The sequence below is a fragment of the Lissotriton helveticus genome, chromosome 5_1 (assembly GCF_964261635.1).
Source record: "Lissotriton helveticus chromosome 5_1, aLisHel1.1, whole genome shotgun sequence".
NCBI lineage: Eukaryota > Metazoa > Chordata > Amphibia > Caudata > Salamandridae > Lissotriton > Lissotriton helveticus.
Genome location: NC_136065.1, coordinates 299,378,938 through 299,523,116, shown reverse-complemented (window position 1 = coordinate 299,523,116; position 144,179 = coordinate 299,378,938).

Here is a 144,179-nt window from a genome sequence, read left to right as displayed (position 1 = left end):
AATGGACATTTTTCTAACACCAGTGACTCTCAAGTCGCGCCAGCGAGAATCGTGAAGAAATACACGCCTCCTGAAGAAGACCCTTTATTCCTCAGATCTGATCCTCCACCAGATTCCGTTATTATAGCTGCGGCCAAGAAAACTCACACAGTAGCCTCCTCATCCACCGGATAAGGAGAGCTGAGCCCAGGATGCATGGGGGAGAAAGGTCTGTGGCACGTCAGCCTCCATGATAAGTCTCCAGCACTTTGGCCTTTTTAGGGCGCTATGACAGATCTTTGTGGGACTCCCTGCATAGGTTCACAGAGAAGCTGCCAAGTGAAGACTGCAGAGTTTTTGAGGAAATTGCGCAAGTAGGAAGCTTGGTGGCAAATCAAGTGATCAGCAGTACACCTACCGGGAGAGCATAATTCACAGGCAGACGCTCTGTCGAAACTTCAAGGACCAGCAGGACTGAGTTTTAAACGACAAAGTTGTCGGACATTTTCCAAGAATGGGGTCGTCCAAGCATCGATCCGTTTGCGGACGACACAAACAAAAAATGCAGTGACTTCGCCTCAAGGTACTACCGACCAGGGTTGAAGGGGAATGCCCTTTTGATAAGCTGGTCAGGGGCATTTGTGTACACCTTTCCACCTCTTCCAATCATCCTGAAGGTGATGACCAAGCTCTATCACTTGGACACGAGGAAGATTCTGATCGTTCTGGACTGGCCCAGACAATGGGGGTACCTGGACCTTCTGCACCTGTCAGAATGCCCACACAGGAGACTGCTGTGCAGACCAGACTTGCTGTCCAAGATGAACGGGAGGATTCATCACCCCAACCTTCCCTCACTGAACTTGGCAGCATGGCTCCTGAGGAACTCCAGTATGGTCATTTAGGACTGCCTAAAGACTGCATGACCATCTTGAAAGAAACTCGAAGGCCCTCCACCAGGCATATGCTTGTAAATGGAAGCGCTTTTTCTTATGGTGTGTACAAAATAATTGTAACCCTACCAAAAGGGCAGGAGGAAGTGATTTTACCATATTTGCTTCATTTAGCCAAGGCAAGCCTCAAATTTGCTTCCATTAAGGTACTGCCATCATGGCATACAGACTTTTTCCTTCTCAACCATCCTTTTTTCAGCTACAGGTAGTGAAGTATTTTTTACAAGGTCTAAAGAAGATCTATCCTCCTGTTCGGCCTCCTTCTCCCCTCTGGGAATTGAACTTGGCTCTATCTGAATTGATGGGGTCCCGCATTTGAGCCTATGCACAAAGCAGCCCTTCAACACCTTACGTGGAAGGCAGTTTTCCTAGTGGCGATTATCTCAGCTCACAGGGTGAGCGAGTTTCAAGCTCTCTGCTCAAAATAGAGTGCATTTAAGAACATACCCCTCTCTTCCTTCCGAAGGTGGTGTCTGATTTCCATGTCAACCAGACTATTTCACTACAGACCTTTTTTCCTAATCCCTCTACTCCTACTGAAAGGTCACTCCACTCGTTAGACCTGGAGATGGTTTTAAAATTCTATTGGACAGGTCCAAAACGATAAGAAAATCTGATCAACTATTCATTAATTATGGTTCGATCAGAACAGGTTTTCCAGCCTCCAAGCGTTTTATCTCCAGATGGATAGTTTCATGTATCAAATTGGCTTACCAGTTAGCACAGAAGCCTCTTGGGTTTACCCCCAAGGTTCATTCCACTAGAGGAAAAGCGGCTACAACTGCTTTCCTCAATAATGTACCGATTTCTGAAATCTGTAAAGCAGCTACCTGGAGATCTGTACATACATTTACAAGACACTATTGTCTTGATTCCGACACCAGAGCAGACACCCAAGTAGGCCAAGCCTCCTTAAGGAATCTGTTCAATTACTAATAATTATTGTGTCTGTTGGGTCATTCCATCTCATTTGCCCGCAGGTGGAAGATGGGCTTGCTATTCTATTCAGTGCTTATGACTATTGATGAGGATCCCCTGGAAGAGAAGGATAAATTACTTACCTGTAATCCTAGTTCTCTTCCAGGGGTATCTTCATCAAAGTCATAAGCAACCCGCCCGCCTCCCCAGGCAAATGAGACTGGTTTTTCCTCGTTTGGTTAAGCTTTATTTTTGTGTCATACTCTTTGGGCTCCACAAAGAACAACTGACCTAACTGTCAACCCTGAGGCATGATGGGAAGCTAGGGGTCATGGCTGCCTTAAAGGCATGGTGCCAGTGTTTTTACAATTGCTTTCATTTTCTATGCTATTGGCTTACAATGCAGCCTGTAGGCTAACAATGCCTGCTCTTTTTGCAGTTTTCATGAGTTGTACTCATTAAAAGGAGTTTAAGTAATACTTGTCCTACTGTGGTTCATATATTCATTATGTGTTTGCACAAGTATTTATTATATTATTGCATTTTTTAGCCTCCTATATGAGGGCTGCATTGGTATGAGAAAAAATGATGTGTGTGTGTATATATATATATATATATATATATATATATATATCTCACATATATATATATCACAGACTTCATCTGAAAACATCCACATGGAACAGGACAGACGAACGCGGACCCAAAAGTTCTTTGTGCAGAAATATTTATTTAATACCCTGCATCGCCGCCATGATTCGTTTCAGCCCCACCTGGGCCTTGATCACATGACCACATATATAGTATTTGCACCTTTAAAACAAGCATACTTATTGATTTTATTTAAACATGAGAAGGGGTGAGATGACTACATCCACTTGGGAAGTATTGCACTATGGAAACTGCTAAGACCATAATGCTTTGCATATACACAGTGAAGCTGCCCACTTACTATGGTGGTAGTACACGCCCACTGGGCCGGGACTTGATAAATAAAATCAGCAGGTGTTCCATTGTGAAGTGGCTGTCTTTCTCTGGTGAGGCTTGTGATCAAGAACGAAAGTTTGAAACACGTAAAGCCCGTATCAGAATTGTTTGAAGCTGTAACCTGACTGTGCTACAGTCCTCAGGCAGAGGTTCACTTTCCGGGAGGGCGTCCCAATGAGGGCAACCTTTGATGTTTGAATATATATATATATATATATATATATATATATATATAGATAGATAGATACATATTTATATATATTTTCAGATATAATATTTATTATTTCCGGGGCCCCCGCACATGAGCGAGAATATTCAGTGTTTATGACTTTGATGAGGATACCCATGGAAGAGAACTAGGATTACAGGTAAGTAACTTATCCTTATGGTGATGTTGGGATGAATTAATAGGAACTATAACCTTCCTAATTTATGTTCAACATAAGTAAAACATTAACCAAGATGAAAATGACCCGATTCAAATGGCCGCACCAGTGGTACACATAGTAAACTTTTATCAACTGAAGTCTGTTGTTTATGGGTATTATTTTCATGCTGCCGGAAAGGGATTGTTTTGTAATAAATGGTTTCATGATCTAAGACGTTGACAAAGGCTGGTGAGGCAGAAACATGTCTGTCAGTTTTATAGTGGTGTTTCAATAAATCATCTTGAAAAACACTCGAGTGTGTGCTACGATTCCTTTTGAAGGTGTTGCTAAAATTTCAATGATTTTATACAGTTGAAGTCTGAACCTAACGATAATGTCGCTGTAACCTTTGGGGGGGGGTTTATGTCAATTTCTAAGGGTTTTTTTAAATTCTATTTCCTAAATATAGTATTCCTATAACCTTTGTGTTTTGTGGGGAAAAAAACACACACACACCCACACACACACCCATACCCACACCACACCACACCACCCTCTAAAACACACCTACCTACCTCTAAAACACACCTACCTACCTCTAAAACACACCTACCTACCTCTAAAACACACCTACCTACCTCTAAAACACACTCACACCTACCTCTAAAACACACACACACCTACCTCTAAAACACACCTACCTACCTCTAAAACACACACACACACCTACCTCCCTCTAAAACACACATACACCTACCTCTAAAACACACACACACCTACCTCTAAAACACACCTACCTACCTCTAAAACACACACCTACCTCTAAAACACACACACCTACCTCCCTCTAAAACACACATACACCTACCTCTAAAACACACACACACACCTACCTCTAAAACACACACACACCTTCCTCTAAAACACACCTACCTACCTCTAAAACACACACACACCTACCTCTAAAACACACACACACACACACACCTACCTCTAAAACACACACACCTACCTACCTCTAAAACACACACACCTACCTACCTTTAACACACACCTATTGATATATAAGGGTTTAGGGTTGGGTAAGGGTTTAGGGTGTTATGGGGTCTTTCAGAGAATTGGAGAGGCGCAATATGTGGAGGTGAGAAACTGTAAACATCGTGAATTATGGCACAGCAGTGCTGCTTTGGACTGCCCAAATAATATCGTATAATTAGCCCTACACAAAATTGATTTCTCTGAGGCTTAAAGATTGTGTATTTAAATAAAGTCCGAAGCTACAGCAAATATTTTGAAAACCTTTGTAATATGGAAAGACTGAATGGAGATAAATTACCAGCTGCATTGAATTATGGACTTTGTGGTCTTTGAACATTCATACTTGATGAGTCCACGCTAGGTCCTTCCCCACTGTTGATGAATAGTGTATTTAAAAGTTGAGCAAGCAACCAACAGTTCCTGAGTTGCATGTGATTAAGACCTGCATCGGGGTCGAAACTCGTCATTCTAAATGGACCTGTTGCCAGATAAAGCAATTTGAATCAAAATCGGATGGAGGGCCTGTTTACACACTGGAGGTTTTTAGTGTGTTTGTTTCTTGGATATGTAAACGCGGTGATGCCCGCTTACAGGCCCCGGCTGGAGAGGCTAGGCATCCTATTTGCATTGCATGTCTTGTGGAATATAGATGGATATATTTCACACAGGGATGGGTGGCACTCCGGGCAGAAAGTCATTCGTCATCATGTTTCGACTATTCAAGCCTTTCTCACGTTGTCTTTTCTTCAGAGTCCATGATGTAAAGGGTTTTTCAAAGGTACTCAAAGAGGAATTTCCTCTACTCAGAAAGCCATCTCCCCTACGGAGCTGAATATAATCATCTCAAAGCATATGGGTCATACCTTTGAGTCTATCCAGAAGATTCTTTACTACACATAACATGGAAGATGGCCTTTCTAATTGACATCATCTTGGCCCATAGAGTTATTGTAGTACAAGCTTGACGTTCTCATAAACCAAACATTGTGTTCACCAGAAGAAAGTGGTAATGAGCACTCACCATGTTTCCTTCCCAATTTCCGAATTTCATGTTAATTAATTGTCTTTAGTGGAGGGCGTGGCAGGGCGTCCATCGAGTAGGACTCGCTTTGGGAGAGCTCCTGCCAGAGACCCCCTGTGAGTCATCTTGCGGACCATAAGGGCTTGGGGAGTACCTGTGAAGACGAGTGCACCCCCTTGTGTTCCCCCTGAACTGCATACTAAATTGAGGGAGATGAGTAACGCTCCGACCTTGGTACTCAACACTGCAGATTTCACCAGCGTGAACGGCCGTCAAGAGGACAGAAGAGACCCCGCCTAGTCCCAGAGCGGGACCTGACCGTGCTGGGGACCCAGTGGAGAGAGGGGCCTGCAGGCTGGTGCTCAAGCGGCTGGCTGATCTTCTGAGGCAATGCACGGAGCCCTACATTCATGAGCAACACTGGGAGACGAAACCACGCAGGGCATGGGCTGTGGACGGCGTAACAGGGCTGCCCTTGCCACACAAGTTAACCTGTCCCTGATCACCAGCGGCTCACAGCAGCTCGACGGAAGTTGTGCGGAGGACTTGAACAGAGTTCAAGACGCACATTGCTGGCACTTCACCTGCCCACTCCTCAACAGCCAAACCATCACGGGCGACTGCGGCCTCCTGGGAGGGTATAGCCTGACTGCAACGATAATAGGAAGCTTCCCCTCTCATCCAAGTCGAGGGAAGAGCAACCAGACATCTGCTGGGAACAGAAATGGAGTAAATTGGGGCACAGAGACATTGCTGGCAGGATTTGTGCAGCTCCTACCCCGCCCCCATAACAGGGCCTGGTTGACCTCAGGCAATACATGAGCGCCATACCGTTCTGCCACTTGCCTTGACTCTGGCACTCGGAGTAGGCCGCAGAGGAGACAGCTTCCAGGCGATTTTCAACCTCCTGCAGCATCCTTTTATAGCTGGGAGCCAGATAAGCAAACACCTCAGTCACCTGCTCCCCACCCTTTGATCCAAGACAGCGGTTGCCTCCCGTGCTCGGAGAGGTCACATAGGGGAAGATCTGGGGCTTCCCTGTAGAGACAAATACCCACCCCCCCAGACAAATGCTCCATCTCAGGGCATAGAATGCACGAGGCCCCCAGGAGGACACACAATTTGGATGCACAAAGTATGGTATTGGGTTTCGTCAGGTCTACATACTCTGCACAATCACTCGAACACCATAGAATAGAAGTTGGCACGGAAACTGGAAATGCAAAAGACAAGTTTATTAAGACCCCATGGGGTGGTGGTACATTCCTACAGCACCCTTCGGTAATGTAAGAAGTATCACACCGAACGTCGGTGCGCGACCTCTTTTATACAGTGTTAACAGTAATAAAAAGGTAGGCGGTATACTTTTGCACAGTTTAGGTACATATAAGGGCATTTTGGAACACAGCCAACATGTGGGAGGAGTTTAGTACCACTGGTCAGTTTCAGAGAACATTCCTGAGAGGTGACCACTCATTAATCTAAATGTTCGAGTGCGCATGCGTGAGCTGACCAGTGCTAAAAATAGCCTGTTGCTGGGCAAGGTAAATGGTCATTGGTACAGAGAAAGGACAAAAGGACATGCTGACCACGAGGCCGCATGTTCATACAAAATGGAAGCCAGGAAATACAAAATGGCCCCCGCACGTTTGGTCAAGTTAACAATGAAAGTTTGTGTAGCTGAGCTAAATGCTAATTCAGTTGTTGCCAAATTACGACAGATGGCCCTTTTAGCATTTAGCTGAAGCTACCTCATAACGGAAGTAATCAGGATACTCGTCATCAATATTAATCATCATTATCTTCATCATTTCTGCATTAATCATTTGCTCGTGTTTGGCAATAGCTCGTTTGGATGGGATACAGGCTGTAATACATACAGAGCATAAGGTAGGGCCACATTGGATACATAAACAGAGGAGAAAGAGCATTCCAATAATTATACATAAGATCGTCAGTAATTTCCAACCCCAGGTACTAAGCAAAGTCCAGAACCAATTAGAGAATGTCCATGTACCGTTTTTGGGGTGAATTTGAGCTGCAATTTTGTGCAATTTGGAAATGGCATCATACACGGAAGGTGAATTATCTGGGACATAAACACAACAACTACTTCCGATAATGCGGCATGCACCTCCACGATCAGCTAATATTACATCCAGAACCATTCGGTTCTGAAGCGTTACAATTCTGGTAATTTGGAGTTCCTCAGTTAAGTTCCCTAAAGCAGAGGCAGTTTCATTAGCAACAGCTTCCACAACACGTGTTAGCCGTCTTATTTTCCTGCTGTTTAAAGCAGCACCAACAAAGGAAAACAGGCCTAAATTAAAATCTACACATTGTTGTAAGGAGGTGTCAGTTTGGTCGACATTTTCAGTTTCTAATGTTCTCTTGACCCTATTTAATATAAAATCATGATATAGTACAAAATCATTATGGTACATAGGCGGGGCAATAAATACAGGGGATAGTACAAAAGATATATAGCAAGTTCCTAACCACCCAATAGGAAGACGATGATATCCTTTATTTCCACAAATAAAATAAGTGTTTCGGGATGCTACAAAGGCAATACAATTTGGTGTGTCAAATGTGAGAGTAGTATTACATTCACTTTTCCCAACCGGTATTATACCTTTATTACGTATGCACAATGCAGCTTTGGTATCAATTACAGTAATCACTTGTAACCTGGACATATTTGTAGTTCGTTGATTAGTGAAAATACGAGGCGTAGATACATTGTCCGGTCGATATTCTTCCCACTCAAATTTAGTTCCTTCTGCTTGTGGATAACCATCTTTATCATTATAGCATATTTTATTTAATCGAAAGAGTAGTCCACCTTTTGTTGGCCATCTTAGGGTAAAAAGAAGAGTGTACCAAGCATTGCAAGAACCATTATGAGAAAAAGGAAGAGGAATAAGTGGAGTTCCTCCTTTCTTTTGATGTCCAGGCAACATTTCACATACCCAGCAATTCAAAATGTTCGTCATGTTGTGGGTATGATGTAGAATCTGAATGAAGCTGTTATTCAAGTAAGTCTGTCTATGTCTCTCTTCATGATAAGGCAAAGTAAAATGGAAATGTTCAGATGGAATTGGAGTGGTAGGCAGTAAGTATTCTCGTGCAGGAAGCAACCGTTCTACGATCCATGCTATTACTGCTATTACCACTATAGTCACAACAAAAAGCACTGCACCAAGAATTCTTCTATTTCTCATCGTAGTAGGTGCCATAGTTCAAAGAACAAAAGTTTCAGAACCAACTAAAAAATAAAAATTGAGTGCTAAGATCCGAGGTAGCCGCTGGTGTCTTCTCCGAGATTCAAGACGGGTGTCGCTACACTGGACAGAACTGATCCCCCCCCCCATTGATATTCTCGGCTTCCGTTTTTGCAAACCTCAGAACGGTTACTCAACCAGTCTCGTACAAAAAAAAATTATTTCCTTGGACGTAGGTTATACTTCGCTCCACTAGAAACAGTGTGGTCCGGGAAGGCTTCCTCCGACTCGTGAGGCGTAGCAGCTTGGCTCTTCTCTGCATCCAAGATGTCTCGATAATCAGACAGCACCGCAGGATTCACCAAATCCGGAGAGACACTACGGCAGTGAGTGGAATGTACCCACAGCTTCTTATTCGTGACTTGCACAGCCGTCCGAGTTGCCAACAAGACTTGTTCAGGGCCACGCCACCTCGGCTCCAAACTGCTGGCTCTCTCGAACACGCGGACCATCTCATGGTCCCCAGGGCGGCGATCGTGAGCCTCTCCACTGGAATTGTCGGGGAGCGCTTCTCGAACCTGTTGATGAATAGAAAGTAAATCATTTGTTAATCGTGCCAAATAATCGTTTATCATTATACAAGGCACATCATGTATTAACCGAGGCTTTGGAACTCCCCAAATATTCATAGGCCTTCCAAACACCACTTCATAGGGTGTGAGGCCAGATCTGGAATGCGGCACTGATCTAATGGACAATAATGCCAAAGGCAGAGCGTCCAGCCATTTCAAAGACGTGGATGCCACGATCTTTGCTAGCGTCAGCTTCAGAGTTGCATTATACCTTTCCACTAGGCCTGCTGACTGTGGGTGGAATACAGCGTGGAATCTTTGTTTGATTCCCAATCCTTTCAGGACATACTCCACTACTTTCCCAACAAAATGAGGACCATTATCATTCCATAGAAATTTACAAACACCATAGCGTGGGAAGTACTCTTTGAGTAACACCTTAGCTGTTGTCAACGCAGTATTATCCTTCGTGGGGTAGGCCTCTATCCACTTACTGAAGGCACACACCACCACTAAGACATACTTGAGGTTGTTACAGCGCTCCAGCTGGATGTAATCCATTTGCAGTACTTCAAATGGTACAGTAGGTGGAACAAACCCTCCTTTAGGAATGTAAGTCCCTTTTGCAGGATTGTGCTGTAAGCATATCAGACAGGTCTGCACTACTCTCTTAGCCGTGCTGACAATCTCAGGATGCTCCCAAACTCGTGTAAGCAATTTAGTAATTGCAAGAGCTCCAACATGTGCTAGCCCATGTGTCATTTGAACCATTGCTTGCAAATAAGCGGCAGGCAATTTCCATCTCTCCATATCCTTGCTACGCCAACAACCCTCATCATCCAACACTCCATCTGTCGCACAGGTTGCAAGTTCAGCTTCAGACGCTGATTTTTGTATGTCCAATATTTCCTCTCTAGCATCATGCGATCGCTCTGCCTGTGATTTCACCACATACATAGGAGAGACATTTTGTAGCATGGCAGTCTCTCTCGCTATGCGATCTGCAAAAGCATTCCCTTGTCCTATTTTGTCTGTCACCTTATGTGCACTACATTTGATTATCGCCACTTTCTTTTGACATAATAGTGCATTCAGGAGGTCACGTACTAGCTCTCCATGCATGATATGCACTCCATGTGAGGTCAGGAACCCTCGTTCTTTCCAGAGTAGGCCGAAATCGTGCACTACTCCAAAAGCATAACGACTATCAGTGTAGATATTCACACATAATCCAGCACTTAACTCACATGCTTTCGTTAAGGCTATCAATTCAGCTGCTTGGGCCGATTTCTGCGGTATTCATGCTGTTTCTACCACTGTCTTAAGTGTCGTGATTGCATAGGCTGCGGAAGTCGTACCATCTGACAGCTTTAAACACGATCCATCAACCCACAGTTCCCCATCTACATCTGGAAGTGGCGTATCCTGTAAATCGATACGACCCTTTGTTTGTTCTTCGGTCAGAAAAACACAATCATGTTGCTCTTCCTTCTGGGTCTCAGCAACAGGATAAGGCAATAAAGTAGCAGGGTTCAAAGTGGCGCACCTCTTCAGTGTAATATGTGGCGCCAACAGTGTCAACTCGTATCCTGTTAAACGAGCACTAGTTAGATGCTGTGTTTTCGTTTGGTTCAACAAAGCATCTACCGCATGGGGAACTAACACCAACAAATTGTGTGACAAAACTATCCCCTCACTCTGTCGTATGGCCACAGCTGTTGCTGCAACTGCTCGAAAACATCCAGGCAATCCTCGAGCCACAGGGTCGAGTACTGCCGAGTAGTACGCACAAGGCCTCTGTTTATCTCTGTGTGTCTGCACTAAAACTGACAATGCGCACCCATCCTTCTCATGTACATATAATGTAAAGATCTTTGTATAATCTGGTGTACCTAGCACTGGTGCAGAACAAAGGGCTTGTCTCAATTGGTCAAAAGCATTCCGACATTCTTCTGTCCATTCAAGGGGAATTGGTGTAGTTTTGGACAACAACGCTAACAAAGGTTTTACAATGTGTGAAAATCCTAGTATCCATTGCCTACAAAAAGACGTCAAACCTATGAAATCACGAACATCTTTCTGAGTGCAAGGGACTGGCGTATCTAAAATTGCTTGAATTCGATCTGATGTCAATGCACGCCCCTCCTTAGACAAAAGATGACCGAGGTAGGTCACCTTTGGTCTACAATATTGCAACTTCTTCCTCGAGACCTTGTGATTATTCTTAGCAAGAAAAGAAAGTAAGGAGAGAGTACTCTCTTCACATTGTTCCTGCGTGTCAGCTGCAAGTAAAATGTCGTCAACATATTGAACAAGAGCCACCCCAGACTGTAAGTTAAAAGAATCAAGCTGTCTTTTTAAAGCCTGGCTGTAAATGCTAGGACTTTCTGTGTAGCCTTGAGGAACCCGACAAAATCTATATGATTTGTTATTTAATGTGAAGCCGAACAAATATCGGCTATCGGGATGAATTGGGATCGAGAAGAAAGCATTCTTCAAGTCAATAACAGTAAATGTAGTGGCGGTAGGTGGAATTAAGGTAAGTAGGGTGGTAATGTCAGACACTACCGGGTACTGGGGTACGACTATCTTATTAATTTCCCTCAAATCAATAATGAAACGATAGATCTTAGTGTCTGTGTCTTTCTTTAGAATCTGAAGAATTGGGCTGTTACAAACATTATAGGGCACTTCCTCCACCACCCCTGCCTCAATCAGGTCATTTATGATATGTGTCAAAGCAATTTCACCATCTCTAGAGATTTTATACTGTGGCACGCGGGGCAAAGATGCTCCCTCCTTTACAGTAATATGTACGGGAGGAATAATCATTTGACCCACATCAGTATCGGAAGTGGCCCATAAAGTGCTCGGAAGAGAGGCTAACGCATCGGCCTCCTGCATGAGGCACAATCTCTCAACCTCTGGGTAGTTCTCATTCAAAATAACCCGTACCCCTTCAGGGGCACAGCGTATAGTCGCTCGAAAATGTTTAAGCATATCAAGTCCCACAATATTATCTGGCGTGTTTGGAGATAACAAAAACGGGCATGGGGCAGTGAATTGATCAATGTGAAATATAAGGGGTTGAGACAATGAGCTAAGAGAAGGCGTTCCATCGAACTCTATTGATGTAATCGTTTCGCCAGACAGGGAGCCCTTGGAACCAAGTGTTTGGACAGAGCGCTACGAGTAGCTCCTGTATCGACCAGAAACTGATCAGTAGAACCCAAAACATGTGCTGATATATATGGACCCCTTTGATCAACTGGTACCTCAACCGATTCCACACCCCATCCTACGCACTCCTATGCATACTTATTATCCTGAGACTCAGTAAACTCCCCTTCAGCTATCCGATACTGATTCCGTCTATCAAAAGTATTATAATCAACCTGACCTCGACCCCTCGCTTCAAACCTACCGCGATCATTCGCTCCATCTCTCGGTCCTGAATAACTATTCCGTGAACTTCCACTCCCTCGACCACGCTGATTACGCTGTTCTCGAAGCACCGGACAATCTGAAGCCCAATGTCCAAACTGTTTACAGTATGCACACTGATCCTCAGAAATGTCGGAACGGGTGGAAGACGTACCATACGATCCTCGTCTACCCCTATCATTCCTTCTCAGCTGTGTAGCATAAACCTGAGCCAACATCACCTTCGTCTTTAAATCTTTCGCTTTATTATCACTACTTTCTTTAGCCTCCAATTCCTGTCGTTCATAATACTGAGCCATGGTCAATAAAGAAGCAGGGGTTGCCGTGGTCCATGAACTTTCACTCGTCTTTAAACGTCGTGCAATCTCCGGTAGGAGATTAGCCACGTACTTATCAACAAACAAATGCCTGCCCGTGTCCTCTGTTAATAATTGCCCACTGTAATCGTGAAACGCTTCCTCAAAACGTGAAAAGAAGTCAGAAACCGATTCATCCGGCTTCTGTTTACAAGAGGCCAGCATTGTCCAATCAATTTTCTTAGGAGGAACACGTGTTTTTAATTTAGTCAAAATAGCCGCCGGGAGATCTAAAATCAATTGCCATGGCTTACACGCAGGTTCCCTATCTAAATCAGCTTGAGCTATGTCCTTCCAATCTGCACCCAAAACCGCTCGATCATCGAACTTACGAATTGCCCTCCACATATCGGGAGGTAATATTAACCCAAAGAAAAGATCAATATCAACTAATGTCATAACACACGAAGAAAGAGCACCTTCCACTCCTTCATAGAAAGCTGCTGGATTTTTACGGGGGTCGGGCAAAGCATTCTTAAGTGCCATAACATCTGTTCTATTCCAAGGCGTATAAACCCAATTATACATAAAATATCCCTTCGCATATTTAGACATCTTATCATCTGTGCCGTGCCCTTTAGGAGGGACATACAAAGGCGCAGCTTCTCGCATAGGCATGACATTAACTGCAGCGCTCTTATCTGTTCCAAAGATAGGGCACTCGTTGGATACTTCCGTCGATCCAGACGCAGGCGGACCCGATGCCTTTTTCACCGCTCGTAGTCGTGACGCTTCATCCCGTAGCTTAACCAAATGCTGGAAAAACTCATCTGCAAGAACAAAAGTACCTTTACGAAACTTACCACGACCAACTGATATATCCTTAGGTTCCAACTCAGATGAATGACGTCTAAACCGTTCAACAACTTCATCTCCAAAATAATCCAAAAAATACAGTTGTTCTCTATCGGACCACTTACACATAAGATCATCAATCTCTGAAACAGTTATAGAATTTGTATTAAGTTTACGAGCAAACCCGCGCAATTCCGTAGCTCGATCAGCACTTAGCCTGGTACGCTGATCTCCCTGATCATCCTCATCAAAGTCCTCATCCGGGGCCGGAGGCGAAACATACGGAGGCGGGCAACGATCTAGTAATGAAAAATCTTCTGATTCATTAGTAAGGACAGGATAAAAAGGACGCCGAACAAGAAACTGACCATTAACCTGTAAATTACGTTCTCGAGTCTCCCTCTGTTTCTGTTCCTGCAATTCTTTTTCCTGCAGCTGTAAAACTTTGTCACAAGCAGCCTTTCGCTTCTCTTTATCTGCCAAGGCTTGTTCACGCTTCATTCGTTCACGCACCGCTTTCTCCCACATACGCACACAATCAAACATATCCTGTCTAGACCTACGCTGAAACAAACACTGCTCCACATATTGAACCTTTCGCAAATCAAACGACCCATGTAGTGGCCATTGCAATTCACGATCAGTTTTCGTATATTTATGCCACAATGTACTATACATTATGGGAGGAAGGCCAAATTTTATGTACATTTCGCGATTAGGTGTTCCATCTGGGGGAGCCGGCTGAGATTCATTTAATCGATAATTGGTACCATTTCCAAGACAGCACATTCCTCGAAGTGTGCTGAAAACAGGCATGTCACAATATCACGGAAACGCGATACTACATAAAATGGCACTTAAATATGTTTTACACACGGTGTGCCGTTCAAACAAATACAAAGTCAGAGAAATATCTCTACATGCCTGCCTATGTGAGGTGCACTCCACATATAACTCAAATCATAGGTCCAAATGTTAGCTAACTCAAACAAATCCAAAAAGCCACAGTAAGTGTCAGTAGACTACCTTACCAATCACAAGCTTACCAAATATTCTCAAACGTCCAGGTTCCAACTGCCAAATTCCTTACTCGAATCAGCCAAACGGGCACTGCACGACAACCCAACCGATCAGGATCTCAGTCGAGGACCGGCGCCACCTGGAAGGTCGGGTCAGAAGGAAAGGAAGAAACACCGTGGGTGCCAAGACTCGGGTCACTCAGTGGCAGCGTACGCGTCCATGGCGAGTTTCCAATCCTTCGTCACAACCTCTCCTTCGGGCATCCGAGTCGCCGATGAGTCCCTTCGTGGTCGCCAATTTGTGGTATTGGGTTTCGTCAGGTCTACATACTCTGCACAATCACTCGAACACCATAGAATAGAAGTTGGCACGGAAACTGGAAATGCAAAAGACAAGTTTATTAAGACCCCATGGGGTGGTGGTACATTCCTACAGCACCCTTCGGTAATGTAAGAAGTATCACACCGAACATCGGTGCGCGACCTCTTTTACACAGTGTTAACAGTAATAAAAAGGTAGGCGGTATACTTTTGCACAGTTTAGGTACATATAAGGGCATTTTGGAACACAGCCAACATGTGGGAGGAGCTTAGTACCACTGGTCAGTTTCAGAGAACATTCCTGATAGGTGACCACTCATTAATCTAAATGTTCGAGTGCGCATGCGTGAGCTGACCAGTGCTAAAAATAGCCTGTTGCTGGGCAAGGTAAATGGTCATTGGTACAGAGAAAGGACAAAAGGGCATGCTGACCACGAGGCCGCATGTTCATACAAAATGGAAGCCAGGAAATACAAAATGGCCCCCGCACGTTTGGTCAAGTTAACAATGAAAGTTTGTGTAGCTGAGCTAAATGCTAATTCAGTTGTTGCCAAATTACGACAAAAGTGCTCCTCATTATTGGCTTAATGAGTGGGGTGCTTCACATCACCGCCTCGCCGGAGACCCTGCAGGCAGTGAGGGACCTTAGCCTGAGCTCCAACGCTGCGAAGACCACCCCACCCGTAGGTTAGTCCGGCCCAGTTATCTCCTGCCCTGCTGGGAAACTTCCAGGACCACCTGTGAGTAACCTAACTGTGGCTGCACCCAGTCCGACCCGACCCAACCACAGCGGAACTCATGAGGGGACACACTGCTTACTACACAAGGCGCAGTGAGCCTCTCATTGCTAATGCTACTAACTATATCAGAGGATTATCTGCAAGGCCTCTAGCTGGCTGACGTTCTGGTTTGACACAATCTTCCTACCCTAGCACAAACCCGGATGACCTGTGACACAGCAACGTTATGGGGAAGGTGTCATGCAGGAAAGACCCTGACACGGAGCATGCCTACGGGAAAGATTGGTGACAATGTATCAGGGGAGAGCACCATAGACACACACTTTGGCCTCAGATGGGCCCTACCATCCAGGACATTTTACAAGCCATAACCACTTCCAGAGAGGCCCTTGAGGCGAAGATCAACACCATAGAGGCAGACATAGAAATAATGAAGGACAACCACCGCCTGGCGGAGTGAGTCACCAGGGCGGAACTGGAATTGGCGGAGATCCCACCTGAACTGACTTCCACAAAAGAGAGACTGGCTGAACTGGAGGGAAACGTGTGCACGTTCAAAATCAGAGCAGAAGATGCAGAAAACCGATCATGGCATAACAATATTTGAATAATTACCCTGCCCAAGGGGGTTGAAAGGACTAGCCTGGTGAATTATCTCAAAAGATGGCTGAAGGAAGAAGTGGCACTGGGAGGGGCTCACCCCATTCTATGACCTGGACAGGGCACACTGGGTCCCGGTGAAGCCAGACTGCTATGCTACTAAGACCTGGAACACATCCTTTGACAAGCCCAGCAACAAGGAGAACTTAAAGTGAAAAACAACCAAGAGATGATATTCCCGGGCTTCACCAGAGATATACAATGACAATGCTCTTCTTTTTAGAGGCAAAAAGCCACCTCTGTCAAATGGGTCTATCCTATGCCATGATGTTTCCGGCCAGGCTCTGGATGGCAACCACAGGAGGAGTGCAGTTCTTCAGAACTCTGCAAGAGGTATGGGAATGGATTGACAAGCACCCACTATGGGCGCTGGAGTGAGGCTTACAAGCAGGCAAACGAAGAGCAAAAGGCAGCAGAGACGCAGGGCTCCCAGTGGTACCAGAGTGGTCCCTTCTAAGGACAAAGTGCTTCAGGATCAGCAGAAGTCAGTAGCGGTGGTGGCAACAATGAGCAGCAGCGGTGGCAACAATGAGCAGAAGCCACATATCCTTGGTGGGCAATGCCGGCGCCCAGGACTTGGACTCCGACCCCAACTCCTCTGGGATCTCTGATGAAGAAGTCCCTAAAATAACTCCTGGAACTTCAGTCAAAATAATCTGAATGTAAGTGTAACAGTTAGACTTTAGCCTGATGGTGGGGTCGATGGTAAGGGGAGGGGAGAAGAGACTAATGAAGAAGTCACAGTTGTCTCCGGTGACTAAGGCCTCCTTAGTGACCTTATTTTTGGACGGGGGACCCAGAAGGATGCCCTGATTCACCACACCTCCACTGTTTACGTGGTTTTTCCCTAGATTTGCCTGAGAGTTTGGAATGAGGGGGTCGTTGCCAACTTGTCCTGGGGAAGAAGAGTTTGGTTGAACTTCATGTGCGACTAGACAATTTTCTTTGCACCACCAGATATACATGGCCTGGTGCATGACGCTGAGTACCTCACCAAAACCATATCAGACCATAACCCAGTCCTACTACACCTGCAGTGGGAACGACTTAGGCCTTGCATACCGACATGGCGACTAAAACCCGAGTCTTTTGAGGACCCGCTCTTTTGTGATACCATTGGGAATATATGAGACAGTACTTTGAGGACAATACTTACACTGCCTCATCTCTCATGGACGAATGGGATGCATTTAGGACTGGGCTCAGGGGGAGATGCATATCTGAGTCGGTAGGAGTGCAGCTCACTCTATTGACTGAGATTAAGAAGGTGGAGGACAAGCTGAGAACATAAGAGAGACAGAGACTAGGCCATACAGAACTACAACAGTCCCTTTTGGGAGGCAAGGAGGAATTGATGAAACGTTTCGAAAAATTGCGCTGCTTTGACTACAAAGCATACATGGCTCGGGCCCATGTGAAGCAAGAGCACTGGTTCATTATTGAACTGGCTCGCTAACCCTGCAATACGGGGACCGGTCATAGTGAGATAGCCACGGATCGAGGTATGCAACTTTATAGGCAGGCAGAAATAAACCAACGATTCTGCGTTTACTACTCAACTTTATATACTCGTGCCTCTGCACACACAGAGAACAATATCAGAGGTCCTGACACCCTGGTCTTTCCCACTACTAACCTCTCAGGAGGCAGAAGAACTGTGAGGAGATGTCACAATCCAAGAGGTCCGACCTGCTATCAAGGCCTTAGCAAGAGGCAAAACACAGAGAACTGATGGATTCCCAGTTGAACTCTACACCACATATGGGAATGAGTTGGTCCCTACCTTAGTAGAATTATACAAGGTGGCCAAAGAGGCCAGCTTTCTACCGAACTCCACTAGAGAGGTGTTAGTAGTTCCTCTCCTGAAGCCTGGGTGACCGCCACACGATATGAGAGCTTAGCGACCGTTATTGATCCTCAATATCAGTTATAAAAATCTTAGCCTCATCCTAGCCACCAGAATTATTCCGCATATGACATGCCTGATTCATCGTGATCAAGCGGGATTCATTTGTGAACGTAACTGTGCATTCAATATTCGGAGGCTGCTAATGATCCTCGAAGCCAATACTTATGTTAGAGCTACTGCTGCGATTTTCACAGTAAACATTGAGAATGTCTTTACTAGCCTAGAGGGGGGCTTTCTGGAATAATGGAGCACTTCTGACTGGGGCATGGATGTATAGCCTGGACTCTATTACTATACATTGACCCCACGGCTAGAGTTCGCACTGGCCGATAGTTACCAGGTGGGCCGGGGGACTCAGCAGGGATCACCCCATTCCCATTGCTCTTAGCTCTGGCAATGGAGCCGTTAGCCTGTTTGGCCAGAATGGGGGATTGCTAGCCTGGGATAGAAGTCCCAGGGTAAACCCATCACATTGCCCTCTATGCGGACAACATTCTAATATTCTTAAGGAATATGGTGACAGACCTGGAAGGCACGGGAAGCTTACTGTAGAAATTCAGGTCATTCTCCAGACTCAAGATCAACTGGCATATGTTGCATCTATTCCCGCCAAATACTAATCAAAAGCCTTCAACGGAATTACACTTACTACAATGGGAACCTAGATGCCTAGATATTTGGGATTAAATATATACCATGCTCCAGCAGACTTGTTGGACGGGAATGTGGGGAAGGTGATCAGAGCACTCAGGGCGAGTGTATACTTCTGGAGGACACAGCCCCCTCCCAGTGGCAGGAAGGCCAGCCGTGATTAAGATGGTGGCAATACCCAGATTGCTCAATTTTTTTGTGACACTGCCTGTGTGGATCCTCTGAGCATTATTCATAGAAGTTGATTCCCTTCTTATTGCTTTTCTTTGGGGTGCAGGCCAGAGGTCGGTTGCCTTAATCGCGTCACAGAAACCCATAGCAGAGGAGGTCCTGGCTGTCCCCAATTTTGAATCCTATTATTTCGTTGCACAGCTGCAATGGCTAATGCAGTGGATAGGAAGCATACAAAGGGTGAGACGAGAACATACACTAATAACCTGATTCCCAAGACCTGATAAGCGTGCTGCTGAGATTGAGACATCCCTAGGAGTACGGTAACACTGAATTTCAAGTGCTTAAACGCAGCTGAAATAGATGCTTAGGAAGAACTAGAGTTAGAAGGCCATAATTGCCCGACATGCCTCTAACTATGTTGGGGATATTGTCGGGGGTGGAGGTGGTGTTGGTCCATGTTTCTGTGAAGAAGGCGACGTCTGACGTCAGTAACGCCATTAAGAGCATATGGTGCTGGGAGTTTGTCATTACGAACTCCACAGAATCATAATGGCGTTACTAAAAACTGAATTATGGTATAAAACCTCTCAGCACCTTAAACCAACAATGTGGGATTTAATGATCCTCCTGAAAAACGACCTATCACTAGTGTCCAGGCTGAGTGGCTGCTCGCCAGCTGCCACCACTAGACATTTTTCTGGACCCCTGGGTCTAGAGCCTGCTTCTCTCGGGCGTCTGAGATAATGCACATCCTGGGACGGGGTGCCAAGCCTCATCCCCCAGGATGGACAGGGTCCCCGAAAGGGAAGCTTCAAAGGCTTGCCGCCCTTGTGAGCTACCCCAGGCCTTTGCTGCTTCCAGCAACTGGCCCCCACTAGTTCTGACCTCCACTTTGGGCTGGAGAATCGGCGAGAAAGCCAAGTGAGGAAGGGAGGTGTGCCCACCTATGCCAACACCACCCCTCAGGTGGGGGAGGTGAGGTGAAGCACATCTCTCAGTCCCCGCCATCTTGCAGATGGGGGGATCCTACCAACCAGAGTGAGGCATAAGCCCCCTCCCACTGGAGGGTGGCATAATAGGGGTGTACCCACCCCAAAGAAGGGACCCATTGGTCCCAACCTTTACCTACCTGTAATGCCTCTAAATCTAGTATTTAGGGGCAACCCTGAACCTTGCCTCCTCAGACAAGAATCGACAAGAAGAAGGACCGAAGAACTTGTGCTGAAACTAAGAAGAGGAGGACGCACACTCACTTGACCCCAGCCCTACCGGCTTGTCCCCGCCCGAAACTGCTCCAGCAAAATCCCGGTGTGTCCTGCAGCCAGGAACCTCAAGAACTCCTGGTACCTGCCCTGCCTTGCAAGTCAAAGACTTTGTTTCCTGTGAGCACCGGATTTGCTCACCCACAGACTCTGGCTCCGGCCAAACCCGCAAGTCTGCACCCGACACCTACGGCCCGAGTTCGAGTAGTCTAACACCACGAGGAGGTCTCCCCGGCGATCCTGACCTGAGATCTGGTGATCTCTGACCTGCCTCGAATCTCCAAGCGAAGCCAGCAGCCTCTTGCTGGAGGATCCCCCCAACCGCGACCGGATCTGGTAAGAAAATCCCGTTGCCTAAAGACACCCATGCACCCGACGTCCCACGGCCTTGGCTGGCTCAACCAATGGTGTCTTAGCATCCCAACTTACCTCTCCAACCAGTGGTCACCTCCAGAAGATCTTCGTCCCCAAGCCTGCAGTCTGTGTTGCAGCTGGAGAATCCCCATTAAAATCAACAGAGCACCCAACGCCAAAACAGCACCCTGCACCCAGCCGCCACTGCGGGTGTACTGTGGGCTCTAACTCGGATCGCCCTGAGCCTAACACCACGAGCTTTGCTCCCACAACTGTGTGGCCTGCTAGTGAGCAGCCACCAACCAGAGGCCCCCTATTCCCCATTGGATAACATTGGGCCTCAGCACTCTGCACCCGGCCACCCTAGTGCAGCTGAGGGTGCTTTAAGAGTGCATCCTTGACCCTGGGGGAACCCTGGTTCTAACCCCAAAATACCAACTCTCACAACCAAATACTTACCTGTTAACTAATAACCACCTTTTCTCCATAGGAATACATTGACTTTTTCCTTAAAAATTGTGTGGAGTTGGTTTTGTATGAGAACTTGAAAAACTGCAAATAACTACAAGCATTTGCAATGCAATAGGTCTCGCATTTTAGAACCTTTGACCTATTGGTATTGTAAATGTCAATTACTTTTATTATTGCAGATGCACATAAATAAATAGCATTGTCATCTACAATATGAATAGGTAAACATCTCTCAATTGAGAGACCTATTGCATTGCAAATGATTGTTAGATGTGGGCAGGGTCGTGCTAAAGTCCGATTGCTCCACCTACCAACATGAAAGAGCTATTGCTGCAGATTCCAGATCCAACCTGGCCAGAATCGCAAGATGAGGGATCTAGAGTGAGAAGTATCTATATGAAAATTGTGTCCCAGTTACACTCTGAGGTACATTTGTATTTCTAGTGAGACATCTTTTTGAAAGACAAAGTAAACTATTATGAGTCCATCTTGTAAAATACGTTGTAAAGTCCACCAGGCTAGTCATCCACAGGTGGTCTGCTAAATACTAAGAGGAGAAGTCTGAAACCTCTCTCTAGTCCAGGTGTTTCCAAACCTTTCTGTAACCAGAGCTACTTATTTTCAATGAAAAATTTCTAGAGCTTCTAATAATGTTGGCCTTATATTAGAAACCACATCATACAAGATTATAGTAGCGGCCACGGTATTCAACATTACCGGCAGTGACCACCTAGTGCATCCGGCAGGGTTGCCAGCAGTAACTTTAAAAAGTCTTTGTCAATTTGAAATCCTTTTACATAGGTAGTACATAACAGCTGTAGCTGAAATGATTATTGCACCAAGGTAATAGTATTAGTAATTAGTCTCCCCAACGCCACATGATTTATCACTTGGCTTCAAAAGTAATTTGGAAATTCAACCATTTTTCTCCAATCATCATCTTAGGAGCTCTTAAAATACATAACTTTTTATCTTGAATAAACACTTTTTGATTTGGCATAAACATATTAAATCAGCTAAACTTCTAAGTTTGTAAAGTGGGCTGCACACAGGAAAGCTACTCAATGGGAGGTGGAGAGCTACTCGTTGGAGAAGCCTGCTCTAGTCTTTGATACACTGTGAGTTTGTGCAAGCATGGTGGTATGTATAAATGGTGCTCTGCTTTAACGCAATATAAATGGGACGGCGAAATGTGTTGGGGAGAAGTTAATAACTGCACATCTTTTAAAACGAACGGCTAACTGTTGAACAGGAATGATTTCTGTAACATTAATAGCAGGGTGTAGTTCACCATATGTAAGATCAATAAAGGTGGTGATAATGCAGTTTGTCCAATTCGCACTCCCACTGGAAAATGTTATCTGATCAAGTAACACAAGACTATTTCTTAGACAGGAGATCACAAAACTTCAATGTTAAATTTTATAAATAAATACAAGCACAGTTAAGTGGTTAATTAATAACATTTTTAAAAGGACAACCCCCATTCCTTCTTTTAAAACAACCATGCAAAGGCATGTGCACCATGTGCTTTGCTTACGAAGCGTGCTGTGACAAAAAGGTGCTCTTTATAATTAATTCAGCTATAAGTAGTTAAGAAAGTCACCATTCCGTAGCGTTTGACTCGAAGGTGTACCCAGCAGCGTCTCTCAAATTATGAAGTCTATTTCACTGCACTAGCAGTGGGCCGGAGCCGCCGGAGAGCACGAGAATGCACTAATAGCGGGCGACAACGGGCGCCGATACGGGCAGGAGAGAAGGGAGGAAGCCGCCAATAGTGCACGTATGGACTGTGGCGTTGCACTGGGCGTGCGCCTACATGTTTGTAGAGTGTGGATGTGGAACAGTTTGAGTTGTGGTGGATCTGGAACCGCATCTTGTGGCATATGCCGAATGTTGAATAAGAACCATACCCTGTGGTAAATAACTGTTCTAGTACACACAGTTAATGGTCGTTGCATAATGCAGATGGGGAGGAGGTGCCGCACACGCAAACTCCCGCCGGGTAAACGCGACATTTAAAAAATATGGAGAAGTGTTGAATTTGCCACCCAAACGAACTCCCGTGGGCTGAACGCCACATTTAGAAAATATGGGCAGAAAGCGAGGGGTGAAAAGCAACAATTAAAATCAGATGGGGTGGAGGTGCTGATAAAAGTCTGCTACGGTCTGAAAGTAACAATAAAAACAAGACGGAGGGAAGAGAGGGGAGGGGGGAGGAGAAATGCGACACGGCGGGAAGGGGCAGGCAGGATGACTCAGGGGAGGGGGCGGAGCGGGGCAGAGCGGCATGTGGGTGTGAAGAAGCCGGGCCTTTGAAGTGAAGCTAAGCTTCACTTCAAAGGTGTCGGAGGAATGCGGGCGGCTGTGCACGCGCTTTTAAGCTCAATGCACATGCGCATTGAGCTTAAAAGTCACGGGCACTGCAAGGAATCGCCACGATTCCTTGCAAGTTAGATAAAGAGTCGATGAGCCCCTATAGTCTCGCTTGCTCGATGCGCATGCGCATCGACAGGCGAGACCTAAAAAACTGCTTTACTTACCTTTTCTCTTGGAAATGTCCCAGTGTGATATCTAGGCATATCACACTAAGTAGAAAAAGTAATCCATAAAGTAATCTGGAAAGTAATCTAACAGTAATTTCCACTGTATTGAAAAGATTTACAAACCTGTAACCGACATTTTCATTCAGCTTGCTTGTATTGTTCAACCTACCTTGAAAAGTACCATTTACACTTACCTATACCACGCTTGCTTGGTTCTAGAAAATAAAAATACCTCAGTCGGTATAACATATACAGAGCCAGCTTCCTACAGAGATGGGCCGATATTGCTGCCTCACAAGGAGCCCTCAATTCCTCTGTCCAGTCGTTGTCTAGTATGCCAACGTCTGTCTCTCATGTCGCCCTGAGGGTGGGTAATGTATTTGAGCTATTTGTGACTAGTGTCTGATAAACATCCACTGTTTTGAGGGCTCCATATCTCCCAGGAGGAGCTTACCCTCCAGTGGACTAAATTCTAGAAGGTCCATGATGTCCTTAACATAGAGTGAGAGCATGACTGAGCTGCGGGTTTCGGTGGAATTGGCTGCGGTGCAGTTGGTAATCAAATTTCAGCTCATGAAATGATTTCAGCACTGTACCCCGCATTACATCCACCAGAATGGATATCCAAATCATGTCCAAAGCCCTCTAGTTGGGCCACCTGCCAAACTGGGTCCAGTCTGTAAGCTTCCCCCACCATCACATATGCGGTATAGAGCACCTCCACACGTTAAATACCTCCTGCTTCTCCAACAGAAGAGATCACACACCCCAGCATATAGGTAGTTCAGTATGGGGGTGTCGTCCATCGCCCACCTCTCGACTACGTATACTGGGTCACTTTAATGGTCATACCACCAATCGTTTAGGAGGGGCGTGGTTTGGACGCCGATCGGGATGGCGGCGTGAGCCTGCAGCTCCGCGCCTGAACCCGCAATTTATCCTGGAAACTGCCGTCCGAGCGCTGTTCGCGACGCATACATTCTGTGCGGAGTGCCAGAGTAACAGAGGACTTCGATTGAGGACCCGCGGGAGCCCGAGGAAGGCACCGAAACCAGATATCGGAGCCCGGAGGTGCCGTGCCCTGAGAACAAAGATGGCGGCAGCCTGAACCTACGGAGGCTGAAAAACGATGTGCAGCGCTCCGCGACTGGGGTGAAGTGCGTGCTGAGGCCCGAAGGAGTGTGAGGAGCGGGGGCTTGCCAACGCGGGCCTCGCGGCAAGGGGACAGGGTGAGGAGCGCTCTAAGCCCCACGACGGACAGCAAACGTGGGGCCCATCACCCAGTGAAGAGGGTCCCGATCCGTGGCTGCACCCGGTGGTTCCCGCAGATGCTGGACATGGGGAAAAGGGTGTGAGGGCTCAGTTGCGAGCCGTACAGGAGAACGGATTGGCGAGATTTACACCCGGTCTGGGGACTGACCGCACTCTGGGGGCAGGCCAGCACACTGGCGCTGCACGATCGATTGAGGAAGACGAAGCAGTGATTGAGCGGCGTAGGAGGTCGGGGCACCAGACTAATAGGGCGCAGCACCCCGGCGTGGGCTGCACGTCCGGCTCTGACCGCGCAGGGCCTGCTCGAGTGGTGTGCACTGTTGGCTCCGTCGTGCGCTGGGGAGGACCCCAGGCTGGAGATGGCACTGAGCTGCGTGGAGGGGGCCTCTGAACCGTGAGGAGCTTGCTGGTGTATGATAGAAAGGGCTGTGCACCGGGCGGCCATTTTGGGCTCAGGAGTGGGGCCCTCGCACAATCGACACGGTGACATCTGGCAGTGGAGGCCGACGCTGGGAGAGAGCATTGAGCCTGCTGTGCGGCGAGGAGGTGTGGAGTCCACAGTCACTTCTCGCAGTTGGAGGTTGGGTCTGGCCCATCCACGAAGACGGATTTGTGGTGGTGTACGCAGCGCCCAAGATGGCCGCTCATGGCGGAGATCTGGCCATGAACCAAGGGCAAGACCGAGCGGATGTGCCGAGCGAGGACGGTCGTCATACTGCCCCGGACACTTCGGCGCAGGAGCAGCGGCTGAATAAACGACTGGATGGCATACTGGAGGCAATAACCGCGACCAAGGAGTCACTCCACCAAGACATAGCGCAGGTCGCCACGGGACTGGGCCTCCTGAAAGCGGACCATGCTAAACTCACTGACAGAGTGAAAGAAAACGAATTACTGCTGCAAGAGCTCAAACCTGCGGTGGTGACCGCAGAGCACAAACTGTCCGATATCCTTGATCGCTTGACGACGCTGGAGAAACGCGTGGAGGATGCCGAAAGCCGCAATAGAAGGAACAACGTGAGGGTGGTTAGCCTGCCGGAAAAAGTTGAGGGGGACGACGCAGTGGCTTATATGGAGACCTGGTTCAAGGAGGCCGTGGCCCCGGAGGGCCTATCTCCCTTCTTCTCTCTGGAAAGGGCGCACAGGGTCCCAGCCCGCCCGCCAATGCAGGGCCGCCCACCCAGGCCAATGGTGGTCAGACTGTTGCATTTCAAGGACCGGGACCTACTGATACAGAGGGCGCGCTCGATCGGCCCCTTTCAAGTTGAAAATAGCTTGGTCACGATCTTCCCTGACTACACAAGGGAAATCCAAAAGAACAGGGCGTCCTACTTGACCGTCAAAAAAGAACTGAGGGAAGAGGGCATACAATACTCCTTGCTTTTTCCGGCCAAGCTACGAGTGATCCTGGACGGAAAGACTCACTTTTTTCAGACGCCGGATGAAGTGTGGTCGTGGCTCGAATTGTACCGGGCTGCTACGGACCGCAAGAGTAAAGGTGACAAGGAGAGGCAGAAACCGGTTCAGATCCGAAAGTCACAACGTATCCGCAAGCGTGACAGACTCAAGAGATCGATGCTGGCCGACCAGATGGCGGCGGACAGGAAGGGGGCAGTAGATGCGACGGCGATCATTACGGGGTCCCAACAAGAGAGGATTTCGGTGGGATCGGACTCTGATGACAACGGAGGAAAATCTGGAGGGGACGTCCCGGATGCTGATAGCTCTGCTGGACCGACGGTCACACCGCAAACAGCAGATGGGCTATTTAACATCTGATACTTGAAATGGGGACAGCACTTGTTATTCCTATTGGGACAGACCACCCTGGCTTTTGGTGATCTGGCAGGTACTTTTTTGCAGCTGCAGTATGGGATCAAGGGCGCGGGGTAAGGGCCATGCTTGCTCCGGGTCGGCCCTGGATCGCCCTCTTGTTGCCCTTAAGGCCTTCTGTAGTGACGACTACAGAGTAGTGGACTGTGTGTTGAGTTGCAGGTTTGGATGGGGGCTAATGTTGTGCTATTAGGTCCTGTTCTGGGGAGTGGGGTTGGGGAAGTTTTGTTTTTGGTTGTTTTGCACTGTGGGCCATACTGCAATGATGTGGGTAACCAATTGATGCTATTGAACTGGTGGGGAGTAGGATGCTATGGGGACATTACCTAATCTGAAATGCCTTACATGGAATGTCCGGGGACTTCGAACAATGTCTAGGAGACATAAGGTACACGCCCATTTGGTGCGGCGCGGCGTCCAAATTGCATTGTTACAGGAGACTCATTTAACAAAGCAGGAATGCACTGCGCTGCAGAGGAGGTGGCATGGTCAGGTGTTTGGTACCACATATTCCGCGTTTGCCAGGGGGGTGCTGATCTGGGTGAGAGCGGGGGTTCCGTTCCAAGCCACGAACCAGCTGGTAGATCCTGAGGGTCGATATGTGGTGGTAGAGGGGAGACTGTATGGCCGTGACGTGATCCTATGTAGTATATATGCCCCCAACACAGATCAGGCTGGTTTTCTTGATAGTCTTACAGGTTCATTGGCACACTTCCTAGCGGGCCCCATCATAATGGGAGGTGACTTCAATTCGATCATTGATGTGGCGCTAGATAGGTCGCATCCGCCATTAGCCGATTCCCCAGTGCGCAGGTTAGCCACACACAGGAAAGATTGGCAGGAGAGGTGGGGCCTTGTGGATGTATGGAGGGCGCAGCACCCTGAGGTTAGGGACTACTCCTTTTTCTCAGCGCTACATGCACTACATGTCAGGATAGACTCATTCCTGTGTGATAGCCAGATGGCCGCCATGATAATTCACACGGAGTATCTGGCTAGGACCATTTCGGATCATAATCCCTTGCTAGTGATGGTGCAATGGCAGCAGGCGAGATCTGCGGTCCCAACTTGGAGACTGCGGCCTGATACTTTAGAAGATCCGGTGTTCAGTGATACGGTCTTGCAGGGCATTGAGCACTACTTTGCTGAGAATGAAGGTTCCGTTGCCACGAGATCGGTAGAATGGGATGCGATGAAGGTGGTGATGCGTGGTGTCTGTATGGGCAGGTTTTCGAATGTGAGGATGTCAATACTGACTGATCTGGAAAAGGCGGAGTTTGTGCTGAGAGACCTAGAGCAGCGTAGACCTGAGCGGCCAGACCTACAGGAGCGGCTATTAGAGGCGAAGGAATTGGTAGCGGCGGAGACGGAGCGGCTGCGATGTTATGACTATAAGCTTTACGCCACCAAGGTACATGCTGAAAGGGATAAGGTGGGCACGCTGCTGGCGAAACTCGCTATGCCGGAACCTAGAGGTTGCCCTGTCATGAGTATCAGGGAGGAGACCGGGGATACGGTCTATTCTCAGGCGGCTGTTCTGAGGCGCTTCCAGTCGTATTACACGAGGCTCTACGAGAGTCAGCTCGGGGTGGAGATATCTACAATAGGCGACTACCTAGCGAATGTTCATCTCCCAGTGCTTGATGGTGCAGACGCGACAGACTTGGGCGGCCAGATAACGCTGTCGGAGGTTCGGATGGCCATCAAACAGATGGCTAGAAATAAGACACCGGGTGTAGATGGCCTGCCGATTGAATTCTATGTGAAATATATCGATATTTTGGCACCCAGGCTACTGGAGGTGTACGCGGAGGCCATGGAAATTGGGAGCTTACCCGAATCGATGAGGGAAGCGCTGGTGGTGCCACTGCTGAAGCCTGGTAGGGAGGCTTCCGATGTAACGTCATTCCGTCCCCTGTCTATGTTGACGGTGGATTATAAGATCTTGAGTCGTATACTAGCCACTAGGTTGCTACCACACATGACTACGTTGATTCACAGGGACCAAGCGGGATTTATTCCCACTAGGAACACATCCATTAACATCCGTCGCTTGATCAGTATAATGGATGATGCCTTGGGCTCGGCTCACAAACCAGCAGTACTATCGGTGGATATAGAGAAGGCCTTCGATAGCCTTGAATGGAACTATCTTGATGAGGTGTTGAAGAAGTTCAGGCTAGGAGATGGCTTTGGGCGGTGGACGAGAGTGCTCTACTCATCTGCTACCGCCAGAGTACGATTGGGGCGTGTTATATCCTCTGCTTACCCAGTGCGCAGAGGAACACGACAAGGTTGCTCGCTATCCCCACTGCTATTCGCTTTAGCGATGGAACCACTGGCGGCGTACGCTCGGATGGGAGCGATGTATGATGGGGTTAGAAGGGGTAGAGAGACTCATTACATATCACTGTATGCAGATGATCTGTTGCTATACCTGGCAGATACGGAGGAAGCTCTGACAGGAGCTGTGGCCTTGTTGACCAACTTTGGTAGGCTGTCGGGCCTCAAAGTGAATTGGACTAAAACCTGTGTTTTCCCGCTGCGGATGGGTACGCCGTACCCCCCTCTTACAGTGAACGTGGTATGGGAGGACACTTGTTTCACCTATCTCGGGGTCCGTGTATACCACGACGCCGCGAGTCTGCTGGAGGGGAACGTAGGGCGCTGCTTGAGAGCGTTGAGGGGATGTATGTCCTTTTGGGCCTCCCTCCCTCTGTCAGTGCAAGGCCGGGTAGCACTATTGAAGATGGTGACCCTGCCAAGGTTGCTATACTACTTCCGCACCCTGCCGATTTGGATCCCCCAGCGGATCTTCAAGGAGCTGAGAACGATGGTTATAGACTTCCTTTGGGGGCACGGAAGGCATAGGGTAGCGCTGGATACCCTGATTCGACCCAAACTTGAGGGGGGACTGGCGGTCCCCGACTTTGAACTGTATTACCTAGCGGCTCAACTGCAGATACTGACACAAAGCATAGCTAGGGAATTTAGAGGCCCAGACCAGGAGCGGGGAGTGGGTATCCAGCGGCATGTCTTGTCATATATAGTTATGCGACAGACTCTGGAGATACGAGATATCACCATGGAGAAAAAGACCCTTCGGTTGTGCTGGCACCGAAGTCTGAAAAGAGCGAAGGTGGCACGGCCGTATGCGCCGGAGATCCCACTCGGGATGCTGACGGCGTTGCCGCATGGGGGTGACTGGTCCCCGTTGTCGGAATGGGAAGAACTGGGTCTCCAGATGGTAGGAGACTTGTATGTAGATGGAGTGCTGGCTCCCTTTGAGGATTTGCGGAGCCAGTTCGGTCTCTCGGATGGGCACTATCTCTTGCATGCAGCGGTGATCGGCGCAATTCAGAAACACTGGAGGGAGGGGCTGACGGAACCGGTTGTGACAAAGGCCTGCCAATATGTGGTGATGGCTGCGGGCACAATTAAAGCGGTGACCTGCCTCCACTCCAGAATGTTGCTCGAGGGGCTGGAGCCTCTGCATGCGCTAAAAACGAAGTGGGAGGATAGCATAGGTAAGCCTATTCCGGACACGGTCTGGGGCCATATCTTGGCACGGACCTGGAAAGGTAGTAGGAATGCCCGCTTTCAGCAAGTGCACTTCTTCATACTACATAGGGCCTATCTGACCCCGGGGAAGATCAGGCGGTACTTTCGAGTGCAGGATGCGGCTTGCCCAAGGTGTTTGGCGCCTGCAGCTGAGCTGGATCACTTGCTGTGGGATTGCCCGAAGTTGGGGGCATATTGGCCTGCAGTGGGAGAGCTATTGAACGCTGTTACTGACCGGGAGGTGGAGTTTGACATGGCGGCTTGCTTGCTGCTTTGGTTCCCTCACACGGCAAGGACAAAAATAACTAGTAAATTTATTGACCTAGGCCTGATATTAGCCCAGAGAGAGATTACCTGGCACTGGAAATCCAAAGAAGGCCCATCAGTGAAGAGATGGATGAATGAGTTGTTGAAATGGTCCGGATGTGAAAATGTGGTTCGAATGCGACAGGTGACCAGGACTGGTAATGATAAGAGCTTGGAGATGGCAAGGGCTTGGGAGGTGATAGTGCAGGCGTTACGAGACTACCTGATAGAAGATGAAGAATAGATACATTCGAGGACAGGGGTTCCATGAGGATTAGAGGACCGAATGCAGACACCCGACCAGTGACGAGCTTCATATCGGAACGAACGTTTAAAACCCACATCAGCAGCAGTTGGGGGGGAGGGAGGGTTGGTGGGGTGCTACTAGGAAACCGTTATCATTTTAGGGGAAGTACATGTGACGGGGCTCTAGTTCCGACCGCTATAGACATGGGATTACCAGGCAGCACACTCTGGGTTCATGTAGAGTGACAATAGATAGATCCCAGGGATAGCCGCTAAGGTAGGGTGTTAGCATGACCCTGCTGATGGGGGCGTTGTTACTACTGCCGTCGCGCAAGTAGAGTGAATGATGATATTTGACGGTGTTGGGAGGGGGGAGGGGTTTGGTGGGTGTAAAAGCGGATGCTAATTTGTGATGTTGCCCAGACATCTCTAAGAGATGACCACCGTGACGTTTGCAGGCACACACTGATGCGCCGCCCAGCCTCCGGGATGTGGGCTAAATGGCTGTGTATCATGTTATTGCCACAGATATGCTTTGCAATGTCATGAGGGTATTGGTTGACATATCTGGATGTCTTGTTTATAAATCTGCAATAAAAACAGTTTAAAAAAAAAAATACCACCAATCGTTTAGAATCAAGAGGTGAGACGCAGAGTAGTATAAACATATGTCGGCTGCGGCGATGCCCCCTCAATACGAGGATTAAAAACAGGTTCTGAGGGCAATGCAGGCACGCCTCCTCAGTAATGACCTGAACTATCTGAACTCAGGCAGCATCAGGAAAAGCCTGGGAAGAGGTGTGGCGCAGCAACCAGGGCGACAGACGCCGGACGCTGGCGGTCACATTTCGATCCCAGCATCGGCTGCAGGGGTCTGCCCAGCACCATGTGACTCTGGGCAATAGCTTGCTTAATCTTCCCGATGGCCCCCAGCACCGGGAAACCTACGGGTAGCTGTGCGCTTTACAAATACAGGATTATTGTTATTATTTTCCATAAACGCAGCAGTTTGATCCTGGGTTAGGACCTCTTTCCGAATAGTTACCGCTCTAAAATAGATGGCGAAGCACTGAGCTACCCCTCGACGGCTCTCCAGCAGTTGCCCCTGTGCATCCCAAATTAGGGGCAAAGAAGATGGGTATTGGGTGGCTTAGCACAGTCTGTGTAGCATCTTGCTCGATTTGTCCCCCCCAATGGTGTAGTCGCTTTGCGCAGCCCGCCGGGTCTGCTTGGCCTCCTCTGAAGGCAACTGCTGGTACTACTGTTGAGTAAGTCCTAGCTGTCGCTGCTCTGTGTGCCTGTCAGTCAGATGACACAGGATTGGTTTTGATGTATTAATCGTATATCACTCAATTAAATTCCTTAAATGAGATTGTTTTAAAATGGTATATTCCTAATATCCCTTGACGATGTAACTGTTCCTTATCGTAGTGAGGTATTTAGGCTTCTGATGGATACTTCTTCCTGTGGATTCCTCACCTTTTGAATAGCCCCTGCGCCAGCTTTCCGCAGGAAATTCTTTCCTTGCTCTCCCACGTCGACGACGACGTTACAATTGACAGGCTCTGCTCGTTGCACCGTATGACATCATCAGAGCCATAAAAAGCCTTCGTGGGCGTGCTAACGTCAGTTCACTTTTTTCCGCGCCGTCGACGCATAACGGTTTTTCTAGGGGCTCTCCATTTTCAACAAAGAAAACTTTGTATCTCTTGATTGTCTGTTCCAGATGGCTACTTCTAGGAAGACGGGTTTTAAACCCTGCAGAGAGTGTGACAGGCAAATGTCAATCACGGACCCGCACAGTGACTGCCTCTGGTGTTTATCTTTGGATCATGGCGTCGAAGAGTGCAGGAGCTGCAGGAAGATGAATCCAAAGGCGATTAAGGAGTGTGAAGCCAAACTGTTCATGGCCAAAGCCAAGAAGGAAAAGAGAGGTCTGAAGAGGGCGAATTCTTCAACTTCTCACACTTCGAAGCTGAAGAAACACAAGATATCTAAGAGAAGACATGGCTCTCAACATCGTTTTTCAAAGGCCAGGGCTTCGAGGTTGTCTACTCCTGCTGAGCAACCTCAAACGAAGGACTTACTCTCTCCATCCCCTTCTCCTGGGGTGATGCCAGTTCCATCTCCGCAGAAGATTCTCGACATTTAGTAAATTATTCCTTTATTTCACGATGGAGCGGTTGTTCCAGTCCTGAAGGTCTTTCATCTGCTCGGTCTTTTTGCTTCATGCATACTGTTAGTCAACCATGCACGCTGGCACATGAGGGCACTCCAGTGGTGCTTCCACAGGCAGTGGTATCAGCACAACGGAGATCTCGGGGAGAAGATCAGAATCTCCAGAGAAGCTGCAGCGGAGTTGATGTGGTGGAGTGTGTAGGGCAACCTGGCTCAAGGGAAGCCCTTTCAGTCTCCTCTGCCGGTGGCCACAGTGATCACGGATGCCTCCACTCTAGGGTGGGGTGCCCATCTGGGGGATCTGGAGGTTAAAGGTCTTTGGTTTCCAGAGGAAAGGCTGCTTCATATCAACCTGTTGGAATTGCAGGTGATACGTTTGTGCCATACTGAACCAACTGACCGCGAAGGGGAGGAAGGAAAGCCTTTAGTGCCTAAAGGCTTTCCTTCCTCCCCTTCGCGGTCAGTTGGTTCAGATCCTAACGGACAACACTACTGCGATGTGGTACATCAACAAACAGGGAGGTGTAGGGTCGTATCGTCTCTGCCGAGAGGCTCTGCGACTCTAGTCCTGGACTCAGGGCCAACGGATTTGTGTGTCTGCAAATCATCTGCCCGGTGTGCTAAATGTTCGTGTGGACAGTCTCAGTCGACGTTACTCGGCCGATCACGAGTGGCGGCTTCATCCGGAGGTGGTCCATCGCATCTTTCAGATGCGGGGATTTCCTTGGTTGGATCTGTTTGCCACTCACGAGAACGCACACTGCCTGTTCTGCAGTCTCCAGTATCCGATGCAGGGAGCTCTGGAGGACGTGTTTCAATTGAATTGGAGCTCGCAACTCCTTTACGCGTTTCCTCCCATACACTTGATTCCTTGGGTTCTGAGGAAGAATCGCCAAAAGCGGGCCCTAGTCATATTGATCGCCCCGGATTGGCCAAGAAGAGTGTGGTACACAGATCTACTTCACCTTTCATCGCACCCTCCGCTCCGTCTCCCTCTCGGGGCAGACCTCCTCTAGCAATCGCAGGGGCAGGTTCTACACCCCTACCTCCAGAGCCTGCACCTTCATGCCTGGAAATTGAACGGGGCAACCTGAGTTCCTTCTCTCTCCCGCCGGATATAGTGGATGTTATTTTATCGTCCAGGCAGCACTCCACTAAGTCTGTTTACTCTTCCAGACAGTCCAGATTTGTTAAGTGGTGCGGAGGGAGAGACATTGATCCTCTTAAGGCCCGTTTGTCTAATATTTTGGAGTTTTCACTTTCTTTGGCACAACAGGGTTGTTCTGTTGCTACAGTCAAAGGCTATTTGTCGGCCTTTATATGTTTGCCGGACCAACCGTCTTTATTTAAGTCCCCCATAGTCATGAGGTTCATTAAGGGCCTTACAAAAAAGTTCCCTCCCACACCTTTCATTATGCCTCAGTGAGGGTTCTCCCTTTGAGCCTCTTCAATCTTGCCCGTTGAGGCTTCTTACTTTCAAAATGGTTTTCTTGATTACCATTACCTCGGGTAGGAGGGTAAGTGAGCTTCAGGCTTTAAGCTCAAAAACTCCTTTCCTGAACATTCATGTGGATAAGTTGGTTCTAAGGACCAGGGCTGCTTTCCTTCCCAGGGTGTTTACCCCTTTTCATATGGGACAGTCCATTACTTTACCCACCTTGTATCCTCCCCCTCACTTTTCCAAGGAGGAGGAGAGACTGCATCGTTTGGACCCTAAGAGAGCTGTCAGCTTTTATTTGGATCGGACAAGAGATCGGGGCTGGACGATCAGCTCTTCGTGGGCTATGTTGGAAAGATGAAAGGCAAGGCTGTGCACAAGAGGACTCTTTCCAGGTGGATTATCTTATGCATCAAGATTTGCTATGCCCTGGCCAAGAAGGACCCTCCTGACGGTATCAGGGCTCATGCCACCAGAACTAAATCTGCTTCTTCTGCTTTGGTTAGAGGTGTTCCTGTTCTTGATATCTGTAAAGCAGCAACATGGGCCTCCCTCCACACCTTTGCAAAGCATTACTGCTTAGACTCTGAGGTTAGGAGGTATGGCCATTTTGCTCGCTCTGTTTTAGAGGATTTTTTGGTCTAGTCAGGTGGACACCCTCGTCCAGGAGAGGTACGGCTTTGGGAGTCTATTAAAAAGATGAGGAATCCACAGGCAGAAGTATCTATCAGAAGAACAAGTTACTTCCCTTCGGTAACGCTTTTTCTGGTGAATTCAATATCTGCCTGTGGATTCCTCATGGTCCCACCCGCCTCCTCGTTGTCCACCTGCTTCTACCAATTTCTTTTTTTATTTTGATCATGTTTATGCTTTATTAATGAGAAATGCTCTTCCCTTGCTATTTCTCTTTGCCTTTATTGATTATGCTTTTGTGATTTTACATATGTGTATATATTTGATATGCTATGTACATATTTGAAAATGTGTCGGTCCGCCAGTTTGGCTCGGTGGCACAGAAAAAATGGGTGGAACTGACGTCAGCACGCTGACAAGGTCCTTTTGTGGCTCCGATGACATCATACGGTGCCACGAGCGGAGCCTGTCTAGTATGACGTCCTCGTCGACATGGCAGAGCTAGGAAAGAATTTCCCGCTCAATGCTGGCGCAGGGGGTATTCAAAAGGGGAGGAATCCACAGGCAGATATTGTATCCACCGAAAAAGCGTTACCGAAGGTAAGTAACTTGTTCAATAGGCCATGTGCACTGACATGAGCATAGAGTTACTAGGGCAAGAAACTTGCAGAAAGAATTGAAGAATGTGTTGAGCATAAAGGAGAGAAATGAAAGAAGGGTACATGGTAGACCCAGGGTGTATTTGGATCAAAAAGAAACAATAGCAAGAGAGGAATGGGGGAGATAGGTTGGGGGGGTGATGCCAGAAAAGAATTGCGGTGAGGAGGGAATAGAAGGGGTCTGGCCCTGGATATGAGAAGACAGGCAATTAACAAGCCACTTGTAGAGATACAGAGACATGTAGTGGCCACAGAGCAACTAGGATAATAGATTGATATAGGCTAGTGGAGGTAGGAAGTAGGCACCTCGGGTACAGCTCGGAATGGGAGGTGTGTGTGTAGACTGGCAAATGGGTAACTGGAGCAAGAGAGCTGCAAGGACCAGAGTCTTGCAGAGATATCCTTACACAAGACAGCAAAATGTAACAGGCATGCGAGACAAAGTGGAGGAGGGCAACAATGGGAAATTTACAGACCGGAACAGAAAGTTTGAAAAAACCTGTGGTACCTGCGAAAAGAGACCTGTTGAAGTAACTAGTGTGGGACATGAACCTGAGAATACCTAGGGTGATTAGGCACGACAGAACTTAGTTAGAAGACTTGCAGATGCAAACCGAGGTCCCTGTCTGGGAGAAGGGAACTGGGTTGGGCGACCAGGAGATGATAACCTCCTAGGGCTATAGGCAGAGGCGAAAGGTAGCAAGAGAAAGGTGCTGAGTGCGTGGGGCTGGAGATTTGCCAGAGGTACTTTGGCCATGCACACTGTTGAAGGACTCAGTACGCTTTGTCCTAAGTGAGAAACTGGCCTGATGGACTGGAGTCAGCATCCGACTCCAAGAATAATTTAAACAATAGCACTGTGGCACAGCAGGCATGGTGAGCATCTGCAGGGAACTGTGCGCTACGTCTGTGCTCGTATGAGTCATTTCCAGATGACTCATTACTCAAAATCCTGCATCTGAAAACATTCAAATAAAGCAATAACATCCCGGTTATATCCACTGGAAGCTGTTGGCTACCTTTCGTCTGACTGCAACCTTGCTTTCCTGCCTATGTGTTTAGCGCCCTTCCTTTAACATTGCTTGGGTCTTTAAAGAGCTGCTTGCATTCTTCCCACTCCTATTAGCTGACTCTCGTCCATAACCGATAAAACAGCATTCTGTGAGCATCAACAATGGGAGTCTCTAAAATCTGACACAAATGACATTGGCTTGAACCTTCCTCTACCAAATATTTTCCCAACCAATATGTGACTTTGGGCCAGATGTAGGTCGCCAATTACCGGTCGGCGTTACCGACCGGTAATTGGGAATTGACATGTAGGGGCCATTATTTTACCGAATCGGTAAATTTACAGATTCTGTAAAATACCAAATCGGTAATTTTATCGATTCGGTAAATCCATATGTAGGTGACACTCCTAAGAGTGCCACAGGCCCTTAAGAGTCGGTATTTTACCACCCAATCCTATTGGGTGGTAAAATACCGAATTCAGGTGTGCATGCACATCTGTGCATGCACACCTGTGCCATGTGACACACAGACATGCCCTTAGGGCATGTATGTGTGCCACATGTCACACATGCCTGAACTTGGGGTGCTAGAGGGTGTCAAAGTGACACCCCCTGCACCCTTGCAGGATTCGGTATTTACCGAATCGGTAAATACCGATTCGGTATTGCCCATTGATTCCTATGGGCTTCAAGGCCCATAGGAATCAATGGGCAATACCGAATCGGTATTTACCGATTCGGTAAATACCGAATATTACTGATTCGGTAAGTCAAAAATAAAATTCACCTACATATCCCATATGGGAGAGGTGTGGCGCCGCGGCCAGGGATGGGAGAGGTGTGGCGCCGCGGCCAGGGCGACTGACGCTGGAATCTGGGGATCAGGGTTCGATCCCCGGCTCCGGCGGCAGGTTAGCCCAGCACCATGTGACTCTGGGCAATAGCTCGCTTAATCTTCCCGACGGCCCCCTGCGCCTAGAGACCCTTACGGGTGATTGTGCGCTTTACAAATGTGGATTATTATTATTATTATTATTTTTATCCCTCCTTCATATTTACCGATTCATAAATACCGAATCGGTAAAATTCGGTATTTATGAGTCGGTAAATTGAAGTTACCTACATCTGGCCCAAAATCTCTTGAATGGAGATTATAGTGTTCCTTTCTTGCTATATCGCTCGTTTTCTTATGTTGTATAGTATCCGTCTACATGTTTTGTAACCAAGGTTATAACAAACGGTCTTAAAGAAAGGTTCTAGCGAATCGGATGCCATAAGGCTTAAAACTCTAATTTTTAACTTAAATTCCATAATTCTGTTGAGTCTCTTTATGAAAAAATATATAAATAAAACTTTTATCTTATTTAAAAAAAAAGAATTGGCCTGATCCTATTTTAACAAAAAGCATTGGCCTGACCGCCAGCACCTTGGTGGCTTTGTGAACAATAATATTATGACATTAGTGGGTCTTCACATCATTTTTATGCATCAACATAAGGAAGGTTTCACCTTCTACAAGTTTACTAGGCCTACTGCAACCGTGCTACCTGCACTGCAGTCTTCATTGTTATGGCAGATATATATTTCTGCATCCCAGTCCCTTCTTTCTGGTGAATGGAAAGTCCTCCTACGTGATGGCACCAGAAGTCAGACATTTGGGACGAAAGTTCTCTCCATGCCCTTGGAAAGCTGTGCTGCTTTGTCCTAGCATCTTTTTCTGGCTAACCTTGTGTTTACCTCTAATGAGTTCAACAAGTATGCAGGGCCATTGAATGTGCGCCATGTCCTTTTGTTTTTTTTTTGTCCGCCTATGAACTCTGCTCTGTGATGTCAGGCGAGCACAAAAAGTTTGCCCACTTTCTGATTGAGACTGGCTTTTTCTTTCTTATCCCAGGGTGTATGGTGACTGCCAGTGGTAAGAGCGCAGCTCTAATCCAGAGGTTTAGGTCTTTTTTACCTGTGCCACTTCGGGAACGCTAACTAACCTGCTCTCCACAGGAAAAGGTCTGCCCCATTCAGAGATCAGTGCAGTCATTTCAGGTTATTATGTCTAGGACATGGTCTGAGAGTTCCCCATCATCCTAGAGTACTGGTCGAAGATTAATAACCACCTGTGTGAGATTATTGCCATCCCTGAGGACCAATCCCCGAAAAGTGTTCTCCTGGTGATTCAGGCTGTTTGGGAAGGGAACCGGGTGACAAGATATTGCCTGCAGTGGGGAAACGGGGTATAGCACCACACTGGAAGACACCGGCAGCCCCAAAAGTGTTGGAATGGGCCCCTGTGCAGTGGTGAAGAGTTGGTTTCCAAGAACTTGGGCTGTGCTGGGAAACAATACGATTTGGGGGAAATCAAACCTTCCCAGTGATATTCCTTCTCATTATTCCTTGGAACTAGACCCTACATCTGTTGTGTCCTCCAATTTACGATCGGATGTGTGCTCTTTTGAATCTATATGTACTGCTGCTTTTATATACTGCACCCCTTGTGATGTGGAGTAGAATGTGTTTGTTAAAAGAAAACCAAAAAAAGATTTTGTTTTTGTTTAAGAAGAGCGAGTCAGCAGTGTCTCTCACAATATTGTGGAAGGTGGCTTCTTCTATTATGGCTTAGACTGTGTTTAGGGTTGCCACATTTTACTACATCACGCCTGCATCCCTTGCTCCCCTTTAAACTCCGTTTGAGCGAGTTGAGCTCCTGCCAACAAATTACAGACTCAAGCGCTTCAAGTTGGCCTGATCCCAGCCCCACTCTTTGTAGGGCCAGTGTGACCTCCAAGTGTGCAACCAATCTGTACATTGCTTCTATATAAAAAAAAGTAACATTTCCATTGAGACTTCCACCCGTCCCATGGGTTTCATTTCTGTGTCACTGATACTCGCATCCTGGCTACGGCAATGGGGACCTGGGGCTGTCTGCTACACTGTTCTGCCAATGTATGAGGAATACTCATCCGTATATCGAATTAAACTCATGAAAAAGGGGCCATAGTGGTAGGGGACAGGACATTTGTGACACCTACCAACCCCCAGCAGAAACTTGACGCAGCCACCTTAAAGCATGTTGGTTTAAGCTGTTACCACAACTACTTTCTCCTGTTTTGTGAAGCTTAAATTCATGAAAAAATGTTTTATGAATAAGTATGGCCACCCCTCTGGAGTATCTACTATAACTGGAAAAATATCTTTGGGTGCCCCAACTTGCAGCCATTGTAGGAGTGTCGGATTTGGACATATGGGTCTCCTGCAAGCAGGCTATATCAATATTGTGACGCAATATGTAATTGAGCACCTGGCGTCTCTTGCGATCATTGTTCAGGCCCCTGACAGTCCGTGACATCAGTGACAGATCGTACGGGACGGTCATTCTACCTAACTGTGCCATTTTAGAATCGGAACATTGATCATGAAGGTGGACAAGTTAAACAAGCGCCATAAAACAATGAGTTGTGTACCAATATTAAACAAACAATAAACAAACTGCGAGTGTTCCCCCCACTCACCCTCGCCCTGACCCTAGCGAGGCAAACCCCTGCCCCATGTACCATCAGCCTGTGCCACTGAAATGTAACTGCAATAGCGTATACCACACATAAACACCATAAGAATAGTACAATCAAAGAACAGAACCAGGTATTCACCATGGGTCGCAGCAACGCCACGTCAGCCGGATTTCCCAATGTAAACCACACGCAAATAACAGCAAAGCAAACTCAAAGTTCAAGGAAGGATCATCCAGTCCCAGGGTTAGAGAAGAGTTCCATACTTGCATCCGAGCCACTATGGGGAGGAGATATCACTCGTTCAGCCGCAGCCGCTGCATTGTTATCTTTCTTGTAGGAATGGCAGAACTCCTGTGCTTCTTTCGGAGTGTCAAATATTCACGATCTACCGCCCACATCCACTTTGAGCCTGGCCGGATAGAGCATTCCATACCGCAACCCCAGATTCCGCAAAGTGGCCTTCACTCCACTGAATTTCCGGCGAGCATCTTGGACCATGACCGTAAAATCCGGAAAGAAAGCCAGTTTGTTCCCTTGCCACAGAATATCGCCATGTTACCGAGCTGCGCGTAGGGCCGCGTCCCTATCTCTAAAGTATTAAAGGCAGGCCAGGGTTGGGGGCGGGGGTCCAGTGACCTGTGAGCACGCTCTACCACAAATCCTTGTGTGAAATTTTCTCTGCCAAACAGTTCAAATAGCAATTGTTCCACAAAAATGTCCATACGACCTGTGTTGGCAGATTCTGGTGAAGTGTAGTTCTTTTTTCCCTTATAGGTTCTGCGCATTGGAATAACATACACAATAGGCTTGGCATAGGACTGAGGTCAGTATGCCCCTATTATGTATATTAAACTTAATTACTGTGTACCAGCTAGGTCAGAGGCCACTAGAAACGTCTTGAGGACAAGAAGGGAATAGCTTCTGGCAACCACATAACATAAAACCCTGATCCCTCAGGTTCGTGGAAACAATATACTACTTTTCATTCAGGCACCCATCTCAGAGAAGTACATAGTAGAAACAGTTGGGTGTGTTTACAATAAAATTTATTGCACAGTTGTTATTCTAGTACTGGTTATATGTGCTGCGACAACTGTTGGACAGTAGCAGAGAATTATGGCCAGCAGTGCAGTTAAATAAAAAGGCTTTGTATAGTTCTACCATTTTGCAATAGTAATGAACAAATACATGAAATACAGAATGCATTAAGATAAAGCCTATACTCCTATGATGCCTAACTAGATGTACCTAAGTGTACCTAGCATGTGTGTAGGGCTTAGAGAGCCAAGAATCCCCCTAGGATTTAGTCTAACCCCATTACCTTAGTGGGACTTCATCCTGATCTCGAGCTGGACACCCACAGATGGGTTATGGCCCTCTGCCAGCTGGAGCTGTGGCATGATGCAGGTTGCAGCGCCTCCGGCATGGAAGTCTCGGTCTCCTCTGCTTTGCTTGGGCAAAGGGAGGTATATTTATACCGGGTAGGTGTCTTGGATTGATGTAATGTTGGTCAGAGGAAGATGAGTTCTTGGAGAAAGGGTCTGTTTCCAAGAGTTTGTGTTCTTGGAGAAAGGGCCCGTTTCCAAGAATTTGTTGTGACGTAGGTTAGTCACCGTTGGACATGGAGATTACGTATTTAGGATGGACCGTCTTCTGTGCACAGAGCACACTGATCAGATACGGACAGCCTCTCTGTTGCTCGTTATTGTAAAGGGAGGGCTAACCTTGGTCAAAGGGCCTGCCTGTGTGAAAGGGCCTGCCTGTCTCTGTGACACGAAGGATTTGTGCCTCTGAGACAGAGTACCTATGTTAGGGCCTCAATTTTGTTTATAACACCCACTCCAATCTATGGACAATCGTCAATAACCCATTAAAAGCAAACTACGTGACTAAAATAGGCCTGTGCATATAATTGGCAGGTAGTTGAATGAGAGTGGTTTGAGCTGAAAAAATTGTAGCTGTTAAAATATGTAAAATTACTATAGACTCTGTGGAGACAGGAAAAATCTATAGTGTCATTAAAAAAATATATATACTCTTTAGAGTAAGTAGTTACTTATAAAAGTTTCTGTTTATAAAATTGAAAACTCTTTCATGCTTTTTTCAGAAGACCATGCTTTCTTTAAAAAAATTAATTTAGAGGGAAAGCTCCAAGCACTCGGTGAAAGTTGAAACAATAAGAGAAAAAATGTGTTTCAGGACATGTTTTGCAAATATAGAGATAAAAAGTGCTGGTTGGGAGTCACAACATTTTTGTAGCTAGCTGCTGCAGTAAACAGATCTGTTTTAATACCTCGCATAATCGTTGTGGGAGCACAGAAAGAAACAGTGCTGCCAGTCGCTGGTTCTGAGGCAGCCGGTGCTCCATTTGCAAGGAATGCTTTGGTTTGTTGGAAATACGCTTTGACACAGCCAAACATGGCACTACAGCAGACCCAGCCTGGTGGTAATTGCCACTGGCGCTTTCCTTTGGAAGTGTCAGACAGACACGCATTCTCCATTGCAAGAAACAGGCATCAGAGAACAGGTACGTTGCAGTCTTTTCAGACTGGTCTTTTAAATATTAGAAACCATGAGAGGCATAGTTCCTGTTCGAGGTATTCCCAAGGTGTATCACACTGCTTGTATGTGAAAGACCAAATTCATCAAAAAGGAAAAAGGGGCAGTCTGTATTTGAGAGTGCTATTTTGCAAAAAAGAAAAAATATTTCTTTAGCTGATGTAAAATGAAAAATAAAAGGTGCTGCACAAGCATGTTTTTCAGATTGCCTTAAGCATTGAATTTTATAAAGAAAACTTTCGTTTTTACTACTGTCAGTGTAAACAGGCACAACTTCCCTATACTGTAGAATTTTACTACCTCTGGATGTTATCTGTACATAACGTAGGTCTGGCCTATGTATACTGAGTCTCTTGGTGACGTTCAGGAATCATTTCTCTGACAGATATTTGTGTCAAAAGGCCAAACCACCCATACTTTCCTAACTGGGTCTGTCCTGTTGTGTTGTAAATAGCATCTAATATTGCCCCATCTGATGTATGTCAACTATCCCACCCCGTGCAATGGTGTTTGGTGGTGTTTGGCAACGTTCCTACTGGTGTTTAAACAACCACATTTCTAGATGCATTTCAATTCTGTAGGAGTTGATAACCTTAATGAAGGTAACAGGTATAAAGCGTTGCAATATGAATAAATCTCTAACATTTCATGATCTGAAAATGAAGCAATTATTCCTTAAACAGACAGCATATTATATACTGTATTAGTAACCCAATTTTCAGAAAAATGTACTGAAGGTAATGACATCACTGAATGCATGATAAAAATAAATGAAAATGAATGAAAGTTCAAAATACATTCATCAAAATTAAAAACTGGATGATTAAGTACATAATTTAGAATATAAAGGTTTGTTCAGGTCGAATACATTTATAAGTCTCTTTTGCATTTGAATTGAAAATGGACGTAGCTTCAGTTTTATGTTGATCCTGTGTTGTAGAAAGTGTCCACTAAGAGTCATACTAAAAGCTAGCTCTAAGCAAAGCCAGAACAGAAAAAGATGAACCCAGAAATACCCCATAGTTCTACTCATGGTGAAGCCAGGTCTGTATCTTTTAGAAAGGAAAAGGTTCAAAAGTTTGTACTTGCATGTTTGTTTGTTTTTGGGCTGGCTGTCGCTTCCTGTTCACGTGGAGCCATGGAAAACTTATCACAGTTAATGAAATAGCCAGTAGCTGTAAGATCAATTGTTGAAATTGCATCATATTTAGTTGAAGTTATTTCTGCTGTTTTTGTTGAAAAACGTTGAAATGTTGAAGTTAATAGTTGATGTCTTTTGCTGAAAAAACTTTCAGATGTTGAAGTTATTATTTGATGTTTTTGTTGAAAAACTTTTTAGCTTTTATTAATTGATGCTTTTGTTATGTGATGTTTTTGTTGAAAAAACGTAGAAGCTTTTATTAATAGATGCTTTTGTTGAAAAAACGTTGGTGTACACATTTGTTTTTGGCCAAATTGCAACTTGAGTGTTATCTTGACTTTTATTTTGGATTTGAAAGGTTGGTTCAAGGAGAACTGGTTTCATTGCATTGTTGCATAGTCCCCCACTCCATGGATTTGATTGCTCAAACCTGATGAGCCTTTCAGTTTGAATTTCTTGAATAGTAGTGAGAGGAACATCTTCTATTGTGGAATTCACGAGGCCTACTGCTCAGTATTGGCCACATAGGTTTTAGTTGATTCTTTCATTTGAAATTAATCTGGTGTTTTTATCACGGCAGGATGCGGCAAAAGTTCAGTTCTTGTTCCTTTCACTTTAAGGAGTGGCACATGTATTTCTGTATGAGGGCCCAAATTCCTTTGTGTCCGCGATCTTTTTCTCTCTCTGCCCAGATCCACGACCTTTGGGATTCAGACAGGACTTGCCGTGATTCTCGACTTCTCAGTGGCGGCCTGTTTCACTTTGACAGAATCTTTGTTTGTTTCTTTGTTTCCTTTAGTTCCTGTAAAACAGCCAAACGATCATAGATACAGAATGGTTTTCATCCGCCACTGTGCCTTCACATGTATGATCAGGTTCCCACATTTGTAAATAGGGTGACACCTCCTAGAGGGCTTCTTGGCTGAGTGTGTATTTCCCCCTGAATCCATATAAGTGTTTGACCCCACTATTATCCCGCCTAATACCCTAGCTGTTAATGATTGCTCTATGCCCCAGTCCTTCCTCTCCTCTACCTTAATTCCCTCAGGATGGCGTTGGAGAGGAGTACCGCAATACTATGTCCATCCCTTCCATGGCCTCTCAGTAGGCTCGAGAGCCAAGTGTGGGGCCACAGTCAGGGTGTAACGTTGATTGCGTATCTCCTGTTGTGGACTCGCAAATCTTTCTATAACAGTTTTGAGCGTCAGCCAAGTATTGAGGCCATACTTATAGGGAACTTGAGCAAGGACCCACTGCCACTAAGATATATTTTTAAGCCACCTCAAAATTTGAGGGGCCGCAGTGGTCCTTTACACGACACAATCAAGTGGACAGTCTGATGCTGTCTAGCAATGGGACCTGCGCGGGTCTTGTGATGGTGTAGCCTGGTATTCGTTTGCTGATGTTGCAGTTCAAGATAAAGCCAATAGTCTGACTTCTGATCCCAGGCCACCAATAGCACTGTTGCAATGAAGAAATAGTAGCTAATACCCCTGAATGTGCAGAGCCCATGCCCTTGGGTGCTTTAAATGATTAATTCCTGCCTACTATCCATATTTAGAAATACTCTATCCCCCCACTCCAGGAATCTGAGCATATGGAATGTTGTTTGCATCTAACTTGTAGGAGTATTTGAGTGGAAATGTTAGGCACTGCTGTGCTGCTTTTGCGTGAAGCAATTACAGCCACCATATTCTAACGGTCTATTCTCGTTGTTGGACGAGTGTGCGCAGCTATGTGAACAGCCCCCCATGTAGCTTCAACAGCCAATAAATTCCCTTCAACGTGCACGCCATCACGTTGATGACTCAGCGTGTTAATCATGTGAGTTTTTGGTAAGTCGTTTTTTAAATTCCACTACCTGTTCCCATAATTATTGTATTTTAATTATGCCACCTTGTTTCATTTTTAAAACCATTTTGTTCCCAATGGTGTAAATATTTATTATATCATTGCACACAGTAAAAGGAATCAAATACAATGAGTGTTGGGAATTCTCGATCCGTGTTTACAAGTGCAATTATCAGGACTTTTAAAGCTGCCAACCAAGCCGTGCTATTACCTAGAGGTAGTTTCTTTGGTGAAATGAGGACGGAACTTGCCATCCAGCATCTGATTTTTAACAAAAGTGGCCTGTGGGGCAGAGCCATCAGTGTAGATTTTTCAAATTCATACTGATCTAGAGGCAAGATTTCATTTGGTAGATGGTGTTCTTTTTCATATTGCAGGAATGCCTGTGTTTTTAAACTTGGATCAAATCTGCATTCAAAGTCTGATGCAGCAAAAGAGATAGCCATTTGTATCCATTCTGGATGTAAGGCTTTGGCATTTAGGAATGCTAGCCCCAGTACAGGGGTGACAACAGTAATGCCTCTTCCCATGAGCCAGTGCTCTTTCTTTTGCTACAGCCTGAATGGTTGTCAGAATTTTTTTCTGTTGAATTAAAACTCATTTCTGTGTTTGTGTACAGATGAGAATCGTATATGATTGGTACAGTTTCACCTTTTATTAAAAGGTAAAATAAGTGTACCCACATTGACCTAAAATGATACTGAGTACCATGTGGTGCAAGTTTACACGTGTGTGCATGTGTTTGGAAGCAATAATATCTTCCTGGAGTGAACAAAGAATATCGGTGTGTTCTTATGTCCAGTGTTTGACTGAAAAGTCATGTTTGAAAAACGTCGTAGAAAAGTTTTACTCTCTCTGTGAAATCAAAAATTTATATTCTGCCAAAATCTAAGAATCCCAGTACCGGAGCAGCGCACACTTTTCTAAAAAGTTAGCTACCAGGCTTTTCCCTACATTTGAAAACTCTTATAAAAAAATAGGACACTGAGGTGGGCAATTTCTGATTTTCTCAAAATTAAATTTGTAGCCCCCAGAGGGCAATCCCATAATAATGGTGCTCACCCTGGTCAAGTGTTTCCCCAAAAGGTTGTCAGTTTAGATAAATATCACACAATATAGGACAACACTTCTTCATCAAAGTGCTTTAGCAATTCAGTAATTCTTTCAGAAAATACCCCTGACCTGTTCTTATACCCACGGGGGAGATGACAAAAAATTGTCTCTGGGACTCTAATATACTAAATGCTGTTAGGTACCTGTTTTCAAGTGCTATAGTTTGACAGAAACATCTATTTGAGATAACAAGTTTTGATTTGTATTTTCTCTCGCATAATGTTATTCATTAATGCGGTACTATCTGCATGTTGGAAAGCATGTGTCTTTGTGCAAGTGTTCAAGTGTCTGTAAATGAAAACTAGACTAAATGTATTATCAGGTTTTGATAAGCGATGCAAGGGTTTGTTCATTTGTGAAGTACATTTTCAAACGATCCCCTTGGAGTCAAGTTGATCTAAGATCTAAGTGACCTGTGTTTTAGCTTCTTGCTTAATACGATATTGTCTTTGAGCATGTGGTGAAACTATTAACGGATCACATGGTGGGTTGAGCCTTCATCCCATCCAGCGTGATTTTTATACAATGCTGGAGCTTGGGCTACTGCCCACTCCTGTGCACATGTATGTCTAAGGTGAACATGGAACATGGTTGAAAAATTCAGGAAAAATATACTTTCTCCCTTTGGGCGCTCCCTGACGAATGCTGGCGGCTAATCTTATTCTGCTAACAGTATGTCAAAACCAGACTATAGGTTCTTCGCAAAGAGACCTTTTACTTTCCTGTGTTCATCCTCCTCCATGCGGAGTGTTATTTCATATAACTTGTGTGGGGCCCTCACCCTTCTGTCTGGTGTTTCTACGGTGATGCAATCATTCAATTTTGCTGTCCAGAAATTCCTTCAGGTTCTGGTGAGCTATTGTTACTTCTGCCGCTCTGCCTTAGCATTGTCTGAGCCCCATCCCTGTTCAGAAGTTGAGTCCTTATGATTTTGTGTAAGTCTAACTTTGAGACCTGCAACTTTCTTCTTTGTATTTTTTTTATTTTTTAAATTGAGGTGTGGCTTGTCTTCTGTTTTAGAAGAGTCCTGAGCGTGCTTGTCCCTGGACTGCTTGCGCTCTTCTTTATGTGCTGACTTTCCTTCTCTCCCTGAGTTGTTTATCAGGAGGAATGTGTATCAGAATCCTGCTACCTGTCAGGTTTCCAGTGCTTAATTTGTGCCGGGGCTTATGACTGTCTGCCACATGGTAGTGATGTCTGCCAATTTAGGTACGAGCACAACAACTTCTGTTCATTATTTAAATTTAAATTAGTAGTATTTGCCCCCAAAGCCATTCTTATAGCTTTGGGGGCCTGTTATAGTATGAATTGTGACACTTTTAAGAGTGTGATGATTAGTAGTGTGTTTGTGCTGTCATTGGCAGTGCTGCCAGGGGCAATGGATAGTGCAAGCTCTAGTGTCCTCCTGTTGAGAGCCCCGGTACTACTTTAAAAAAAAAAATGTATACAAATTAAGCACTGCAGTTTTCCTAATATGATCCCTATTCCAAAGGTTATACTCCACGAACAGAGAATAGGCCTAGGCCCTAGGGAATCGCTGGGGCTACACTGAGCTAACGAGAGTTAGGAAGCAGGAGGCCCACGGGATGTGTGTGCAGTGTCTAAACACACACAGGAGTTACCATAGGGATACAATGGGAACGTAAGAGTTAGAAACTAATTGATTTAGGGCACTTCCGGTTGGACTAGGAGAAAGCTACTTAAAACCAAGACACTTGGATATTCAATACCCACAGGAGCACAGGAGTACTCGCGTTACCTCACTTACAGGAGCCGGTTGCATAGGTATCAAGTTGTGTCGGGTTTCGTCGCTGAATCCTATGGAGACCTGTAAAAAGATGCTGCAGGCGACCAGGAGAGAAGTGTCCGGTTGGATCCAAGGGCGGATCGAGGATGAAGAGTACCTGAAAGCAGAGGGGACAGAGTCTGGGTCACTAGCTAGTGACCAGGAATGAACCAGGAAGGAACCAGGCGATGTCGCGAAGCAATCAGGTGATGTCGTGAAGGTTGTCTCTGCAGCCACGTGGACCAGGAGGCGTCGACGATTACCAGGCGCTGAATACGGACTGTCCCACGAAGGATCTCACTGTCGGCGGTGTCGGCTTCCGGATTGGAGTCAACAGGCCTTGGCAAATGCAACCCACGCAGGAATCTAATATTCGCTTCGAGGCAGACCAGCAAGGTCTGGGGAGCTTCTCCTTTTCAGGGAAGCTGGGGCAAGCCTGGAGCAACCAGGCAAGCGGTGCAAATTCAAAGGTTCATCGTCACAGAGGCCACTAGCCAACGGGCAAGTGACCAGACAGACGCGTCGAGCACAAAAGTACTAGCAGGCCCCACACGGCACTCGGTGAGTGTGGGGGCTGTGCGTCGGTGCAAAAGGTGCTCGGGGCTGGGGCTGGGGCTTCTCAATCCCCAAGCACAACTTCGAGGGTGCCTCAGGAGCTGCGCAAGTAGCAATGAGCAGGTTTTTCAAGATGTCCGGTCCCACGTCTCTCATCGCCTCCACGGGTCTCAGCTTTGCTGTGGCTGTGGATCGGGCTCAAGGAAGTCTGGAAGTCCAGGTCTTGTCGGGCTCTGTGCTCGGGCTCCGGCGGGAGCGTCGACAAAGCAAACTGCAGATCACTTGATGGTGCCTGTTTGCACAGGGTGGTCACTCCTTGACCACAAGGGAGATTCTTCAGTCTTCTAGTTGCAGTAGAATGTCGAAGGTCCAGAGTTTCGTTTCAAGTTTTAGTTCAGGATAAATCTAAAGTCTCTTGACTCAGCTCCTACCTTTATACTAATCAAAGGGGCTGGATTACCTGCTAGGTCCCTCCTATGGGCGGGACCAGGGAAGGGGGTGGTTACATCCCTTTCCCTTTGTCAAGTTTCGCGCCAGAGCTGGGGCTGGAGTGCCCCAGCAACTGGTTAGAACCGGGCTATGCATGGAGCCCCTTGTGTGCCCCAGGCAGTGTTTCATTTCATTCAGCCCCCCTGCCCCAATACACTAAGGCCTGTCTAGGGTGGTGCTAGCACCTCCCAAGGCAGGAAATCTATTGTCCAAGCCTCCCTCGCTGGAAGGACTCCCAGCGGCAGGAGGTCAGACTTGTGTCTGTGGCAGCAGCATTCATTTTGTGATGCTGAGGCTCTGGTTAACTTTAACCGGGATTAACAGGAATACCATGTCTTCTCCCCCTAGAAGGGTGGAATGCTACCCCCGTCGCCAGAACTGGCGAGGGGGTAGTATTCCAAAGCGTATGACACCTTACACGACATGTTTTGATAAAGCCAAACCAAAGTTAGCAATAACCGCGAGGATTATAATGCACTTAAGAGTATATGGTATGGCTATATCATAGAACAGCTATAAGGACATGGTTCCGAAAGCTGCAGACAGGCTCAGCTCATGCTAGAGCACCATCTCACATAAAACCAAGCACTCTGCCTTCAGGATTGTTAAGGCCTGCCATAGGAGTGACTTATAGGTGCATATGTGTCTATATATAAGGTTAGATATAGGAATACTATATCTAAGCAAGGGGTGATTACACGACCTTGCCCCAGCTGAGTGATCAGCCAGTTGTGTCAATTTGGATGGCCAGCCATGGGTGGCATAATTCATGCTGCAGCCCCTGGTAGGCCTTGGATGCACCTATGCCCTGGGTACCTATGGTACACTATACAGGGGCTCACATGGTGATCCAATATCCAATTAGGTATGTACCTAAAGTACATGGAGTCCATTTTACTGTGAGAGCAGATAGCCTGGGGCCCTGATTAGCAGGACCCAAGGCCAACTAAGTCGAAAACCAGCTAAACACTAGGCAAAAAGTTGGGGGTAACCATAGTCAGATATCCATCCTCCTACACTCCTCTTCCTGGGGTGGCCACACATGCAGCCATACAGGTGCTAAACAACTGGGCTACACAATGACACTTAATAGATGCATGGAGGCATAGAAACTCACATGGCAGGGTGTATTAATTATACTTCGGGGTACAAGGATTACATGTCCACCTTGACCGAATAATGGTATCTGATGACCTTTTAACAGCTGTCGCTGACCCACAATATCTTGGGAGAAGTCACTCAGACCATAATCCATACATGTTACAGCTAGAATGGATCCGTAACATTTTACCGGTTCCGAGATGGCACCTACAACCAGACACGCTACTAGATGCTTCATTCTAGGAGTCATTGGAGACAGCCTTAGCACAAAATTATGAGCATAACGCAGACACTGCCTTGTCATCATTGATAGAATAGGACGCCTTTAAGGTCGTTACTAGAGGACACTGCCTCGGCACACAAGCAGGCAGGCGCAAACAGTTGGAGACAGACCTCACGTAATTAGAAAGAAAATTGGTGTCCCCTAAAAGAGAGGCGGTTGCGATCTCTCTTGTTGGCCAAGTCTGCCATACCCAGTATGCAGTAAACAAGCACAGCGCAATGTCAACTACTGAACATACGTAAGATCCACTTTCTCACATCCTTTCAACACAGTGAAAACACTGAGTTCACTGGTAGTCGGCAAAGCAAGGTTTAAGTACCAGAATAGGTGTCTTCACCAGTATCATATATACAAGTGACGCACTCAATCCACCCTCATACTATTGCTTTTCGGAGTTTGTTAGCCACCTCACTCTCACTGTTCTTTGTACCATCAATGTTGCACTAGCACAATATTTCTCATGGAAATGTTGTTTGCTAAATAAATAAAAATTGCAAACACATTTGTAAATCGATCAAGTTCAAAAGGTGGCCAAGAATTTTGCACTGACCCATAGGATGACCTTGGCCACAGGATTTTAATTAAAAGTCGAGTGCACACATTCTGTGGAAACATTTGGTGTTATGGTTCTGTTGACCTGTAACTTTTAGAGCCAAGGAGTACAACAGCTCCAATGTGCTGCAAATATATCTTTTTTCTCCTCCTTCAGCTTTCTCAGTACGATGTACTCTCTATCTACTTTTGTTTCTAATAGAAGTCGTTTTAGTAAATAATTAATGACCTCTTTAAGAGCTTCCTGGCAGCTCGATTTGGGATTGTCGTGCATTTTCTCTTGGTATGTTCTCTGCCAGGGAAGACCCTGGTTGCTGGCAGAATGTTAGCAGATTGAGGTTATTGCACGTTTTTGCCTACATTTCCCTTTTCGGGCCTCTTGATAAATTGGTTGAAGCCTGAACTATTTCCACGCACAGCAGAATCAATATCACATTTACCTTCGATTAAGGCCACTCGGGGAATCTGATGCATGGGTGTGCACATCAGGGGTTCGAAATATGTGATATTTCGAGCTAACCTTCAGGCTCCCCTATGGATTCTTAAGCTTAAATTGTCTTTATATACTCTTTACGTTTGGATTCTCAAGCATGAGATCTCTTTATATGTTCTCTTTTCCTATGGATTCTTACTCTTTTCTGAGGTTAGAGATAGAGCCTGATAAACTTTCATATTAATCATTGAAGAGATGTAAAAATTCCTCTGGAGACCCCTTAACACTATAGTTCAAAAGTAGAATTTATGAAAAAAACTCCTTATTTCCCTTTTGAGAAGCATGAGCCGGATCTAAATAACTATGATGTGAACTGAAACGTTACCTAGATTCCATTTCAACACACTGCCCCTTCATTTTTGCATGAGTGGCACGGGATGAAGGGGTTAGTGCATTACTGGATACCAATTTGAGGCTAATGTCATCCTAGTTTAGCTGCAAATATCTGCTGATTCATGTACAGAGTGTGCAGAGCATTCAGTGTACCATGCCAGACCCAACCCCTGACCCTCCACATATGATAGTCCTTGTTTTGTGGAACAACTCAACCTCATGAATTTCGACATTCAACTACAACTTTCTTTATGCTTGCTGGCATGGCGGTGGTGTGAAAGAGAGTTAGATGCTATTTGATCCAAGAACTACATCCTGACTCATCCCTCAAAATCTTCTATACCCTGAAGTTGAAAATTGACCAACTTACCATTGCAGTTTTCATCCAACAAACGTCTAAAATTTACCATGAACCGCTGTAAGTGCTTGGCAACTGACACGTCCCTGACCTCTCTCCTACTGTCATTCTCCACTCCATCCTCATAGAAGGCGTAGATGCATCACTTTTCTGTACCAAATGATATGCCTAAAAACACCCAGGGGGATGTTATATGAATAAGATAAATGGGATACAGACCTAGGCCACAGTCTCTCCAGCAAATTGATGCAAGCTGGAACACTTAAAAAAAAGCTGTGATTTTGGTGGGGGCCCCAGAGACAGCATTCCCCACAGGTCCTAGCCGGGAGAGGACAAGGATGGGGGTGGGGGGCCCCCAGACTGGAGAGGACAAGGATGGGGGTGGGGGCCCCAGAGACAGTGCAGGAGGCAGCGCAGAAGAGAGCTGACAGGAGAAAGGATGGGGGTGGGGGCCCCAGAGACAGGGCAGGAGGCAGCGCAGAGGAGAGCGGACAGGAGAAAGGATGGGTGTGGGGGCCCCAGAGACAGCGCACAAGGCAGCGCAGAAGAGGCAGCGGGAAAGGATAGGGTGGGGGCCCCAGAGACAGCGCAGGAGGCAGCGCAGAGGAGAGCTGACAGGCGTAAGGATAGGGTGGGGCCCCCAGAGACAGCGCAGGAGGCAGCGCAGAGGAGAGCTGACAGGAGAAAGGATGGGGGTGGGGGCCCCAGAGACAGCGCAGGAGGCAGCGCAGAGGAGAGCTGCCAGGAGAAAGGATGGGGGTTGGGGCCCCAGAGGCAGCACAGGAGGCAGCCCAGAGGAGAGCTGACAGGAGAAAGGATGGGGTAGTGGCCCCAGAGACAGCATTCTCTACAGGGCTCTGCTCCTCTGAGGCAGCACAGAGCTGACTTTGGCCAGAAAGTTTGCAGCTCCAGAAACAGGATCCGCTGGGACGCATTTGAAGGTGAGAGTTAGAGCTATTAATGTTGTAAAGGACAATGCATTTTACCTATGCATTTTACCTATGCGTTTTTTGTTTAGAGTGGAGGGAATGTGTGTGGTGTCAAGTGGACATATATGGTTTGGATTGAAATTGTTAGTTGTGGAATTGTGTTGCGTTGATTGGATCTGTGTAGTGAAATAATGTGGCATGGTGTGCAGTGTTATTATGTGGTATTGAGTGGAGTGGGATTGTGTGTCTTAGAGTGGTATTATCTGGAATGGTATTTTGTGTTGTGGAGTGGTATGTAGTAGAGTTTACTTATGTGGTGTGCTGTTAAATATTGTAGCATGATGTGGAACGTTGTGGTGTAGATTGGATGTATGTGGTGTGTTGTGTATTTGTGGTGTAGTTTGAATTATGTAGATTGTTGTGAATTATGTGGTGTGGAATGGAAACATGTAGAGTTGAATTGTGTGACGTGGAAGTTGCGGTGTTGAGTGAAATTATGTTGAGTGGTATTATGAGGCATGGTGTGAAGTGTAGCTATGCGGAGTGTTGCTACGTGGCATAGACTGGATTTATTTGGAGTGTATGTATGCAGTATGGAGTAGAGCATAATTATGTGGAGGTTAATTATGAGGATCTGTGTGGTATATGTGAAGTGTTATGCTGTGTGATAAATGGCGTGAGGATGAATTGTGGAATTGTGTGACGTGTGGAATTATGTGGCGTGGTGTATAATTATGCGGAGTGGATTTATGCAACATGTTGCAGAGTTGTATTTTTTGGAGGGTAATTAAGTGTTTTAGAGTTGAGTGTAAATATGTGTGTGTAGTGTAATTATATAGATTGAAGTTGAATTATGTGTAGTTGAGTTGTGTGGAGTGTAATTATGTTGTGGGAGTGGTATTAAGTTGTGTGGAAAGTTATTGTGTGATGTGGAATTTTGTGGTATGGAGTGAAGTGGAAATATGTGTATTTTTAGGATTATAATTATGTGGTATGGAATGTTGTAGGGTTAAATTATTTATAGTTGAATTGTGTGGTGTGGAGTTATAAGCAGGGGCGTAACACAGGCCCCCGCAGCCCCCGTGTTGCGGGGGGCCCCTGCGTTCCAAGGGCCCCCTCAGCGGTGCCAGCCAGCACTACACATCAGTGACCGTCTGGGATAGGTAATTAATTAATATAGGTAGGTTATGTAACTTACACTCGCTCTAGACTTTTCTTCATAAATTAAATGGTAAAATGTAAAAAAATGGTAATGGTGCACACTGCGCAGCGTGCATATGTCTCCACCGCCGCGACTGCGCTTTCTTACTCTTCACCCTTACGGTGGGGCTGGTGCCCAATTGTCATGCGCATTGCTGACTGGTGAAGCAAGGAGGCATCCCAGAGGCCAGAGTGGAGACAATTGAGAGGTAACGTTCGGCGGTAGCCCTGTCTTCTGCGGCCAGCGCAGGTGAGTCTATCTGTTCCCCGAGTCTATGCCACCCCCCGCAGACAAGTGCACCCTACCCAAAATTCATTGCGACGACCACTTGTGTGCATAAGGTCTCCAGTTTAGAGTGAAGTCATTTAGTAAAAGAAAGGCGCCTTTAGTACATGAAGATTGTTTGGAAAAGGGGGGGTTATGCTACACATTAAAGATTAAAAGTGCGTGTCATCGGTTTCACCTGCGATTTACTTTGATTTGCAAATTTTACAGAAAACACAAAAATCGTCATTGAAGTTTGAGGGTGCAAGAAAATGTACCCTTCACCTATGAATTTACACCCTCGTCTGTGACTTTGGGAGAAGTTTCCCGGTTTTGCCCGACTTTATCAAGGCAAAGTGGTACCCTCTTCCCCCCCCAAAACTGACCCGATTTCTTTTGTCGTTGATTTCTAGTTGCCGAGTGATGTCAGTTCTGAAGGGGCGGGTCCAGCTGAACAGAGCATCAGGGTGTGAGTGGGTGGAGTTTTGGAGGGTTGGGGCAGAGAGGGGGGAGATTGGGGCTGTGGTGGCAGTGGTGCTACATAAATTGCAGCTTACAGATAAAAATGGTTTCTAGCTGAGACAGATAAAAGTTACTAAAATACAGCAACATGCATTGCTGCACAGTCGAATGCCCTTTGTTAAAATTGACAGGCCACCTTTCAGTTACTCTCTGCTGTTTGGTTGTTAAATTGAGACTGCGGTGAAACGTTTGCCAGAACAGTCTTAAAAGGTGTAAAAATTACAAAAAATTAAGTATAAGTATCACAAAATGTGCGGCATAAGACCGCATCATTTGCCTTTTCCTGCTGCATAATTGAGTACCTGCAGGATAATTCTCATGGCACTGCATACCATGTACTTCCGCTCTGTTTACTGCTGTCGCTAAGAGCCACCAATCCTACCCCATTGATAGGAAAGGAAAAAAATTAAATTTACAGCCTTTCTACATTACGAAGCATGTCCTACCAGAGGTTGCACGTGACTTCCGTGGAAACAGGCACCAGAGCGTGTAACTCTCTTCTCTTTCTGGACCTTTTGTTTTTAACACCAGCACAACCTACCTCACTTGCAACCTTTGAACTGTGGGGCGCTCCGTGCACTTTTCCGCCCTGAAGCCGTTGTACTTCACTCAGTAGCAGTAAAAGAATCAATATTTCTAGTCCATAAATGTCTCCAAATCCCTGACCCTGTGGGTGTGACAAGATCACCCAGCATCCTGCCCTAGAAACCTGCCAACCCCACAGACCTCTCCAGGCAGAGAAACCTGCCAGTCCTACAGACAGACCTCTCTGGGCACAGATACCTGCCAGCCTCACAGACCTCCCCAGGCAGAGAAACCAGCCAGCCCCACAGACTACCCCAGGCACAAAAACCTGCCAGCCCCACAGACCTCTCCGGGCACAGAAACCTGCCAGCCCCACAGACCTCTCCGGGCACAGAAACCTGCCAGCCCCACAGACATCTCCAGGCACAGAAACCTGCCACCCCAGAGACCTCCCCAAGCACAGAAACCTGCCAGTCCCACAGACCTCCCCCAGCCAGAGAATCCTGCCAGTCCCACAGACTACCCCAGGCGCAGAAACCTGCCAGCCCCACAGACCTCCCCGGGAACAGAAACCGCAGTCCCACAGACCTCCTCCGGCAGAGAATCCAGCCAGTCCCACAGATCTCCCCAGGCACAGAAACTTGCTGGCCACACAGACCTCCCCGGGCACAGACACATGCCAGTCCCACAGACCTCCCTGGCGATAGAAACCTGCCAGCCCCACAGACCTCCCCAAGCACAGAAACCTGCCAGTTCCATTGCCCTCCCTGGCCACAGAACCCTGCCAGCCCCAAAGACCTCCCCAAGCACAGAAACCTCCCAGTCCCACAGACCTCCCCAGGCAGGGAAACCAGCCAGCCCCACAGACCTCCCTGGGCACATAAACTTGCCAGTCTCACAGACCTCCCCGGGCACACAAACCTGCCAGCCCCACAGACCTCTCCAGGCACAGATACCTGCCACCCCAGAGACCTCCCCAAGCACAGAAACCTGCCAGTCCCACAGACCTCCCCCAGCCAGAGAATCCCGCCAGGTCCACAGACCACCCCAGGCATAGAAACCTGCCAGCCCCACAGACCTCCCCGGGGACAGAAACCGCACAGACCTCCTCCGGCAGAGAATCCAGCCAGCACAGAAATATGCCAGCTCCACAGACCTCCCCAAGCAAAGAATTCTGTGAGCCCCACAGACCTCCCTGGGCACATAAACCTGCCAGCCTCACAGACCTCCCCGGGCACAGAAACCTGCCAGCCCCACAGACCTCTCCAGGTACAGATACCTGCCACCCCAGAGACCTCCCCAAGCACAGAAACCTGCCAGTCCCACGGACCTCTCCAGGCAAAGAAACCTGCCAGCCCCAGAGACCTCCCCAAGCTCAGAATCCTGCCAGCCCCACAGACCTCCCCAGGCAGAGAAACCTGCCAGCCCCACAGACCTCTCCAGGCAGAGAAACCTGCCAGTCCCAAAGACCTCCCCAGGCAGAGAAACCTGCCAGTCCCACTGGCCTTCCCAGGCACAGAAACCTGTTAGCCCCACAGACCTCCTAGGGCACAGAAACCTGCCAGCTCCACAGACCTCCCCAAGCACAGGAACCTGCCAGTCCCACAGACCTTCACAGGCACAGAATCTGCCATCCCCACAGACTTCTCCAGGCGGGGAAACCTGCCAGCCCCACAGACCTCCCCAGGCAGAGAAACCTGCCAGTCCCACAGACCTCCCCTGACACAGAAATATACCAGTCCCACAGACATCCCCAAGCACATAATCCTGTCAGCCCCAAAGACCTCCCAAGGCAGAGAAACCTGCCAGTCCCACAGACTTGCACAGGCAGAAAAACCTGCCAGACCCTCAGACCTCCTCAGGCAGAGAAACCCGTCAGCCCTACAGACCTCCCTGGGCACAGAAACCTGCCAGTCCCACAGACCTCCCTGGGCACAAAAACCTGCCAGTCCCACAGATCTCACCTCCGGGGCACATGAGAACGTTTTTCTATTTTTGTGCTGTGGCCAAAATAGAATAAGCTTACTATGGACTAACTATTGTTGCTATGTCAGTGCAAAATGAATTTGTTCTGCTTTTTACCAGGTATTAAAGTGGATGTCTTATGTCCCGAAGTTGTAGGTCTGTTGTTCTTCTAATGAGATAGCTCCATAACTGAAATAAGAGTCATTTCTGGCATCTTCACAGTGGCAGAAGATAAGCCCCAGCAGCCCCCTCGATGCAGGGTGGGCCCTCAAGCTCCAGGGGGCCTCCTCTGCAAAAGTGGTAGGTGGTGGCCTGGGGAGGGGGCCCCCTCCATGTACTGTGCAGGGGGACCCCCTCAACTTCCGTTACGCCACTGCTTATACAACGGTCTTCCGTTGCGAATATCGAAAGGGGATTAAATTGTGGTGTGCTTAGTTTCAGAAGGTGTCTCCCCTCCCAGAGCTGCTAGAACCTAATTGCTAGTGTCCCAAGACCAACATACAGTGTTAACAATGTCATGTAAAGTAAATACTTAAGAGTTTGCATTCATCCACTTCCTGTGTAGAGTCTGCGACCCGTACAAACCCCTTATTCTCGGCATTGAAGATTTATATATATTGACGTCATCTGTGCTGTCCGAGGAATATTCTGGGCCGCTTCGCCTAGCTAAGTGAGAGGGCCAGTTTTATCGATTGGGTATTGGCTTTACATAGTCTACCATCAGAATAAACATCTGTTCACCCTTGAGCTGTTTGTGAGTTCAGTGGTGTAGATTTCTGGGCTCTGCATCTCTGTCGTGATGATCTGCATTTGGTCATTGTGATAGATGATATTTTCAGTTTCCTGGAAGAGTTGATGGGAGGCCCCAGAAGAGTGTCAATCCAGGCCAAAGCCTCCGCTGCTGAAGTGAATATCTGTGCCTTGCCCTGGTGCAACATCCTGAGCTTGGTGAGGAACATCAGGCTATAGCGCAAGTTATACTGTTGAAGTCTTGCCTTTACTACTAAAAAGGTTTGTCGTTGCTCATGGACTCTAAGAGTATAATCTGGAAACAAAGAAATTGGATGACCTTCGAAATTGGGTGTACCCTTCACCCGCACATGTTGCAGTATTGCGTCTATATCCCTATAATTGAACATCCTTGCAACAATGACCCTTGGCGGTGCCCCGGGGGGGAGAGGGGGAGGAGGCTGTGCTAAATGTTTATGTGCAGGTTCTACTGTGAAGAACCTACACAGCGGCTGCGGGTGCATAATTTTACCAATCCACTCCTCGAGTAATAGTTTTTCAGAGAATCTACCAAAGCGGAGGTTGTTCCTCCGGGAACGTCCCTCCGCGTCTTCCACTAGGTCCTCCAAGTGCATGGTTAGCTTCTGTAGTGAGGATACTGTATCGCGAAGGGTCACCACTTCAGATTGAAGGGCCACCACCACCTTCTCAGCAGTAGTCACTCAGTCCGCAACTCCTCCTAGGTCCGCCCGTAGGAGGGTCACATCTATGGCAACAGAGTCTATTTGATTGACTAGTTCAGTACGTTTTGTTTGAATTGCTGCAATAAGATCAGATAGTTTCGGTTCTTTGGGTGGGCTACTGTTTTGGGAATGTTCAGCTGGTTCTATGTGCAGTTCAGCGGTTTGTCCCGTCGGTGCAAGCACCTGTGTGTAGTTATCAATTCTATTAGATAAGGCAGATTTGGTGACCTTGTCCTTGCCCGTGATGGCGCCGTCGCTCACAGGGAAACAGGCCCTCCTCAAACCTGGTATGGGACAATATGTCCCCGAAATCAGTGGTCGTTTTTTGGGTTACAGATGTGTTGTTGCTGTTTTCGGGTGTAGCAAGGATGTAATATTGTATTGTGGAATGCTCTTGTGAGTCCACCCCCCCGGGCCTAGTAAGCGCAGGCCGGTGGGGTTCCAGTGTACACCCGGGGGCCAATGCTCCCAGGGCAGGAGTTCATTGGGTGCTTCGTGGGCCACCCGTGTTCCAGATGATCTAGCATACTGTCAGTTTGCGGGAGGCCATCCACGCTCCCCCGGGCCAGGTGGGGACCAATTGCTCCAAACCAGCACAGCGTGGGATCCCCTCCCAGTGGTGGCACGGGCACTGCACCTCTCAGTCCTGCTGCTGTTCTGAACAGACCGTCCCCCAGATGTACAGGGGGGGGTGAAGGCCTCAACCCTCCTAGTTTCCAGAGTCGAAATCAGCCTTTGGATAAGCCAACACTGCATCTCAGAATCGGGCCGAGCCCAGCACAAAAGCAGCGCTCATGAGCCTCTCTGCTCATCTTGTGTTTCCAAATCCCATGTGTGTCGCTCTTTGTCTTTGGTGGGCGGCTGTCGATTCGCTTTATGGGCCCATGGATGCAGGCCTGCAGTGACGCAGAGCCGGAGCCCGTAACTCTCACTGTGCATCCATGGGTGCACGGGGCTCCGTCAGGGGCTCAATCCTCATTGGGGGGTACGTATTGCTCCTCCGGCTCCCCGGGGCCCTCGATCATCACCACTAGAGCGTTCAGTTATTTTGCACTTCCAGATCCACACCAACCCCAACACCACCCTCAGAGGAACATTCATTTACAGACACCCCTGGACCTCGGCCTCAGTTCATCGACGCCATCGCAGACATCGTCAGCACGCACGCTCTTGCGTCCTTAGACTACAACCTCCTAGGAGACCTGAATTTCCACCTTGAGAACGCCAACGACAGCAACTCCATTGATCTGCTCGATAATCTCGCCAACCTCAGACTCAAACAGCTTGTCATGACCCACACCGCCGGACACACGCCGACCCCATCCTCTCTGCCAGCAACCACGTCACCTTCAGCCACACCACCAAACTCCCTCCACTGGACCCACCACTGCTGCGTCCACTTCACCTTCAAGAAACCCACCACTCACCACCACCCGCAATGGATCCCCTACCTCAGCTGGAACAAGGTCACCAAAAACCAGCTCATGACCGCCCGAGACCCACCGACAGACACCACCGACACCGACACAGCCGACAGCAACCACAGGCAATAGATCGACGACTACGCCAACACTCTCGCCCGATAAAACAACCCTCACAAACAGGTGCACAGACAGAAAGGACAGCTGGTTCACCACCGACCTTGCCGAAGACTCGAGAAAAAGCGGTGCCACGAACAGACACCAGACAACCACGCAGCCCTAAAGAACGCTAGCCGCAAGCACACCAACTCATCCGAGTCACCAAAACGACCTCCTTCAAGGAACGCATCAACAACAACGCACACAACAGCAAAGAGCTCTTTAACATCGTGAAGGAACTCTCCAACCCCAGCTCAAACGCCATCCCGCCGTCGCAAGACCTATGTGACTCCCTAGCCACCTTCTTTCACCGCAAGATTGCAGACATCCACGACAGCTTCAACACCCAGACCCTGCCTACTACCGCCGACACTACAGACTCACCACCCGCAGCCTCACTAACCACCTGCTCTCCTGGACCCATTATTATTATTATTATTATAATTACATTTATTAAGCGCGCAGCTACCCGGAGGTTTCCCGGCGCTAAGGCAAACAGAACGATATACAGGGTAAGGGGAGCGTCAGACCCACAGTTTAGGTATTGAAGAGCCATGTCTTGATTCCTTTACGGAAGGTCAGAAAGCACATTTCAGATCGCAGAGGAGGGGGAAGGGAGTTCCAAAGAGAAGGTGCTAACAGGGAGAACGAACGGCCTCCCATTTTGGCTCTCTTGACACGTGGTATCTTAAACTTGTTCTGGGTGGATGACCTAAGTGTGCGTGGGGGGATGTATTGCTGCACCAGAACAGATAGGTAGTGAGGGGCTCTTCCAGTCATGATCTTGTGCATAAGACATAGTGCCTTGAATTTGACTCTGCTCTCAATTCGCAGCCAATGCAGTTTACGCAAATGAGGCGTGGCCGAGGTTCTGGCGGGTAGGTTGCAAATAAGGCGAACAGCCATATTTTGTACCACCTGGTACTTCCTAGTTACCTCCTTGCAAGCACCCAGGAGTAGGATGTTCCCATAGTCCAGGCGTGAGGTGACAAGAGCCTGGACTACAGTCCTCAGGGTGTCAACAGGCAGCATCCACGTGATTTTCCTCAGCCACCTGATGATGGTGGTACAGGTGGCGGAGACTTTCACGACGTGTTGCCTGAAGGACAATTGATTGTCAAGGAGGACCCCAAGATTGCGAGCAGTCGTGGTTGGGGTGGGTAGAGGGCCCATCTCCAGCGGCCAATGTTGTGGGCCCCAGAGCGAGGTATCAGAGCCAAACAGAAGCAGTTCTGTTTTGTCCCCATTCAGTTTTAATTTGTGCTCAAGCATCCATGCAGATATTAGTTTTAGTCCAACTTGAAGATTTTTATTAGTGGAGAGTGAGTAGATGACTTGAGTGTCATCGCATAGGAATAAATTGTGAGACCTGCCTGTTCCGCCAAAAAAAAAAAATGACGACAACATCATCAAGACCATGAACACCATCCACTCTGGTTCACCAACTGACCCCTGCCCTCACCACATCTTCAACAAAGCAAACCGCATCATCGCACCCCAACTCCGGAAGATCATCAATAGCTCCTTCGAGACCGACACCTCACCGGAAAGCTGGAAACAAGCGGAGATCAACACCCTACTCAAGAAACCCACAGCGGACCCAAAGGACCTCAAGAACTTTCGGCCCATCTTCCTGCTCCTGTTCCCAGCGAAAATCATTGAAAACATCGTCAAAAGGCAACTGACCCACTTCCTCGAGGAGAACAACATCCTGGACCTATCCTAATCTGGATTCCGCAGCAATCACAGCACCGAAACTGCCCTCATCGCTGCCACAGACGACATCAGGACCCTGCTGGACAACGGCGTAACAGCAGCCCTCATCCTCCTGGACCTCTCGGCCGCATTCGACACAGTCTGCCACCACACCCTACGTACACGCCGTCAGAGCGCAGGAATACACGACAAAGCCCTGACCTGGACCACCTCCTTCCTCACCAACAGAACCCAGAGGGTCTGCCTCCCCCATTCCGCTCTGAGGCCAACGAGATCATCTGCGGCGTGCCCCAAGGTTCATCACTCAGCCCCACCCTTTTCAACGTCTACATGGCACCGCTCGCCAACATCATCTGCTCGCACAACCTCAACATCGTCTCCTACGCCGACGACACTCAACTGATCCTTTCACTCACCAAAAACCTTGCCACCACCAAAACCAACCTCCACGAAGGAATGAAGGCCGTCGCCAGCTGGATCCAGACCAGCCGCCTGAAACTTAACTCGTACAAGACAGAAGTCCTCATCCTCGAATCCACCCCCTCCTCCTGGGACGACTCCTGGTGGCCTGCCGCCCTGGGAGCCGCACCCACACCCACCGACCTCGCACGCAATCTGGGGTCATCCTGGACTCATCACTCTCAATGACCCAGCAAGTCAATACAGTCTCCTCCTCCTACTTCAACACCCTCTGCATGCTCCACAAGATTTACAGATGGATTCCCACTGGAACCAGAAGGACGGTAACACAGGCCCTCGTCAGCAGCAGACTGGACTACGGCAAAGCCCTCTATGCAGGAACCACAGCCAAACTCCAAAGGAGACTCCAACTCATACAGAATGCCTCTGCACGCCTCACCCTTGACATACCCCGCCACACCCACATCTCTGCCCACCTGATAGACCTTCACCGGCTCCCAGTCAACAAGAGGATCACCTTCAAGCTCCTCACTCACACCCACAAAGCTCTCCACAATATCGGACCAGCATACCTCAACAAACGTCTCTTCTTCTCCGCCCCTAACCGCCAGCTTCACTGCACCGACCTTGCCCTCGCCACATATCCACAGGATCTCCACCGGTGGCAAATCCTTCTCCTACCTCGCCAAGACTTGGAACACCCTCCCCACACAGCTGCGTCTGACCCAGGACCTGATGACCTTTAGGAGATTTCTCAAGACCTGGCTGTTTGAGCAGTAGCTGCAGCCCCCCGCTCTCAGCACCTTGAGACCCTCATGGGTGAGTAGCGCGCTCTACAAATGTTTTGATTGATTGGTGTCAGAGTTCACAACAGGATGGTTATGGATATTAGGGGCTTGGTCGGAGCTCCCTCAATCTGCGTCTGCCATTTTAGACGCCCAGGCCACACCCCGTTCTGTTTCACTGTTATATTTTTATTTATTGCATGGCAGGAGATGTGATTTTTATTGGTGGGAAGGGGTGCGGTAGTGGAAGGGATGGGATGGGTGGGATGGAGAGAAAGGGGGAAGGTGATGAGAGTTTGTCAGGCTCTCTATTTCTTCTTTCAGAGAAGCTTGCCCTGTAACGTTTTTGTTTTAACCTGTCACTATGGCACTTAACACCTTAACGTGGAATGTTAAGGGACGAAACTGCCCCAATATGCGGCATCAACTCGGGAGGTATATTGGGGATCACCATTTTGACATCATAGCCCTTCAGGAAACACATCTTCAATGGAGTGAAGATCAGAGACTGTGTTATAAATCCAATCTGCTCATATATAGATCTTCCGCTGTCACCAAACATAATGGAATTGCTCTTCTTTTTCGCTCCTCCATTAAATTCCAAATCACAGGAAGCACAATGGACAGGGAGGGGAGGGTTTGAATGGTCAAAGGATTAATAAAGGGCCGTCTATGCACTATAGCTATAATCTATGCTCCTAACTCCGTTGCATCTGAATTTCTCCTGTTTTACCTCTCTATGCTAGGAGGTTTTGCCAAAGGTTACAGAATATTGATGGGGTATTTTAATTTGATCTGGGACCCTAAACTACATACTACCCATCTTCATATATCGCAGACCAGCATCTTTACTAAAGCTGCAAAACTTTCAATCCACCAATTAGGCTTATTAGATGTATATAGAGACGGGGGGCGTGGCTTGGACGCTGACCGGGATGGCTGTGTGAGCGAGCTGCTCCGCGCCTGATCCCGCTATTAATCCTGTGGATCCCCCATCGGAGCTCCCAAAAGTGCGATCCGCCGGGAGAAATACCGCCACAGTGGAAGGGTGTGCCTGCGCCGGCGGAAAATCGGCAGCGGAGCGGAGGCCCGGCTCCGGAGATCAAAGGGACCAAGCAGCGGCCGTGGAAAATGGCGGCGTGAGGAACAGACTGGCCTGCCCCTGGAGAAGAATGAGCCCGGTCTGAGCCCGAAGCTGGTCGACTGCCTTGAGGGGTGAGCGGACCGGGATTTGCCGGCGGGAGCGACCGGAGCAGAGATGCGGAGGGGCGCAGGTTCTCCCGGGGGGGGTTCGGCGACGGGGGTGCCCATCCCCCCGCTCTTCAACATGGTGGCCGTGTAAATAGCGGTTTGCTCCTGCGAAGCGGCGCCTTCGGCGGGTGGCCGCTGGGTTCTCAGGAGGGCCAGCGCGAGGGCTGGAAAACACTGCCTGCGTGCTGTTGAGTGGCAGCAAGAATTGAATCAGCCCGCGGAGGACGGCGGCGGCTGCCGGGGGCGCCTGGGACCACCTGGGGCCGGGCTCTGACCTGGTGGAGGCTGCGGGGTCCCAGGGCTAGTGGTGTGCCCCGTATGGGTGGAGCGACCTAGGAGCGGGGGCTGGTGCTGAGACGTTCACTCTGCACGGCGAGGCAGCCCTAACCAGCTACCGCAGTCCCGGCAGAGCTATCCGGGTGGAGCCGCTGGATCGTTACAGCTGATCTGTGCTGTTCCCGACCCTGCAGTGGAGGTGAAAAGAGCAAAATACTTACCGGCTATACCCACGTGCAAGAGATCAAAGGCCAAGAAGGTACTGGGGGTGCGGAGTGCAGCGCGTGAGGAGGTTGACGCTCTTTTGGTTGCGGGACTCGAGCCCCTGCGCTGGCATCGACTGGGCCCGGCTGGGAGACATTGGAGAGCGGGGTACCCACGTTAGGAGACCCCTTTAGGAGGCCCTGGGACAACATCTGAAGACACAGAGATGGCGGCTAACGGCGGTGCCTCGGCTATACAGCTTGGGCATGATGTTCTGTCCTCCTCAATCCAAGATGGCGGAACCCATGCCCCACCGGATACGTCGGCACAGGAACAACGGCTGAACCTGCGCCTCGACAGCATACTAGAAGCGATAACCGCGACGAAGGAATCGCTTCACCATGATATAGCGCAGGTTGCGACGGGACTGGGTCTTCTGAAGGCAGACCACGCCAAGCTCTCAGACAGAGTGAAGGAAAATGAACAACTGCTTCGGGACCTGAAACCGGCGGTGGTGACTGTGGAGCACAAGCTGGGTGACGTCCTGGGCCGTCTGGCGACACTGGAACGACGAGCTGAAGATGCTGAAAGTCGCAACCGGAGGAATAACGTGCGGGTAGTGGGCCTTCCGGAAAAATCGAAGGGGACGACGCTGTGACCTACATGGAGAATTGGTTCCGGTCGGTGGTAGCGCCGGAGGGTCTATCTCCATTTTTTTCCCTGGAGCGAGCACACAGAGTGCCGGCCCGCCCGCCTATGCAGGGCCGACCACCTAGGCCGATGGTAGTGAAACTGCTGCACTGCAAAGATCGCGATCTGTTGATTCAAAGAGCGCGTTCACAGGGCCCATTCCAGGTGGACAATAACAAAGTGACTATCTTCCCGGATTATACACAGGACGTCCAGAAGCACAGAGCATCCTTCTTATCAGTGAAAAGAGAATTGAGAGACGAAGGGATTCAATATTCCTTGCTTTTCCCCGTCAAATTGAGGGTGATCGTGGATGAGAAAACTCACTTCTTTCAGACTCCGGATGAAGCATGGTTGTGGCTTGAATTGTACCGGGCGGGAACAGATCGCTCGTACAAAGGAGATAGGGGAAGGCAAAAACCGGTCCAGGTACGGAAATCACAGCGCATTCGCACACGGAATAAACTCGAAAAAATCATGAAGGAGGCTAAAATGGCAGCGGACAAGAAAGGGGCACTGGCCGCAACGGCGATTATTACGGGATCGGAACCGGAGAAGACATCGGGGGGGTCGGACTCCGAAGAGGTGGATGAGAAATCCGGAGGAGACAAATCGGACACTGGGAGCGTCAAGGGTCCAGCGGTCACCCCACAGACTTCCGATGAACTGTTTAATGAATGACATTTCGGAGAACTGTACGAACCTGAGTTCCGTATGGGGACAGACTCGCCGCATATCTGCAGGACTAGCAGGTATGGAGCAATGACTGCAGTATGGGATCCAGGGCGCGGGGTGGGGCCTCTGCCCGTCTTAGGTCGGCGCCTACTCACCCCCTTGTGGCCCTTAAGGCCTTCTGTGGTAACGACCACAGATTAGTGTTATGTGTGCTGTGTTGAAGGTTTGGAACGGGGCTGAAGCTGGGTTATTAGGTCCTGTCCTGGGGAGTGGGGTTTTGGGAGTTTTATGGGATGTTTTACAGGGGGGATGCAACTGCTGTGATGTTAGAGCCTACTGTTTATCATTGATACTATACAGAGACAACTGTAATGGGGACGTTACCTGATTTAAAATGCATCACATGGAATGTCCGTGGTCATAGAACGATGGTGAGACGTCGAAAGGTGCGTGCCTATTTGGTGCGACGGGGCATCCAGATAGCACTGCTGCAGGAAACTCATTTGACCGAGAAAGAATGCACTGCCCTGCAGAGGAGGTGGCGTGGCCAGGTGTTTGGCACCAAATACTCAGCATTTGCCAGGGGAGTGCTGATATGGATAAGGGCGGGGACACCGTTCCAGGTTGCGAACCAGCGGGTGGACCCAGAGGGTAGATATGTGGCAGTAGAAGGGAGGTTATATGGTAGGGAGGTGGTCCTATGTAGTGTGTATGCCCCTAACGCAGATCAGGCCCGCTTTTTTGATTGTTTAACGGGCTCGCTAGCCTGTTTCCTGGCAGGCCCAGTTATATTAGGAGGTGACTTTAACTCGATTACTGATGTGCGGCTGGATAGATCGCACCCACCCCTGACCGACTCCCCAGTACGCAGGCTAGCTGCTCACAGGAAAGACTGGCAAGACGGGTGGGTACTGATAGATGTATGGAGGAAACAACACCCTGAAACTAGGGACTATTCTTTCTTTTCGGCAATTCACGCGCTGCATGTTAGATTGGACTCGGTGCTATGTAGTGGACCTTAAGCGGCTGCCATAACTCACACGGAATATTTAGCAAGGACCATATCAGATCATAATCCCATATTGGTGTCAATCCGGTGGCAGCAGGCGAGATCGGCAGTCCCTACATGGCGGCTGCGACCTGACACGCTAGAAGACCCGGTGTTTAGTGACACGATTCTACAGGGCATTGACAGCTATTTTGAGTTGAACGAGGGCTCAGCCACCACGAGATCGTTAGAATGGGATGCGATGAAAGTGGTGGTGAGAGGTGTGTGCATGGGCAAATTCTCGAATGCAAGGACGACAGTTTTGAATGATCTGACGAAGGCGGAAGGGGCATTAAGGAGTTTGGAACAGCGGAGACCTGAACGTCCGGACTTACAGGAGCGCTTGATAGAGGCTAAGGAGTTGGTGGCGACTGAGAGGCTGCGGTGCTATGATTATAAGTTGTATGCCATTAAGGTTCATGCGGAGCGGGACAAAGTGGGTACGCTCCTGGCCAAGCTCGCTAACCCGGAACCTAGGGGGTGCCCAATCATGAGTATACGGACGGAGAGGGGGGACATAGTCTACTCGCAGCCGGCGGTTCTGGCGCGCTTTCAATCCTACTACACAAGATTGTATGATTGCCAGTTGGAGGTGGAGGCCTCAGAGATAGCTGATTATTTGGAATTGGTTCCACTACCGGTACTAGATGGCGAAGCCGCGAGGGATCTGGGGAGTCCCATAACAGTCACTGAAATCAGGGTAGCTATCAAACAGATGGCCAGGAACAAAACTCCAGGGGTGGATGGCTTGCCAATTGAGTTCTATGCCAAATGTATTGATTTATTGGCACCCAGACTATTGGTGGCATACTCCGAAGCCGTGGAGCTGGGACGCTTGCCTAAAACGATGAGGGAGGTGCTGGTGGTGCCACTGCTGAAACCTGGCAGAGAAGCACTGGATGTCACTTCGTACCGTCCCTTGTCTATGCTGACAGTAGATTACAAGATATTGAGCCGTATCTTGGCCACCAGATTATTACCACACATGACCACACTGGTGCACAGGGACCAAGCGGGATTTATCCCGACCAGAAATACGTCAATGAATATACGCCGGCTCGTTAGGATATTGGACGATTCTGGGGCGTCACCTCCTGGCCCCGCAGTATTATCAGTTGACATTGAAAAGGCTTTTGACAGCCTCGAATGGGACTACCTAGATGCAGTGTTGGCGAAACTGGGAGTAGGAGACGGCTTTAGGAGGTGGACGAGAGTTCTCTACTCGTCGGCAACGGCTAGGGTGCGACTGGGGCCGATTATATCTTCAGCTTACCCTGTCTGTAGGGGGACGAGGCAGGGTTGCTCGCTGTCCCCCTTGCTGTTTGCGTTAGCTATGGAGCCGCTGGCGGCGCAGGCAAGGTCGGGGGTCGTATATGAGGGGATTACGCAGGGAGTAGAGTCGCATTATATATCACTCTATGCGGATGATCTTTTACTGTACCTAGCGGACACCGAACGAGCGCTGGGGGGAGTGGGAGAGATGCTGGATAGGTTTGGGCAGTTGTCAGGCCTTAGGGTAAATTGGGCCAAAACCTGTGTGTTTCCACTGCGGGAAGGAGCGCCGTGCCCCCCGCTCGCGATGGAGGTAAGGTGGGAGCCCACCTGTTTCACTTACCTGGGAGTGCGTATTTACCATGGGGCCGAGGACCTGCTGGAGGGTAACGTTGGACGGTGCGTGCGCGCACTGAAGGGTAGCATGGCTTTTTGGGCCTCCCTCCCTCTGTCGGTGATGGGACGAGTAGCACTACTGAAGATGGTGGCGCTTCCGCGGCTGCTTTACTATTTTCGGACCTTACCGATTTGGATCCCGCAGCGGGTCTTTAGGGACCTGAGGACGCTAATTACTGGCTTCCTTTGGGGGCACGGGAGGCGCAGGGTAGCATTGGACACTCTAACTAGGCCCAAACTAGAGGGGGGAATAGCAGTACCTGATTTTGAGTTGTACTACCTGGCTGCACAACTTCAGATTTTAACACAACACGTTGCCAGGGAATTCGGAGGGCCAGAGCACGAACGTGGGCTTGGTATCCAGAGGCATGTCTTATCTTACATAGTCATGCAACAGAAACTAGATATGAGGGCCCTCACGTTGGAGGAACGAACGCTCAAATTATGTTGGCACAGGAGCCTGAAGAGAGCAAATAAAACCCGACCATACGCACCGGAGATACCGCTGGGGATGCTAACTGCACTACCGCATGGCGGCGACTGGTCCCAGCTGTTGGACTGGGAGGAGCTAGGTGTGCAGATGGTGGGGGACCTATACCTGGATGGGGTGTTGGTCCCATTCCAGACGTTGCAAGAGCAGTTTGGTCTGCCGGATGGATCCTTTCTACTGCACGCAGCAGTGATTGCAGCAATGCAGAAACACTGGAGGGGTGGGCTGGCCGAGCCGGAGGTGACTTCGGCATGTCAATATGTGGTGTGGCACATTTAAGGCGGTGACTTGCCTTCACGTCAGAATGTTGACTGAGGGACTGGAACCACTTTTAGCCCTGAAAACGAAACGAAATGGGAAGGCAGCATAGGCAAACCCATACCGGACGCGGTCTAGAGTCAGATTCTAGGTCGAACGTGGAAGGGTACGAGGAACGCTCGATTCCAGCAGGTGCATTTCTTCATCATCCATAGGGCCTACTTGACCCCGGAGAGGATCAATAGATATTTTCGGGTACATGATGCGATGTGCCCGAGATGCTTGGCGCCTGCTGCTGATCTGGACCATCTGTTGTGGGGGTGTCCGAGACTGGGAACGTACTGGCCGGAAGTGGGGGACGTCCTGAACGTGATCACGGATAGGGAAGTGGACTTTGATATGGCGGCGTGCCTGCTGCTCTGGTTCCCTCATACTAAGAGAACGAAAGTGACGAGTACATTTATTGACCTTGGACTCATGCTGGCTCAGAGGGAGATCACGTGGCACTGGAAATCTAGAGAAGGCCCGTCAGTACGGAGATGGATGAATGAGTTGTTGAAATGGGCCGGCTGTGAGAGCGCTATCAGATTGCGTCAAGCTGCTAGGACTGATAACGAGAAAAGTTTGGAAGTGGCGAGAGCATGGGAGACGGTGGTTCAGGCATTGCGTGATTACATGGTGGGAAATGAAAGCGAGACGGCCTGAATGGACGGAACGCCATGATGCTAGCAAGACAGACAGCAACTCCTGACAGGTAACGTGCTCCGGGGTTGGTACAGATTGCACGGGCCGCATCAGCAGCAGTTGGACGGGGGTGGGGGGAGGGACGATACACGAGAGGTAGTTAGGCACTGCGACACAGTCTAGGTAGAATAAGCAATTAGATGGCGAACTAGGAGGTCCTTGAGGAATAACAGCGACTGACCAGACAGTGTTCAAGTGGGACCCTGGCGAGGGACGTAGGAGGACTATAGGAATGACAGCATGGGGACGGATGTATACTGGTGATATTGCTCCCGCAACACGTATGTGTCAGTTGGTTGGTGCAAGGGGGGCGGGAGTTTGGGAGATAAAAGCAGATAATGAATAATATCGATAACCGACCACCTGGATAGGGTGGGTACTGTGGCATCTTCCTGCAGTGGCACGGAGAATGGCTCTGAAGCGCCGCCCAGCCTCCGGGATGTGGGCTGAATGGCTGTGTACAACTTTCACGTCAATTATGTGTTCCATGATGCATTCAGTGTATTGGTTAACCTATATTGAGGTCTGATTTCTGGTTCTGCAATAAAAACAAAAAAAAAATAAAAATTAGATGTATATAGAGACCACAATCCTACCACATGTGATTACACCTTTTCCCCCATTCCCATAGAACATACTGTAGGATTGATCATATTTTCCTTATTCAACAGCTACACTGCACTGCCAGTCTGCTATTATACACCCCATTACTATTTTGGACCATGCCCCACTGGAAGTCTTTTTTGACCTGCCGACACCAAGCTCTACCTTTCGCTGTTGGTACTTCCCTGACGTGTTTATGCACAATCATCTATTTCAGGATGGACTTTGGAAAACATTTAGAGAATATTTTCAGATAAATGAACCCAGAGATAACTCATATTCTACAACCTGTGAGGCACTTAATGCGATCATGCGAGGCAAGTGCATTTCCCTAATGTTCACACTAAACCAACAAAAAAACAAAGAACAGCAGCACTAGAAGAGAAGCTTCTTCTAGCAGAGAAGGCCCATGAGGCCACACCCACCCTTGCTCTTCAGAGGAAAGTGACTGCCCTGAAGGAGAAGATTCAAGCTATATACGCTATTAGAGCCAAGATGACCCTCCTATGCTTGAAAAAAAACACCTACGAATGGGGTAATAAAACTGTTTCCCTTTTGGTGAGGCAATTAAGAATTAAACAGGAAAAGGAATATATTGGTCAAATACAGGATGAGACACGGTTAGTTCACCACTCAGAAGAAGGGAAAGACCGAGCCTTTGGGGACTTTTATCATCAATTCTACGTTTTTGACCCTTTAGATGCGGGAGAACTGACCTACTTATACAATGTTGACTTACCACAGATCTCCCAGACTTAAACTTAAAGCTTGAATAGTCCCATCACAAGAGAAGAAGTATAGTCTACAATAGATTCCCTTAAGCTCCATAAAGCGCCCAATCCTGGCGGACCTAATGCTCAGTTCTACAAGGCTTTTAGTTCAGACCTCACCCCACACTTGACTAAACTCTTTAATCAACTAGCCAACTCCCAAGCGATGTCTCAATCGATGGGAGAGGCCCTAATTACAGTCATCCCTAAGCTGGAGAAAAGCCCTCAATTTTGCTAATCTCATAGACCAATTGCCCTACTTAACCTTGTTGCTAAACTATACACTAAAATTCTTGGCAATAGTTTGGAGGATATTATGCCAGATCTGACCCATCCAGACCAATCTGGATTTATTAACGGCTGACAGACACATCACAATTTGCGAGAGGTAATCTACTTGATAGATAAATTAGCTGAGAAGAATATCCCACCTGTCTTGTTGGCTCTAGACGCCAAGAAGGCCTTTGACTGAGTGGAATGATAATTTCCTGCTAACACGCTACATTGCTTTGGGTTTGAGGAATATGTTATTACCATGATAAAGGCCAATTACTCCTGCCCTCGATCTCGAGTCTTAATAACTAGCACAGCCTCTGAGTTTTTTTAATGAACTAGGAGAACGAGATGCCCATAGGGGGTAATCCGCTTTTGACGCCACGAACGGATAAGGCAACCAATTTGCGGGCGAAAGCACATGACCTGGTGAAGGGAAGTGACTTATACCCAGACGCTCCATGGTCACGGTGGGAGTCCCTCAAGGATCAACGTTGTCCCCCATCCTGTTTAATCTCTATCTAGAACCCCTTGCTGAAATCCTCCGCAATGCAAATATCTCCTTCCATATGTACGCTGATGATACTCAGATCTACATAAAAATCTCATCTCTTGCGGAGATCCTCACCATGAATGAGGCCCTGAAGTTGACCGTCCGTTGGCTAGCCTCAAACCAACTCAAACTCAATGCTAACAAAACTGAGTTCCTTATAATCTCCCCGCCCAAGAGCAACTCTGAGATACAGACTTGGATCAAAGCTATCACAGCCCTAAACTGTTCCCCGACCATAGTGGACTCTGTAATCCAAGGTGATTCCCAGTGATTTGACAATCTAAACATGCAAAACCACATCAACTCAATGGCCAAATCTGCCAGATTCCACCTGAGTTACCTATGGAAACTGAAACCATTTCTAGCCGCTCCCGACCTAAAACTAGCAGTCCAATCTCTAGTCATCTCTCGGCTGGAATATGGCTGCTCCACGCTCTCTGGTTTACCCAAGATCACTCTGGCACCCTTAAAAGCCTGCCTCAATGCAGCCGCCAGACTACTTACGGGCTCTAGAAAATCTAATCACATCACCCCTCACCTGAAAGCGTTGAACTGGCTCCCTCTCAAGGCTAGGATTCACCTCAAGTTGGCATGCATCACACACAAGGCCCTACACACCAACTCCCCTGCGTATCTTGCACAGAAGCTTGCGATATCCGGAGGAAGCAGAAACTCTCGATTGGCAAATACCTTCCTACTCCGGCCTGCACGTTTTAAGAAAAAAAAAACTACAATCGCTCTTTCAGCGGGTCTGCTCCAAGAATATGGAACGCCTTCCCGCCTGACATTAGAAGTATCCACTCCCTGGCACGCTTTAAAAAAGAGGCTAAATCCTTCCTCATGGCTAAATTCCTTGGCTAACCCACTCCACAAGCACCGAGAGACTTATTACCTTTGTGATACCCTATTCTATTGTATGATCCTTGACTCTGTAAAGATCACCGTGTTATAGTTCTCTTTTTTTTTCTTTTTTTTTTGCCAGCCTCGTAATGTTAAGCACCCATGCACTTTCCTCCCTAATGTATGACCATATTTTCTGTAAAATGTTCCTATGTACCTTTTCACCCCCTCCCTCCTTGCACATACCCCTTTGACTCCCTGCCTACCATATGACCCTTGTTTCTGCATATCCCCCCGATTTATTGCTATCATTTGTCAACCGATCTTTCTGTATTACTCTTTGAACCTGTAAAGCGCTCTGATACCCTCACGGGTCAAGTTCGCACTCTATAAAACCTTAAAATAAATAAATAAAATAAATACATTATCACTATAGCAAATGTGCAAAGAGCGGACACCTTCGGCATCAGACACATTCCTGTACTATCAGATTAGGGCAGCTTGCAGAGCACGATATACTGACTACCCCTCAGGAACCACGACTCTGCATACATTGGAGAATGTGTTATCTAATCCCTCTCCCAAGAAATTGATAACACTCATATATAGCATCACACAGGCTACATCTCCCATAGCATCGTACACTTCAAAGGCGAGCTGGGAGCACGATTCTGAATTAGCAATTACAGACAAACTGTGGGAATATTGTTGCTCACAACTGGAGCATCTATCGCCTAACTATAGACTACGGCTAGTGCACTTTAACTTTCTACATATAGTGTATCGCACGCCGGTGCAACTACACCGTATGGAACTATACCCAGACACCACATGCTGGAGATGCGGACTTCAGACTGCGACATTTATACATCTGGCGTGGTCCTGTAGGGCGATAGCGCAGTTTTGGCTGGCGGTAGTCAGACACATTGAAGATATAACCACTGTGCAGATACCACTCATGCCGTTGGTTGCGTTATTGGGATTTGTCTTGGAAATCCCGAAAGGCTCTCGTAAATTGGTATCCATGCTGCTGCTACTAGCCAAGCGTCAAGTGGCGATACACTGGAAGAGACCGCAGCCCCTGCGGTTGCTGGTTGGCTGCATACTGTCACATACTGTAAAGACCAATTGACCCGATACTGGGAATTGATGCCAAGCAGGTCTAGGCCAGTAGATATATGGGGGCCATATGTGAATTGGTTGGAATCAGGGGGGGCTGATCACTGTGTGGACACGTCTAAATAGACTGTATGATCTGGCTATAGATTAGAGGCGTGAACTGTCAGGAAGTCGGACAGTAGTGATGTCAAGACGCCGCCTTCAGTCGCAGGTTGAGGAGTGTTATAGTGGGGACCAGACCTAAGAGCCAGTAATCATGCGAGACTAGGCTTACAACGCAGACTTGAGGATGGGCGCTCTGGGCAGATGTTGGCAGATGGGCGGAGGGATGAGAGGATATTCTAAGTTTTGTTCGTTTATTTGTGGATAATGTACACAAGATTGTAAAAGATGTTATCGCTGTTATCACTGTTGCCTATATGGTACCATGTAGAAGGTTCTAAAGATAAATTTGCTGCCGTTCCCCCGGTATGTCAGCTTGTAAGCTGTGTACTTTTTCCTCGGTACTTGGTATTTCACGCTGCCGGCCCTAGGGTTGTAGGCAAGACAAAGCTGTGTAAATTTGGCAACGTACAATAAATCATTCACAAAAAACTAGGAGAACGAGACAAGGGTGTCCCCTTTCGCCATTACTTTTTGCCCTCGGTATTGAAGCCCTTTCTGCAAAGAGACAAGCTAATCCTGTTATCCAAGGGCTTAATTGCGGCCCTGTTGAACATAAGATATCTTTATGTGCACACAATGTCTTGTTGTCTGTTGCCTCTCCCCATACCTCACTCTTTGTTTCAGGCGGAACTCCAGTACTATGAGCCAGTGTCCAGCTTTTGTGTCAACCTTCAAAAGCCTTTTCTACTTAATTTGACAATTCCATAGACCGGGATGTCGAAGATTGCATCTGCCTTACCTTTTCAATGGGTAAAAAAAGAAATTAACTATCGGAGATAATGTTCACACCTAGAATAGCAGATTTATACAAAACAAATTATCCCCACATGTTACTGCGATTGGACCTCAAGCGATGGGCTCCATTATATCTCTCCTGGATCTGCCGCATAAATGCGGTCAAAATTACTGTACTTACACGCATTTTATATCTTTTCCAAGGGCCGGACTGGTGTTGGGGGGGGGTGGCAGCTGGGAGACTTTCGTCATATCTGGTGGGATAGCCCGACTATATGGGCATACTGGAATGAAATACTAGCACAGGTAAAAGAGATATTGGGCTACCCCATACCCAGCAATCCAGAGTTTGTACTCCTAGGCCTTCGTGATCCTTCTCTCAAGTGACAAACTCTGGATGACCGATCTATTCTGTGGCTTTGTTTAGGAGCAGCAAAGATGCCCTTAGTTGCAGCTTGGAAGAAACCCGAAGCCCCCTTCATGTTCCAATGGTATGCTCGACTTAGGCAGGCCCTTACAATGAAGCGAATGGCCAACATTCTAGCTAGTAATCAGAGGGGATTTGGTTCTATATGGGGACCCCTGGTACGGTTTCTCTCACAAGAGCTCTCACTCTTCTCCTGCCACACCTGTATAAGGTCACTTATCTCTTCCAGACCCAATAACACCCATTTCTATCTTCAATATGACAATTGAAAAACTAGCACATGATAATATCCCCCACCCACAAGACAGGAACCACTCTTGCCCTGCGTCTTCTTGCATCCACTGATTCCTGCATGCATGTTCTGATGTTTGATATTTTGTAGTCTTTGCTTTTCTTTTACATGTTGTCTGAGCTCGAATGTCTTTTACTTAAAAGAAAAGGGTACTTTTATTCAAACCAACAACACTTGATAATTGTTGTACTGCCTTTACTATGCATTTATACTTCACACTGTATCGACCAATCACCGTTAAAAACCCGGAACTGTTACTAGCTTCCAATTGATGATGGCTAGAAGTAATACCAACAGTGTCATGTTACTTCTTTGTCCTTTGCAAACCAATAAAGAACGTTTGCATAATAAACCTTGGGACAGTATATAAGGTGATTAGTCATTCAACAGGGTGACAATTGGAATGAGAATCTCTGGATGGCAGGACTGATGTATAACAATTCGGACCACTCATCCCCTTGGGTGTTCCCCTTTCTTTTCCCAAAACGGTATTCACTTAAACACTCTACCATTTAGGTGGCCTACAAAATCACCTGTGCTACCTATTCAAGGACACCATAGGCACCTTAGAGAAATTCATGATCAAGCCAAACGCATTTTAAAAGAGGCAAAGGAGCGTATCATGAAATATGGAGACAAAAATTGAAGGATAGAACCAGAGTAAAAGATTTGTAATAGTGTATGATGATGGTTAGACACAAACCATTTAGCAATCCCAGGAAATCCAAATCCTGAAAATACTAAACCTAGTGGTAGTTAAATTAAAATTTCCCGCCAGTATGTGTATTCACCCAGTGTTTTACATTTTCCTGTTGAATCTGTGCCATCCAGACATTCATTTGAGAGTCTCCTCCGAACATAATTACCATACATACAGAACCTGACTATGAGGTGAAACAAATCTTAAACTCTAAGAAAGTCAGAGGTCGATTGTACTACCTCATTGATTGGTTTAGGATTTGGGCCTGAGGAGAGGTTTTGCAAACTTGCAAAACATCTCCTCCATGTTCACCTACTAGTAAAAAAGAGTCCACTGGAAATACCCCAGCAAACTCAGAAATCGGCTGAGATGTTGGATGAGGAGAGGGGGTACTGTCTAGATCATCTGGAGGCCCCTAATATGCTCTGCTCTGAGTCGCCGGTATCCCCGCAAGACCACCAGAGCCCCTCCAAAACATCGTAGTCATACATAACCAAAGGGGGTAGTGTCCCGGCCAATAGGAGCAGTCTGGAACACAGTAGTCACACATGTAGCTCAAGGCACACACTCAGTGTTCAGGCCTAATATCATGGCATTTAAGTCAAGGGAGTAGCCACAAAATTAAAATACTCCCCACTTTGAACCTAACCTCTAAGTGATGCTAAGCAAGTGAGCCCAGCTCATGCTAGAATAGTTCTCATCACCCTTAAATCCACTCATCTAGCCATTCATCCTGCTACCCTTCCATCCATCAATCATCCTTTTTATGTTTCCATCCTTCCATCATTCTAACCATCCATTGAGATTCCACCCATCCATCTGTTCTCACATTATTACATCCTTTCAACTTTCAATGTTTCTGTCTGTCCACCTATCCATCCAATGACAATTTTATTCACACATAGATAAATTCATCCTTTCATCCTTTCACTCTGATCTTACTCTCACGTCCATCTTTCCATCTGTCTATCCATCCATCAATTCTTTACCACATCCTTCCTTTCACCAATTGATCCGCTCACCCTTCTATCATTTCAATCAGTCTTTGCGTTCATCCTTCCTTTTTTTCTTTTCACCCACCCTTCTCCCCCTTCGCCTTTCACCTTTCCTTCTTTCTTTTCACACTGCATTCCTTCCACCTTTCATTACTTTCACCCTCTCCTCCTTCAACTCTTTCCCCTATCTCGTTTCTACCACAATTATATATTTTCTGGCTTTTTTCCTTACTTGCCTTTCTCTCACTATGTGGTGCTCTCTCTGTCTGTTCGTCCTCATTTGCATTATTTCTTTCTCTTTCTGTTTTATTGAAATTCGCCTACATTCCAGCACTTAACCCTGTCCTCTCAGCCCTGCTATTCCATGACGTGTTTTCATTTGCAGCCATGAAGACTGAAGTAACAATTGTATAAATTAAAAACTTTTAATTCTACTTTTAGTGGCTACCCCCAAGTAAGCTGCTAATGTGGAGGGTTGACAACACCACTAATTAAAGTTAGCAAGTGTTTACAGGACCATCTGTTCACAAATTCAGCACTAATCCGAGTTGGCCCACTTTCAGTGGAATACTTTGCACTTGAGAACCTTCTGAAATAATCTGGGTGGCCATTTTGAAACCGGGCCCTCTGAAATCTTCTTGGTGGCCATTTTGAATTCAGAGCTTATAAAAGGCATGCCCATCAGCCATTCCTTGCTTGGCAATTGGTGACTCAGCACCATGAGTGACAGAATTTTGGTAAATACCCCAACCATAGATGAACATCATCCCGGCTGCAGAAGATCCTTAAGAGCCTGAAAGACAGCAATCCCACCCTCCACAACGAGAAGTGTGAATTCCCGAGACCCCAGAACAATTTCTCCACGTGCCACATTGCCACAGAGGGTGCCAAGGTGCAGGACATTAAATCAGCCCCAGCTCTGTCGTCTGCGAAGGCAGTTAGAAGTTTCCTGAGCATGGTCAACTACTGCAGATGCTACCTTAAGAACTTGACAGGCCTCACTGTCCCTCACCAAGAACTTGCAAAATCATCAACCAGCTGGGCACCGGAAGACAAGCTTGAAATGTTGTTCCAGAAAACCAAAGATGCCCTTTTGGCAGAGCCCATTCTAGCTTACTTCAACCCTGTGAGTTAGTCAGGGATCTTAGTGGATGCCAGCCCCATGGGACTTTAAGCGATGCCCTTGCAGAAGAAAGCCTGTGGAGAATGGGCTCCCGTAGCCAATACCAGTTGAGCCCTGAACCTCACCGAACAGTATTCCCAAACAAAACAGGAAGCATTTGCAGTACCCTATGGTGGCCGTAATTTTCAGTACAAGCCTAGGTTCCAAAATCTGGTGGACTATTTATCACAACATATTTAGTTAGCTACAGGAGAAGAGGAAGTGAATACCCAAGAGACGGAGGAGTACGTGCAGCTTCTAGTATACTGGTCCGCACGTGGTCTATATAGCTAGGAGAGATTAGAAAGACAAAGGAGGAGGATGGCCGCCTGCAGCTGGCACTGAACGCTGTGTGGGAGGAGGTCTCTAAAGATGTAGGTGGCAAGAAGGCACAAAAGACACTGACATCCCTGGCAGGAACTGGCATCTTGAAAAGCCTGTTTAGGGGACACAGACTGGGGATACCCTGGCAATGCGTATAGTTCACCTCGCCCACAGAGGTCAACAGGTGTTATTCAAAATGAAGATGGATCCAGAACAAAGGGTGGTTCCCCCAGCTGATTGAGTTGGTAAAACAGGTGGTCATAACGTGTGAGATGTGGCAAGTCACCCGGCATCCCAAACTCCTGTGCCTGTTAATGCTGAGGATATCCCGAAAGCCCCATGGGTCAGTGACGATTTTGGGAGCTTACTGGATGACTGTTGCATGCCAGTATTGAAAGACAACTATTCCCAGTGCCTGGAGGTTGAGATTGTGCCCTACAGCAAGGAGATTCGCAAACTAGAAAATGGACACCCAGGTCTGATGCAATGAGATCAGGACTGTAACTGGATGCATATTTCAAGTAGTTAGCTGTCTACTTCAAGTCTCTCAGGGTCAAGCACAGGACAATAACACCCTTGTGTTCACAAGCGAATGATGAGGTGGAACGTTTCATTTGACCCCTGTCAAACGCGATCAGAATTGCGCAAGCCAGTTGCCAGAACATCGAATGGATCATCCATTACTTCCTACAGGAATACAGACAGACACCTTGCGTGACCACAGGTCAGGCCCCACGTCAAGTAAGCATTGACCAGGTGATGATGGCAGATGCCATCCCGCATTAACCCAGGTGGGCTCCGACCCAGTCAAATGAGGAACTCTTTCCAAAAGAGGAAAAACTGGTATGCTGCCATCAGCAGGCATCTCTGAGCAAAAGGAAATGATGTGTAGGTGGGAGATCTGGTGTTGATCAGAGTCCTCCATCCTGGCAGCAAACTTGTCCAATCGTTAAGCTGACTCTCTGGGTGATAGAGTGAACAGAAAGGCACCATGGCCACTCCCTGGCAAGGTGGAGCAGAAATCACTTGGAAAAAGTCCTTTTTTAAGTGGCTCTAGGGTACGATGAGAATGTCTGTTCGATGGCAATGGAGTCATATGTTTAGGAATGCCATGAGGAAGTCCCTGTCAGTGAAGCTCAGCAAGATCCAGTATATGTCTGGGTGCCACAAGTACCTCTCATACGGATTGAATAAGAGCTCTTTTTCCACTGGATCGACCTACGCTGGTGCTGAGGTGGTGCCCAACTCATCTAGGCTGAGGAGTAATCACCCTTGCTACAATCTTCAGTTGACCCTACTCCATCTTGAGGATTTCGATACTTTGTGCCAAGACTGACAAGTGTGTTTGTGTTATCGGGGGCAGGTGACAAGTTTGGATGTTCTTTGTTTTGGGGAGGAATGTAGTACCATGCACGCTCACCATATGGAATCTGTTGATCCTGATGACCTGTTTGTTGCCAATAAATAGAGCTGAGTAATACAGTTACCTTCACTACTGTATCCAGTAGTCTTGTCTTCACTACCCGCCAACGCCACAGACGTATTTTGCAGAATGCAGCAACAGACTGCCAGACACCAACCATCCAGTTTTCTGTGGGTCAGTGCCAATTGTAGTGGCGGTTCCACTGAATTCTTGTGATGCATGCAACGGTTGAACATATGGGGGGAGTGATAGTAGGGCACAGTTGGCACATGTCTGTGCAGCCATAGCAGTACTATTTAGACTTCAGTGCTGGCACATCACGTGCCCTGAGGTAAATGGAGCATGCTGAAAGCGGCCCCATGTTCCAACTTTATGGTACTAAGTGGCTCTGTGCATTAACTAGAAGCGAAGAAAAAATAACACGTACTTTCCTATACACAATTGCGTATTTGACATTAGCGTGAGGAAGCAAGTATACCACTCCATCTCATCGCATCATTGATGTTAGCACAAGGAAGAAGAAATGTGTGTTACGATCACCCGTAAGGTACTTTTTTATCTCTAGGTTATACATATATTAAAATTCAATTGACCATGATTTTCCTCAATGCTTCATATGACAGTCTCATGTAAGCTGGAAAAGTCAAGGCGCTCTCCAAGGAGCAGGTAAACATTTAGAGATAAGCTTTAAATCTGAAAGAAACATGTTAGTGTTAGATTCCTTACCTTAGAATATCCCCAGGCGTCCGACTGGATCCGGAAAGTTTTGTGTAGTAGTACCCCTGTGCGTCGGTAGGCGTGGTCTGCAGCTCCGCGTCCGTCGTCGTGATCGCCGGGATAACATCGTTGGAGTACCTAGACGCCGCCCTCGCGCGCTGACGTCAGTTCTTTTTTCCGCGCCAGCAAGCGCAGATCCGGAAAGAGCAGTACTCCTAGTAATTTTTTGACTAAGTTTTTGATCAGTTTTGGATCACTTCTCGAGTCGACCTTCGATTCGCGGTGCCGATAGGGATGCCTGGCTTTAAGCCCTGCGACGACTGTCACCGATTGATGTCGGTGACCGACCCCCACCGTCGGTGCCTGTACTGTCTCTGGGCCAACCATAATGACAAGACGTGCCCCGACTGCCGGGACTTGACCTCGAAGGCTAGGCTGGAGCGGTCCCATAAGCGGCTCGAGCTCCGTAGTCGCCCCGCGCGGCTGGAGGTCCCGGTATAGGAGGCGGTTGAGGGACCGGTCGCAGGGCCGCAGTCATCGCCCCTCGACGAGTCACCACCACTCGTCGGGCTCGAAGTCCTCAGATAAGTCGAGGCATTCGAAAAAGAAGTCGAAGAGGCGTCATCGCTCTTCCGACTACCCCAGACGCTTGCTCGATGCGACCGGGGGTTCGGGCGACACCGCCCACGCGGCTCCGCCGGAGCCTCAAGCACCGCATCCAGTTCCATACCCGCCGGTCCCTGGGCTGCACGCGACGCCGGAGGAGATCAGCATGTTCCTCACGGCCATGAGGGCCCGCTTCCCTCCATCGGACCCTGCTGAGGCGCCTTCGGGCCCCAAGGGTCCGTCTGGGAGCCCATGCGGGCCAGCAACTCCGTCCCCGGTGCCGTCGGGTGGTTCGGCCCCGGCGCCATCGATGACTCCGGTCCCGACGCCGCAGGGCTCCGCAGGATCCAGGCCTGGATCTGTGGCATCGCCAGTCGACCTTACAACCCCTCCGCTGGCGCCATCACCAAGGGTGTCGCCCCCGATGCCGTCCCCGGGCGTTGTCGTCCCCGGTTCCAGCCCCGGTCAGGATCTGGCATCGGACCGGCGCCGTCTTCGACGCCGATTGGTGAGCCCTTCACTGACGAGGAGAACTGAATGACGAGGAGAACTGGGAGCGGTCTGAGGACCCTCTGGCACTGCAGTGCCAGTTGAGCCAGGACTGGGCAGACGAGCTGGGGGAGGCCACCTTGCCCGACACTGCATTCGTCTCCCCTCCGACCGTGGCTACGGAGGAGGGGGCTGCGTACAGCTTGGTGTTGACTAGGGCAGCCAAGGCCTTGGCTCTGGAGCTCCCTGTCGCGGCCGTGAGGACTAACCTCCTCAGTGAGGTGCTCAAACCGCAGTAGCCTCTCCTGCTGTTCAACAAAGCCCTCACCAACGTTCTGCTGGGCACCTGGTCCAAACCGTCTACAGGCCTCCCTGTAGATCGGAATGTGGCCCGACGCCACTGCCCGGCTCCGGGCGACCCCAACTTCCTGTCCGTTCACCCCACCCTTGAGAGCCTGGTGATCGCATTCCCGACCGCTCCCCCGGATCGGGAATCCAAAAGGTACTATCAGTTTGGCAAGAAACTGTTCTCCCTAAGTTTGGGGCTGCGGTCTGTCAACACCGCCTGCCTTTTGGGCCGTTACACCCACTCTCTGTGGGATACGGATGCGGAAGTGCTGTTGCAGTGCCCGATGGAGGCCCGGGCAAAGCTTACCCAAGCCCTAGCAGAAGGGCGGGACGCAGCACCCTACTCCATTCGGTATAGACCCGATACCACGGACTCTCTGGGTAGGGCGATTGCAACGACGGTGGCGGTTCGCCGCCACGCTTGGCTGAGGTCCGCCAACTTTTCAGGGGATGTCCAGGCAACCCTCATGGACATGCCTCTTTGGCGACAAGGCGGACAGTGCGCTGGAGCGTTTCAAGGACTCCCGGGCTACGGCCAAGTCCTTGGGCCTAAGCCAACACCAGCAAACTTCCGCCTCTCGCTCCTTTCGTGGCCAAGGAAGGGGCGCCCCCACATGTCCAGCCAGCCACAGGCCGCAGACTCAGGCTCAATGCGGTCGCGGAAGTGGCTACCGCCGTGGCGGTACCGGGCGACACCTGCAGGGTCAGTCCACACCAGCCCCTGCAGCATCTGCCTCTAAGCCTTCCTAGTCCGGCATTTCAGGCCCATTCCTCGCCAGTGGGGGGCAGGGTCCACCATCACCTCCCCCACTGGCGTACCATCATGTCGGGCAGGTGGGTGCTGCAAATCGTCCGAAGGGGCTACTCCCTCCCCTTCGAGGAGACCCCTCAAGCCATGCCACCTCAGTACCAACGCATGTTGGGGGATCATCACTTTCAACTTCTGCAGGAGGAAGTTACGGCCAAGAGGGCCATCGTGCGCGTTCCTGGGCCAGAAGTAGGACGTGGTTGCTATTCCCACTACTTTCTGGTACCCAAGAAGGGCAAAGGAGGCCTACACCCTATCTTGGACCTACAGAGCGTCAACGGCTTCCTCCGGAAGGAGAAGTTCAAGATGCTGACTTTGGCTCAGGTCCTAGCTCCCCTGGACCCAAAAGACTGGATGGTAGCGTTGGACTTGCAGGACGCATATTTTCAAATCCCCGTCCTGCCGGCCCACCGGCTTTACCTGTGGTTCACCGTAGGCCACGAGCACTTTCAGTTTACCGTGCTCTCCTTTGGCCTTACCAGCGCCCCACGGGTGTTCATGAAAGTGATTGCGGTGGTTGCAGCTCATCTGCGCAGATTAGGGGTTTCAGTCTTCCCCTATCTCGGCGATTGGTTGTTGAAGGCTACGGCCGGCCTTCTGCACCAGCTGGGGTTCTCCATCAACGTGCTGAAGTCGCACCTGTGCCCCTCTCAGAAGCTCCTCATCATAGGAGCGGTTCTGGACTCGGCGCAGTTTCGGGTTTTATCCTCCCGAGCAGCGGGTTCGGCATATTCAGGCTCTGATTCCCATCTTTCAGCCGTTATCCCGGGTCTCGGTCAGGTTGACGCTGCGGCTCCTGGGGCTGATGACCTCCTGCATCCTACTGGTGCATCACGCCAGGTGGCGGATGCAGGCTCTGCAGTGGGACCTGAAGTTTCAGTGGGCCCAGCATCAGGGCAACCTGTCCGACCATGTCCTGATCTCGGAGGGCACTGCAAGACAGTTGCAGTGGTGGCTCACGAACCGCGATTGGGTCAGCGGCAGATCTCTCTCCCTTCCCCAACCGGAGCATGTAGTGGTGACAGATGCGTCCCTCCTGGGATGGGGGGCCACATGGGAGAGAGGGAGATCAGAGGCCTCTGGTCTCCGGTGGAGTCCTGGCTCCATATCAACCTTCTGGAGCTGCGGGCGATCCGTCTTGCACTGAAGGCATTCCTTCCCGCTTCCCGGGGAAGTGTAGTGCAGGTGTTCACGGACAACACCACCTCCATGTGGTACTGCAACAAACAGGGCGGGTGGGGTCGTGGACCCTTTGTCAGGAGGCTCTGCCCCTCTGGACATGGCTGGAACGCCAGGGCGTCACCCTGATGGTTCAACACCTTGCAGGTTCTCTGAACGCCAGGGCGGACGAACTCTGTCGCCGGTGCATGAGGGATCACGAATGGCGTCTAAACTCGGACGTGGCGCAAGGTCTCTTTCAGCGATGGGGAGAGCCTTGGTTAGATCTATTCGCCACCGAAGAGAACGCGCAATGTCATCACTTCTGCACGTTGGAATTGCCAAGGCGGCACTCGCTCGGCGACGCTTTTCGTCACGAGTGGAACTGCGGTCTGTTGTACGCCTTTCCGCCTATACCACTTCTGCCCAGAGTGCTGAAGAAGATCCGGCAAGACCGGGCCCACGTCATCCTTGTGGCTCCGGACTGGGCACGAAGATACTGGTATCCTGAGCTACTCAGCATGTCAGTCAATTCCCCGATTCGTCTGCCTCTTCAGGAGGACCTTCTGTCGCAGCAGCAGGGAACGGTCCTCCACCTGAACCTGTCCAGTCTCCACCTACATGCGTGGAGATTGAGCGGCGTCAGTTGAGGCCATTTGACTTGCCACCTGAAGTTTGTGATGCGATTCTGGTAGCCAGGCGTCCCTCCACTAAGACGGTATATGCCTGCATGTGGAATAAATGTGTGGCATGGTGCACAGCAAAGGCTGTGGATCCACTCTCTGCCCCCCTTTCAGAGGTTCTCCTCTTCCTTCTGTCTCTTGCCCAGCAGGGCTCTGCTCTGGGCACTCTCAAGGGCTACCTCTCAGCCATTTCCGCCTTCTTAAGGCTTCCTGATCAGCCTTCTCTTTTCAAGTCCCCTGTTGTAAATAGATTCCTGAAAGGCATCATGCACGTTTCCTCTTGTTCCCTTCGTGATGCCTCAGTGGGACTTGAATCTTGTTCTGACATATCTGATGTGCGCTCCCTTTGAGCCACTTCATAACTGTCCTCTTCGCCTTTTAACGCTTAAAACTGCATTTCTGGTTGCCATCACCTCTGCCAGGAGAGTGAGTGAGCTCCAGGCTCTATCTTCTAAACCTCCCTTCCTCTCTGTCCATCCAGACAAAGTTGTTCTGAGGACTCGTCCTTCTTTCCTGCCCAAGTTAGTCACGGCCTTTCACATCGGGCAGTCTATCACCTTGCCCAACTTCTTTCCGCCTCCGCATCCTTCGAAGGAGGAAGAGAGGCTCCACCGTCTGGACCCAAAACGTGCGCTCTCCTTCTACCTAGATCGCACACGCCAGTTCCAGGTGGACGACCAGCTCTTTGTTGGTTACGTGGGCACGAAGAAGGGACGGGCGTTGCACCAACGAACCATCTCTCGGTGGGTTGTGTTGTGTATCAAGGTCTGTTACTCCTTGGCTAGAAAGGAGCCTCCTGTTGGGCTCAGGGCACATTCCACTCGGGCCACGACGGCTACAACTGCCCTGGGTTGGGGAGTCCCCTTGCAGGACATCTGTCAGTCAGCTACGTGGGCCTCGCTGCACACGTTTGCTAGACACTACTGCCTGGACAGCCAAGTCCGGAGAGATGGCTTTTTCGGCCGTTCCGTTCTCCAGGACTTTCTGGTGTGATCTTGGTTCGCAGATCCACCACCGGGGTTGGTATTGCTGGGGTATCTATTCTAAGGTAAGGAATCTAACACTAACCTGTTTTTTTCAGATGCACAAGTTACTTACCTTCGGTAACGATATAACTGTAAGAAACAGTAGATAGTGTTAGATTCCTTACCGCCCCACCCATCCTCCCCGTTCTCTGAACCGATATCTAGGGTTAAGGACATCCCTTTCAGGCAGGGCCGGACTGGCCGTAGCGGGCACCGGGTGGGTACCGCATGGGTAGGGGGCCGGTTTGGGGCCCCTGTGGGATGTTTTTGTTACAGGGCAGTTTTTGCAGCATAGCTGCAAAATCGGCCCTGTAACAAAATCGGCCGAAAATCGGCCCTGGCAAAGAGCTCGGCGGCATCCACAACCCCCAGGGCCGGTTTTGGTTCCCAGTCCGGCCCTGAAAGTTTCATGACACCAGTGTCGGTCTCTGGCATGGCTCTGCGTTCCTGGCGCGGAATGCTATGTACAAGAACTGACTTCAGAGCGTGAGGGCGGCGTCTAGGTACTCCGACGACATCATCCCGGCGATCACGACGCCGACGACGGACGCGGAGCCGCAGACGACGCCTACCGACGAGCAGGGGTACTTCTACGCAAAACTTTCCGGATCCAGTCTGACGCCTGGGGATATTCTAAAGTAAGGAATCTAACAATAACTACTGTTTCTTACAGATATATCGATACCGAAGGTAAGTAACTTGTGCTTTAATCTTCAGACAACTGCAACAACATTCTTTATTTAAATTTTTTGCATGCCAGTGCGGGCAACAAAATCTCCTTTTAGTATTTTTAACTACAATGGCCTCAGTGCTACAGCTTCCTCCTTTCCGCCAGCATGAGGATGAAATAGCCATGTTACTGGAGACTGGTGCATGGTGTTAATGGCATATGTAGACCTTCTTGGGGAAATAAATTGATCTGCAGCAACAAAATCTTTGTAGCATTCCTTGGGGGAACAGAGCTAAAAGAATGTAAGAATATGCCAGTTTTATAAAATGCTGTTGGTTAGGATCTATTTAAGTATGCAAAAAAAAAAATGGCCCAATGGTATGTTGAAATGGGGAAATATTAATTTTTCTCAACATTACAGAATGTAAAGGGAATTCATTGTGGAATATGTTTCCTCATTGAGATACTTAGCAGCAACATGTGATTTCTCATGGATACTTCTATCAACAGATTCATCATCTTTGAATTTTCAAGGCATCAGACTGGATCCAGAACCTTCTGACATATTTCTCGAGTACCAGTAGAGGGTGCTGGCTCCATCTCAACATCAGAAATAGAGTATGTAGACATCACTTGATCCTTATAGCGCCCACCCGGAACCTACATCAGTTGTATTTTTTGCATGCCTTCCATCTAGAATGTCTATTCTCAACTCTGAAGTGAAGAGATTTTTGCTTTCCAAATGTTTTTGGGTGTAGTGCTATGAATATGTGTTCAGAAAAAAATACCAGGATTCAAACCTGGCCACAGATTTGTTGGACAGATATTTGTCTGTGGTGTCTCAATATGAGTCATGACTCTTTATGTGACAACTGCCTCCAAATGAATCTGAACACAATCATGGAGTGGTAGGCAAAGCTCTTTATAGCCAGTGCCGGGAGAATAATCGGGGTTGTCGGAGGTCAAGGACATGGTCTAGAGCCAAAACACGTTCTTGATCTTTATCTTGCTTTTCTCCATCCTCAATGTCCTTGAGGAAAAAGAAGAGACATCACAAGAAGAAAAAAAAGCACTCTCTCAGCCTTCTTCTTTCAGGCAATTCTGGACATGTTCTGGAGAGTGGAAGTCCCCCCTGATGCATCTGTCAGCCCCAAGGGACCTTCTGGGGCTCAGCTCGGCAGCCCTTCTTCAGCTCAGAGTGTTCTCCCTGTGCCGTATTGGTTTATCCCAATGTCGTCTGGTTTAAACCCTATACTAAGGTCCTAAATGGTGTTGCCACCTCTGATGTCCATTCTAATGCCAAACCCGGCTCTGCTTATAATGCTGATGCTAACTCTGATCTCGGTGCTTGAAGGGCCTCCACATCCGCTACTTCAAACATCTCCTCAAAACTCTCTACTGTTCCCTGACAAGAAGATGAAATCCAGAAAAGAAGCTCAGCACCTTCTGGAGGAGAAACAATGTCAACCAGTGGCCAAAGTCAATATTGGGACTCAACCCACCCACATTTTGGCTTAGATACAGAACAACAACAATTGTGATGGCCAAGACTGATAACACTGAGCCCATACCATCCTCTGAAGCATCATATCTTTAATCCCTTCAGAATGTCAGTAGGCTGGATATGTCACCAAACATTGACATTGATACTGCCCGTGGTCCAGCAGCTGCAGAAATACCATCCTTCCACTCTGTACTTAAGAAGGATGCAAAAAGAACAATTGATGGACCGAATGCAGAACAATGTCATACATTCACCCCAGGACAGAGTTCTGGGCCTAAATCCATCGTTTTTTTGCTCACCATGCCATTCCAGTTTGGACCCAGCCATATGCAAATTAGTCTTGACCCTGCGTCCAATGGGAACAGTCCAGCCCTAACTGCCAGGCCAGGTCTTCCCTGGACTGGAAACAAGCATCCTAGGACCGGTTTCGGGCTTTCAGCCCTCACCAGCCAGGATAGCTTGACTCCAGTGGCATGGATAGCACGGGACCCACTTCTGGGCATACCCGTCCTTCTTGGGGTGACAAATGCAAAAAGAACAATCGATGGACAGAATGCAGAACAATGTTATACATTCACCCAGTACAGAGATCTGGGCTTAACTCCATTGTTTGTTTGCTCACCATACCATTCCAGTTTGGACCCAGCCATATGCAAATCAGGCTTGACCCTGCACCCAATGGGAACAGCCCAGCCCGAACTGCCAGGCCAGGTCCTCCCTAGACTGGAAACAAACATCCTAGGACTGGTTTCGGGCATTCAGCCCCATCAGCCAGGATAGCTTGACTCCAGTGGCATTGATAGCACGGGACCCACGTCTGGGCATACCTGTCCCACTCGGGGTGGCAAATGCAAAATAAACAATTGATGGACAGAATGCAGAACAATGTCATACATTCACCCAGCACAGAGATCTGGGCCTAAATCCATCGTTTATTTGCTCACCATGCCATTCAAGTTTGGACCCAGCCATATGCAAATCAGTCTTGACCCTGTGCCCAATGCGAAGAGTCCAGGCCGAACGGCCAGGCCAGGTACTTCCTGGACTGGAAACAAGCATCCTAGGACAAGTTTCAGGCTTTCAGCCCTCACCAGCCAGGATAGCTTGACTCCAGTGGCATGGATAGCACGGGACCCACTTCTGGGCATACCCTTCTTTCTTGGGGTGACAAATGCAAAAATAACAATCGATGGACAGAATGCAGAACAATGTTATACATTCACCCAGTACAGAGATCTGGGCTTAACTTCATTGTCTGTTTGCTCACCATACCATTCCAGTTTGGACCCAGCCATATGCAAATCAGGCTTGACCCTGCACCCAATGGGAACAGCCCAGCCCGAACTGCCAGGCCAGGTCCTCCCTAGACTGGAAACAAACATCCTAGGACTGGTTTCGGGCATTCAGCCCTATCAGCCAGGATACCTTGACTCCAGTGGCATTGATAGCACGGGACCCACGTCTGGGCATACCTGTCCCACTCGGGGTGACAAATGCAAAAAAAACAATTGATGGACAGAATGCAGAACAATGTCATACATTCACCCACCACAGAGATCTGGGCCTAAATCCATTGTTTATTTGCTCACCATGCCATTCCAGTTTGGACCCAGCCATATGCAAATCAGTCTTGACTCTGCGCCCAATGGGAACAGTCCAGCCTGAACTGCCAGGCCAGGCCAGGTCCTCCCTGGACTGGAAACAAACATCCTAGGAACAGTTTCGGGCTTTCAGCCCTCATCAGCCAGGATAGCTTGACTCCCGTGGCATGGATAGCACGGGACCCATGTCTGGGCATACCCGTCCCACTCGGGGTGACAAATGCACAAAAGAACAATAGATGAACAGAATGCAGAACAATGTCATACATTCATTCCAGGAAGGATTGTAAAAAACAAGGACCCCCTGAGTAGTAGCATAAGACAACTCCTAGGACAGGGAAAAACAATGTGTGAAATAAAAGTTCCTAGGCAATTATATACTGGAAAAACAAGTGGCAAATAATGACAGCAAAGGAAGGACCCAAAAAAATAATATAAAAAAGACCGAATTTTAATAAACACGTTAAAAAATCATATAGTTAAACACAAGGAAAACACCATATGATAACAGACAAATACATTTTTTATAAAAAAATCATACATTTAATAAAAAGACACTAATCATAAAATCATGGACAACCAAACGGATTACATGAACGCTGTCCAAGAAAAGCAGTGGCGATTAAACTCGACGCGCGTTTCGGCGTACACAACGCCTTCTTCAGGAGCCACACAGTTTTAGTCTGAGACTAAAACTGTGTGGCTCCTGAAGAAGGCATTTATGATTAGTGTCTTTTTATTAAATGTATGATTTTTTATAAAAAAAATTATTTGTCTGTTATCACATGGTGTTTTCCTTGTGTTTAACTATATGATTTTTTAACGTGTTTATTAAAATTTTGTCCTTTTTATATAAATTTTTTTGGTCCTTCCTTTGCTGTCATTATTTGCCACTTGTTTTTCCAGTATATAATTGCCTAGGAACTTTTATTTCACACATACATTCATCCCAGTACAGAGATCTGGGCCTAAATCCATCGTTTTTTTGCTCACCATGCCAGATCTTTTGACTGGGGTGGAATGTTTGCATTGTCAGCATTCCGTCCATCAGTTGTTTGCTGTAACACTTTTCGCCCTAAGTGGGATGGGTATGCCCAGACGTTGTTCCTTTGCTCACTGTGAAGCTGGATTCAAGCTAGCCTGGCTGAAGAAGGGTGGAATACCCTGAAACCGGTCCAGGATGCTTGTTTCCGGTCCAGGGAGGACCTGGCCTGGCAGTTCGGTCTGGACTGTTCCCATGAGGCACAGGGTCAAGACTGATTTGCATATGGCTGGGTCCAAACCGGGGTGACGTAGTGGGCAAAAGAACGCTGGATTTAACCCAGATCTTTTGACTGGGGTAGAATGTTTACATTGTCAGTATTGTGTCCATCAGTTGTTTGCCCTACTTAAGAAGGAGGCTGAAGTACTTGAGTACTGGTCCTCTGAGGTGAATACGATCCTAACAACCTTCGTGATATTTTACAGTTAGCTGCCATTACTGTGCAACCTCTCATCCCCTTTAATGAGACTCTTGTGGAAGTTGTCAAAGTGTTGTGGCTTAACCTCACTCATGCTCAGCTGTGAACCGAACTATAGCACACCGCAAATGGCCAGCTCCTGGAGCCCCATCTTCCTTGTCTTTTCATCTTTTTCCAGAAAGCTTAGTGATGCAGGCTTCGTCCACAACAAAGTTGACCCCAGGAACCTTTCCTACCCACCTTATATGCAGGGCTTTGAAAAAGCTTGAGGGAGTGGGAAAAAAACAACTTCATTCCATGAATGTGACTTGCTTTTTGGGTTTCTATTTGCACGCCTTCTGGGAAGTAGCAGCGATGGTGGTCCCCATCATATGTGAGCCTCTCAGGGGCCACTTTGCGCAGGTGGTCAATTGTGGGCTGGATGCTCCCCGCCAAATAATGGCCTGGATACAGTTGATGGTGTTCTTGCAAGAGCTACAATTTCTTCTGTGGCATTAAGATGATATGCCTGCACTCAACAGACTTCTCTGCAAATGTTCAGAAAACGCTTGTGGATATGCCCTTTGATGGTGAGTGCTTCTGTTGTTAAAAAGCGCATGAAGCACTGGAATTGCCCAAGGATTGTAGAACCTTTGCAAACTCATTAGTGCTAAAGTCATCAGCAAAGGACTTTCAGTCCTTTCACAGATACGTAGCCCTTTGCCAAGGGTTTTCAATAGAAGCAGCACCAGTTCACTCTGGCCGGACAGCGACAGTAAATCCCCCTTGATCAACAGTACAGGAGCAAAGGCGATAAACACAGTAGCCATGGTTCAGGTTTTCTCCTCCTCCTCCCCCTAACTACCAGGGAAGTTGCAACAGTTCATCTATAAAGGAGCATAGTATGCCAAGGAGGACATGTATCTTCTTATGTGCACGCTTTTGAAGGATGTAACTACACACCAGTAGATTCTGCAGATTGCAATAATGGGATATACTCTCCCCTGTGTCCCTCATCTGTTTTCCCTTCTTCCAGAGGACCATTAACAGATCTTGCAGCAGGAGGTAGCGTTCCTGTTGCAGAATGGTACAGTGGAAAATTGTGCCTGAGAAGGAAATTGGGTAGAGGAGATACTCTCAGTACTTCATGGTTCTCAAGAAGGATGACGGTCTTTGTCCAGTCCTAGACCTTAGGCTCCTGCAGTTTTACCTCTTACCACAGTAGTGGTGGAAATTCCCCCTTTAGAGTGGACCGCACATCTGGAGGAACATGAGATAAGGAGCCCTGGGTCACCAGAAGAGCAGAGATTGTACATCAGTCTTCTGGAACTCAGGGTGATCTGGCTGGCGCTTATGGCCTTCTTTCAATCAGTTCTCAGTCAGGCTGTCCGATCTTGATGGACAAAAGAACTGCAATGTGATATGTGTGTGGTCTCACTTTCTCTGCTGCGAAGCACTGATGCTCTGAACTTTGGTGCAACAAGAGGGGATGTGGATGGTAGCCAACCATCTGGCAGGTTTATTTAACGTCATAGCAGACAGCCTCAGTTGAAGTCATCATGCTGGCAGACCATGATGAGTGGCGTCTCCACCTGGTGGTGGTTCAGGACATCTTTGCCCTGTGAGGCACACCTCAGGTAGAGCTTTTTTGCCTTATCAACGTCCATTGCCTAACATTGTATACACTGCAGCATCCGTCACAGGGAGTCTAAGCGGACTTATTTCAGTTGTAGTAGAAGTTTCTGCTTCACTGAAAGTGTCCTCCCATGCCCTTGATTGGTTTTGAGGAAGATTCAGCAGGACTGGGCCCAACCCTTTCTCATCACTACCCATTCTCATTACTTAGGACTGGCTGAGAAGGGTATGATATGCAGACATTCTTTACCTTTCCCAGAGTGCTCCTGTTTGCAATGTTCACAGAGTGGACCTTCTCATCCAATCAAAGGGCCAAGTCCTGCATCCCAGTCTCCAGGAATTACATCTTCACGCATGGAGAATGAGCGGGTCATCTGAGTACTTTTCCTCTTCCACAGTAGACCACTGACATGATCCTGTCAGTTCGTCGCCCCTCAAATATGTCTGACTATTCAGGGACATGGGATAAGTTTGTGAAATGGTCCTCAGGCAGGCAAATTCTTCAGTTGGCATTGTCCAGAAAGGCTGTGCAGTTGGTATACAGTCAAAGGGTATATTGCAGCTTTGGCACCCTTTTTATGACTCCCATAAAAACATTCTACTTCAAATAACAGATGATTGTCAGATTTTTAATGGTTTTGTCTATACATGTTTGTGTCGGTTCCATTTGCATGCCACAGAAGGGCTTGAAGTTAGTTTTGACTTCTTGATGAGTGCTCCATTTGAGACCCTGCGCAGTTGTAACTTATGACAAGTCACTTTTAAAATGGTATTCTTGCTTGTCTTGACCCTCGGCTCATTGCATTAGTCAGTTTAAGGCCATGTGTGTTAGGCCTGTCCTTCATATGCTTCTTCCCAGATAAGCTTGTACTACAATCTAAGGTGGCTTTTCTGCCCAAAGTGTTATCCCTTTTCGATCTGGGGCAATCTATCACCATACCTACCTTCTATCCTTTGTCACACACTACCAAGAAGGAGGAGTGGTTGCATAGGCTGGCCTCCAGGCATGAGATCAGTTATTATATAAAGCCTCATGAAAGAAACCAGTTCTATCAACCTGCTCTTTATTGGGTACCAGGGCAACAAAAAAGTCATGGCAGTTCAAAAGATGACACTTTCTCACTGGATATTAATGTGACCTGGGGTTGTTCACAGGTGTGATGTCTGGATTACATAATCTCTTGATTCGTCATCTTTACTCTGCCATGATTGGCTAGCCTCAGGCTGACCTGGAAGGCTCGTTAGCAGGTGGACTATGAAGCGGAAGAATCGACAGAACTTTTGGAGGCCCTAGAATGAGTAGTCCGTGAAGCATGGATTAAACAGGGCTTGCACTGGACCCTGGCGTGGTTCCAGGCTGCAGGGTTGCTTCCTCATTCTGCCTGTTGGTGAGCATGATAATGCGCCCTGTGATATTGTCCATATTTTTCTGGACTGTCCCACCATACACCCCTCCTGGACGGCAGTAGAGTCTGCGCTCCGGGAATCTGTGGATTTGCTCTCACCATTTTCGGACCCCCTTCATATGAGGAATGGCTTGCAGAGATGTACAAGGCTACATTTGTCTTCTTATATGGTCCCCTTTTTTGTAATTTGCTCCTCCATAGTTCTTTTAGACTCTTCTGCCTCATTACCATTATTGTACTCACTACACCTCCCTCTCCCTACCCTCTCTTTCTTCCCTGTTTTGAGGTTTTGTCTTTCTTCCCTTCTTTTTCTCTCTGTCCTTCTTCCCTTCCTCCCTTTACTTTCTTCCTTCTATAGCTTATTCACTCATCCATCTTTCTTTTTCTACCTCACAAATATTATAAATAAGTATTGCATGTATCACAATCAACATTTGTATCTCTAGGTGGGTATAAGCTGGACTTGCATTTCACTGTATTTGCTGTTAGTTCTCAATTCTTAATTTTTGCAATAAAATTATTGATACAGAAAACAAAATGTGCATCAAGATCTGCTACACACTGGTGAAGAAAGAACCGCTGGGGAATATGACACCCTTCCACCAGGGTAAAGTCTTCCACTGTGGCGTTGGCTAGAGGAGTGCCGGTGATAGACAAATGTATAACACAATGTGGACTTCCCTCCACACCTTTGTCAAGCAGTATGGTTTGGATTCGGAGGCTCGAAGATTATGGTTACTTAACTCGCTTAGTCCTGCAGGATTTGCTTATTTGAATTTATTTCAGACCCACCTCCTTGGGGGTATTGTGTGAAAATCTGCTCAAAGGTGAGGAGCAAGTATCCATAAAAAGAAAATGTTACTTACCTTTGATGACAATCTTTCTGGTGTATATGCTATTTAACTGTAGATTGGGCAGGTGGGATAAAAAACATAAGGCCTGATTTAAATCTTGGCAGATGGGTTACTATGTCACAGCGGTGATGGATATCCCATCCGCCAAAATATCAATCCCATAGGATATAATGGGATTGATATTTCGGCAGAGAGGATATCTGTTACCATTGTGAAGAAGTAACATGTCCACCAAGATCTAAACCAGGCCCTTAATTTTTAGAGCCATCGAAGCGGTAGTCAAAAGTCATTTAGGTAATTACAAGTCATGTCCTGCTATTCACTATGGGGCCTATTTACATAGGTAAACTTACACATAAGTAAATCTACACATGTAAATTTACTCTTACACGTGTGAGTAACTACTACATTTAGATATTCATCATTTACAAATGTAAAGTTACTACAAATTGTAGAGTTATGTGTCTCCACCAACTGAAACAAAGGGTTGAGACTAATTTATGAGTGTACATTTACTACAGCCCAAAAAGAGTTTGCTTTGCGTTAGTTGTTTGATTAATAAAAATCATTACAAACAATGCAGATTAATAATTCAATAAGGAGCACTTTCACATTATTAACATACAAAACAGCTGAAAACTGACAATTGATCAATAACAAAGAAAAAAGACAGCATACAACTCGAAATTGATTCCTAAATCAACATAACCCCTCTAGTTCAAGACTCAAAGTCGATCTATTTGAAAAAGTTAAGACTGGGACAGAATAAAATGAACATAAAATAATGATTGAGAAAACGAATAGTCAGTGGCAAGGCTTTTCACACGCAAAAAGTTTTACAGTATTCCCCTATATTAGATGCCATTTACTTATACAGTGTGCTCCAAGGACGGGGACAGCCACTCATATCCCCACAAAAGGACCAGTAACCCAGTCCAGTAGAAAAAACTGAAAACTGTCCTGAGCAAAACACCATATGTATCACAAAGAAGTCGCTAGAATCGGGTGGGGAGCACTCTCTACTGCTCAGGTAACAGAATACTTTCTTTGGACATTTCTCTTGTCCTGGATGGGGACTTCAAGGAATTGACGTGGAATACTTTTGTCGATTGCGAGCTTTGACTTTGAACTACGGTGGCTTTTATGACTATAATGTGGATGGATATACTATTAGCCGTGATGAAGTCAGAGATGCTGAGGCATCAGAACTGACGAAACACGTGTTGGCTATTTGTGATCTGGAGAAGGCTATATATGTTATTGAGAGAAAATGTTATCAAACATCAAGAATAAAATCATCGTGGATAAAGAAGATTGATTGGACTTCTTTGTGATACATATGGTGCTGTGCTCAGGACAGTTTTCAAATTTTTCAATAATGATTGAGTGTGTAGGTCAAAATATCCAGACTTTATGCCCAAATGTCTGATTTCCCAGCATGTATCTCTGTATAGGATTCAGGGCCAGCTGGAAATTAAGTGTAGGTGCAGTAAACATTGACTATCAGAACTAAGAATGTAATTAACTTACGAATAAGACCACAAAAAATAAATTGCTTATGCATAATTGACCATTGACCGAAAGCTGGAGCCAGTGCCCACCTCTAAGGATTTATCTTGTCCAGACCCTTCTAAAAAAACTGCCTACATTTGTTATTGTATGGCTGACTAGCTCCCAGATCTGAATCTGTATACAACTTCCACTTGATTCGGTGATATGACCTCGATAGATGTTCATAAAATTCCTGGACAACGGAAATGTGTGCACATGCATTGCAATACAAATGGCAGCCCAGAGTCAGTGGCATGAATCAGACTAGTATACCCATGCCTAAGAGATTATCTCTCCAGGCAATTCACAAGAATGCAGTTGACTTTTGTTTTTGTCCAACTGTTATATCTAAAATTGTGGTTAGCCTACAGATAAATTGACAATCTGTACCACGCAGGCATTCAAAAACAACACTTTTGATTGCATGAACACCTATTCTAAAAAAGCAGGGGCATAATAGGGCTCTATGTAACTCCAGCAGATATGGAAATATACATAGTATGCGTTCTAGGGATTCAGTTGAGTTGCCACAACCTCTACAACAATTGCAATTCCAGTTCTTTATCTTATATTGGCCATACAAGAGGAACCAATAAAAACCTCAGTCTCATGTATTTAACTCTCGTTACTTGTTTTTAACCTCATCCCCATATAACTCTAAACATTTGGTAAGGTGTAGGATGGAAGTAGTAAATCACCCCCTGAGATCTTACTAAACTCTGTTATATTTAGAGGAAGTTGCCATTCTGGCTGCTTCTTTGGCTGTGGTTTTGAATGCTCTGTAACTTGTTTCCTCTGTCACACTTCCATCAAGCTCCATGTCGTTAATATTCTTTGTGGATTTAGGAATCCATTCTGAAGAGGTTTTTTGAAGTTAGTGATTAATTCCTTTCAGATGTGGTTCTTCAAGGAACCTATATCTGAACCCTTCAATATAAAGCAATACTCCAGGAACTGCAGATCTGCTGTTTCTGCAAATTTATTTGCAAATGTCTTGCACGAACCCTCATTGCGGCTAGATTGGCTTTGCGACTAAGCTTCTTGTCTTGCCGAACTTCTAAGTAAATATAGGCATTACACTGGTCCACCCTTTCTCCACTTATTCTCCAAACAAATTTGCTTTTTTTTCCATACTGAACTATTTAGTTTTTGCTTACATTTATTATAAGAAAATTGTTAGCATTATAGGTGTGGAGACAGCCCAGGGCTCTTTGAAGACCAATTGGAGAATGATCCAATAACACAGTATCGTAGGGCAGGAATGTGGGCATAGCCTTGTTTTGGGGGGGAAATTATTTTTTTCTGAAGGGTTTAGACATATCTGCTGTATAAAGATTAAAAAATAGGGGGATGAGAGCACATCCCTGCTTCAGACCTGCTTTCTGTAAGCTTTCTTCGTAACTGTTCTCCACAACCAAATCTTCATTCTCACCCATGTGTCTGTATGAAGCATCATGATAGCCTTAATCAACGGTGTTGAAATTCCCCAAAGTGATCACCTTTTTCTCATCAGATGCCTCTGTTCGCTCTGTCAAGCGCCACATTATGATGCAGGTAACATGCATACAATGCCGTTCTTATAGAAAAGTGTTTTGGAGCATTACCTTTATGGCTAAACTATTATCCATTGTCTCTGGACCTTTCCTAAAACCTGTCTGCTGTTTTGTTTTATTGAGACCCAATTCTGAAGTTCCATAAGGAGGATTTTGGAAAATAATTTTGCCTCCCTGTCTAATGATGCAATTGTCCTGCAATTCTTTCAGGGTCACTTACACTTCCCTTTTTGTATATGGTGTGCAAAATTGAGAGGTATTATTTATGTTATGCTTATCGAACTCATAAAAAGATGATAAAAGCATTTATCCCATTTTTCAATGCCAGATTGGAAAACTGATATCAGGACACCTTTTGGGTCAGGGGCACTGTTTAACCATAGTGATGTCAAGATTTCCAGGATATTCACCTCAGTAATCTTTATGGATGTAGCACTGTCTCCTTAATGATCCCTGGCCTCCTAATTGGAATTGCTTGTTGACACCTATGTTGTCTAAGAAACGGATGCACTCCTTAATTTTGATTCATTTAGATGCTCCAGTATGTCTTCATCTTTGTGGCTAAGAGTTAAATCTCCATTTCCTGTGGACGTATTTACCGTTGCTTCCACGCCTGGATTCCTCCATGTCCTAAAAGATGTTACAGTGGGCTGGAGGGATATCTCAGCTATTATAGCAGTTCGACTAATGGAGAGGCCCATTGGTCAAAGTATAAATCAGACAAATGTGTTCTCCAGTTTGATGCCTCTATTATATTACTTACTTTTTGTGTTTGGTCTAAGGCCCTAATAATAATAATAATAAAAATAATAATAATAATAATAATATTACATTTTAGAAAGCGCCTGGTTACTCCAACTGGAGCATCCCCAGCACTAGGATTGCCCTCCAAGAGCCTAATAGAGAGTAGAAAATCACTATCTGAAAGGAAAAAAAACGCATAACTAAGAGACTAAGTTAAAAACATATCAGATGGGCCTGGAAAGTGCGGCATCCCTGAGCAATGAAGCTTTAGGCCAGTCTAAACAACCGTGTTTTGAGATTCTTCTGTAATGTTGTTTCTGAGAGTTCTTGCCTCAGATGAAGGGGCAGGGTGTTCCACGTCTTAGAGGCTCAAAAACTAAAAGAACAGCCACCCATGCATGTTCGTTTCATGATGGGAACCACCGCGACTGTGGTACCAGTCGCCCTGAGTCTTCGGCTGGGCTGATAAGGTCTCACCAGAGGGAAGAGATAACGGGGACCTTTATCATTTAAAATTGTATGGCATAGGCACATGGCTTTAAAGGATATTCTTTTGCTCAGCAGCAGCCAGTGCAGTTTGGCAAGGGTGGGGCCAGAGGTCGCCCGTCTCGGGAGGTTCAACAATAAGTGTGTTGCTGCATACTCTCTGAAGCTTTTTTAATCTCCCCTGCATAATGCCAATGTTAATTACAATACTATAGTCCAGTCTGGGAAAGACAGGAGCCTGGACTATTGTTTTCCTGGCTGTAACAGGGAGACGGCCGATGATCTTAGTCAGTTTTGAGATTGCTGCAGCATTTCCCAGCTAAGCAAACCATTTGACTGTCAAACGTTAAATTTGTATCAAACCTATATCCCTAGGTTCTTCACTTTTGACTTGGGGACTGTAGTAGGACCTAATGCTTGCGGCCACCAGGCGGAAGTCCATTCCACAAGTTCAACTAGGCAGGATCTAAATTGGGTTGCAGCCCCTTCCTCATCCTGAGATAGAGTAACAATATGCTGTGTGTCCTCAGCATAAGACACAATGGTAACATTGTGTCGCTCAATGACATCTGCCAGGGGGCGCATATACCAATTGAAAAATGTAGGGCTCAAAGCAGACCCCTGAGGCACCCCCTAAAACAGCACTTCCGATGAGAAAGGCCTTAGAACTACCTGAAAGGTGTGGTTTTGGAGGAAGGAAGCAAGTCAACTCAGAGCTGTGCCCCCAACACTGTAATCCCATAGCTGTTCTAACAGAAGCCCATGGGATACAGTGTCAAACGCTGCTCTAAGGTCAAGCATTATTAATGCCGCTGTTTGACCACCGTCTGCACAGAGTCTACGAGACTCAGAGGACAGCAGTAAAGCTGACTCTGTACTATACTGAGCCCAAAACCCAGATTGAGTCTCATGTAGCAGATTGTTGGTCTCTATGAAGCTCATCAATTGAGCATTGACATGCTTCTCGGCTACTTTCGAGACAAAAGGGAGCAGAGAAATTGGCCTAAAATTTTCAGATAGAGCTGGATCTAGTATTGTTTTTTTAGGAGAGGCACTACCCTGGCGTGCTTCCATCTTGTGGGTAACTGACCCATTGTGAACAAGGTCTTGAGCAAGTCGCGCAACCCTGGTAAGATAATCTAGATCCCGGGAGCAAAAATCCTGGGTGGGTGGTCATCTGGGGACCCAGAAGTAACCTTAGTGAAAAGGGTGCGAAGCTCATCTAAGGAGGGAGTGATAAAACTGGAGAGGGCATCAGAATCGGGTGGATCAAACCAGGCCTCCAGGCACAAAGTGTCCCTAGCTGCCTCGGGAAAGGTATCATAGATTTTAGAAACTTTGGCCAAAAAAAGCGGGCAGTTGGATTTACAGCTCTGGAGAGACCAAGTAGTGTGTGCAGATAAACGCTCCTTGGTAGACAGGGATTTCACAACTGAAATAAGTTACCTCAGGGAGCTGTGGGATGATGCAATCTTTTGCGCATAGAATTGACTGCGCGTAAATCGAATTTGCTTATGATATTCCCTAAGAGCCAGATTGTAGTTGGCTTTCCTGTCAGCATTAAAATCTTTGCACCACAACCGCTCCAAGCATTTACGGTGCTTCTTGAGCAGTAAGAGTCCCTCATTGAACCATTCTGCTGATGGCTTGGAGTGAGACACTAAAAGGTGTGTCATAGGCGCAATCTGATCGAGGGCCCCAGTTATCCAGCCTTCTAGAGGCTGGTTAGACGAGTCAATACCCTTGCTTAGAGCAAAGCCTTTGATCGTTAGCTCATCAGTGAAGGCCTTCAGAGTGCTTTTCGCCAATTTACGCGTTTTACACTGCACACCTTCATTACGAATTGAAATGGGACTAATCAGGGGAAACTCAAATGAGATGATATATTGATCAGACCAGATAACAGAGATGGGTTCCTCAACTATCACTTCAGCTGAGTCGGAGAAAACCAGGTCCAACGTTTGACCTAAAATATGTGTAGGGGCATGGACTCATTGTGAAATCTGAAGAATTTATAGGTCCTCAATAAATGTCAAGGTCAGGCAGTTAGATTCATCTTCGAAATGTAGGTTGAGGTCGCCTATTACTAACAGATTAGTATAGCGCAGCGAGAAAGAGGGGAGGATACCTGCTATTTATGAAATGAACTTGAAGGCCAATTTAGGTGGGCGATAAATCAAGAACCCTGCCAGCGTGCAATTGCTGGACATGGTCAGGGTAAAGAAAGCAGCTTTACATTCTGCAATGTCAACCCCAAAGTCATTTGTTGCTACCTAGCTATTGATGTCTAACCATTGTTTCCCAAAGTTGCTTTCCTTTTCATTCCAGCACTCCAATCTGTATAATGCGCTAAACTTTGTCAGCCGTTTTCATCGTCCTCAGTAGTGAGGTATAATATGTTGCAGTTGTAGTTGTAGTGAGAGAATATAGATCTATGGATTCAGGACTTGAGGCTTTAGATCAGGTTGTGACCAGTAATTTTAAACTGTGTTCCCAACACAATGGAAGTTCTAGGTCAGGTGTCTCCAACTAGTCCATCACGAGCTACCAGTAGCTGCCAGACACCTTCAAAGTAGCTTGCAGCCTTGAGTTCCTTTTTAAATATGCACAGGGTCACATTTATATTTTAATGTTATGGGAAGGCTGTGTTTACTTTACAGTATTATCATCAGGCTGCAGATAGCAGAGCCCGATACTGAGCAGTGCTCAATTACAGAGGTGACGAACTGAAGTGCTGAAGTATTTAACTCTTAAATTAAAGTCCTTGTTGACTCAATATTGGTGTTAGAGCATGAAAACAAAATGATGTTTCTGAATGCTTTTAAATGGGAGAAAATGAAAATTTAAAGTTACCTTAATGATTAGCTCTTCATTTTAATTTTCTCCCATCTCAAAGTGTCGCATTTACAAGCAGGAGGCCGTTTGCTCTCTGTGGCTAGTGAACACTGTGCCATATTTATAACTGAAAAATAGTCATTTTTTTACATGGGAGAAATTTAAAGTGAAGAAAACGGGGGAGGAGCCAAGCTCGCGTCCGAGATGGCCGCGTTTTAGCTCGGCTCCGTTCGCCTGCCTGTTTGTATCGTCTATCCTGCTGTTATCCTGCCCCGGGAAGCCCTCTTTGTTGTGCTGTAGTGCTAAGACGCCTTGCAGGCACTCACCTTTTGCTCCGGTGGTCCTCGGGTGCCGTGGATCCTGTACGGCGCTCCTGCTCGCTTCGGGGCCTCCGGAGCGGGCTGGCCTGGATCTTCTTGGCGGCGCCCGGACGGGGCGGAGCATGATGATCGGCCCTTGATGGCGCAGTGGACGTGGTCGTAGAGGCCGTTGTGTGTATAGGCCGGCTGTGGCTTGCTGGCCGGCTCCGGTAGGCCGAAGGCCTTGGGTGGCGGCGCTGCCTCCCGTTGACGGGGCTAACCGTACATTCGGCTTGCTCCCCCCTTTGTTCTCCGGTCCGGCCATTTTGATTTCCTCCGCCCGGACCCGGAGAACGGGACCGGCGGCACTGGGGAGCCGGCGATTCCCCATCTTCTGGTGGCCCCCCTTCCTGCCCTGGAGTGCCCTGCTGCCGGTCGGCTGGTCTTCATTTGCCTCGCTGCTGCCCGGACGGAGGTTGACGGCCGCCGCGGCCCCGCCGGGCTTTCAAGATGGCGGCCGACCCTGAATGTCTCAGCCGGGCCTGGACGAGCGCTGGAGGCCCGCCGCATGACCCGGGTGCCGGATACTGTAAAGGTTTTCCTACACTTAAGGATGTCCTGGATGCCCTACACTCCTGGCGAGCTTCTTTGGCCGCACCCGTTGTCACCCTGGAGGTGGATCCTCTCTTCGGGCCGTTTGGGCCCCCGAAACTGGGTGCGGCTTTACTGTTGCAGGGTGCGGCTGGCCCTATCCTAGGAAACATGGGCCCGGCGACTGCCGCGTCTGTTGGGGTGCGGAGTTCCGTTGCCCTTCATCGTCCTGTGCTGTCTCCTCTGCCGCTGGTCCGGGAGCCGGATCCCGTCTGGACTGGACTCGATGACTCTTCCTGCCTTTTTTCGCCTCGGCTGACCGGCCATGGCCCCTGTGCCAACCCAGCTGGGTCGGCCTTTCTCGAACTGTCCCTGAAACTGTGCCTGCATTGTGTGCGATGTTCTATGACTTTCCTGGATCTTCCGGGTTTTACTCCACGTGTCTTATTTGGACTGCCGTCAGATCTTCCTGTTCTTTGCCTTCTGTTCCTCGCGGTCTGGTTCTTAGTGGATCGGACGGCTACAACTTTGGACAAACAAGGACAGGGCTGATACAAACTTGCCTCTGTGTGCGGTAGTTTTGTACTGGTTGGAGGATCGGCATGTAACGGTATGATTATGTGTGATTTTACGGTGCTCCTGGAGTGTATACTGATATTTTTTGACTTCCCGAGGGCTCTGCCTTTTTTCGCAGGCGGGTGGGTGGGTGCAGACAATTCTGTTCCTAGGCCCTCTCCCGTGTGTTTTCTCCCTTTTCCCTTCCCCTCCCTCCCTTTTTTTGTCTTCTGTTTCCGTCTTGCCTTTGCTCTTCTATATTTCGGGTTCTAATTAGGGCGACAGGCACGCTGCTGGGGGGTAGGCCATAGCCTTCTGCAGGGGTGCAGGGTGGGCTTGAGGGGTGGGTGGGGGGGTCTGTCACTTTGGGGGGTCTTTTTCCCCCCTTTTTTTCTCCCTTTTTTGTTCTATGGCTCTTGAGTATCCTCTTTTTCGGGACTCTGTCTCGTCATGTGTCCCCCTGGGGTGTTTCTGATGCATTGACCTTCCGGTCGTATTGTGATTATGGCTCACTATGTATTCCGTCATCGCTCTTTAATGGATGCCGTGTGCCGGTTTATGTTTTCCTGCTTTTGTCGCCGGGGGGCGCGTGGTTGGGGAGGAGTCCCTTCCTGTTTCCTTTTTCTTCCTTCCCCTCCCTCTTTCGTGGGGGATTTTCTTCCTTTTATTGGGGTGTGTACCGTATTGCTTTCTACGATGGGATCATTTTTACTCATGTTTGTTAAGTCGGGTTGTTGCTGTGGTGGGTGGGCGCTGGCCGGCGAACGCCATATCCTCTCCTTGTGGTACCTCAGTTGGGATTGTATTTATCGATATGTTTGGTTCGTGTTGGATTTATCCTGTAATTTCTATGATCGCCGAGCCGCGGCTCACCGCGGCCCCTCCCTTGTTGCTTGACTCACTGCCCGTCATGATCCTGTACTCCCCGTTCCCATAAAAGAAAATCGACCTTCACGTATCCTGTCCCTGCTGATTGCTCTATGGCTTTTGATATGTCTCCTGTGTTCTTTTTGTCATATCCTGTGGACACGTTTGTATTGCTAATTAGGCTTTTGCTATGTGGTGGCCGGCCCGTTGGGTTGTAGGCCCGTATTTGTGAGCACTCTTTGTACAATAAAGGTTTTTAAAAAAATAAATAAAAAAAAAAATAAAGTGAAGAAAACATTTTCAAAGAAACATTAAGTATTAATGTATTTTTCCACTTTGAATGAAGTCAAATACATCTTAGTTTTATGAAGCATGTTTATTCACTCAAATGTCCTCCCATTTAAGAAAATGTATTTTTCTGTTATAAATATGACACCATATCTACAGGACACTGGGAGCAAGATGCATGGTGTTTGTAAATGTGACACTTGGAAATAGGAGAACATTGAAAGGAAGGGTTTAAAGGAATCCAAATAAACAAAGTTAACTCTTCAGTTTAATTTTCTCAATGCACTGCCATATTTATAAGTGAAAAAGACAGCCACTATTTTAAGTTGGAGAAATTTCAAGTGCTGAAAAATGTTCCACATTCTGAACATTTTTGCAGAACATTTACTGCACTTTAAATTTCTCCCATATGTGTTATACATGTAACAGTGTCATGACTGGTGAAATGTATGCCCTGTGCCACAAGTGCATACAAGGCTCAGTCACCCGTACACATATATCCCATTCATACACACGTGTTTATACATACCCAAAGCCACACTCTCACTGACACACATGGCAGCCCTGTCATAAGGCCCCTAGTTAAAGTAGTTTGTTCAAACCATAGCCTCTGGCTTTATGGACATTAGGCTTAAAGTCAATTAAGCACGGTGTGGGGGGTCTGGTAACTATGCGCGCGTTGTTTAACCTTCAGTAGCTCACAATGATTTTTACTGATCAGAAGTGGCTCTCACTACAGAAATGACTGGATACCCCTGTTCTAGGTTATCATGGTTTAGGTTAAATTGTGTCAAAGCTGAGATTCCTACTGTGTCAAGCCATCCCTTGTAACGCAGATCAGTACATTGCTTTCATCTCATTTTCTTATGACTGGTGTTTTCTAGCAATCGCAACTAGTTGGTCATTTACTTTTTGGGTCCAATTAAATTCAATTACTGGCGGAAAATGATCACTCTGTTGCCACTAGGTGATTCTGAATGACCGGATATAATCGAGAAAAAAAACCAGCAACACCAGAGGGTAGTCTATCAAATTCTGCTAATCAGAAGCAGTGTGAGTGGTGGATGTGGGAATGGCAGGAGAAATTCTACCATTAAGATTGATACCATGGAGGTTAAACAGCCTCTTCCAGAAGTCTACATTGGTTTTGCCAATTGATTTTGCCAGTAGTACCATGTTTGTAATATTCCAAAAGTTATCAACTTCATTCAGCATATCTGGGATTATGCTTAAAGGGTTCAAAATGTCATTGAGTTCGCTCATTAAAATCAACGCTGCATTCCCCCATTCTTTCTGTAGCTTTGTAATGTGGTCTATGAGTGTCTTTTGGGGTGCTAGTCTTACAAAGCCACATTTGGGGGTATGTATATGTTATATAAAATGATTATTCCTTGATTGTTAAGCCCTGCCCTTGTTAGTTCCAGGACCAATATGTAGCTGCTCTCTATTGGTATCTCCAACTGAGAGATTTCCAGTGTTGTTGAAATTAAGGGCATTAACTCCACCTTATAGATGGCCGCTTTGTGACAGCATTGTTCCATGTTGAATAATTTTTAATATTGTAAGAATCTCTTGCCCAGGTTTCTTGGAAGCAGAGAATTTGCTCAAATGATAAGATATTTCAGAACTCTTGAGTTGTACTTAATTCATTGCTCCGTGTGATTTTCCTAGATATCAAGTTTACATTTGCGTTAATGTGCTGGCTGTTTGTTGCCTTCTAAATGTTATTCTAATATGCTATTATTTTTGCTTTGACGATACCAGTGACCCTGGAAGTCACCTCCATTCATCATTTATGCAGTTCATGAGGCGAGGGCTCTGTGACTGGGACTGATTTACTTGACATGACCATCCATCCTTACCATGGCTGTAAATTATATCACTTAATCAATTTAAATCTGTTGTATGACCTTGTGAGCTCCGTATGACTAATTTCGACTGGACATTATTTGTTTGCACTCTTTTTGCCATTTCATTACTATAGCCACGAACGCAGGAGCGGATATTTATAATCCGTATTAATCAACAATTTGATGCCCCACTCCAAAAAGCATTTCCTTTGTGACAAAATTAGTGAGATCACTGACGAAGAGTAGCAATTCATTCTAGTTGGATCCATCTTACACTTATCAGATACAGAACGTGGAGAGATTAATTCAATTGACTCACTGTTCTTTGATTTAATGTTAGATAGTGCTGGTATTGAAGAAAAAAGTCGAAGCAGAGTCCCCCTATTTAGAATGCCGGTAGGCCCTTCAGTATGATAAAAAGGGAGAAATATGATGGACTTGTTTTTTCTGTTTATGGGATGTAATCTGTTTTCACCCTCAACGTGAGGGATTAAGCTGTTGCTATCAGTATGCCTGATGGAATTAGTAAGTGGCATTATATTTTCTCCCCCTTGGGGTTAATGTATCAATTGGGTAAGACCCCTCTTGGTTTTATTAGGTCTGAATTTGTGTCTATTCTTTTTGCCTCCTTGTTGAACTCAGTGGCTACTGTATTAGACAGTCTGGCACTTGAGGAGATGTGGTCCCTCGGTGTGTCTGTGATTATCCCTACACTCATTAGCTGCCATGCAAGGCAGTCTGCCAAACATAAAGGCAAACGTTCTCTATGTAGATCTTGGAGTATTAGGGGCCAATGTGTCATGCTGTATTAAGTTACATTACATTGACAAATTCATGAGTGTTGATTGATAAACTGTTGCATTCAACTCTTCCTTTTTACAAGCCATTGCCGCCCCACAGGGCAGATTGGTGCCCACAGAGACAGATTCCTTCATTATTGATCTGGGGATCTTCTCGGCATTTGTGTCTACTGTACATGGTAACATTGCATTGGCAAATCCTTTTGGGGTGCTTGATGAGAAGGATTATGCGCAGATTGGATATAATGGTCCTGCTGTGAATGTTTGGACACATGTCCCTTGTTGGTGTTTGGGGACCATTCCTTAAATTCTCAGACTTTGTAGCTTGTGCGATGGTTAGAGATTTCAAGTATTCAATTTTGAGTATCCTCGCTATAACAATTTTCAGTCTGTTCCTTGTTAGTCAAGATGTTGACTTCACAGCCGCCACAGCAGAATGAAGTTGTTCTTGAATTTATACTTTTCTTCTTTTGAAAATAAAGATCCAGCCACTGAGTTCCTTCTGTTCCCTTTTTTTAAAGTTTTTTTTTAACCTTTTCTTATTTTACCTGGAGAGAGCCTTTGGAATTGTCTTGGTTGGTTCAATAGTGGCAACCTGTTGGACTTTTAAAACCTTTTGCTGCTCCTTAAGCTCCTGCTTGTTGGGCTGCATTTCAATCTTTGTTTTGAACAAAATACTTTCTGAAAGGTCTTGGTCACAGCGAGGCTCAATACCTCCCACAGATGGTCTTTGCATGTTTGTATTAACCTGTGGTCTTTCACATTCTGATTAGTCTGTCTGTAGCCTTGTTTGCCATTCGCTCAGCTGTTTGTGTAATAATGTCTTGTTCATTCTGTTTCCAAGAGTTGATCATGGTTGAAAATACACTGGGAAGAGTACACAGTTTTTCGATTATCTCACCACAAAAATAGTGGTTGAGTGTTCTCAATGCTCCTTCATCATCAGCAGTTGATATGATTAGTTTTTATCCAAATTCTGCAATTACTGTGCTATGCTGAGGAGAATAACAATCTGAGTTTCCATTTTGAGAGATTGCAAATTCAAAGCATGCACATTGATTGTAAATAAATAAGCCATTGCATTAAGGGAAGCTATCAGGGGATCAGGATCCGACAGGACTGAATCAAGACTGATTTCAGAAAGGGAGTTATTCAATTTCCTGTTTGAATTTGTACTAGATTCTGGTGTGCAAAAGAAGATGGAGGGTGTGTTGTCCGGTTGAGTGCTCTCTGTACTATTGTTACAGCCTCTTGTTCTACTACTTCTATGTTCTTTTGGATAAGCTGTGACTGCTGGGTCTATGCAACTTCCGTGGCCAGCTGTCGCTTTCACAAGGTTTATGTGGTAATATGTTTATAGTGATTTCGGTCATCAGTTTCCAAGTGCAGCTGACCTGAAAGAAATTTACCAAAGTTACTGAGAGCTGTAGCATTCCGGGATGATATTTTGGTGTTTGGCAAGTACTGTGGTGAACATAATTACAGGCTGAAGAAACTGCAGTGCATATGGATCAACAAAAGTCTAACAATAAGAATGGAAAAATATAAATTTGCTTGAAACAGCATGGATTATTTGGTACACTTTTAAGCCCATCTAAGCCCAATGCTGATCATGTTAAGCCAATTTTGGAAGATCAGGCTTAAACTTCTAAAGTTCAGTTGTCATCTTGTTTACATTTTACTCAATTTTATTCAAAGTGTATCATTTAGCCTCTTCCGTGCGTCGGACGGCCCCTGGCCGTCTGACTTCATGGTGGGCGTGTGCGTCGGACGGCTGGGGGCCGTCTGATTTGCGCACGCGTAGAATTTGCTCGCGCAGCGGGGAAATGTGTGCCGTAGCGAAGCAGCTAGGTCAAGAACACTTAGGCAACCTGAAAGGAACTACTCCATAATTGAAAATGTTTTTAGCTTGCACTTGGACACAAGACCACTACAGGATGTTTGTGTTGTGAACAAAATTTACTATCAGAACAGATCATAAACCTCTTGCTACGAAATTGTCACCAATTGGAAGGAAGAATCGAAGCGCTAAGCCAGCAACAACGGTACAGAATTTTGATGTTATTATTGGGAGAGTACTTGCCAAAAATTACATGCATGCTGACTGCAAGCCTAGAAGGAGTTTGAAGAACTCCATTAGAGTGAGTAAGAAGAACTGCCTGTGAGTTTGCTTTCACGCTAAACCATATGAGTAGAAGCAGAGTGGATATTGTTACTGGTATGTTACGGAAAGTATATGGTACAAGGAAATGGAGTCTGATGAGTGTTTGAAGAAGGTCGTGAAGTATGTCATATCTTGTTGGTCTGGGGACATGGAGTTAGTGGGGAAATTTGACACAACTCTTCAGCAAGATGAGATTACGAAATGGAGTTTGCATTCACCATACAGCTTTTACTTAAATTAACTGACCTGTAGAGTTCCGTTCCAGTGAGATCGATGCACTTGGTTATCCCTCCTTTTCCCAACTACACCCAACAAAGCAAAGATAATGATCTCATGCTTTTGGGTGATGATGAAGGGGAAATGTATGGTTGGCATTTGGAACTATCTACTCCCTTCTGTTCAGTACATTGAACAATTTGGTTCTCGAGTTGTGCTGTCTTATTCCTCACCACTAGTCACACTGCAGAGAAACATACCAAATGTATTATTTTGTCTTGCGTTATTCACCCCAATAGAACAATTATGCCCTTATTGAATAATTTCCCTCTTTTTTGCCCCTATTTGATAATGTCCCTTGTAGAAACAAAGCTGGACACTTGTTGAGGTTCATTCAAGTAAGTTATTACAGCAAGCCCCAAACACGTCTGGTACTTCTCACAACCCAGAGTCAAAATACAGTTACAGCCAGTTAGACTGTCGAACTGGAAAGTGGGGAGAGGAAGGGGAAGGGGAAGGTGAAGGGGAAAGGGAAAGGGAGCCAATGGGGACAAGGAAATCTTTGTACATCATAACGCCTGTTTTCGTGCAGGTTGTCTCGTCCCGAAGGATGTCTTGTGCCAACCTACGTCATTACAACATCCCTCTTTTTTGTTTTTTTACCTTAACAACTGTCAGAACAAATGTAATTCTTGTTTTGCGCTTTTTCTTGAAACAATGTGCTCAATTCCTTTTGCTGTGATTTGTTTGATTTATCTTATTGCAAGTTGCTCTCTTGGGGCCATATGTAGGTAAAACCGAAATACTGAGTTCTTAATAGCAAATTTTACTGATTCGTACTTAAGAACTCGGTATTTCAGATGTAGATAAAAAATCGCTCAAATGTGGCAAATCAGTAAAAATCGCTAAAAAAATTACTGATTCCTCATTACTGAATCGGTATTACCGATTCCATAATACCGATTAGGTAATTAGCGAATCCAGTATTTTGAAAAATCGCAAATTTATGAATCAGCCAATCCGGTGCTTCCTGATGACCTCACAACCAGGAAGTGGCCACACCCATGCAGCTGCACTGATCCTGAAGCTGTTGGAGAGGCAGGGAGCACAGCATACAACACAGGAGCAGTTTTGCAAAGTTCTTGCTGACACCCCATACCAGAAATGGACAACCAGGAGAAGGAAAAGGAGGCAGGAGAGGGCAAAAGAAAACACAAATTCAGCGAGAGGGCGCTGGAGATGCTGATAGAGGAGGTGACAAAGGACCATGATAGGCTGTTTGGCAAAAATTCCCTGCAAGTCCCTGAATCACAAAAGAGGCAGATATGGCTGGTTATCCAGGAGAGGATAAATGCCATTGGCGTAACCCAGGGCTCAACTGAAGAACAAAAAAAACGCTGGTATGACCTCAGAAAACGTGCAAAAGAGAGGTTGGCTGATAGACTCAAGTAAGCCAAGCAGACATGCGGTGGGAGATCTACAGCGCCTGTACCAACTGTCCTGGATCTTTCGGTGGAGTCCACCCTCCACCCGGAGAGCGTGAGTGGGATTGGAGATGCAGACAGCTCAGCCAGAGCTGGCAACAGGCAAGTTAAGATGCATGCATAGCATGCTGTGCCCTCCACTCCCTAACCCCAATCAACAATCCCCAATGAAGCAGTATGATTCCCACTCCAGTACATGTTTTCCTAAAAACCAGCAATGCATTATGGGAGATGTAGTCAGAAGTAACACGTATCATAACAGTCAGTCCACTAAACCCAAAGGCATGTGGTACACATCAGCAATTAGCAAGCAGAGGACAGTCAGTTTGATTGGCAGTCATGAATTTTATTATTATTCCAATGCTACCAGACAAGTGAGCAAATGTACATTCTATCTCCACAGGCGAGCCATAAAGCAAGGCTGCTAAAGGGGACACAGGAAAGGCACCCAGGAGAGACAACACACAGGATGAGGAGGTCTTGTCGCCTGCAGAGCACACACCACCACCACCAGCACTATCACTATCACCATCACTATCTCCACCACCACCACCACATCCATCACCATCATCACCATTGCCACCGCCACCAACACCGAGAGCCAGGAGGCATACAGTGGCTAGCCTCCAGCAGATGGAGGTGTCCAAGGAGGACAGCATGGGAGGCCAACCTTCCACGCTGGTAGAGGATGACAACAGTGCAGACACACAGTCCCCCACCGAGCGCGCCCACACAGGTGTCAGATGCCGCAGAGCAAGGGCAGCCAGTCCAGTTGCACAGGGCGAGGATTCAAGCGTATTCGCCGGTCTCGAGGGGAATATGCTCAAGGTATAGCGCCCGCACGGCAAAGCAATTAGATCAGTGCAACGGCAGAAGGTCCACATGAACAGACACATGCTGGAAATTAGTGAGGGTATAAACAGCATGGACAGCACTGTGGCTGAGGGCATGAGGGACATGTCAGAGGCAGTGGATGTGGAGCATTTGGCGAGGCGCAGGGACTGGCAGAAATTGTTTTATCAGTTTTCTCCACCTGCTCTCTTTGAAATACCTTGTTTTAGAGACATAGACCTGGTCTGAACTGGAAATAAGGTTACTTACACATTTTCTACATAAAGTCAGCAGAATTGAAGAGTAAAGAATAAGACCTATGGTAAGATTTGCCATCACTTTGACAGGGGAGTCCTTTTGAGAAATGTGTTTATATAGTATGTTCCACAACTATAGTTATATATGCACTTTGAACATCGTGCTCAGGCAGTACTAGTTATGGAGTAATATCAGTTCTATCTTTAATGTCATGATTTGACAATTGTACATGTTTTATTGATGAGAGAACTTTTCTACTCATCTATCTGCATTGTATGGCTGGTCCTCTCATAGTGACTAAATCTATTATAATGGTGTTCTATTTAGAACGGTCCTTCATATAGCAATTGGAATTTTCCTAATCTCTCTGAACATTGTGTTGGAATCTCAAGAAACTTTTGAGGTGAGTTTCTCCTTAAAGCTTGGTCCTGAATTCATGATTGAGTTTTCAAGTCAAGTCAAAGAGGCTTTATTCGAGTAAAATTCTCATAAAAGAACATACATACATACATTTATATATTAAAACCACATTAAATATGATTGAGTTTTGTAACTCTGCCTATAGATGCTTAGTAGCTCTCCCTGTACAACCAGGCGATATATGGTCGAGTCTGTCTTTCTTTCATCTTGCCTTTCTCCTTTCTCGCTCTCTTTTTTCTCTTTTCTCTTTTCTTCTTCTTTTTTTTCTATCTGTCTTCTCTTTTTTCTTATTGCGTTTTCTTTCTTCTTCGCCTCTTCGGTTTGCTTCCCTTCCCATTCCACGTTATAAGAATAAAATGTACCTATTTTCTTTCTCCCCCAGAAATTAGGTAAGCATGTAAATAATTGATAGGATGTGATTACGTATATGTCAAGATTGTATAACTGTATATATATATGAGGCATTACTTTTTGCTTTCTTTTCCCTTCCTTGGTTATGTCTGTAACCATGACTGGGTGTCCATTCCCGCCTTGGTTCCCTCAGACCCGGTAACCAATGGTTCTGTAGGGTGGAGTTGGTCTCCTTCTGTAATTTTGTATATATGTATATATATATATATGTATACTGCTCTTGCTTTGGGATTATTGATTACCTCCAATCATGTCCTCCTTTTTTAAATTGTATGTTTATTTGTTGGTGTTGCTATATTTTTAATGTTGTTATAGATGTACCTTGTAAATATATGTATGTAGTATGTATTATATATTTATGTTGTATGTCTGTGAATTTAGTATGTATTTTGTAGTTGTACTCTTTGCAGCCCTGAAGAAGTTCCGAAAGGAACAAAACGCTTTGGCTGAGGCTTCTTTTTAAAGATAAAAAAATAAAGGACTTAACCTTAACAAAATTGGAAGCAGTTTGGACTTTAATATTTAATTTTTTGTGCACCATACATCTGGCCCTTAGTCTGTATTGTCCAGAGTCTTTTTTTGTATCAGACTGTCTTTTGCTAAACGTTGAGTAATTCAAGCGCTTGTGAATAATTACCAACACTTGTTATAATCAAACATTCAACAGTTCAAATATCTTTTAGTCACTTTTATCATAGTTTTAATTGCTGTGGGGCTCTCCAAGTTTCGACACAAGTTTCTTTATAATTGTTCAGATGTCACTTATTGCTCGACCTTTTATTTTCCCCATCTCTTAAACTGTGAATTACCAATTTACCAGAACTCAGGTTCAGACTTTCAAAAGTTATTCACATTGATTGTTATTTCTAAATGTTTCACCATGTGCACCTGTATGTGCTACTGGAATGTAACTCTTTTCATAAAATGTTGTTTGTACTTATCTTTTCATTTCTTTCCTTTTCAAAACGTGAATACTCACTGGTGATGGGTTTTCAGAAGAGTGCAGTCGTCAGACAGATTCCAGAAGTTCTTGCACTGGTAGCTGGTAAATCCTTGACCGTGACTGCCTAGCAAAGGCGCAACATGGTATTTATAGCTTGCCTGGTAAAATGGCCGCAACCGTCTTTTAAATGTTCTTTGCCATCAGATCCTTTCAAGGGTGTACTGAGTAATATTTTGTTTGGAGGTTTTCTAGCTTAATTCCCTGATTGGGCAGAGTTATGTACTAAATTCACTTTGCATGACTCTGAAGTGCATTTTAAGTGCTTTGACATCACTTTAGGCTCAAATGACTATCACTTTAAATGGCATTAAAAATTTAAAATCATACTATTCTTGCCACTATTTATCCCTGGTGGTACCCACCCGACAAATCGGGTTCATGGCCAACAATCTTCATCTCTATGCCAGCACGCTTTCTCATTTGCTTGTCTTGGGTGGTATGGTTACATAGAGGTGCGACTGAAATTAGTGTTTTTGTGAGTGACCGTGCCAGAATTTAAGTCATATTTCAAGGTATAACATGAATTGGCAGTTCAGGGGGCCTCTTAACATGTGGGGGCTACAAAGTGCTCAATTTGCTTTGAGGAAGGCAATATTCAATCATTAGAATGATAGACACATGGGTATGTCTGCTACAAAGAAACACACCAGAGAAGCATGTTGGTGACCTAAACCCTTGCTTGCTCTTTCATAACCCCTCCTTATTGCTCCCTAAATCCCCTCCATTTAGTAATAAATATTACCCTTTTTTAACCGCTTCCTGTAATCCATTCTAATATTTACTACTTAGTAGCACACTTACGTGTATGACGATCGCGCCATAGAAAATATAGGATAGGTTGCGGTGAAGATTTACACTTGTAGGTTTGTGGATTGCATTTTGTAGTAAGTAAGCATACTCCTGTAGTACTACTCAGCCTATTACAAAACTCAGTTTGTTAATTGGGCCCTTGGTATATAAGGTATTAGAATTCCAGTCTTGGTATATATTGCTAGGTGTAGGAAATTACAGGATACTAATAATGTTCTTTATTTCCTATCCTACAGAAGTCAAGTACAAACTACTCATCTTGCACAAAAGTGCCCATAAGGTCATAGCTTGAGGTAGTTATTCTAAATACAGAGAGATGTGTAAATATTTATGTATTTAGCAAGATATATCTGTTTGTTTAGGTTTAGCTTTCAGGAAAATACTGATATCTGTCAAAGCATAGACATTTTGTTGTACAGAGATATTGCTAAGGTATATCTCTTCACAATTACAACTTATGTTCACTGTTCGAACTAGAAGTTACTAAAGGCACATCTTTGTCTTAGATGGATCCACTACAACACACAGACCTCCTAGACCTCAGAAGTGACAAGGCAGTGTGTGGAGATTTCTCTCTTATCCCATTCCCCTTTCCCTGCTGCTACCCCTGGTCTCTTGTCTTAGTGTATGTATGTAGTCATTGGTGGGAACGGTGAGAGATGGAAAAGAACACCACTTCCATTGGATTGTGTGCACAAGGTTAGTGCAAACCTGACAGACCACTCTCTAATTGATGTTTGTGTTTTATAGGATAGCAATTCATCTTGTAACAAGGTGCTGGTCCTTTCAGTTATTCAGGGAACTTGCTCCTGCCTCAAAGTTGTACCCTTGGTGGTTACAAAATAAAGAATCGTGCTGGGCAGTTTGGATGATCATGGTGCTATCTGAGAGAGGATGGCAATATCCAAAGAGAAATACAGCTTTGTATCGACCAAGACAAAGATAAAGCTTCCTCACTAAAAATTAGCTTTGGAGAATATGTTTCAGTCAATATACCTAGTTATCCAGGAAAAGTGACTCCATTGTATTCTACGCCTGAAGAGGTGGTACAGGTGTGTAAAAAGGTGATAAAAGGGGGCAAGATATGTAACTTGGGGAGAGTTTTCATTTTTGGGAGTGAAATCTTTGTCACAAATCGTTGTGAAGAGGACAAAGGAAACCTGGTCCGTGTTCGTATATTCACCAAAATGCCTGGGGTAGTGGATGTGACAACTTTCCTTTGACCCAAAGACATCACATGAAGTGATATCATGTAATCTGAAACTGAGTGCTCCCAGGAGGTGATGTCTCATGACTTTAATTCTATTGATACCACAATAATTGACAATGCTGACGTTGAGACTTTTAAGTGCATAATTATATAATAACACCAACATAGTCCAATTTATATAACAATTGCATGTTAAATAGGGTACTGACATGATAGGAACATTACACATTTAATCTTTTTTTATTGCACAAAATATTGTATATTTGTTAGAAGAAGAAAATATATTTCCAATAATATACAAACCAACACTGGGAAGCCAAATTTGTTATACCTTATGTTGCTTGACTCAAAGCAGGATAAGAACTTCACTCACTTAAATTGAACAAGCTTTTTGTTTGTTTTATTGGTTTTCTAGAATTAGAAGAGTCTAAAGTATTGTTTTCCAATGTAAATCATGGTAGTCCTGTTGCTTCACAGGTATGAGTAGAAACATAAATGTATATGGGTTTGGGGAAAATACTGTAACTGGTCTTCTTTATACCTTTAGGTGTTTCTTCGGATCATCCCCACCAGTACCCTTGAAAGAAGAAACCATATGTATTTCACTATATAATTCTGTACTTCTTTTCTTCCTCCTTTTTTTTTTATAACATTTTTTATTGATTTTTAAGAGCAAGCAAATAACAGCATAGCACATTTGACCAATGGTCCATGGTACTATAGAGTACATTTGCATTGATTGTATATAAGTAAGTGTACCAGTCCTCAACCACAGCGCATAAACAGTACAGTTGTGTACACAGGTAGACCTCACTCCTAATCAATCAAACTTGTTCGTTCATTTGCCCCAGACATTTTTAGGTCGAGCGACCTATCTCAATGCGCATGCGCATTGAGAGCGGGAGCTCGATCTATTGCGGCTTAAACAGAGCTTACCGAGATCAGGCGATTCCCAGGCGATTTCTTCCAGTGCACGTGAAAGCGCGTGCACAATGCCACCAGCCGCTTGCCTCGCATTACCACATCAAAGGCAAGGCGGCCTCGTCTCAGGCCCCTGCTGCTTCACACCCTCATGCCGCTCTCCCCGCTCCGCCCCCTCCCCTGCCCGCCGTGTCGCATTTCTCCTCGTACTCCTCGTACCGCCGGCCGTGTCTCCTTTTATGCTAACTCCCTCTGTACCTCTCCTTGCATCCTCCTCTTTACTTCGATTCCTGCCGTTTTCTCTCTTCTCCGGCTGTTTGCTTTGCTTCCTTGTTGTTGCTTGTTTGTATTATGATGCTCTTCATATATTTGGGTTCGCATTTTCCCCATGTCCCCGTCAACATCCCACAGTAAGAGTCATAAGCGATCTGGGGCTTCTATAAAACTACTGCGGTTTCATGCAACTCCTCACGACCTCGTGCTGAGGACTCAGCGCACGAGTCGCTCCATTGCTTCCCTGCCTTTTTTTGTACTCTTTATAATGAAATATCGCTGCCGCACATTATTTTTAACCTGTAGTTTGATTGTGTTTTCTCCACAGAGACAGGTATGCATGTATTGCGCAAATGTGTATTTTGAAGCTCAGCTGCGGTATTGTCTTAAAAATGTAAGTTTCCAAGTCACTGACTCACTGTAGGTAGCCTTGCCTGACACTGCAAATAGTCCCACTCGTTGCCTTTCAGGCTAGCTTTTGTTTCCGCTGTGCTTCCCCCCCCCCCATCTCACGCCCGAGCACGTGCATACGTACTCCCTGTGCATTATTTCACTTCAAACAATGAGGCTGCAGTTTGGTTTGTAGTTTCATTACCCGTCCGCATGTATACGGCGTGGCCCCTTCTCAGCCTTCCGCAGTTGGAAAAGAAAATATGCTTGCCTTAATAAATCCAATTAAAAAGGAAGCAGCATTTACATTTCACCCCCACTCCCCAGACCCACGTATAATGGCGCACGATGTCAGAAAACATGACGCGTGTTTTCACTTTGTGACAGAAACCATTACATTTAAAAATCCGTTACAGTTAGCTTAGTTAGACACATGATGAATGCCTCCCTAATCCTGCCATATATTATTACAGCTAAAAGGCGCTCGATGAAAAATATTTTGCGGTTATCAGCATTTATGGGCAAATGTGTTTTTGCAGTGATATATTGTATCTTTTATTTTCTCTTCATGTTATTGAGATGAAGGAACACACACACCGATTTAGTGCTTTTTAAAGGCTAGCATTATAGACGTACATGTTTATTACTGCAGGTTCCTAAGTAATGCGGCGCAGTTTTACATATGGGTGTGTGGGTCTCTATAGGTGGCACAGGCTGATGGGTGCTATGGCGACATCTCTTTTCCCTCGCGTCGTCACTGTCACTGCCGTCTCTCTTACCTTCTCCCATGCCTCTCTCTCTCCCACCCCTCAGACCTTCTCCCTACCCCCTCTCTGCCCCGGCTGCTTCACACCCTCATCGCCGCTCCGCCCCCTCCCCTGCCCGCCTTGTCGCATTTCTCCTCCCCCCTCCTGTTTTAAACTCTTAACACGTTGCATTCTGGAACTTTAATTTCCGCGTTCCCATCAGAGACCCTCAGGTCACAAAAAGCAGAATGTCTTTGGCCATCATCTTGATCGGTATATTGAGAGAGGAGCATACAGGCGCCGCGCTTGTCCAGAGGAGGCGGAGAGCGAGGCCCACTGCCTGCATGCGCCATCCGTGAAACGTGGACTTTGGTCGCGGCTTCCCACTCCAACACATCGTGTGATTCTGAGCAAATCATTTCCTATTGTGCACTAATCTGGTAGCGTATGTGCCACAGATGTTTAAGAAGGTAGCAATTGGGGTCATTGCTGGGTGAGGTGGTTGTCACATTGCATGCATGAGTGAGTGCTGCAGATCAGGTGCAGAGCGTAGTGTACAGCATCAGACGCCAGTAGCGTCATAGTCGTCATATAAACATATGCAAGGACGGTACCGAGGGCTGGGTATAGCTCATCGCTTTATTGGCTTGCTGTCTGCAAGATAGCACAGCGAGTTGAATACTCCCTGCTGGCAAATATAGTGATCTGAAAGTCGCCATTTAAAATCCTGGCAATGCCGACCGAGCCTGTCATCCTTCTGAGGTTGGTAAAGTGAGTGGTAAAAGCAACATCTGTTATTTTACAGTGCTTATTTTATTGATACATTATTAGGGTGCTTTCAAACACCAGGTCTCGTATGAAACGCTCTCTCTATATGTGCAAGCATTATAGACATACATGTTTATTACTGCAGGTTCCTAAGTAATGCGGCGCAGTTTTACATATGGGTGTGTGGGTCTCTATAGGTGGCACAGGCTGATGGGTGCTATGGCGACATCTCTTTACCCTCGCGTCTTCACTGTCACTGCCGTCTCTCTTACCTTCTCCCATGCCTCTCTCTCTCCCAGCCCTCAGACCTTCTCCCTACCCCCTCTCTCTCTCTGTGTACCCTTTCTTTTTATGGCCCCTCTCAACGCTCTGCTATGTTGTCTCCATCCCTCAACTCTCTCACAGCATCACTCAGCTCAACCACAGCATCACTCAGCGCAACCACAGCATCACTCAGCGCAACCACAGCATCACTCAGCATCACCACAGCATCACTGGTTCAAATATGTTCTCTCAATGTTTCAAGCTTTATTACAAATGTCAAAAAAGATGTTAATATTTCACTTCTGTTCTTGGATTTTCGTCACAATAAAATACACTGAACATAATCTTCACAAAAGTTATTTACAAAAGTTTAAGCTATTGCCATCATAAATTACAATAACTTTTTAAAAATCATTAATTATTGAAAAAAACAATTAAAAGCCATTATTATTTGTAATTTCAATACATGTAAGTCACGTAAATACAACACATATTGCATTACAAATGCTATAGGTGTCACATTTGCGAAAGTTATAACTTTTGGCATTTTAAATGACAAAGATATTAATTTCGCTATTTTCAAAACCAACACATAAATAAAAAATGTGTCATTTAAAATACCAATAGCTCAAACTTTCCTAATGCGAGACCTATTGGCAACGCCAGTGCTTGTTATGTTTAGTTGGACATCCCCATGCCTCAAATAAGGGTTTTTCCTGTGCAGCATACCAATCCACACCCTGGCACCATTTGATTATACTTGGGGGTTTAGACTGTGCCCATGTCGCGGCAATGTCGCGCTTGGCTACTGCGATGGCTGTCCCCAGGAGTAGTTTGTCAGTTCGGGATCCATCTAGGCTGTCCATTACTTTCAGGATGAGGCGTAAGGGATCATGGGAAGCCTGCCAGCCCAGGATGTGTGTGAATTCGGACTCTATTGCAGCCCAGTATTAAGCAAGGCGAGGGCAGGTCCAGATCATGTGATAAAAATCCGCCGGCTCCTGTCCACAGCGCATGCAGTTCAGAGAGAAGCGGTAAACCCGCCCCGTAAGTAATATAGGGCCAGATGTAGGTAAATCTATTTTACCGACTCATAAATACCGAATTTTACCGATTCGGTATTTATGAATCGGTAAAATAGAAAGAGGGCAAATCCAGATGTGCAGTTACCGAATCGGTAATATTCTGTATTTACCGATTCGGTAAATACCGACCGGTAATGCCCATTCATTCCTATGGGCTTCGAAGCCCATAGGAATGAATGGGCATTACCGATTCGGTAGTTACCGAATCGGTAAATACCAAATTTCACAAGGGTGCAGGGGGTGTCACTTTGACACCCTCTAGCACCCCCAAGACAGGGTCGGGTGCCATGTGGCAGGTATACATGCCCTAAGGGCAGGCCTGCCTGTCATATGGCACAGGTGTGCATGCACACATGTGCATGCACACCGTAATCGGTATTTTACCATCAAATTGAATTTGATGGTAAAATACCGATTCAGTAAGGCTTGTGGGACTCAGAAGAGTCCCACCTACATATCAAATTTACCGAATCGGTAAAAATACTGATTCGGTATTTTACAGAATCGGTAAATTTACTGATCGGTACATTTACCGATTCTGTAAAATGACTGGCCCTACATCTCAAAATCCAATTACCGGTCGGTAACGGCTGAATTCGGCCGTTACCGACCGGTAATTGGCCACCTACATCTGGCCCATAGTTGGATTAGGCAGAGTCTGGTTGAAGTTGTGATGGTTTTGGGGGCCATAAGGGCGTTGCGCCAGTCCTCCTCCTCCAGGGGGCCCAGCCATCCCTCCCACCGGATCCTGAGTGGAGCGAGTGTTGTCAGGCATTTATTAATAAGGGTACAATATATCCTGGATACTCCTCCCTTGCCCAGGTTTCCCATCATGACCTGAGCCTCTAGCGGGCTAAACTCGGGGAGTGTTGTGCCCATTGAGATGTACGCACTGAGGGCATGATGCAGCTGCAGGTATTTATAAAATTGTGAGACATGAAGGGTGTGGCGTCCCTGCAGGTCTTGAAACGTCCTGATGTGCCAATGTAATCCCATTGTTTGAACCCCGTGAGTGCCGTCACCTTCCCCAACCACCCGCCCTGCCAGAGAGGCGCGTGTTGGCTCAGTTTTTTGTCCCAACATGTGTGTCTTAGGGCCATACGCCAGGCCATCAGGACTGCCCTGGTTATTGGCGGTATTGCTTTAAGTATAGGAATGCTTGGATTTGAGGGAACTCTATGTCCTTGAGCTCTGTTCTGTAGGCCGGATCAGACCAGCCCCTGTTGAACTAGCCGTGGAGGGTGAGAAGTTGGGTGGCTACGTAGTATAGATGAAGATCTGTGATGTCCATGACGCCATCGAAGGGTGGGATCTGACATCGGGCGAGGGCAATGCGTGGTCTCACCCCTCCCCACAGGAACTGTAGTGTAGTTCCTATTATCCCAATAGGCTCTGCGCATTGGAATAATACCTTCAATAGTATAGGCCTAGACCAGACGTTAACTAGGTCTTCTATTGTCGATATTAGACTTAAAGTTTTGGGTTTGCCAGCTAGCTCAGAGTTCACTAGAACTTTCTTTCTCGAATAGGCAAGGAGGAGTTGAACCTCCCTGGATAGACAAGAAGGGATTTAGTTTCTGACAACCATAGAACATGACAACTTTGCTCTCCCCTAATCAAGAGTGTATCTCTAGAGTCGTGTGAAAACAAAAGACGACTTATTTTACTCAGTCAGTACGTGCATTCTTAGTCTCACCAGATTGTAGAGAAAAGGAAGAGACGGGCGTGTTCAATAAAAGATGGTATTTATTGATCAGTCTCTTTTCTCATACAAGAGAAATGGATCGATATTATTGCAATACTTATGGTTAAGTAAAGTGCATACATTAAAAGCAGAAGTATAAAATAATACTGTAAAAACATTGATATGGTTTCTAAACCATATGATGGGTTAAAATGGATAAAATAAATACATACACATATACATTTGACTAATCGTACTCAACTGGTGTTTCTAACTTCGCCTACCCCAGATGTACCTGACCTAAGCCTAATACGTGGGCGGGAATAGAAAGTAGCAGTTTAAGTTAAGTTTGTTTTGCCAAGTTACTGACTCAAGAATTCTCTGCAAGGGGTTATTCAGTTCTGTACCTGGAGTCTAGGATGAATGAGGGATGGTATCTCTCGTCTCTGGTCTCGATATTCCAGGCTGCCTGCGAGGGCTACCCGGAAGCGCCGGAGCTGGATTTCTCGGCAGGAGAAAGCAGCGTCTCGTTCTCAGCGCGTCAGGAAGGCGGGGCTGCGCCAGCGGGGTCTGCTCTGCTCTGGGCTTCGGCAAGTCTGGCTGCTCCGATCTCGTCACCACCGTGTGTGTTTGCATAGGGCAATATCGGTAATATTTATACCTTTAAGGTGCCGAGATTGACATAAGGATGGACATAGATACGTCAATAAGGATGTCATACGACCTGGTCGTTAGCACATTCTTTTGCTGAAGTTCTCGGTGAAATCAAAACAATGGCCGCAGGGTTTTTCCCAGGTTGTCATAGGTTTGATTTGTTTTGAGAACTCCGTATGCCTTATCAGGGGCTGGAGGAATATCGCTTGTCTAATTAGATGGCAAGCGTTATGACCTAATCAGATAACACGTTCCTGTGCCGTAGTGTGGCTTAATCAGATAACGGTTCCTGCATCATGGGGGTTTTCTGCCTCATGGGATGGCTGCTAGTTAACTTGTTAACCAGAATAGGGTCAGGAATAGGGGGATCGATACAGAACCTATAGGAATACATCACACCCACTCCACGCTAACTATGGACATATTTACGAATCTATGCATAGTAAAACATACTGTAGAGTATCGTGTATACCTTACCACCCCAAAATACATAAATGCATTTTGAAATTATCAAATATACGGAAAAAACAGTCATATGTAATATATGCACTCAAGCTGTAGAATAATGCTAAAGTAATCTCGCATATCTATACATTATCACTAATTTGTATATGAGAATTTACACATGAAATGGCTCTTAATACAGAAAAAAGTTTCGAGACCATTCCATCACAGAATAAAATAATTATGAACATACCAGCGGGCAGCTAATGTCTATAAACTATGTAAAATTAGACGTTTTAGTTCTCTAAGAATAGTTCTTACTTTAAGCAGAAGATAAGTGTCCCGAAAAATATGTAAAAATATTTTGGGGCTGCTGAAAAAAATCGCTGTCCGTGAACTGGAAGGAAAATTGTTCATGGTATTTTGCTATTCTAGTTGAAGGCCAAATTCAGGGAACGCCGTGTGCGAGCTTGCTCAAAAGTCTCTATTTCTGCTCTGGTGAGAACATCATATCATTTAGACTGTCGAAAAAGCTGTCAACAGCTTCCTGGGAGAGTTCCACTAACTCGGAAAAGGATGTAACCATGCATTCGTGCGCATGATTGTCTCCATTGACGTTTTGATTAGTATTGCTGACAGAAGGTCGTACCTGATCAATGCTGCTTTCATCTTGAACTTCACTACCCCTCAATCGTAGTGGTGAAGCTTCCACGAATGCCGTCATCAGGATTGGTAGCCGTTGAGGGCAGCACAAAGCATGAGCCTTTATTGGACTCAACAATGTTTCTGCATCCATTGGCGCATCTGATTGTAGCGTCAGACAGGTGTCTAACACGCATTCTTCTCCGCATAGCAAGCACCTTAATACAGGTAAAACACATCGTTGCCACATTGGTCGAAATGAAAGAAACCAAGTCATGTTCAGATCTCTAAGCCGGGATAGTCCCAGGATTTTTGATATCCGGTCCCGGTATCCAATGGCTAGGATTGTTTCTTCCCTTGTCGCAGGTGTTTTGTCTGTGACATGGTTTGCCATAACGAAATATAAGGACTAAGAATAGTATTCCTGCAATTAGTCCCAAAATGAGTGGAAGTCCGCCAAAAATCGAATGGACGAAATCTGGAAAAATACCCAGTATGGCTTTGAATGGTGTTAATGCCATCGAAAATACTGTCTTAAATACTTTTGAGACTCCACTGGTATCAGAAATATTTAAGATTTCATTCAGGATTTCTGCGAAATGTATGGGGGAATTAGTTGATAACAATGAGTGAATCTCTGCAGTCGTCCTTGCGACTAGGAGATCATACGTTTCTTTTGATGACGTGAGCCTGGTCGGTGTCTGAAGAAGCACTGTTTTCATTCTGCTTAAAGTATCTATTCGAATAGAAGTAATTTTCAAGTTGGGCCATGCCCTTGCCTCCCTGTCTGGAAGGGAGCTGGGGAACAATAAGCGTCCACAGCACTTGACCTTCGCAGTCGTAGTTACGAGATAAGGAGTCCCGGGCATAAGACTACAACATCTGCGGTCCACAATTAGAACGTAACTCCCATTATAGAGTCTTTGAAAGAATGGTTCTATCTCTGTTGCAGGTGCGCCTAGCTGGTGACATGAAAGGTTATTTGAGTTCCCTTCACAGGCTCCATGCAAACTAATTCCATTACACAGAAGGGTACCGCTCAGTGACATCGCACAATTATTGCCACTAAGAAACACTTTCTGTCCTTTATTACTGACACATGCATGTGAATAGGGCAAGTTCCATGTTGTTTTAATGTACCCTTTTCCCAATTTTTCGTACATGCCAGCCTGTATATATTTTTGGCAGTACTGAAACCTGAAGGTTGATATTGGAATATTAATTATCCCATGTGTTATCCATTCACTGACAGGTCGTTCTGACATTGTCACTGGTAATCTCTCGAGTTTCTCAATGCTCAGGATTGTATAATCAGCACCCTTTTGTGCCATACTGATTTGTTTATCAGTGAGGTTAAAGATATTGAATAGTGACGTTGTGTTGATTAAACGCCAAGGCACATAGCCTGAACGCAGATTTTGTAACGTCCAGCCAAGCTGTACAATAGAACGCAATTGGGACTGACCGTGTTGTAACAACAGTAAGTCTTGCGATAATATGTCGATTGCTGAAGACACAATGCTGTCCAGAGAAAAAATTCTGGAGGACAGAGTCATTAACCCATTGTCCACTACAGAAAGTGATTTTTCCAAATTAATACGGTCAATTTCCCGTATACTTTCTGCTGTCTCAATTTGAGTCACCTTCCAGGCCTCGTTGTATGCTGCATATACAGAGGCTGCTATGAAACGTTTCTGACGCTGTTTGCGCGGTCCCATAATTAAAATCACGCAAGTCAGCACCATCAGTAAGTAAAGTTAGGTGTTGCTTAATTTCTGCCAGTGTGGAAGTTTGTAGCCACTGAAGGCATAATTTGCCCACACTGTAGGTGGTTATTATCCCTGGGTGTTGTCTTTGGGAATATCTAGGGTCTGGCCTGGTCATTTTGAACCCCTGTGTTTTGTTCAGGAATCTGTCTTGACAGTTATTAGTATCTGTGGGCCAGATCAACCACTTTTTCCAATCAGGATGTGTTCTGTTTTGGTTTAATACATAATTTACGTCTATCTCTTCATCTGTAGAGCTATTGCTGTTCATTGTTGGTTTTGGAATAGACGGTTTATTTAAGTCTTTGATTTTGGCTAGGCCAAGACAGGTAGTTTGTTGAACAGTGTCATTTAAAAATATAATTTGTTCTGGGATCATGCAGGCTCTAAACAAAGATTCTATACCCTGTACTTGCCATTCTTTTGTACCCCAAACACTCTTTACTTCAACATTTTTGTCCCAATAATCAAAACCAAAAGTATTCATTTGTTCAAAGAATGAGTCTGAATATATCAATTTCGTGTTTGTTATCATGGTCTTTGTCCCTGTCTTATTTGACAATTTGAAATAAAATGTTTCAGCATTACTTGTGTAATTACTTCTGTAAAAACCTGAAAAGTATGAATATTTGTCATAAACGGTTCTTGAGCTTCCTTTTGGAGGGGTTGCACAATGTTCCCATTGATTATAATTTAAAACATTTCTAGGTTGTGCAGATCTATGTAGAAAATGGTTACCATAGCGGTTATAACAGTACATACTATCATAATTTGTCGAACCCTGCAAATAATCATGTTTGGTAAATTTAGCAGACATCACTAAGTCAGACATCATATTATTTATACTTTCAAAGTCCCAATCATCAGCAAATGAGCTTGGTTTTACAAAGTCACTCAACGAGATCTTAATTTGGTGTGGATATTTCAGGATTTCAACCGGACCATAAATTTCGTAGTCAGTGTTGTCCCATGCTACCCCACCCGGTATAGGATTGGCTGTGAAGTTGACTGAAGAAAGTTCTCTTTTCTCGACGTGTGAAGATGTGTGTGGTTTGAGGATCAAGTTGATTTTCTGACTTGCTGTGTCCATTTTAGCATATTTTCCCTCAATGAAGCGTCCCAAATTTAGTACCATGATGAGCCAAAGGATGAGGATAAATGCACCAAAACCCACCCAAAATTCAATCCATGGAGAAATCAGATATGTTTCTTTCAGTCGTTTCAAAAGTACTTTAACTTTATCTTTAAAGGTTTTTGTTGATGGCTGTGTTTTTGATTCAGTGAAGCCTTCAGAGGAATCATCGAAGTTTATGAAGTAGCCGGATGCAGTTCTGTCAATTGTTCCAATTGTTTCAGGATTACTGTTTCTTGCATAGTCGTTTGTTACTTCATTATAGATTGGTGTGTCTCTGCTAAATGTTTTTATTTGGGTTTTCAGAGGTCTAGGGGCCCTATGTAGGTAAATCCCATTTACCGATTTTGAAATACCGAATCCTACCGAATCGGTATTCAAAAATCGGTAAATGGGATGTAGGTCCCAACATCTGGATTCGTTACCGAATCCTTAACAATTCTTTAATTACCGATTCGGTAAATACCGAATCGGTAATGCCCATTCATTCCTATGGGCTTTGAAGCCCATAGGAATGATTAGGCATTACCGATTCGGTATTTACCGAATCGGTAATTGAAGAATTCACAAGGGTGCAGGGGGTGTCACTTTGACACCCTCTAGCACCCCCAAAACGGGCATGTGTGCAATGTGGCACACAGACATGCCCTAAGGGCACGTCTGTCTGTCACATGGCACATGTGTACATGCACAGATGTGCATGTACACAGGAATCGGTTTTTTACCATGGATTTGTATTCCATGGTAAAATACCGATTCTGTAGGCCATGTGCTGATGGAACATTGGCTACCTACATTGCATTTTCGGTAGTTCTACCGAATCGTCATCATTACCGAATCGGTAAATATTACCGATTGGGTAACTTTACCGATTCGGAAATGATAACGATTCGGTAAAATTACCGAAAATGTGCCCCTACATCTCCATAGCCCTTTACCGATCGGAAACGGCCGAAAATCGGTATTTTCGGCCGATTCCGATCGGTAAAGGGCTACCTACATCGGGCCCTAGGTTCCATTGCATTGTTGCATAGTCCTTGTTGTAGTTCTGTAGGCGTTTCGAATGTGATTAGCCTCTTAGATTGAACCTCTGTGTTTGTAGCAAATCTTGGTGTTCTACTACTTATCGGGAGTCCACTTGGCCTACTATTTGTTATCGGCCACATGATTGTGGTTTTACCAGGTCGATGGATACAACTCGGTTCTCCTTTTTACCAGCAAGCGGCAGTAGTACAACTGATCTTGTCCCGTTGATGGACAAGACAGGAACTGCTTTTCTGTAAGAAGGCCCAAATTCCTTCTTTACCGCGATCTTTTCTCTGACTAGATCCCCGACTTTTGGAATCCAGACAGGTCTTGCTGGGACAGGTGGTGGTTCTTCAGTGGTTGTTGGCTGCTGTTTCAACTTTATGTTGCTCAGGTCTTTTCTTGTTTCGTTTAAGTCCTACAAAATAGCCAAACGATCTTTGATATCAAAGCTTTTTTCCTTCACCACTGAAGTCTGACTGTCGAGGTCTAAGACTAACATCCTAGTTCCAAACAATAATTCGTACGGACTGAATCCCTTCAGAGAATTTCTTGGCAAGTTGTTTAGACTACGTTGGACACTTATTAGATGTTTGACCTACCCAGCTCCCGAACCTAATATCCTTTCTGTTATAGATAGCTTTATGCCTTGGTTTTTTCTTTACACCATCCCGTATCCCTCAGGAAGGAAGTGAGAAGAGTCCCGCTGTGCTATGCTCATTTGGCCATGTTTCCCCTCAGGCTGGAGGGCTAGAGTGAAAACAATGGTCAAACGTAGCATGCTTCTAGCGTATATGCCATTTAGACTCGCAAATCTTTGTATAACAGTCCAGACGTCAGCCGAGTGCTGGTGATCTACATTATAAGTGGAAACTAGCCTGTATATGTTAATCGGACGCTTTGCTTTTTACTGTTGATCTTTTCTGGAGTGAAACGACACGGTATTACACCATTTCTCTCACCACTGCGATTTCTGTTACAGTTTGGGCAGCTCTTTACAAACATGGTATGATGCAGGCTCATGCCTGGCCACCAGTACCTTGATTGTAATTCTTCCAGAGAATCTTTTAGTTTTAGGTGTCTGAGACCCTCGCCCATATGTGCGTCTGCTATTAACAAGGTTCTCCTGTCCATGTTTGGAATCACTCTATCCCCCCACTCCAGGGATTCGAGCAAAAGGGACGGAGTTTGCATCGATTATGTATGTATAATTGAGTGGATAGTTGATCGGTAGCGATGAGCAGTCGCCTTTTGATGACGTTTTCACCGCCAGCACTGTTTCACCGTCAATATACTTCACTGTACGCTTTTTTCGAGCTACGGAAGCCGATTTAGTTGCTACCGCTGTGGCTGTTTCAGCCAATGAATTCCCTGCAACGTGATCGCCATCACGCTGATGACTCAGTGAGTGTATCACGTGAGTTTTTTGTAGTTCTTTTTTTAATAGAACTACTTGTTCCCAGAGCATCTTATGCTTGATTGTGCCTCCTTTTGCATCCTTAAAGCCATTCTGAAGCCAGATCTGCAAGTATTCATTGTAAGACTGAACGCAGTAATACGAATTGCACACTATGAGTGTGGGGAATTCTCGATCGGTATTTTCAAGCGCCATCTTAAACGCCAGTAGTTCAGCTCGCTGAGCAATCTCCTAGAGATTGTGTCTTAGTGATAGCTGGTTTGAATTTTCCTTCGTGCCAGCGACCTTTAACAATCGCGCACGCAGCACTGTAAGCTTGTTTACCCCCTACTGCGGGTTGTGCTGATCCGTCTGTATATATTATACAGCCGTAATGTTCTAGAGGCAGAATTTCGGTCGGCGGAGGACATTCAAATTCATATTGGAGAAATTCTTGTGTTTTTAAGTTAGGATCAAATTCGTATGCCACGTCTGTTGCAGCAAGAGAATTTTTTCCGTTGGGCTAAATTTCATTTCAGCCTTAGTGTACAAGTGTGATTTGAATGCAATTGGTACCTTTTCTCCCTCATTAGAGGTCAGGTATGTGAATCCGCATCTTCCTGGGATGACTCGAATCACTAGATTGCGTGTGTTATCACGTGTTTCTAATTTTGTTTTAATTAACATGTCTGTTTGTAAGGATCTCAAAATTTCTGTGTGTATTTGAGTCCAATTGGTTCTTTTAAAATCTGGTTTTATTAGATCATAAAGGGGTTTGACCCTTTCCGCGTAATTTGCAATGTATGTTCTTCCGAAATTTAGGAAGCCTAGAATTGACTGTAGGTTTTTTAGTGTTCTAGGTGCTTGGAGTACGGCACATTTCTCTAGGAAATTGTCAGCCAGGCTTTTGCCTTCACTTGATAATTCGTATCCTAAGAACAGGACTGTTAGATGGGCAATTCTAGATTTTTTAAAGTTGAATTTGTAACCCTCTGCTGCGAACCCAAGTATTATGGTGTTCACTCTCTTCAAGTGAGTATCCAAGTCATCATCTGTTAGGTATATGTCGTCGACATAAGATAATGCCTCGTCATCATATGTTTGTAGTAATTCTGTTACTCTCGCTGAGAATACCCCTGGGCTATTCTTGTACCCCTGGGCTAACTGACAGAATTGTTTTTGAGTGCCATTTATTGAGAACGCAGACAAATATCTGCTCTCTGGTGCTATGTTTTGACAAAAGAATCCATTAGAGATGTCTAATGTTGTTTTGTATTTTTTGCGCACTATGTTATTCATTAGTGCAGCACTATGCGAGTTTTGCACTGCAAAAGTTTTGCAACATGAGTTAAGGTGTCGGTAATCCAAAACTAGACAATATGAATTGTCTGGTTTGGAGACCGGAAACAAAGGGTTGTTCATTTGTGAGGTGCAAGTTTCAATCACCCCTTGTATTCTAGTTGATCTAGGATTTCTTTTACCTGTTTTTTAGCTTCTTGCTTAATTGGGTACTGTCTTTGTGCAGTAGGTTGTGATTTTAACTGGATTTTGTGAGGAGGAGAGTCCTCATCCCATCCTACATGATTTCTATATAAAGCAGGAGCTTGAGCTACTGCCCACTTTCTGGCAAGTGTGTATTTTTTATGAATTGGGATATGATTTGAGAAGGCAGGCATAATTATTTCTTCGCCATGAGGGCACTCCCTGACAAACTCTGGTGGCCAGTCTTTTTCAGCTAGAAGGATGTCATAGCCCTTGGAGAGATTATCCCAAAATAGTCCCCTTATTTTTCTAGTCTTATCCCCTTCTATACGTAAAGTTATTTCATATATTTTGTGAGGTTTGCTAACTCTGGTGTCTGCAGTTTCCACTTGAAGGTATTCATTCGTGTCCACTGTCTCCAGAAGATTCATAAGGACTTTGCGAGCTATGCTCACTTCTGCTGCGCTGTCTAGCATTGTCTGAGCCCATTCTCCGTTTTTCAGTTGTGTCCTCAGTATTCTCGGCATTGTTAACTACCTTGATACTGGCTACCTTCTTTTTTGGAAATTGTAGTTTCTTTTTTAGATGAGCAGATTCCTTGTCTTTGGCGTGCTCTTCTCTTTGTTCTGATCGTCCTCTTCTTTCCGATTTCTGCGAGGAAGTCTGAAAAGATTGAGAGGGACGTGTATCAATGTCTTGATATCTATCAGGCTTCTTTATATTATCCCTATTTCTAAGGTTATATCTTTTCCCAGAGGGGTCACTTTGGGGTGACCTGTGTCTTTGGTTCGGAGATTTTTCTCTCCGCCGAGGAGACCTTCCTCTGGACTGGAATTTCTTTTCTTTAGGATTGGATTGTTTGTTTCCATCCCAGCTCTTTTTTTGTGATGTTGAATTATTATTAAAAAATATTTTTCCAGGCCTTTCAATCAGTTGTGGTTTTACTGGTATTCCACCTAAACTATCTCTACCTAGTTCCTCATAGGATTTTTCTATAATTCTGGCAATTTCAGCTGGTTGGTCTGCTATATCTGTCTCCTTTAACCTCTGGCGGATCGCCACGTTTGCTGCTTCTCCCTTTATGTTGGCTAATAATATAGCCGAGACCTGCTTGAAGTCTTTTAGTAATTTCATACCAAGAGTTAAAGCGGGTTCTGGACCGTATTCGTCTTGAATTTGTTTTAGCACATCTGGTATTACCGAAATGGATGGAACACCGTGCGTTTTTGTGTAGATGGAAGCAAAGACTGTACCCCAAGTGTCACAGTCCTCCACGTGTAGTGCGATTCCCATTGGAAGACAGATAGTCAGAATCCTGTGTTTTTCTAACGGGGTGGTGTCTGGAAACACCGCCTCTATTTGGGTGATTTTTTGTGCTAACCAGAATGGTATTTGTTCCCGTTTAGCTGGTACTTTACCTAGGCAGGATTGTATGTTCTGTGGTGTAATTTTATTTGTGTTCCCCTGATGAGGGGTCAGCTGTGGAATTTTAATTGCTGGTTGAATTGTTGAAGTCCGCATCACATATTGGACTAATTGTCTATGTAATTTTATTAATTGTTTTAGCTGTGTTAAAAGCTCTGCTGTAGACATCCCATCGATGTCTGGATGTGGTGTGTATCCGGCTAGGACCGGCCACGTTGCTCCTGGTCTACCTAATGGACCGAGCCTGGTGATGTGATTATTATGTTTTAGGGCGCCATTAAATAAGAGCAGATGCTCTTGAAATTTAAGTGGTACTTCCACCTCCTCGAAAGGAGTGTACTCATTAGGAGGTTCCTCTGTTTTGTAATAGTGGAAGACCTTTGTTACAGAATTTGCTGCTGGAAAGTGTATCCATGAATAGAATACCTCTGTCTGCCGATATTCGTGTGCCTCAATTACGAATATGACTGTGCCACCTCTAGGTGTCAGTCCATTTTCTATAAGTTTTAAAGTTATAGATTTTCTTATGTTGACCGCGATGAGTATTATATCCGGGTCAGCGTCTTGCAGTGCATTATCAGCTGCTGCGAGTTCAGTTACTATTCTAACTGCCTCTCTTTCTCCTTCAGTGTCTGACATTGTACTGTCCAGAAGGTTATTTAGTTTGTTTTGCAGATCAGGTTCTTATGGAAACAAAGATTAGATGCACAATATTTTGGAACAGTGTATCCTTCAACGTTGACTAAACCAAGGACCATACATAGGAGTTTCCTCCTGCGAGGTCTGGCGGATATTACCTTTCACCCACTCCAGACGTCTTTGGAGTATTATGGGAAAAAAGGGGTCTGAGTGAAAAAGCACGACTGAGTTACTCTAAATGTCTTACGTTAGTTTTATCGCCTATCCAAACACGTTGGGCGCCATGTAGTGTAGTTCCTATTATCCCAATAGGCTCTGCGCATTGGAATAATACCTTCAATAGTATAGGCCTAGACCAGACGTTAACTAGGTCTTCTATTGTCGATATTAGACTTAAAGTTTTGGGTTTGCCAGCTAGCTCAGAGTTCACTAGAAACTTTCTCGAATAGGCAAGGAGGAGCTGAACCTCCCTGGATAGACAAGAAGGGATTTAGTTTCTGACAACCATAGAACATGACAACTTTGCTCTCCCCTAATCAAGAGTGTATCTCTAGAGTCGTGTGAAAACAAAAGACGACTTATTTTACTCAGTCAGTACGTGCATTCTTAGTCTCACCAGATTGTAGAGAAAAGGAAGAGACGGGCGTGTTCAATAAAAGATGGTATTTATTGATCAGTCTCTTTTCTCATACAAGAGAAATGGATCGATATTATTGCAATACTTATGGTTAAGTAAAGTGCATACATTAAAAGCAGAAGTATAAAATAATACTGTAAAAACATTGATATGGTTTCTAAACCATATGATGGGTTAAAATGGATAAAATAGATACATACACATATACATTTGACTAATCGTACTCAACTGGTGTTTCTAACTACGCCTACCCCAGATGTACCTGACCTAAGCCTAATACGTGGGCGGGAATAGAAAGTAGCAGTTTAAGTTAAGTTTTTTTTGCCAAGTGACTGACTCAAGAATTCTCTGCAAGGGGTTATTCAGTTCTGTACCTGGAGTCTAGGATGAATGAGGGATGGTATCTCTCGTCTCTGGTCTCGATATTCCAGGCTGCCTGCGAGGGCTACCCGGAAGCGCCGGAGCTGGATTTCTCGGCAGGATAAAGCAGCGTCTCGTTCTCAGCGCGTCAGGAAGGCGGGGCTGCGCCAGCGGGGTCTGCTCTGCTCTGGGCTTCGGCAAGTCTGGCTGCTCCGATCTCGTCACCACCGCGTGTGTTTGCATAGGGCAATATCGGTAATATTTATACCTTTAAGGTGCCGAGATTGACGTAAGGATGGACATAGATACGTCAATAAGGATGTCATACGACCTGGTCGTTAGCACATTCTTTTGCTGAAGTTCTCGGTGAAATCAAAACAATGGCCGCAGGGTTTTTCCCAGGTTGTCATAGGTTTGATTTATTTTGAGAACTCCGTATGCCTTATCAGGGGCTGGAGGAATATTGCTTGTCTAATTAGATGGCAAGCGTTATGACCTAATCAGATAACACGTTCCTGTGCCGTAGTGTGGCTTAATCAGATAACGGTTCCTGCATCATGGGGGTTTTCTGCCTCATGGGATGGCTGCTAGTTAACTTGTTAACCAGAATAGGGTCAGGAATAGGGGGATCGATACAGAACCTATAGGAATACATCACAGAACCTCCTTGCCACACTGTCTATCTCCCTAAACCATCTGCGTGGGAAGTGGAAGGTGGTATTCTGGATTATATATAAGAAGTGTGGAAGGATCATCATTTTAAACAGAGCCACTCTCACTACTGGTAGGGTTCGCCAGCGCCTGAGATCCTCTTTGTTTTTTTAACTAGTGAGGTAATGTTTAATGCCCATTCGAAGTCAGGGAGCAGAGCGATTCATATCCGCAAATATTTGAAAGATTGTCGCCTGATGGGAATGGTTGATGGCCAGTCGAAGCATTCCCTGGAGAGATGAAGGGGCACCAGGGTCGATTTTGCCGGGTTCAGCCGGAGTTCTGGATGTTCTCAAAGGTTTGGAGGGCCCAGAGGCACCTAGGACTGGAGCTGGCTGGGTCCGCTAGGAAAAGAAGGACATCGTCTGCATATAAGGTGATTTTGTCGGTGAGGTGGCTCCCCCAGGCCCACCCTTGGATCAAGTCATCCAGTCATCCGAACAAGGCACGCCAAGGGCTCCATTGCCAACGCAAATAAGAGGGGTGAGAGGGGACAGCCTTTCTTGTACCTCTTTGAATCAGGAATGCCTCCGATAGGGCTCCATTTGTGAGTACTCTGGGGTTAGAGTATAGGACCTGGACGAAGCGCTTGACTTGCTGACCCAGGCCCATTATCCTCAAAATGTCTTCCAGGTAGTGCCAGTCAACAGAGTTGAAGGCTTTTTTAAAATCGACAAGGAGGAGCGTCAGGTATGGTGTGAGACATTGACGGTGCTCAAGAGCCAGTTGGAGGCGCCTCAGGCAGTGCCTAGTGCTGTCCACCGGCATGAAGCCACATTGGACCAGCACAGGCTGGTCCATTTTAAATTCCTAAATCGGGTGTACTACACCCCAGCCCGACTATACAGGTATGGCTTAAGGGATTCTGCCCGATGCGAGAGGTGTAGCGCCCCAGAAGCAGACTTCTTACATCTTGCCTGGCGATGCCCTGGTGTCTGGGACTTTTGGGAAAAAATATTTTCTAATCTTAGTGAGCTGACGAAGGTTACAGTCACACCCGACCTCCTGGTGGCCTTGTTGGGGTACACTAAAAAACTGCAGAGAGCGATTAGATGACTAGTAGACATGGGCTTGCTTGTGGCCCGCCGAGTGCTGGCTTGTTGCTGGATGAGAGGCCCGCTGCCAACACCAAAACGCTGGGCGCATGACATGCTCTACTGCTGCACTCAATCAGAAATTTATAGCGAACTGCAGCCCCCCACTAGTAGACATATGAACTTCTGGGGTTTATATCAAAATTACTTGGCAGGCAAAGAGGGATCAGATGTAGCCGCACAAGAATAGACTATGGTGTAGCCCGCAAGTGGGAGTGGCTGGGATAGGACCCCAAGAAGTGCCTTTGTATAGCTGTGGCGAACTTTGCAGAACGTCTCTCAATGAATGTACAATTTACAGATGTGGTGAAGTGCCGCCTGCCCTGGTATGGGTTGTTGGCTAAATGGCTGTGTATACCCCTTTTTAAGGAGATGCAATGTAATTGTATTTATCAAAAGTCAGCAAGGTCAGATCGGGGGGAGGGGGGGGTCTTTTGAGTGGGACTGTTGTTAGTTTTTGCTGTACTTAATGAAAGCGCAATAAAGACATTTAAAAAAAAAAATTAAGCCACATTGGTCCGGGTGGACTAGCTTATTAAGGAGTGGACGCAGGTGTTGGGACAGGATTGTGGCATATATCTTTACCTCTGTGTTGATTAAGGAAATTGGGCGATAGCCTGTGCAGGTTGATGAGGGCGGCTGGGTTTTGGGGATTACCACTATGGTTGCCACGTCTGTCTCAGGGGAAAATTACCCAACCTCGCTCGGTCTCCGTGAGGTGGGGGAGTTTGGCCTTTGTTTGGCTAAGCATGTCCGGGAGGGAAGCTTCCGGTTTACAAGTGGAATACAGGTGGGCGCAGTAGTCAGCAAACGCCTGTGCGATTGCAAGTGATGTATGCTTGATGGTCCCTGAGAGGTCACGGACTTCGAGGATTATCCGGTTTGCCAGATAACAGGAGACCAGGCTTTGCAGCAACCTCCCGTTCTTATTGCCCCAGCCATACACTCGGGCCACAGAGGAGCGCCAGAGCATCTTGGCTGACTCTAGTGAGATCTGTTTGATCTCTTCGCATATGGCTACTAGTTGCCTGTCTGAGGTCCCGTTTGGGGCTGTTTCCAGCTGCGTTGCTTGCGCCTCGAGAAGGGTAAGACGGCTGTTCTGAGTCAGCTGTCATGCTTGAACCTGACCTCTGGCTACTCCACGGATAGTGGCTTTACTTGCCTCCCAGAGGGTGCTCGGGTAGGGGACCAATCCTAGTCTAGCATGGAAATATTGGCGCAGCTCCTCCCCTATCGCATTCTTGACCTCCTTGTCCTGCAGGAACCAGGCGTTTAGTTGCCACATCGGTCGAGATAATGACAGGGGTCTTACCCAGGTGTGAAAGTAGGGCTGAGGGATCTGAGATTCTTCGGGGGAGGATGGCAATGCTCAAAACCCTTTGGCATTCAGGGGCGAACATGAGGATCATGTCAATTCGTGAATGTGTGCCGCTGAAATGTGAGTGTATTGAGAGCCTCGGGGTTCCAGACTCTCCAGACATCACATAGGCCTAGGGCAGCTGTCCAATCGACCACTTTCTTTGCGTACGCTGTCCTAGCAGGAAAGGGTGTGCCAGTCGCGTCGAGCATTGGTTGCAGGACTGCATTAAAGCCGCCCCTATCACCGTCAACAGCAGGTGGACCTTCAAGAGCACACTGAGGACCTAGAGAACAGGTCGAGGCGCAACAACACCCGGGTACGGGGTGTCCTATTGAAAGCAGAGGGAGTGGACGTAACCCTCTATCTGTAAGGCCTCTTTAGGGAGATACTCGGCGAAGGCCCCGACTTTGAGATACGCATTGACTGAGCGCACAGAGTGGGCCTGGCGCGACGCGCGCCTGCTCCTCCTCCCGACATCTTGGACTTCCTGCCAGACTTTCCACTGAAGGAGCAGATCCTACGGGAGGCAAGATTGAAACAGCCTCTCCAGCATCAAGGACACTCAGTGGCACTATTCAAGGATCTGTCCTCCATCACCCTTCAAAAAAGGAAAGCGTTTAAGGAAGTCACTTCTTTCCTGAGAGGCAAAAGGATACCCTACTGCTGGGGCCATCCCTTCCGCTTTATCTTTAAGTGGAACGGGGCGTTACATCAACTGAGATCCCTTCAAGAGACTTGGTTTCTCCTGGGCCTTGACCATCGCGAACCGGACGCTTTCCCGGACCATTCCCAAAAGTCACAGAGAGGAGGATGGCAAAGAGTGGGCCGTAGACGCCCACCCACAGCAGACCTGAAGCCGGACCACACAACTATGTCACAGGAACGCGCATCGGCCCTTGACGCGGTGACCAGAGACACCTCGCCTCTTGAATGAATTGATCTACGAATGGGGACACATACGTATTGACTCACAGCTGCCTGGGGGGGGAGGGGCGGGGGGCCGGGTTGCTGGGGTTGCACGCTCATACAGGTAAATTCACCACATGCCTGCAACAAAGGATGGCAGTCATTGGACTATGGTAGTTTGTTGGGGATGTCAAGTTGGGGTTAGGGTGGCGGCGAAAGGGGCACTGGTTATCAGATTGGTAAAAACGTTTCAGTTCGGGGAGGGCGGGTTCTTACGGGGGTGTTTGAGGGGGCCCGGGAGCAGTGGGGGGGAGGGAACCAGTGTGCCATAAGGGGGGAGGGTTCATGTGAGATGGTTCGCGGGGGCAATCCCTCACTGACAATTCTGTCACTTGGTACACAGACAGTATCACAAGTGCCACTCTGAAAGTTATTACCCTAAATGTGAGAGGGCTCAACAACCACATTAAGAGACTGGCCATTTTATCGTACCTAGAGAACTCCGGCGCCTCGATCTGTCTCTTGCAGGAAACACATCTCCTGTCCAAAGACTGGCATAGAATGCAATCCCGGACATTCCCTCAACAGTTCTACTCCTCTACCACTGATAAGAAGGCGGGGGTAGCTATATTGTTTGCTAAGCACTTTCATGGCCAGGTGGGAGATAGAGCAGCGGGAAACAAGGGTTGGCTGTTGGCATACAAAATACAGGTGGGCGGTATGACCATGGTCGTAGGATCCCTATATGTCCCCAACTCAGGTCAAGAATCTTTTCTCAAGGGCGCTCTATCAGAGATTTCTAAGTCCCCAAGAAAGATACACCCTAGTGGGGGGCGACCTCAACCTGGTCAAGGACCGGGAGACAGATAGATCAGGCCACCGCTTTGGCTCAACGGGAGCGATCTCGTCAGAGGGGAAAAACTGGATGGTCCACAGAGGTTTGATGGATTTATGGCGGGAGGCGCACCCTCAGAGCACACTACACATTCTACTCACATGTGCACCACACTTACGCCAGGCTAGTTCACTTTATAGATTCCTCGGAGCTCAAAACACTAGTACATGACATGGACATTATCCCAGCTGCACTCTCAGATCATGACCCTGTGGTGGTGACTATAGCGGTCCCCCGGACTAAGACACCTGGGGGCGGTGGAGACTGTGGGAAGCCCTACTACAAAGAAAGGGGGTAGCCCAACAACTGCACAAGAGCATCACTGACTATCTGACACTCAACGACGAACCGGACACACCCTTGACAGCAGTTTGGGGAGCACTTAAAGCAGTAGTATGTAATGAACTGATAGCTATCTCGGCGGCGGAGGCCAAGGAGCGTAAAGAAAAGCGGGAATCACTAACAGCTAAGGTAGTCGAAATCGAGAGGGTACATAATCGCATAGGGGCTCCCAGGATATGGAGGCAATTGAAAGCTGCTGGGGCGCAATTAGCCAGTCTGGACTACGATCGGGCCGAATACACGGCCTTGCAGCTCCAATACACATACTATGTGGGAGCAAGTATGGTCAGAGATCGAGTTCAGCGGTCTAAAATCACAACCCTCTACGGCGCTCAGGGAGAGAAGATGGGTACCGACAACCAGATAGCTGAGGCCTTTAGGGAATTCAATGCATCGCTCTATAGTGCAGACCGATCTATAGACAAAAATGGGGAGACCTACCTAAGTAGAGCAGTGACGATGGCGCTCAATGCAGCTGGTGCCACCTCGCTAAATGCGCCTATCAGGATAGAGGAGGTGGTCGGCACGATTTCCCGCCTCAAACCCTTGAAACCACCTGGGCCGGATGGCTTTTCAGCCGGCTTTTATAAAGCCTTTTGCCCACTTCTAGCGCCGCTCCTAACTCAACTTTTTAATTCATTCCAGGGGCATGGCTCGATACCTCCAGACATGTTAGAGGCGGACATTGTCGTACTGCCTAAGGCAGGTAAAGACACCACCCAATCCGCTGCATACAGACCGATCTCCTTTCTCAACCTTGACCTCAAACTTTTCACAGGGGTTCTCGCTTGGAGAATTGGACCGCGACTTCCTGGCATCATTGAACCAGATCAATCTGGCTTCATCCCCAGCAGGCAATGCAGCAATAACACTAAACGCCTCATGCACTTAATAAATACGGCTCACTGCATGGGGTCAGAAGCCATGCCCCTGTTGGGAGACGCCGAAAAGTCGTTCAACAGGGTGGACTGTTTTTTTTTTAGATAAAACGATGGCACACTTTGGAATTGGGGAATGTTTTAGGGCATGAGTCGCCAGTTGTTACGACAAACCAAGAGCAACAATACACGTTAATGGCATAGGCTTGCGGCCCTTCGACATGAGGCGAGGCACGAGGCAAGAATGTCCGCTATCACCCCTCCTCTTCGGGCTCTATGTAGAACCCCTAGCACAGAGGTTTAGAGATAACCCCGAAATCGCAGGCATCCCCTTCGGGGGGAACAACATACAATTAGCCTGTACGCAGACGACATCTTGGCGGCGATGGATAAACCAAAATAATCAGTGCCTGCCTTCTTGAAGGATCTGGAGGCGTTTGGGAGGGTGTCCGGCTTCAAAATAAACAGGGGCAAATCAATGCTCATCCCTTTGGGTCGCAACGCATACATGCTCAACGGCGCATCCCCGACTATGGGGGCCTACATCCCCATGCCTCGATCCCATACTTGGTGATAGTACTAACTCCATCCACCGAACAGACAGTTGCTCTGAACTACACGAATCTCACCTTCCAAGTACAGGGAGACTTGAGGAGATGGCAGAAACAAACACTATCACTACTTGGTCGTGTTGCGGCAGTAAAGATTTCCATCCTACCCAAAATCCTCTACATCTTTCAGACCATCCCAGTAGGTCTTCCCTTGGGAACCATAAGTAAGCTGCAAGACACGGTGCAACAATTTGTATGGGCCGGAAAGAGACCAAGGATGCGAAGGGACCTAGTCCATCGACCTCCCAACGAGGGAGGTTTGGGGATCCCGAATATACAGCGATACTTCCAGGCGGCGCAATTACGATACCTAGTGGAATGGAGCCAACCTGAATCGGAGAAGAGGTGGCTCTTCCAGGATAGAGCGATGGTGCAAACATCGCTTTGGAATATTCCCTTCCTGAAGCGATCCGATAGGCCGGCCAACCTCAACAAATCCCCGATCACCCACACAGTGTTGCGTGTGTGGGATACAGTGGCGGTCAAGAGGGGGCTCACCACTTTCCCTTCACTGCTCACGCCTTTATTTGACAATCCTGGATTTACGTCGGGGTTAGAGAGGCGGGCGTTCCTGCAGTGGCAAAAGTTGGACTGCAGGTCCGCGGGCCATTTATTCGACCTCGAGGGGTTCCTCCAGCTCTCCGATTTACCACTGCTCTATGACATTAAAGCCTGCAGCGCTTTCAATACTTTCAAATCAGACATTGGTTGACACAGCAAGAGATTCGTCCCCGGGTCGGCAGAAAGTTGACGAGTTATGAAAAATGGCTCCTTAACAAGGAGTCAGACCGAAAGCTCATTACAGAACTCTACAAGATGATCTGTCCCCCAACCACCTCGCAACCCCCAGCCGGTCAGAAACGCTGGGAAAGGGAGCTGGGGAGAAATCTCTCTAAAAAGAATGGCAAGTGATATATTATAGGGCCAACTACATGGCCAAGAACACTGCTAGCAGGAAAGCAGCGGTTAAAGTCGTGACTTACTGGTACTTGACACCGGCTAGGTTAAATAAAGGCAACCCTAACCGCAGTCCAACTTGCTGGAGGGGGTGTGACGAAGAGGGCACACTGACCCACCTTTTATGGGAATGCAGGGTAGTGGCGGGTTACTGGACGGCAGTCCTCAACGACATTGACAAACAATTTGATACGGAAATCCCCTGTTTCCCCGCTTATGCACTCCAAAGCTGCCCAACACACTCACGTTCCCATTGAAGTCAATTACAGGGAGACAGATGGGACTGGCTGTGGGAGCGGCTGTTCAACACATCCTATCGCTCTGGGAACACAAACTCGCCCTACACACATGGGCTGGCTACATAAACTGTGGTACATGGTGGGTATGGAGCACATACAAGCCAATCTTACACATTCTATGGCATCCTTCTACACTATCTG